This window comes from Daucus carota, chromosome 3 (genome assembly GCF_001625215.2).
Source record: "Daucus carota subsp. sativus chromosome 3, DH1 v3.0, whole genome shotgun sequence".
NCBI lineage: Eukaryota > Viridiplantae > Streptophyta > Magnoliopsida > Apiales > Apiaceae > Daucus > Daucus carota.
In genome coordinates, this window is record NC_030383.2 from 55,684,317 (window position 1) to 55,806,212 (window position 121,896).

At 33.0% G+C, this 121,896-nt stretch overlaps 12 protein-coding genes and 1 long non-coding RNA gene across 25 annotated transcripts in view; 6 read left to right on the forward strand and 7 right to left on the reverse strand.

Moving 5' to 3' along the window:
* The window catches only part of LOC108210915 (mediator of RNA polymerase II transcription subunit 10b), a 7,030-nt gene extending 3,354 nt beyond the window's left edge, over positions 1-3,676 (forward strand). For both annotated transcript variants that reach the window (XM_017382372.2, XM_017382373.2), the window contains 5 exons: positions 122-427; positions 515-595; positions 671-773; positions 2,873-2,962; positions 3,424-3,676. In XM_017382372.2, the coding sequence (XP_017237861.1) occupies positions 225-427; positions 515-595; positions 671-773; positions 2,873-2,962; positions 3,424-3,495 (549 nt within the window). In that variant the 5' untranslated portion in view covers positions 122-224 and the 3' untranslated portion in view covers positions 3,496-3,676. The remainder of the gene's footprint in view (positions 1-121; positions 428-514; positions 596-670; positions 774-2,872; positions 2,963-3,423) is intronic.
* Positions 3,677-5,382: 1,706 nt separating this feature from the next.
* Positions 5,383-15,824, forward strand: LOC108214229 (ARF guanine-nucleotide exchange factor GNOM). Of its 3 annotated transcripts, none has more exons than XM_017386101.2 (5): positions 5,383-5,498; positions 6,144-6,212; positions 7,541-7,619; positions 9,910-10,732; positions 11,766-15,824. In XM_017386101.2, the coding sequence occupies exons 4-5, from the start codon at positions 9,995-9,997 to the stop codon at positions 15,369-15,371; spliced, it is 4,344 nt and encodes a 1,447-aa protein (XP_017241590.1). In that variant the 5' UTR covers positions 5,383-5,498; positions 6,144-6,212; positions 7,541-7,619; positions 9,910-9,994; the 3' UTR covers positions 15,372-15,824. The 3 variants fall into 3 exon arrangements, with proteins under 3 accessions (XP_017241590.1, XP_017241591.1, XP_063945563.1); XM_017386102.2 differs by having other exon boundaries at positions 5,384-5,498; positions 6,144-6,245; XM_064089493.1 differs by lacking the exon at positions 5,383-5,498 and adding an exon at positions 5,783-5,803.
* Positions 15,825-20,805: 4,981 nt separating this feature from the next.
* LOC108211283 (cysteine proteinase inhibitor B) lies at positions 20,806-21,474 on the forward strand. Its single transcript, XM_017382840.2, has one exon. The coding sequence runs from the start codon at positions 20,935-20,937 to the stop codon at positions 21,334-21,336; it is 402 nt and encodes a 133-aa protein (XP_017238329.1). The 5' UTR covers positions 20,806-20,934; the 3' UTR covers positions 21,337-21,474.
* A 34,426-nt stretch (positions 21,475-55,900) lies between these two features.
* LOC135151328 (uncharacterized) lies at positions 55,901-58,393 on the forward strand. Of its 2 annotated transcripts, none has more exons than XR_010290113.1 (4): positions 55,901-56,119; positions 56,280-56,489; positions 56,772-56,873; positions 57,798-58,393. It is a non-coding gene; the product is annotated as an uncharacterized LOC135151328 (long non-coding RNA). The 2 variants fall into 2 exon arrangements; XR_010290114.1 differs by having other exon boundaries at positions 57,802-58,393.
* Positions 58,394-58,531: 138 nt separating this feature from the next.
* LOC108211661 (uncharacterized) lies at positions 58,532-59,664 on the reverse strand. Its single transcript, XM_017383317.2, has 2 exons — positions 59,509-59,664; positions 58,532-59,411 (listed from the first exon to the last, which is right to left on the reverse strand). Exon 2 carries the CDS (start codon positions 59,363-59,365, stop codon positions 58,733-58,735), a length of 633 nt encoding a protein of 210 aa, XP_017238806.1. The 5' UTR covers positions 59,366-59,411; positions 59,509-59,664; the 3' UTR covers positions 58,532-58,732.
* A 3,047-nt stretch (positions 59,665-62,711) lies between these two features.
* On the reverse strand, positions 62,712-63,741 carry LOC108213250 (uncharacterized). Of its 2 annotated transcripts, none has more exons than XM_017385022.2 (2): positions 63,587-63,741; positions 62,712-63,491 (listed from the first exon to the last, which is right to left on the reverse strand). In XM_017385022.2, the coding sequence occupies exon 2, from the start codon at positions 63,439-63,441 to the stop codon at positions 62,821-62,823; it is 621 nt and encodes a 206-aa protein (XP_017240511.1). In that variant the 5' UTR covers positions 63,442-63,491; positions 63,587-63,741; the 3' UTR covers positions 62,712-62,820. The 2 variants fall into 2 exon arrangements, with proteins under 2 accessions (XP_017240511.1, XP_017240512.1); XM_017385023.2 differs by having other exon boundaries at positions 62,712-63,482; positions 63,587-63,704.
* A 7,533-nt stretch (positions 63,742-71,274) lies between these two features.
* On the reverse strand, positions 71,275-71,838 carry LOC108213188 (uncharacterized). Its single transcript, XM_017384958.2, has one exon. The coding sequence runs from the start codon at positions 71,836-71,838 to the stop codon at positions 71,275-71,277; it is 564 nt and encodes a 187-aa protein (XP_017240447.2).
* A 2,219-nt stretch (positions 71,839-74,057) lies between these two features.
* On the reverse strand, positions 74,058-80,971 carry LOC108212719 (uncharacterized). The gene is made up of 3 exons (XM_017384437.2): positions 79,066-80,971; positions 74,262-74,387; positions 74,058-74,164 (listed from the first exon to the last, which is right to left on the reverse strand). The coding sequence occupies exons 1-3, from the start codon at positions 80,969-80,971 to the stop codon at positions 74,058-74,060; spliced, it is 2,139 nt and encodes a 712-aa protein (XP_017239926.2).
* A 460-nt stretch (positions 80,972-81,431) lies between these two features.
* On the reverse strand, positions 81,432-85,883 carry LOC108211858 (ankyrin repeat-containing protein ITN1). The gene is made up of 6 exons (XM_017383567.2): positions 85,616-85,883; positions 84,963-85,121; positions 83,482-83,961; positions 83,091-83,231; positions 82,437-82,876; positions 81,432-82,082 (listed from the first exon to the last, which is right to left on the reverse strand). Exons 1-6 carry the CDS (start codon positions 85,761-85,763, stop codon positions 81,468-81,470), a joined length of 1,983 nt encoding a protein of 660 aa, XP_017239056.1. The 5' UTR covers positions 85,764-85,883; the 3' UTR covers positions 81,432-81,467.
* Positions 85,884-87,862: 1,979 nt separating this feature from the next.
* LOC108210436 (uncharacterized) lies at positions 87,863-91,431 on the reverse strand. 2 transcript variants are annotated; one of them, XM_017381719.2, is made up of 7 exons: positions 91,295-91,431; positions 91,033-91,207; positions 90,664-90,810; positions 90,045-90,524; positions 89,392-89,526; positions 88,785-89,218; positions 87,863-88,540 (listed from the first exon to the last, which is right to left on the reverse strand). In XM_017381719.2, the coding sequence occupies exons 2-7, from the start codon at positions 91,199-91,201 to the stop codon at positions 87,926-87,928; spliced, it is 1,980 nt and encodes a 659-aa protein (XP_017237208.1). In that variant the 5' UTR covers positions 91,202-91,207; positions 91,295-91,431; the 3' UTR covers positions 87,863-87,925. The 2 variants fall into 2 exon arrangements, with proteins under 2 accessions (XP_017237208.1, XP_017237207.1); XM_017381718.2 differs by lacking the exon at positions 91,295-91,431 and having other exon boundaries at positions 91,033-91,286.
* Positions 91,432-95,981: 4,550 nt separating this feature from the next.
* LOC108214961 (ankyrin repeat-containing protein NPR4) lies at positions 95,982-99,208 on the reverse strand. Its single transcript, XM_017387235.2, has 6 exons — positions 99,147-99,208; positions 98,559-98,688; positions 97,781-98,260; positions 97,489-97,629; positions 96,809-97,254; positions 95,982-96,715 (listed from the first exon to the last, which is right to left on the reverse strand). Exons 2-6 carry the CDS (start codon positions 98,680-98,682, stop codon positions 96,101-96,103), a joined length of 1,806 nt encoding a protein of 601 aa, XP_017242724.1. The 5' UTR covers positions 98,683-98,688; positions 99,147-99,208; the 3' UTR covers positions 95,982-96,100.
* A 130-nt stretch (positions 99,209-99,338) lies between these two features.
* LOC108214963 (protein ALP1-like) lies at positions 99,339-103,517 on the forward strand. 7 transcript variants are annotated; one of them, XM_064089498.1, is made up of 9 exons: positions 99,339-99,747; positions 99,823-99,906; positions 100,566-101,080; positions 101,165-101,390; positions 101,484-101,932; positions 102,017-102,079; positions 102,397-102,447; positions 102,522-102,575; positions 103,243-103,517. In XM_064089498.1, the coding sequence occupies exons 3-5, from the start codon at positions 100,568-100,570 to the stop codon at positions 101,924-101,926; spliced, it is 1,182 nt and encodes a 393-aa protein (XP_063945568.1). In that variant the 5' UTR covers positions 99,339-99,747; positions 99,823-99,906; positions 100,566-100,567; the 3' UTR covers positions 101,927-101,932; positions 102,017-102,079; positions 102,397-102,447; positions 102,522-102,575; positions 103,243-103,517. The 7 variants fall into 7 exon arrangements, with proteins under 7 accessions (XP_063945568.1, XP_017242726.1, XP_017242725.1 ...); XM_017387237.2 differs by having other exon boundaries at positions 99,341-99,747; positions 101,466-101,932; positions 103,222-103,517; XM_017387236.2 differs by having other exon boundaries at positions 99,341-99,747; positions 101,466-101,932.
* Positions 103,518-113,057: 9,540 nt separating this feature from the next.
* Positions 113,058-114,684, forward strand: LOC108213431 (tyrosine decarboxylase 1). Its single transcript, XM_017385222.2, has one exon. It carries the CDS (start codon positions 113,097-113,099, stop codon positions 114,573-114,575), a length of 1,479 nt encoding a protein of 492 aa, XP_017240711.1. The 5' UTR covers positions 113,058-113,096; the 3' UTR covers positions 114,576-114,684.
* The last annotated feature ends 7,212 nt before the right edge of the window (positions 114,685-121,896 follow it).

The following is a 121,896-nucleotide window of genomic DNA, read 5'->3' on the forward strand; positions in this document are numbered from 1 at the left end:
GGCTTGTTTGCATCTAATATTTTTTTTGATCTATTTCTTAATATATCAATATATCAATATATCCCTGACAAAAAAAATATCAATATATCAATTTGTTTTTAAAATTTGGTGAATTTGACAGCTTACAATTGAGGCCGCCGCGATTTGCAGCGGGCGACACACCGCAAGGACCCTAATTAATCAGACAACACAAAAACCAGTATCGAAGCTCGAGATCAACTCTAATGGACTCCCTGGCACCCTCCGGCGGCGGCAACGGCGTCGTTTCGACCACCGAAACAACAGCAGCAACATCATCACAAGATCCTAAACAAAACCTAGATGAAACCATTAATTCAATTCAAAAATCCCTGGGATTGCTTCACCAGCTCTATCTCACCGTCTCTTCTTTCAATCTCGCTTCTCAACCACATCTCCTTCAACGCCTGTATGTAATTGTTTTCGAACCCCATCTGTTTAATTTAATTAATTATCTGTTTGTGGGTCTGGTTAATTATACGATGAGTTTTGGCAGGAACAACCTTGTGTTGGAACTTGATAACATGTCGAAATTGTCGGAGAAGTGCAACATTGATGTGCCTGTGGAAGTGTTGAAGTAAGTGGGTTTTGTTGAAAATTATGTTTATCGGGTTTTGGTGCAAGTGTTTTGATTAATTTGTGTTATTGGTAGTTTGATTGATGATGGGAAGAATCCGGATGAGTTTACGAGGGATGTGTTGAATAAATGTATTGCCAAGAATCAGATTACCAAAGGCAAGGCTGATGCGTTGAAGGTAATTGTCGTGTCCCTGTTTTGGTAATGTATGTTTTTTTTTTGTATATTTGGATTTGCTCTTCATAAGGGAATGCATTATGTATTTTGCAATGATTTTAGTGTCTTGATCAAGTTTTCCATTTTTCTAAGTATGTATGTTGTAATTAATGTCTTGGTTGGAGTTTGGACAAATTAGTGTTCTTATATGGCACGAATCTTTACAGACTCTATTGCAAAGTTTACTGAAGTAATTTGATTGAAGTGAATTTGGCTAATAAATAATAATTAGGTGTTTTTTGGGATCTAAGCTAGAAATTTGTGCTTTGCCATTGCTCCTAATATACGCAGAAGCATAAAGGCAACCGGGAGCACAATTGCAATGAGCAAATTGAAGGGCACGTCTCATTAAATATGGTTCCGTGCATATAAACGTAATAGTTGTAGAACTCATAAATAATATCAACAATAAAATTGAAGGCCAAGTCTCACTAAAGTAAGTGTTATCAAAATGGTGGGTAGCATGGGTACGGTGGGTTGGTACCCCAGTTTTCATTAGGTGCATGCGCTGTACAGTTGAGGCAGGGTGCGTAATGCAGCATCACCTTTTTTCTTTTTTTTTTGGGGGGGGGGGGGGGGGGGGGGGTTCGTGGGGGATCTGGGAAAGGGATAGGGGGTAAATATCATAATTTTTTGGTCTTTTTTTTTTTTGACTTTATATCCCCAAATCTATGGAGTCCTAATTAAACGACACAGTTACATATCAGGAGGGAGGTTCTCTGCTTCTACTCACCCGTCGTGTTCTCCATTTAGACGTCGTCTTCTTGCTTGTAACTGATTTGTATATATTATATATGTATGTGTGACGATTTAGGTTGTATCATGTATGTGTATGTAGTGGCTTCATTTGTATATATATCGGTGTATGCATTATTACAATCTCCATGTATCTTGTCGGTCTATATATGGACAGTGTGTCCATGTTCGATTCCTTTTTTTGTTCTTACTCTGATATTTCAAATATGAAAAATTGTAGTTAATAAGTTAATATATATTGTAGTTGTTATAAGATGAATGTTATTGCTACTTCTTGTTTTTGCTGAATAATTATATATATAACACATATTTGTAATATTCTAATATTTGCTGAACTCCCCTGCACCCAAATCCCTGTACTCTTGATTTTCCCAAATTTGAATATACATGTATCTCCGCACCCGCAATCATGCTTCATAATCGAAAAGAGTTGAAATAAACTTGTATTTATGAATTTTAATAACAAGAGATGCAACAACTAATTGCACTAGACGAGGGCTTGATAATTCTTATCATATATAATCCCTCATCTTTATCAATGTCTGATTTATATTCTCTGTTGATTTGTGGTTGCCGCTTATGGGTTCGTTTCTTTTAGTCTTCCTCTTCTTTTCTCTTTATCATTATATATCTTCTGTTTATATCTTAATTTATTCCTATTTTCAGTCTTTTATTCTTCTTTTTATGCTGTTACGTTAAGATCTCTGGGGCAGCCCAAATATATATTATTGACGTTCAGACTTCTAATCTGACTTTTAGTGACTATTACAATAATTTTTTCTTCTCGGATTCTACCAATTTTCTGATGAGCCGCACATATTTGTTGCACTGAGGTTATGCACTTGTATTGAATGCTTACGTTCAGTGGTATAGCTCCATGTGTGCTGTGCAATCTAATATTGCTTTGCACTTTTAACAATTATGTGCCGACTTATGTACATTTATAGTGTATGAACAATATACGGTTTCTTTATGTGTTATGTAGTTATGTTATTTATCTTACGAATTATATAAAGTGCTGTACACTATACAAGATATTATAGGTACTCTCTGTTAAATATTATTTAATAATATATGTACATTTACATATGATAATTTGGCTCTTTTAGTATCTAGTTGTTGTAGATTAAATAACTATTTTTGGCCGATGATTGTTGTAGTTCTTGTATATATCTGTTGTAGGATTGACTTTTACTAGAGTGTGTATGTTGAGTTCTAAGGTTGCCTACTTAGATCTGTTCCCTGACATCAAAATTTGTACTAAGATTTTGAGTATTTCTGATTGCTTCATTATGTGTTTTATAGGGTTTGAGAAAGCATCTTCTTGAAGAGCTTGACCAATCATTTCCTGATGAAGTGGAAACTTATCGAGAGATACGTTCTGCATCTGCTGCTGTAAGTTAATTTTACTGCTAATATCTTACAATGCACTATTGGTGTTGGTAGTACTTTTTAAATTTAAACTATGTTTTTAAATGTGATATGTACCAGGATAGTTAATGTTAAACTCTCTGTATCCACCGTACTTTCTGTATATAATCTTCATGACATTTTTATGTGTGCAGATTGGGTGATATTTGTTGTCCATCTTGTGTCTTGGACTTGTAGCATGAGACTTTACATTTACATCATAAGGACTCTAATTACTATTTGCATTTCTTCCCAATGTGCACTAAAAATTGAATTGTATAGAAAGCTTGATCATTTACTTGGACATTTCACCTTGCTAGATAGTCAGCTAGATAGTCAGCAAGTGTTTGTGGGTTTTCTTTTAGTTCTTGGTGCGATAGTCATCTGCACTTGTTTTTTGCTGCCATTTTATGTAGTTTTAATAGAGTTTTTGAATTCTTATGCAGGAAGCTAAACGTGTCGCCCAAGCGCAAAGTATGTTACCAAATGGGGATGTTAAGGTTAAACCTGAGGTATAGGATACGGTCACCAAGAATTCAGATTAGTTATGAAAGAATTAGCAATTAACCATGTTTTTAAGTCAAGATTGTTGATACTATTAGTAATTAGTATGTCTATGTAAATTGTGAAAGTTTTAAGCTTTACAGGAACCTACAGTTGCCTGTGGTACAGTAAAAATTAAAATTTCATTATGTTTTACCTTTGGGCATGACATTCCACTAAGAAGTCTCACTTGAGATTTGCACAAGATCGTAATGGCAGGTTAGTTGAGTGGTAATGAATAGATAGTCAAATTATATGTTGAAGGGGTAAACTAAGACGATAGAGTCTCTACATTAGCAGGTTTGTATGTAACCACTTGGTGTTACCTGGGCTAACCATTGAGCAACACCAGAATTTCCCTTCAGTGTTAAATTGCCCCCTAAAGTAAATTGAGCCAGATACATTATTATAAGAATGTAGCAGAGATCACTCTGGAACAAAATTTACTTAACATGAGATTAAATCTGTACTTTGTTACCATCAATCTTGGTTATTTGTCATGTGTCTTGGATATTTGAAAGCAATTATTCTTACATCTACTCTTGAAATGTGGTACATCAAGACGTAAGATATTGGTACCTTGAATGTGATATCTAAGAAGCTGTTTTCTTTCTCATGTATGTTTCTCTTTTGCCTTTGTTAATATATGTTACCACCTTTTGTTTTCTTTGTTTGCGTATGCGAAAATTTTCAAATCGCTCAGCCTGTACATGGACCCAGAAATCTGAAACATATGTACTCTCAAGTGATGGGGAACTGAGGGAACATAATCACTAGAACTTGCATTCTGTGTTTTTTTATTCATCCTTCTGCTAAAGATCTAGACATTTCAGCTTTGGTATATACTATAATGATTAATTAGTTTCCGCTGCACTATTCTAAAAATCCCTGATTAAATCTTAAAAAATATTTTACTGATTTACCATCACACTCCGATATGACTAAAAAATTCCCGATTTATTGAAAAAATCTCTGATAAATCCTGAATCGGCAGGTCAACCGATTATTCCGATTCCCGATTTCTACGTTCATGATTGTAGGTAACAATTCAGTAGGTTCCAACTTCCAGACAAAAAGATAAACAGTTAGCCACTTAGCCATCACAAACAATGTTAACTAGTCTCAACTATTTTGCAGGCAAAAAAAAACATTTGAAGGAGAAGAGAGAAGTACAGGTACAGTTAAAAACTTTTATTCATTCACAAGATCATGACATACACATGGTAAATTATCAAGAAAACCAAACTGATTAAACCATAAACTTCATTCTACCCAGGAAGAGTAGACAATTACTTTATGAAACTGTATAAATACAAATAAACAAGACAAACAAGTGCCAAAAGCACCTTACATCTAACATCTTGATGTACATCTAACATCTTGTGAAAAAGCATTCATTCTTACATCTACTTTTGAAATGTGGTACATCAAGATGTTACATCTACTGAGCAGATTAACAAATATCTTGAAACAAATTTTTCTACTTAAAAGTGGACAAGTAATATGAAACGGAGGGAATTATATGTATTTAATTTTTAAAATTTACATATTTTTGAGTTATATGAAAAATATATCTTTTAATGTGAAAATAATATTTTTGTTGTTTTTTCCAAAAAAACATAAAATTTTTATTGTAAAATGAAAATAAAATATGATAAACACATAAGTTGGACATATAATCACATGTAGTTTTAGAAAAATATAATATTATTTTCAAACTATTTCCATAAGATTTGGAAACGATATTAATTTTAAAAGATTATATGATTAAAATATAAAAATATTTTAATTAATGAAGTTGGGCGATAGCTCTCACACCACTGAAAAGAATGGGCCAGAATGAAAATCAGATCATTTAGTTGGGCCTAAATAACAAACCCATTAATTCACCTGCCAATTCCTCCCCTTCAGGTGGGTGACATACTCTGATTCCTCCCTCCAGGATCCGAAAGCTTCAGTTCCCGTGCAGATCTCATCGGTTAGTTTTCATCTCTCTTTCCCCAATTTCTCTACATAATTATTTTCTGTATAATTTCCGCTCTTAATCAACTTATTCATCTTAATTCCTTATTGATTTCGTTTAAAATTCCGATCTTTTCACTAAAATTCGATGTATTATTCGTTATAATCACGATTAGTCAATAGCTGAATCGCAATTGAGATAATATTAGTATCGTGATTCTACATTTTTCACTTGCGTTTCGTATCTGCTGATGTTTGTTGTATAATTTATATGTTTGATGCTCGTTGAGGCTCCTCATTGCGGTAGCTAGCTCGATAAAAGTGAGTCTACTATTTTGTTTGTTCGGGATTAGTCTCAAGTAAGATGAGTGTAAGATTATGGAGGACTTGTTAAAGATCTAAGGCATTTTAAGTTACGGTGTTTCTGTAGACTTTTGTGTAAATTTGTATTGACAATAGGTTTACTACTTACATCATGATATCCGTGTTTGTAATGAATTACTGGATTTTACATGATATATTTGAATTTTCATTGTCGTATGTGTTGTGATATATATATTGTTTTAATTCTGTTGATGCCAAGTGAACACAGGCAATGGTTTAGTGGCATCAGTATTTTTCGAAACTAATCATAATTATAAACTATTTATGATTGCTGCAGGCTTGTCAAACAGAAGGTTTGGTGCAAGGAGCATACACTGATAGCTTCCGCCGAGTCACGTACTTTAAGGTGTTTACTTGTGTTGTTGAATCACGATGCATGGTTAGAATACTGTCAATGTAAAGCATATTCATTACCAGCTAAAGTATTTATAGATTCTTTATACATGTTGTGTGTATGTGTTTGTATTATACAACTATTTTCGAGTAAATGTTTGATTTTTGGTAAACAAGTAGAAACAGTAGTATAAAGTTAGTGAATTTATTTTATGAAAACATCAATAAAACAAGCAGATTGAAACCATCCATAAGTTAAATATAGTACCATCTCCAACCCATGACACTAAAATAGTGTAACTTTTACACTATTTTAGTGTCAAAATCACATCATTCATAAAGTGTATACCAACCCACTAACACTACAATTTACGCTAAAAGGAATCTTTTTATGACATAAAGGTAACAAATTTGTTTTTGACACTAATTGATACAAAAAGGAATCTTTCAACGACATAAAGTGATCAAATTTGTGTTATTAACAAAAACAAGGGCATTGTTGGAATTATGAAGGCACCAAATTTAGTGTAAAAATTTACACCAAGTGTACTTTTGCCACCAAATTTGGTGTCACCATAGTTACATAGGACTGGGTTCGATTCGAAACGGGGAACGAAATCGGGTACGTGGAACATTAGTTTTAGTGAATCTGGTACGATGGAACGTATAGGTACGATGGAACGTATGGGTACGATTGGTCCTTTTAAAAAGAATTCTATAATCATATATATAAATTCCATTATAATATACAATTTTAGTTGATAATTTATACATTTATAATTTTTTATAAAGAAAAAGATATTGAATAACAAATAAAAGTACACATTTATTGATAAAATAAATTACTTATCATATGACATAGACATGGATCTATTGTTCAAAACAAGAATGAAGTGTGTTCTTGCGGGTCGTCACTTCCGGCGATCTGGGTCGCGACCCTGAACGTTTCCGTTCGCGTTTCCGACCGTATCGGGTACGAACGATCTAGATCGCGGTTCGTGGCAGCGTACCCGTTTCCTTGTATCTATGGGTGTCACGCTATCCATTTGTCTTAATTATTATACTATTTAAGTGTTGCATTGGATTCGGTTTTACACAATAATAGCGTTATAGTGTTGGGTTGGAGTTGCTCTAAGGATCACTGTTACTATTAACGTAATAATGAACGACTTTTAAAACACTATTTGGCCTCCTCCTGTCTAGATAATAGTAATCTCATCTGTTCTACATGCTTTTATGTTTGTATGTATGCGAAGACTCTGATATGTGTTCTATTTGCAGGATGTCGTTGATTACTTAAGTTTGTTATAGTCAGATATAGTAAATTTTGTTGATTTGCAGGTCTGCAAGACAAAAGCTAACAGGGAAGCCGAAAGTCTTTTTTAGGAAGAAAAAGTAATCATTTACTTTTCCAGCTAGGGTAAGGCTTTGTATTTGTTTTTACTTTCTATATATTCTCTTTACATTCTATGAATAAAGGAAATGAAGCCTCATCAAATCTGATTAGTAATTGAATAATTCTATTTCAATCAGTTATGCAGCTTCTCATTAGTTTATTCGTTAAATCAAGTCAGTTATGGTATAGTGTGTTTCTGTGTAACTAGAATTGAGTAATTGGCTGTCATTTTGTTTATGACTTATAGTTTTATTGTTTTTTTGTTCTATTTGTAAAAAATATATGCATTGTCGAATGTACGTTGTGTATTTTCATCCTTTTACCCTGATTTGGTAGGCATGTTTGCATCTAATAACAAAACTATCATTTTGATCGTCAGGTTCTGATTAATTAGTTTTCAATGAAAATTATGTTGTGTAATTATACTTCTAAGAATTGTTAGTGTGTTGTCTGATGTATGGATTTTCATTTGAATGGGAGACAGTTACTCTCATGTATGCTGGTACATTATCCCAAAGCATAACTATTTTGAAACAAGTGTCAATATCGTGTTATATTTATTAGATACAGTTGTGCTGTCTTGGTGATTATAGAAGTATAATCTTTACCGCGCTTAATCAATAGAATGGATCTAAAAGAAAAATATTGAAAAACATATGTACTATTATATCTTTCAAACAAGCAGTACATCATATAAAAGGATTATTTAAGTCTATTTTACTATTATAATCCAATATCTTTTACACCTATTATTATTGATTTGTTAAATATTTACATTAATTGCCTGTATTTATATCAATAATAATACTATAATACATACACACACACACGCACGTCCACCCCCACACCCACACTACTTAGTTTTATTCTACCTTTTTCGTATAAAGCATTTATTATAATAACAATTTTAAAAAAAATCCATATAATTTCTGAAATTAGTTTAATGCCTATTAGTTTGTCCAATCTGTTGAGACTTGCATGCCAAAGTATGTCCACTTGGAATGCGTCAAATTTTCATGCGCAACGAGATAATTGCAGTAAAATATATGAAATCTTAGTGTCCTGGAACTTGAAAGGGTGGTTGATTGCAGGCTTCTTAGTTCTTACTAGTTACGAGTTAGACTTGGGATGACCAAATATCTCGGGGAAGATGGGTTGTCATGAACTTTGTCTATTGCTCTTAGCTAGCTTTAATATGTAATTGTGTATTAAATAAGTATGATAGACAAAGCTGATTATTTACGAAAAGTTTCACGTAAAGTTATTATAGTATAAAATTAACTTTGTTCCTTATCTGCATGCATCTTAAGGTGCCGTGTTACCTTCTTGATTGTTAGAATTGGAAATATGTAAGTGTGATAGAATAATGATGTGTGTGTGGGACTGGGTGGGTTAAGAGAACCTGCTCCCAGGAATGGGTAACGAATCTCGTAATAAAACTTGGACAGCTCTTGGAAAGGAGTTTACCTTGTTATAATTTTTTTCTTCTGTTACATTGCTATGTCTTCTTCTGCCTTTCATTTAAAGAAAGTTGCTATTCTACTTGCCATCAGAAATAGAGCTAAACCCAAACAGACTCTTAGCTAAATTTATAAATAGAAGGACAATAAAAATTGATGTTTAAAGCAAAACAATAGTCTAAAATATTATAACAAAGTTACAATTAAAATGACGGTAATTGTATGCAAAATTGCAAATAGAAATATCTGATTCATGTTTTTGTTAATATATTGTAGGAAATATATACCTAATGTATAGTTTTAGTATATGTGAGTGTAAGGCAAATATATCTATTTTCCTTGTGTTTATAATCTGTACTAATGTGCAGTTTCCTATTCTTTCACCGTAATAATAAATATTTTTGCAAATAATAGAGGGGAAATGCAATTAAATTGGTCAAGTGTTAAAAAAAATGAAATTTCATTTTTTGAAGTGATTGAGAAGAAAGGACCAGTAAGCTGAGAGAAGTGAAAACTAAGAGCAGATAACTCGTTTGGGGAAATGCAGGTTTCAGATTAAACTGTATGTAAAAGTATATTTTCGGTATCTTATTTTTCATTAAAGCATTTCCTTTTAAACCGCTGGGGACTGGGCAGAGATCTTTTTACCTTGATACCAAGGTTTTATTTATTTATTTTTTATTTGCTAAATTGCCGTGACACCAAGGTTCTCTTCTACCCTATATGTGCATGCGTGTGTCCAATATTTTTAATCTACAATTTATCTTCGGTTTATGTTTGGAAGATTTATTCTGCTTTTTTATCTTCTAGAGTTAATTCATTTACTGATTTTGTATTTGATGATCACCATGAAGGTTATGGTTTGGCCAGTTTAGAGTGCTTTTTGCATGGGTGCTGGTCTTGGATCATCAGAAAATTGAACTGCATTTGGAAATTGTGATGATGGGGTGCCCATGCGATCAGTCCAATAGTAACTCAATTGGTCGAGGGTTTGATGGTTGTTCAAGTAGTCCCGCTGGAGGTGCTTTTGCTTTAACAGTAAATTCAGAAATAGGTGCAGTTTTGGCTGTCATGAGGAGGAATGTTCGCTGGGGAGTTAATTATATGGCAGAAGATGATCAGCTAGAGCACTCTCTCATACATTCTTTCAAAGAATTGCGGAAAAAAATATTTATGTGGCAGAGTCGGTGGAAAACTGTTAATCCAGTCTTGTATCTTAAACCATTCTTGGATGTTATTCAATCTGATGAAACCGGTGCACCAATAACTGGTGTTGCCTTATCATCGGTCTACAAAATATTGACCCTGGAAGTAATTGATTTAGATTCAGTGAATGTCGATGAAGCTTTTCAGCTAATTGTAGATGCTGTCACAAGTTGTCGGTTTGAGGTGACCGATCCTGGATCAGAAGAAGTGGTACTAGTGAAGATACTGCAGGTTCTTTTGGCTTGCATGAAGAATAAGGCATCAGTTAAGTTGAGCAATCAGCATGTATGCAATATAGTAAACACTTGCTTTCGCGTAGTTCATCAGGCAAGCTCTAAAGGTGAGTTGCTGCAGAGAATAGCACGCCACACAATGCATGAGCTGGTTAGATGTATCTTCACATGCCTGTCAAATTTTGACAATTTAGAAAAAGCGTATACCCAAGCAGGCAGCTCTCATGTCAACAATGAGGTAAGTATCTACGGTCTTAGTACTTCCTTCTCAATTGAAGATCCATATTAACTTAAACTACGTCCAACCAACTGTTTTAAACTAGCACATTAGAAAATAGAATTTAGGATTTAGGGATTATCAATACATATAAGAGATGAAGGATAAACATTGAAACATCTTATTTATGCAGAAATTCATGGTTATTGAAGGTTTCAAAAGAACCTCTTATCTTGATTTATTCACTAATAACTTTCAACACTAATGAAAATAATCAAAAATACCTTACAATATTATTGCTATCAAAAACTATGTTAGCTATGATGACAGAGAAAAAGCTCATGTCATAACGGTACAAGTTAATTTGTGCTTTATAGTATTCGTACTGTAAAAGTAGGTAAGATTGCAAAATTGTTTGATGAATAACTCTCCTAAAACCCTAAGGTGTTTAAGGAAGGCATTGATTGGATCGTATATTCCTTTTTGTCACTATGTTACTTAAAATCCTAATCTCTCCCCCACTTGAAAATCCATACTGGAATTGAAGAGCGTATTATTAGTATTTCATTAGCATAATCTGTCTCCAATAATTGAGGGTATTAAGACTTGAACGCACGACTAGTAATAATACATGTTAATTTACCAACTCTTGTATCATTATTGTGTTCAAGGGACTGCTCAACGGGGTCATATATCTTTAGCTAAAATGTATAATATATAAAATAGTATCGATTACTTGTAGGAAGGAAAAGAGGTTAAACATGATTAAAAATTATAGACTTGGTAAAACATCTTAACTAGTTGTTAGCTAATATAGAAATGAATTAGAGGTATAGGGACTATGATGATACCGGGTGTTGGGTAATCATTTTAGACATGGTATTGTTATAATCTTGGTGAATCTTTTGGTAAGAGCAAATGTTTTCAGTCTTACCGTAAGTGATTTGGTAAATTCAGTTGTTGCATGAAAAGTGATTGGGTTGTGTGTATGAAAATTAAACTTGTTCGTATTCAGTTTTAGTTACATTCTAAAGTTGGAATCTGGATTATACAGGTTGGCACACATGATGAGAATCACATTTTTGCAAGTAAACTAGAAGATAACGGCCATGCCAATTTAGAATCTGATGATAAGACAACTCCTGATGGGGTTGGCCATGATTCCGGGGATGCTTCAGAAGAGAAGGTGGACGTAAACGTAGTTGTGCCTGGTCAAGATAAGGTGATTGCTCAAGCGGGTGGGGATAGAATGTCAGAGCCATATGGGGTACCATGTGTGGTTGAAATCTTTCAGTTTCTATGTTCACTTTTGAATGTAGTAGAGACGACAGGAGTAAGCAGTAAATCAGACTCTATAGCTTATGACGAAGATGTGCCCCTATTTGCATTAGGTCTGATCAATTCAGCTATTGAAGTGTGTGGGTCTTCTATTCAACATCACCCAAAGTTGCTGGTTTTGATACAAGATGATTTGTTCTTTAATTTGACTAGGTTCGGTTTGTCAACGAGCCCACTAATACTTTCAGTGGTATGTAGCATTGTCCTGAATTTATATCATCATCTACGTATCAAGTTAAAGCTGCAACTGGAAGCTTTCATTTCTAGTGTCCTTTTGAGGATTGCAAAAAGCAAGTATGGAGCTTCATATCAACAGCAGGAGGTTGCTATGGAAACTCTTGTTGATCTCTGCAGGCAACCAACATTTATGTCTGAGATGTATGTCAATTATGACTGTGACATTTCCTGTAGCAATGTTTTTGAAGACCTTGCTAACCTGCTTTCAAAAAGTGCATTTCCAGTGAACAGACCTCTATCTGCTATGCATTTTCTTGCTTTGGATGGTATCTGTGCAATGATTCATGGCATGGCCGAGAGGATATCAAGTGATTCTCCATCTTCACAACAAGCTTCAATAAGCTTGACAGGTTATCAGTCATTTTGGAGGCTGAGATGTGATAACTATGATAACCCTGATGAGTGGGTCCCTTTTGTCCATAAGACGAAGTTCATCAAGAGAAAATTAATGATTGGAGCCGAGCACTTTAACAGGGATCCCAAGAAAGGTCTAGAATATCTTCAGGAAGTTCATTTGCTGCCTGAAAAACTTGATCCAGAAAGTGTAGCATGCTTTTTCAGGTTCACCCTCGGCTTAGATAAGATTCATGTTGGAGATTATCTAGGAAGTCATGACGAATTTTGTATTCAAGTGCTTCATGAATTTGCACGCACTTTTGATTTTGAAGGCATGAATCTGGACATTGCATTGCGAGTTTTTCTGGAAACCTTTAAGTTGCCTGGAGAGTCACAAAAGATACAGAGAGTCCTTGAGGCATTTGCGGAGAGATATTATGAACAATCACCCCATATACTGTGTGACAAAGATGCAGCTCTTGTGCTATCATATTCTATCATACTGCTTAACACAGATCAGCACAATGCACAGGTTAAGAAAAAGATGACTGAAGAAGATTTTATTCGAAACAATAGGCGAATAAATGGAGGTAATGATCTTCCTGCTGAATACCTGTCCGAGCTTTATCACTCAATCTCTGAGAATGAAATCAGGATGACCCCAGAGCAAGCTACTGGTTCTCCGACGATGACCGCAAGCCATTGGGTTGGTCTAATGCACAAATCCAAACAAACTGCTGCGTTCATCAGTTGTGATTCTAGAGGGCAACTGGATCGTGACATGTTTGCTATCTTATCTGGTCCAACTATTGCTGCTTTATCTGTGGTTTTAGATAATGTGGTGCAGGAAGATGCTTTACAAACATGTATTAGCGGATTCTTGTGTGTTGCTAAAATTGCAGCTTCTTACCATTTTAATGATTTACTAAATGATCTGGTGGTCTCTCTTTGCAAATTTACAACCCTCATGCTTCCACTATATGGTGAAGAATCTGTAATTATGTTGGGGGATGATACTAAAGCCAGGATAGCAACTGAAGCAGTTTTCACTATAGCAACTAGGTATGGTGATTATATCCGCTCTAGTTGGAAAAACATTGTGGACTGTGTACTAAGCTTGCACAAGATAGGTCTTCTTCCTGCTCGTCTGGCCAGTGATGCAACTGATGATTTGGAGCTGCCTTTTGACCCAGAGAAAGTAAAACCTGATTTAACTTCCTCGCCATCACCCCTTAAGCTGGTTTCGTCAACTTCGAGGAAATCGTCTAGTCTAATTGGCCGATTCAGCCAACTCCTATATTTTGATGCAGAAGAACCAGCTCCACAACCATCTGAAGAAGAGCTTGCAGCTCGCCAGGTCTGTCTAGAAATGGTTCAGAAGTGCCAAATCAATAGCATTTTCAGTGAGAGCAAATTCCTGCAAGGTGATTCTCTGTCGCAGCTTGTTCAGGCTCTCATCTCAGCTGCAGGGAGATCTGATAAGGGAATTAATTTTGAGGAAGATGAAGAAACTGCAATATTTTGTCTTGAATTGCTTATTGCAGTCACCCTAAATAACCGTGACAGGATTATGCTTCTCTGGCAAGGTGTCTATGAGCATATAACCAATGTTGTTCAGTCAGCTGTGATGCCTTGCACATTGGTGGAGAAGGCTGTATTTGGGCTTCTTCGGATATGTCAAAGACTTCTTCCTTACAAAGAAAATTTAACTGATGAGTTGTTGAAGTCTCTGCAGCTGGTATTGAAACTTGATGCCCGTGTTGCTGATGCATACTGTGAACCTATCACTCAGGAAGTTATGCGCCTGGTAAAAGCAAATGCAATGCAGATAAGATCTCATGCAGGCTGGCGTACAATTACGGCCTTGCTTTCTATCACTGCTAGGCATCCAGAAGCATCTGAAGTGGGATTTGAGACACTTGAATTCATCATGGCTGACAGCGCTCACCTGTTGCCCGCAAATTATGTACTTTGCATCAATGCAGCTAGGCAGTTTGCTGAGTCCCGTGTTGGCAATGTTGATAGGTCAATTAAATCTCTAGATTTGATGTCAGGTTCTTTTGTTTGTTTAGTGAGATGGTCTTCCAAGACTAATGAAGCCTTGGGAGAAGAAACGGCCTCTAGAATGAAACAGGATATAGGGGAGATGTGGCTTAGGTTAGTGCAAGGAGTTAGCAGAATCTGTTTGGATCCAAGAGAAGAAGTGAGAAATCATGCAATTTTGATGCTACAAAAGAGCTTGACAGGGGTAGATGGTATAGATCTAGTGAACGAGTTGTGGTTGCAGTGCTTTGATCAAGTGATCTTGACACTTCTCGATGATCTGTTAGAAATTGCAAAGGAGAGTTCTCCCAAAGACTATCGTAACATGGAAGGATCTCTGGTGTTATCCTTGAAACTCTTATCAAAAGTGTTTCTGCACTTACTCCAACGTATCTCACAGTTATCAACTTTTTCTAAATTGTGGTTGGAGGTTCTTAGTCGTTTTGAAGGATATATGAAGGTCAAATTTAGAGGAAAGCGATGTGAGAAGATTCATGAAATAGTCCCAGAGCTACTAAAAAACACTCTGCTGGTCATGAAGACGAGCGGAATTCTTGTGCCAGATGATGACAATTTAGAGGGCAGTTTATGGCAGCTGACTTGGTTGCATGTGAAAAACATAGCCCCATCTCTTCAGTTAGAAATTTTCCCTGCTAATGAAACGAAGCAGTTGCAGTCCAACAATACAGAAACCGGTGGCAGTTAATTCTTTCCCGCTCTAATTTCAATTCTATCAAAGTCTACCTGATTGCTTTTTTCAAACTGAGGACTTGCTGGAATAAATTATTATTCGAATCCGGTTCCTTGGATTGCTAAATAGCAGCATGTGGGCGGGCAACAAAGTCACAGGTGGAACTGGTCAGATTCTGTGCAGGGTAAAGTGTTAGCTGCATTAGCATGGTTTCCTGATGGCTCATACTGGTATTTAGTAATTCATACACATTTTTTTAGCCTTGTAATATCTTGGCCTTTATTTAAGGAATGGTTTGTTTCCGATGGCGCTTGGTTTGCCGTATTTTCCCAGTAACAGGATGATGATGTAGAGTAGCTCTTCGGGCTCTGCATACAGTAACACCTGTTCTTTCAAGTTTTGAAGTTACAGCATATACCATATTATGTACACACCACATTGTGATATACAACAGTTCGTTTCAGTTCATTTTGAGAACATGTCGGAATAACTCACAATATTGGCAAATTGCACAGGTGCAGAACTATGTCTGCAGATTGTCAGATGATCTGTATAAAGAATGATCGCAGTTTCGATCACAAAATTTAGGAGTCTGTTTGAGCCAGAGTTTTAAGATTTATGAGGAAAATTCAATGATATGTTTAGTACACACCAGGCCATCACCACCTCAGTAGTACCATCTTGACCAACTAATCTACTTTGCAAGATATCACTAGGGCACACTCTTTAATATGTAGCCACATTCACTTCTCTGATTACCACAATTACCAGTCATATGGAAATTGGAGTTTCAAATTAATTCTGTCACTTTGAAGAGCTGTGAATACAGAGTAGATAGTATTACACTTAACTACATGCTCTATCAGGTCTTCTTACCTGCTAGTACATTGTCTAAAACTCAAGATAAGTAGAGTTTCACTTGCTAATTTATGGAAACAGATTTACACAAACACAAGTTATCCGTTACACGAGCGAACAAATAAAAAAGAGTTGCTTAGACTTTGTTGGGTAACTAAGCCATCATCAGTTCCCAAAATCTTGATAACTCTTTCAGTATTATGCTCTGAATACAAGCAAAACAAGATAATTTTCTATGTTACAAGAATTAGTTCATTACCAGTTAATTCTTGATATATGTATATCTGACTGGCTAAATAAAAAAATTGTCAAATATCCACTATCTGATGCTTTAGATTCAAAGGAGCTTGGAAAGGAGGTGACATATGTTGGAGAAGCTCATTAAACTTCTCAACTTGCTGTTCAGGTTCTGGTATATCCTATATGTAGCCAGGTTTGATAATCAGATTATCTTTGAGTTTTCTTTCTTTTATTCTATACATCGATATATTTAACAATACTCGAGTATAGCAAGCGCACATTATCACACTTTATAATTTATATAGCATAATGAGTATAAACATGAGTACAATCTCTGTCCAGGAAATACATGTATGATTATTTTCGGTCCGAGTATAAACAAGAACGTGTACCGAGTATTGAAACTTGGCATGCTACTATGCATATACAGTAGAACCTTGATAAATTAAAACTACATTAAATGATTATTTTCGGTTGGAGTATAAATAGGAACAATATATTTCTAAACTCGATAAATGAATAATATTACTAAATATACAAAATTTTAATGTCATAAAAATGTTTTATCGAGTTTTAACCGGTGGGATTCTATCTTGCTTCTATAAATCAAATCCCGAATCCTTGTTTAGATATTTGTAGTTGCGTCTTGTATGTCTGCAGACTGCGCATAGTGAATAATACATTAAGCTTGTAGTTGAAGCATTTGTAGAAAAGTAAAGAGAACATGCTGTGAAAATCTTATTTGAGGGGTGTGAGTGTGACCAGTATGTAATGCCACGGCCCATGTTTGTAGCCTGTAGGCTCCTGCTAATCTTGGATCTTGATGCGGGCCGAGTTCAGCAGTCTCTCGGGCCCAAGTTGTAAAAAGAATGTATAAATACAAAATTTATATGAAAAGCTTATTAGGTGAGCACTCCAATGTAGTGTAGTAGTGTAAGGATAGGGAGTGAGAGTGATGTACATTGATTGATGTTTTGAATCACGGGGTTATGCATTCCCCATATTACGGTTGGAAATATTAATACAAACAAGACCTGTAGCCTGTAGCCTGTAGGGGACATCATCATCCACAGTCGGAGTTTTTGGAATGTCCTAACAATTGCCTTATAAATATAATAAAAAATAGTGTCCTAGTGATTTAGGACATCATTTTAATATATCAACTCCAACAACATGCCTTATTAATGTGCCTTATAATTAAAATAGTAATATATTTGAATATTGTTGGAGGGAAATGAAAAAGAGAGAGGAGAGAGATGTGTTGAAATGAGTGAAAACTAATTTTTTATTGGTACAAATGATTTAGGACATGCATACTTGTGCCTCAAAAATAAGGCATTTGAGAGATGTCCTAGTGTTTTAAGGCACCACTAGGACATTGTTGGAGCACTCATTTGCTTCAAATGCCTTAAATTTTGATTTAGGACATCAATTTGAGGCACTTTTGGACTTGCTCTAAATTTTGTAGTTGCTTCCATCAAACGTTTCACCAAGTTGAGCGTGTAGTATAGCCGACTTAAACACTACTGGACTCGAACTTAAGTGGCTCCAGGTCCAAGTGCTCACACTAGAAATCATAATTTATATGGGTTATGTTCGACTTTCGTGGTTCCAAATTATTTTAACAGTGTTTACAATATGGTAAATCCTCTCATTTCTTTACATTACTTATGAAACTATATGTTATAGTAGGCTCAAAATGCGTGCAAACAGTGCACGTAATAATGTAAATTATTACGGGACGGAGGGAGTATATTGTAACCACCATTTATCAAAGAGATTTGGATCGAACTAAACTTAAATTTATATTTGCTAACAAAAAGCTGGGTTCCAACATGAAATACGACTCAAAATCGAATTCTAATTTAACCGAATTTCTAAATTTTATGCTCGACAAAAACCTCACACAGTTTAACCAATTTTACACGGGAATGTCAAGGAACGGATTTAAAGTGGAGGCAATTGCATCCATTATCATTATATTTATAATATTTGTGCGTCCCATGGTAAATGACCTAAAATTAACATGAAAGAGTATGGTTCGACTCTTTGAAAATCCACCAAAACAGTGTCATAAATCGAGGTATGTCACAAGACTGGAAAAGGCAACATTTTTCAAACACTACGATCTGGGAAATGGATACACACACAGTATACAAAACTGGTTAAGATTGATCAATCGTTTACAAGTACAGCACACAGAAATGGATAAATTTGCTGAATGTTTTGTAGTTTTGGACACACTGGTGAGAAAATGTATCTTTCTTTAAACGGCAACCGAGTAGAACACGCCACACACTATTATGATGCCCAACACTTTTTGGCCTAGTTTATCAATACCCTCACCAGGCCGGGAGTTTTTAAAATATATGTTCAAAATTTTGATTTTGCCTATATAAATTACATAATTTCCGCGCTTCAAACGTATTTCCCTTTTTTAACTTATACCGAGGGAAGTGGAGGTTGCAGGAAAAAAATTTAGACATGTACTTGATCGAATTTTAAACCAGTTTTCACCTCTCTGTGATAAATCTGCTAGTCATTCACCATGGAGCAGCAACAAAATTGTTGAAAATAATGAAAGCTACAAAATATTATATACTTATATATAATAAGCGGACATAATTTGGTTGCATGATCGTATGATCGTTTTACTATTATAATCTTATCATCCGTCCGATCGTATATTGAACAAATAAGCACCGTTAAATTATAATAAAATTATGTTCTATTCTACAAGATAACTGATATCTATTTATATATTTATGTTTCCTTTTCATAATTCAATACAAATTCTGCCTTTCACATGTTTATGATTTTTTTGATCCAAAATAATATTTCCTACCAATTTTAATTGTAGAAACATATAAATCACACCGTCACAAAATTATTTTTATCTCATATGTTTTATTAAACAACATACTAAATAAAAATAATATCATGTACAATATTAAAATTTATAATCCGAATTTATGTGAAGAACAAACACAAAAACTTATTCTTAGTCCAAAACAAATTTTACCTTTTGTTTGCATGTTTATGATTCATTTTCTTAATTCAAAATAAATTATGTTTATCAATTTTAATTCTAGAACCATAAGCTTTTAGAAAAATAAATAAACCGCATTAGATATCATAATTCTAATATAAAATATATTTATAAACTTAATGTAATAGAAGTTCGCATCACATATATAGATGTCTGCTATACAAATACATATCAACATAAAAAATTAAGAGAAAGACTTGAAATTATGCATACAAAATTCTTCCATACAAATACAAATTAAACAAAAAAAATTATATCCCAGACAACACCAAAATATAAAACTGGCCAAAAGCTTGAACATAAATCACTCTACACAGACTTACTAGTTTCTTCTCTCATCTTTGTAAAAATTAATTTGTAAAAGTTTGTTATGAATATGTCAGAAGAAGAAAGACGAGCATATGATTTCATAAAAAATATTTTAAGAGATACATAAAAGAATAACAAAGAGCTGATCATAATAAATGATTTTGCGAACAATATAAGATATAACAATACTACTAAACATCTATAAAAAAAACAATGCTATTAAACAAACACGAAGACAAAGATCAAAAATAAAATGCTGCACTAATAGTTATGTTTTAAAAAATAATATAATTTCATATTTTATTTTTATTTAATTTAAAATTATGATTTATTATTAAATAATATTATTTTAATTATTTTAAATATATTAAAAATAAAATTTTATAAAACAATTAAAAAGATCTCATGCATGGCACGATTTATAAATCGGTGGGGACCAGAACAACCACCGTGGCTCGGTCCTCTTTATACTCTCTCTGTCTTTTAATATATGACGTTTGATTTTTTGGCACACACTTTTAAATGTTTTGACCGGATAGTTAAAAATATTATTTTTGAAATTTTCTTTTCCTAAACAAAAATATGTAATCAAAATTTTAAGTTACAAAAAAAATCAATTAAAAATAATAATTTTTTACTATACGGTCAACCCACCTAATGGTACGTGCCCAAGTCAAAAATGACATATAAAAAAATGTTATTTTATTTTATTGACATGTATTTTACAAAATTCAAAAATGACTCAAATCTCAAAATATTTGAAATAAATAGCTTTAATTGTATTATTAATACTATGATAATGATACAATCAAAATTAACTTTTATTTTTTTTAGGACCATCAAAATTCAAAAGCTAGTTAAAATCAATTGCATATCACTTTACAAATAATTAAAATTTAAATTATTACGACACCACGTTATTTTGAACAGTTTTTGACAAAGTTGTGGTCTTGTGGATAAACTTTCCCAGGTATTTATTAAAACGCGGCATTCCGTTTGAGCTGCCGCCTGTCCTCAGTTATTCACGTCCCCAAACACGCCCTTCCTCTCCTCTATAAATAACCCTCTCAAAATCTTCCCCAATTTTACACACACATAAACACACTCACACGTACCACGGCCATGGCAGCAAAAACACAAGCAATCTTAATTCTCCTCCTCATCTCCGCCGTCCTCATCGCCTCCCCGGCCGCAGGCCTAGGCGGCTCCGGCGCCGTCGGCGGCCGCACCGAAATCCCCGACGTCGAATCCAACGAGGAGATCCAACAATTAGGCGAATATTCCGTCGAACAGTACAATCAACAGCATCACAACGGCGACGGCGGCGACAGCACCGACAGCGCCGGCGATCTCAAGTTCGTGAAGGTCGTCGCGGCGGAGAAGCAGGTAGTGGCCGGAATTAAGTATTACTTGAAGATCGTCGCGGCGAAAGGCGGACACAAGAAGAAGTTCGATGCGGAGATCGTTGTGCAGGCGTGGAAGAAGACGAAGCAGTTGATGAGCTTCGCTCCGTCGCACAATTGAGTAATTCGTTTTGCAGGCGTAATTTCGGTTATATGTATGTTATGAAGTTTGCTGTGATTGTTTTAGTTTGTTGTTTCGAGTCTATATGTGTAACTGCGTGTTTTTAAGTATGAATAAATGTTTCGATGATGTTGATGATGCTTTGGATTAGTGTTGACAGTAGAAATGTTTTCAATTTCGGAGAAATTTAAATTTATGTTAGTTGTTGAATTAACGTGTACGGTATGTTCCACTCGGAAGTAGTTTTTTACGGGGGAATTTGAGAAGTCTCTAGAAAAGAATAAGTTATTAAAATTGAAAGTATCATGAGTAAGATTTATGATTTAGGTTACTCGTAAAAGTACTAGAGGCATAGTTTTCTATATGTTGTTGGTTTCATATCTTATATAGCAGGTTTTAAATTTTAATATGTGTACCTGGTTCACAACTTATACAGTAGATTTGAAATTTTAATGTGTATAGCACATAGAGCTTCTTTGCTCGATTGTTGTCTTAAATAATAGGAAAGCAGCCTCCATGCCTGATCGGTTCCTGAGAGAAGCTTGTTCTAGTACCCCCTCACCACTAAGAACTACACTTGCGCCAACTGCAAAGTAATAGAGTAGTTAACTTCCTCCCACATGTCTCCGAATAACTCACAATATTGGCTAACTGCACAGGTGCAGAACTATGTCTGCAGATTTTTGCCGGATGATCTGTATAAAGAACGATCACAGTTTCGATCACAAAATTTAGGAGTCTGTTTGAGCCACAGAGTTTTAAGATTTATGAGGAAATCTCAGTGATAAGGTTAGTACACACCAGGCCATCACCACCTCAGTAGTACCATCTTGACCAAATAATCTACTCTGCAAGGTATTACTAAGGCACACTCTTTAATATGTAGCCGCATTCATTTCTCTGATCACCACAACTACCAGTCACATGGAAAAATTGGAGTTTGGAATTATTACTGTCACTTTGAAGAGCTGTGAATACAGAGTAGATAGTATTACACTAAACTATATGCTCTATCAGGTTTCCTTACCTGCTAGTACATTGTCTAACACTCAAGATAAGTAGAGTTTTACTTGCTAATTTATGGCAATAGGTTTACACAACAGGAGATGCTAATTACACAAGTTATCAGTTACACGAGTGAACAAATAGAACGGAGCTACTTAAAGTTTGTCAGGGGTAACTAAGCCATCATCAGTTCCCAAAATCTTGATACATATATGTTAGGGGAAACATAGTTTCTCAAATTAATCTGTATAAAGCTCCAAGAGTACCCTTTTGTTGATTACCAAAGCACAAAAATATGATCATAATGGTACATTTGTCGAAAATGCATAGATGATATACTGATGTTCTTGTGCTTTATGACGAGTTAAGTTACTAATTTACCTTGGGCGAGGTTACCTCCAAGTATAAGGGTGATACAAGGTATTGTTGCAGTCACACTTATGCGACGAATTGACCATAATGAGTTGTCAAATACCGAATCCTGGTTTCTGATGTGTAATTACAATTAAAGCCGAATGATACATACCCAAGTAACTGCACAGTGTCTTGGATCACTCTAAGTGGAGCTTCGTCACCTATCACAAGGTATTTCAGCCATGGGACTGTCCCGATCAAAGAGGAACCCGAGAATCTGAAAACAGCAAAGATGTGTACAAGAAGTTATCAATATCATTCATCTATTTACAATCTTAGAAATGATTCTTGATGTCATTTATCTGAAATATGTGAGTTCTAGTTCAACAACATTCATTCCATATTCCATATTTTACTAATTCAACCAACAGTAGAACATAAAAGTCAGTTCTAGGAGATGTTTATTTTGTGCTGAATTTCTTGTGGAATTTAATGTTTTAGTAGATAACAATCAATGGTTGGAGGTGCCATCATTTCCTCTACGATCTGGTACATAAATTCAGTACAGAGTGATTGTTGCTTCTTGTTTTGAGTGCTGGCTGATCCATGGGACATAATCTAAAAAGAAAGAATGTAATGTAAAATGTATGTCTAGTTTACAAAATGTTTTTAATACGCATAATGTATTAGACTTACTGCCGACTCCTGAACTTGTCCACTTAATTGTTTAGACCTCTCATTTGCTTCTAAATCCTTATTGGGTGATTTTGCGTCCCCTTCAGATGCTGGTACGTATAAGTCCATATTATAAGTCCTACAACACATATGTACGAAGGAAAATAAATGTTGCATAAAGATGTACCCTGCTTTAGGTAAGTACATGGATAGATGAGAGGCTACTCCAAATAGAAAGGTCAGCGTAGTGTTGACTGGCATATACCACCTTAGACAGAACATGGAAGTAGACACATATATTAGCATCACTACTCCAGAACAAATTAATAAATTATACTAGAAATTAAAAAATCCTACTTGACAGAACTGAATAAAGGGTCTCAGCAGGAAGGAGATTTAGATACTCAGTAGCCATCAAAGCTCCCAAGATGCTTATTATAAGCACCTGCATTATCGGCATTGATGCCACATCCAACAGTGTCAAAAACCCATCTTTACTTATTTGATCTTCTTGCAATGAAGAACAAGTGATCCCGCAGTTCTGTCAACAGTTTAGTCTCTCTACTGCTTCGACTTCTACACGTATACATGTAACTCCAAGCTATATATATGCATACGTAAAAACTAGCAAGCCTAGTGTACAAGGAATGTCCTGAGAAGTGGCAAAGTAGAAGTGTGATCAGACTTCTCAGTACAAAAACGACAAATAATGAGGTATGTTGAGATTATACAACATCAACAAGAAAATATAATTAAGAAAATAACATTGGAACACTACAAGTTCATTGTTGAATAGGATCACTATATATGCCAGACTTGCCCTACAGAGAAGCCGTAACCCACATGAGTTGGAACAACTGTCTCGCCAAATCAAATTTGAATGGCCTGATCATATTGTACCCCTGCGAGCTGGACAGTGGTATCTGGGGAAGGTCTCCGATCTCCAAATTATACACGATTTCTTATTCTTTTTCATGCTCAACTAGTTACCGGCACAACAACCAAATCTTCAATGTACTCCCTCTGTCCGCCTCATTTCTTTACGGTTACTATTTTGAGATGTCCCTCCCATTTATTTACGTTCCTATAAATAGTAAGTTTTTCTCATCATTACACCCACTATCTTCCCCTACTATCTCATATTTAACAATAAAAACTACTATTACACCCACTATTTTCCTCCACTATCTCAAATCTATTACTATTAAATATTGATTGGTCCCACCATTTTACCCACTTTTCATCTAACTTTACTCATTTTTCATACATTGTCCTGGTCTCCGTGTCCCCCTCCAATGTAAACAATTGAGGGGGTCGGATGGAGTAATATAATTCATATGAACAGTTGTCGTAAAAGGGGATTTAACCTGGTCATATATTAACGATCTCCACTCATCCAATAACACTTTAAAGACGGTCAGATTTTTTCTCAACAACTAGAACAGTCACGGCCTCACGGGCTATTTGCATTGTCAAAGACATTTGTTTCTTGTTTTGTTGTATTTCGTTTTTCATGATTATATTTAAAAAATCTATGTACAAGTGTATTATCTCGCCCTGATAAGTCCTTATTTCAGTAAAACAAATATTAACCGTCGAAACGCCCCGCATAAACTAACTCATCAGCTGTATTTCCTTGTAAATATAGGTTGTAGACTCGTAGGAAGGAAATTAAACTCTCCCACTGGGAACAAAGGACGCTTAAAAACATAGTATAAATTCTACATGAGATAAATAAGGTCAATTCTACCTCTAAAGAAAATCCAGAATTCACATGGCGGCTACAGAACTAGGTATAAAGTTATGTAACAAGCCTGTTAACTAAGTAAATTACAGAAATGTAAGAGTAAACAAATTAGTTAATATGCTAACAGGAGGTTAATCCCCACCGAAGCCTGTTTCCATATGAAAATATGATAAATATTTTCAATCATATATTATTCTTAAAATATATTTTCTCTATCTAAATTTTTCGAATAATCAATCAGTAAATCAATATATTTATATAAAGAAGAATCTAGGGGCGTGTAAGTGGCGTTTCTCAGATAGGAGAAGCGAGGGGCGTGTAGGTGGCGCCTCTCAGATAGCTCCGTTCTATTTTTTTAATTTTCAGGAATTTTTGGATGAAAAATATCAAAAATAAAAAATTACTATTTTCTTTAATTGTTTCAGATTAATTGATATGGTATATATCTTGGCATAAATTAATATGATTCTGTTTCAGATTATTTATGGAATATAGTAGCTTGTAAGTTTTTTAATCTAATTCTATTTCAGATTATTTAATTATGGAAAAGAGTAGCACACAAATATCTCTACACCTATAAATACCCCTATAGGTTGTAGGGTTTTGGATCATCTAAACACAACCTAGTCTCTCTCAATACCACAATCTTACTAGCTGGTGGTGCCGTTCTTATGCAACGACATCGTAATCCATTTTATCCTGGGAAGTTATCGTTCTACACATACGGTGAGGGGGCGAATATGATTTATAAACAATTTTTCTTTGCCTATTTATCTTCTCCATCTAATATAATAATGAGTTACACTGATAGATGTTTTGAATGGTGATAGAGATGATTGATTGACAAGAGTAAGAGTTTGTCGGATGTGGGAGTAGACTGCTATCTCATTAATTTAAATTGATGTTTTTTTTTACGTAGGAAACCGCATGCGCTACCCTTTGGGTGCGCACTGGCTCACGGAATAGTCTGCAAACTACGTGAACCAGGTAAACCGCACTTAAGCGTGACAGGCTCTGTTCAGAAAGCGGATAATCAATACAAAGAAATTGAAGGAAGGAGTTACTAATATACACCATGGATTGGAATAATACGTCCCGACATGAATAATGTTTGCATAATTAGAACATAAAGTTTATCCCTATTATAACTGGGGATGATTTCGGAGTTGCATCTTAATATCTTTTTGACTTTTACGCACTTATATTCTTGCAAACTTATTGTCAGTTTTATTGGTCAATCAATGTACTACCTCCATCCCAAATTAGATGAGCTAGTTGACTTTGGGCACGTAACTTTAGGTGCATTGACCGTCTAATTCCGAAATTTATTTTTTTGTTTTTTCTTTTGTAAATGAAAATTTCATATTTTAATTTTTATTTGTAAAAATAAAATTTTAAAAATAAGTCATGTAGCTATGCGGTCAATGGACCTTAAACTATGTGCCCAAAGTCAACATGGTTATCTAATTTGGGATGGAGGGAGTATATGACTAGATGTTATCAATCAGTTCTGTTAAAGAACCGTATGCATTTTACATGTAGGGCATGGTGTATATGTCTAAGAAGAAATTAATGACAATGTTAGTGAAAAACATGATTACATTTAAAAAAAACAAACTAAAATTAAGATTCGTCATGCTTTAAATCGTTAATTATATGTAGAAATTTATTTTCATTTTTTCACTCATGAATTATAATCCAATTTTGTAATTTTATATATTAATATTGATATTGCATCGAGATGTTTATAATATAAAATATATTTTATTCTACAAATATTAATTTTGAATCATTAATATAATTTTAATAGACTACCACACATTTATTTTATCTTACAAATATTAATTTTGAATCATTAAAATAATTTTTATAGGCAGTCGCAACGCGCGGCTTCTCAACTAGTTACTATATATATAATAGTTTTTGACCCGTGCCAAGCAGGCGATTATATAAATATTTTAGATTTATTATTTGTTAGAAGTATAATATTATTGATATACTTATTCAAATTATTGTTGTTGAGATATAAAATTTATTATGTATCGACATATTAATATTTAATTTTGTTTTAAATTTTGTATTTTCTAATTTTTTTTTCTTCAGAATACATGTTATTATTACAAGTGCGAAGTTTATGACTTATGGTGATATACCTCAGTTTGAGTTTTAGGTATTAAGTCTTCTCTTCATGTTTTATTCCGTTGAGTTGAGGTTTATCCCCTACTAGAACTTATAAATTAACATCGGAGTTAGAGTAAGATTTGGGTGGTAAATCTCTAGTTTGTGATCCGTCAAAAAAAAAAAAAAAAAAATCTCTAGTTTGTGGTGGTGTTCTAGAATCATAACTTGTGTTGTATACACATGATATTTACCGAAATCGACAGAGATTAGTTGTTGATGTGTAAATTTATATCTGCCGCAAGTGCACGGTGTCTGTTACTAGCAAGTATGGGTCGAATCCACAGGGAGACAAGTTTCAAGAATCTTAATCCGATTATCACAAATTGTTTCACAAGACAAACGAATATTTAAGATTTTATACTAACTAAATAATGCAATATGAAGATGATTTATATCAATTAACTAAAGTCTAGGACAATTCAGGTTCACCATGCTTACACCAAAATAGCTATTCATATAATAATTCAACAAGTCATGTAATTAGAGCAATTGTTAATCTCTCTCAAGCATTAACACTCTCGGGAATCCATTGATACTCTCGCACTCAATTTCAGTCCCGCTAATCTTATGTGTGCCTCTAGTAAGTACATCTCTCGATCTTGTACTCCTATTTGCATACAATCAACCTATGATATTGGCCAATTACACAGATCAAACATCAAGACATATAGACTAGAATTACACATTACCCATTAAACCATTAATGAAAATAAAGCATTATAATGGTGCAAACATGGCTCCCCTTCTGTCCTAGAATGGAACTACTCACACATACTAGCGACTAAAGCAACAAAAGTAATAAAGAGAGCCATATAAAACATTAACAAGTAAACAAGAGATGATCAAGAAATACCTCAAAGCTTCTATTAATGGAGAAAATAATGTCTAGAACAACGTATGAAGAGCAGAGAAGAAAAACCTAACCCTCCGTAAAAATAGCGTAAGTAACTAATGTCTATTCTAATAGTAATCTTCTCATCATAAAATCTGATTCTCTTTCTATAATAAAAGTCTTTCTAATATTTTAAATCAATATACAAAATAGAACTCCAAAACCAACAAGGATTCTCTCTCAAAGTTCGCAGCTTTCTTTTCTGCTCTGTTTTCGGGCTTTTCCAGTTGGATTTTGCTTACTGGACCACTTCTAAATAAAAGGAAATTCCAAGAGCTTCGCGTGGGCTGTAAGATCGTCCAAATCCGACATCCAGAACTCAAGTTATGGGTCAAACAGTGCAGAAATCGGGTAGAACCCAATTAATCCGAATTTTAATAGAAATTAGCTCCAAAATAGCTAATTTATCTCCAAATCCTTCTCAGCTTGGAATTCTTTATTTCCTACAATAAAACATTAAAATATATTAAATAAATATCCAAATCAGTGCAAAATATAATTAAATATGAGAATAAAATCATATAGAATATATATAAAAATATATTCTATCAAACATCCCCACACTAAGCTTTTGCACGTCCTCGGGCAAATAAGCGAAATAAAATCTAAGTCCTAACTAACTAACACCATTTTCGTTAGGGGTGTGCACGGGTCGGTTCGGCTCGGTTTCTACTTAAAACCGTTACCGAACCGTGTATTTCGGTTCGGTTCGGTTTTTGGGTAGAAACCGTAACCAAACCGTTTCAAACGGTTTTTTCGGTTCGGTTAACCGTGGGTCGGTTTCGGTTTTTTTCCGGTTTTTATACGATTAGAAACTACTATATAAATTTAATACTTTTATTAATTTTAGAAAAATATTTATATACTTATTATATCAATTTCTCTTACTAAAATATATAATTAATATATTGTAGCACATGTATATATATAATATGTTATATATAATATTATATAATAAATGTTATATTTTTATTATATATTATATAAACGGTTCGGTTTTTCGGTTCGGTTTTAGGGGTAAAACCGTAACCGTTACCAAACCATTATATCGGTTCGGTTCGGTTACGGTTTTTTTCGGTTTTTGTCGATTACGGTTTTTTTCGGTTTGGTTTTTCGGTTTTTCGGCTCGGTTCGGTTTTCCGGTTTTTTTTGCTCACCCCTAATTTTCGTAGATGACACGATTGCATTGAGCATATGCAATAAGCCGTTAAACCCCTAGGCAGCCCTAGTAGGACGAGTTTTGTCTCGTGAGGGTTTATAGTGAATATACCCACAAAATTCATTATTTTCTACCAAGTCTCAAACATGCAACTAATATGAATGCAAACTAAATGAATATGTCTAAAAACAAATCATGAAAGCATCAACCTCGTCAATAAATATCCTCAGAATATGCAACAATCAAGGCATTCATCTATCTCACACATTAGTCAAGCAACTCTTCCACTGCAAGTACGGAGTGCATCGTGTGTGCTCAACATGCTCTCTAGTGAAATAAAACAGAGACCAACAAACTTCAACAGAGTCTTAACCATGAGTCGTTAATCAGAATAATGCTTAAACACTTCGTTACATTAGAGTCAACTACTGCTCAGGGTCGCAAAAGAACTTCTATTCCTCTCTTATTTTTTCCAATTTTTTTTCGATTTTTTTTCATGCTCGGTCTAAGGTCGGGACGCTTCTCAGGGTAAGTGAGTTACGACCACCATAAGACTTTGCTAGCTCTTTTTTTTCTCTTTTTTTTTTAATTATTTTTAAGTCAAGTAATTCTCCGGTAATCAAGGGTTATGAAAAGTCACCAAGAAAATTTATTTCTAGTACAATTGCACTTAATACCAGCACAAGTACATGGATCGTCCTTTTCAAGATTTACCACCCGTTGATCTCAAAGGAGTACTCGATACTTTATTTGCAGTATTCTATTTTTTTTTTCTTTTTTTTTAGAAGGGCATATACATCCTAAAACTCCCCTAAACTTAAGATTTACATACTCTAAGCTGAAAAGGGAATAGTCAAAATTCTACGCTCGACTCATAGCTAAGACTTAAGAATTAAGTTAGTCTAAGTCTTGTCTCTAGAGAATTTTATAGTGTATTTAAAATTTCCGCACAAACAATTTCTAAGCATGCAAGACATCACATATGATCAAGACTACTAGCCAATAAATGATGCAAATAAACTCATCATGAGAAATCAACTTGGTATTATATACTTTCATGAAATTATGCAAAGTAAAAGAAATAAAAAAAAAACTACTAAAAAAAATGCAGACAAAATTTATAACTACATGCTCTAATTTAAATGCAACTAACATGAATTTCCTAATTTAAGACATGGCAATATACAATTATTTTTTCTAATTTTTTCTATTTTTTTGGATTTTATAATATATAATTTTTTTTTTGATTTTTTAGTCATTGAGAAACTATCCCCACACTAAAGTGGTTCATTGTCCTCAATGAACAAATATAATATATATATAAATATATTAATATAATATAAGTTGAAAAGAAAACTCCCCTGGCTGATGCTCTTTAATTAATTGATGTGCTGGTATGTTGTTTTATCTAATTCCTGTGCAATCTAGAACCAATCAGTCAGTAGCCTAGCTGGTAGAGTGTGGCATCTTCTAAACTTGCACAGGTCAGGAGTTCAATCCCTTGCGGCAGCATTGTAATTTTTTGATTGTATAATCAACCTCATGTAATCTCTCTTGTGCTGAGCTGGTTGATTCGAACATGTGGGCTGGTCCGCTTGATTGGCTTCTGGATTAGATAGCAACTGAAAAGCGAGCAAAGCTGGCTGTACAGAAAATGGATGGCTTCATGTGGGCCGGGCTGCGCTCTTAAGCGGGCTCAGTGCAAGTGGAGTGGACCTGCAAGGCTGACAGGTGGGCTGATAGCTGACTTTGACTGAGCTTGATTGTGGGCCAGACTCACAGTATACGAGCAGAGCAATTAGAAGATCGAAAGATCTACCAGCGCTGAGAATCCTGAGCGGTTAGGCTAGGTGGGCTTGGGCCAACTTTGCTTGGGCTGGATAAGTGACTGGCTGTTGTGTTGAGGAGTGATGGAACAAAGTAAAGCGCGCGGAGAGCTGGAGACAGAAGCGTTAAACGCCCGGGCAATGCTAGAGACCCCAACTGCAGGGGGGCTTTATTATTATAAGAATGAATGCAACCAATGAAATTTCGCCACGTCATTTGGGAAAAAAATTTGGGATAGATATTTGGGGTCTCTAGCATTTTCCTAAACGCCCATTCAATAAAAACTGAATGCCCATCTCAGCGGTCTGTCTTATGGGCGCGCAAGAAACAGAAGCTCTGCACCGCCAATCACAAAAAAGAAATTGCCGGTATAACTCCACTGCTTGCTTCCCAAAGATACCTGCTCCAAAACTTAAGTAGAACCTGAATGTCTCAAAAAAAATAAAATAATTCGCTTTCAACCTGAAACACTTCATAAAAATTCATAAGGCATCTCACGAGAGTTAAAAAAATAAAAATAAAAATTCTAAATTCCTAAAAAATTTACAAAAATAAAAATATTATATAATATATTAACTTACAAAGACCTTGGTTGCCTCCCAAAAGCGCTCTTTTAAAGTCATTAGCTTGACTTTTCAGCTCAAATTAAGCTTTCAAGGAGGGGTTGTCGAGACAAAATGTCTCAATTTTTCCAACAAATGCACCATCCACATACAATTTCAAGCGCTGACCGTTCACTTTAAACTTAGTCCCTTCCTGTCCCATAATCTCAATAGCGCCATGGAATTTAACATCAGTCACAATGAATGGTCCGGACCATCTAGACTTAAGCTTTCCAGGAAAGAGTCGAAGTCTCGAATTAAATAATAACACCTTATCACCAACTTGAAAATCTCTTCGCTGGATCAATTTGTCATGCATTTTCTTCGTTCTCTCCTTGTAAAGTCGAGAATTGTCATAAGCATCAAAACGAAGCTCATCCAATTCATTCATTTGGAGAAGTCTGACTTCACCTACGGCCTCTAAATCCATATTTAGCTCTTTTATTGCCCAAAAAGCACGATGTTCGAGCTCAACTGGCAAATGACATGCCTTTCCATAGATTAAGCGATACGGGGTAGTGCCAATAGGAGTCTTGTAGGCTGTCCGATAAGCCCATAAAGCATCATCCAATTTCAAAGACCAATCCTTTCGAGATTTTGTAACTACTTTTTCCAAGATGCTTTTGATTTGACGATTTGAAACTTCAACCTGGCCACTCGTTTGAGGATGATAAGCGAGGCCAATCTTGTGAGTAACACCATATTTCTTGAGCAAAGTTTCAAATTGTCGGTGGCGAAAATGGGATCCACCATCACTAATTACAAACCTTGGAACACCGAAGCGTGGAAATATAATCTTTTTAAACAGCTTCATAACAACCTTAGAATCATTGGTTGTCGATGCAACAGCTTCCACCCACTTTGAGACGTAGTCAACTGCAACTAAGATGTATCTATTTCCGCAAGAAGCTGGGAAAGGTCCCATGAAGTCAACACCCCATACATCAAAAATCTCAACCTCTAGAATTCCGGTTTGTGGCATCTCTTGACGTTTAGAAATATTGCCCGTCCTCTGACAAGCATCACAAGAAAGACAAAAAGCACGAGCATCCTTGAATAGAGAAGGCCAGTAGAAACCAGATTGAAGTACCTTTGCAACAGTCTTAGAAGGACCATGATGACCTCCACATGGAAGAGAATGACAATGTCGGAGAATGTCGTTTACTTCACCCTCGGGGACACATTTACGAAAGATTCCATCAGCACACTTCCGGTACAAGAAAGGGTCATCCCAAAAGTATTGTTTAGCATCATGATAAAACCTCTTTCGTTGTTGATAAGTCAAATCTGGAAGATGAGAGCCACTCACACAAAAATTTGCAAAGTCTGCATACCATGGGGTGCTTGCGGAAACAGCAAATAAGTGGCCATCAGGGAAGGAATCATCAATAGGAATGTCAGAAGCAACATCAGATTTAAACCGCAATCGTGAAAGATGATCTGCAACCACATTCTCAGCACCCTTCTTATCTATGATTTCCAAGTCAAATTCCTGGAGTAACAGAATCCAGCGAATAAGCCTTGGTTTTGCTTCCTTCTTGGCCAATAGATATTTGAGCGCTGAATGATCAGTGTGAACAATGACTTTGGAACCGATGAGATACGTTCGGAACTTATCAAGAGCATAAACAACAGCCAAGAGTTCCTTCTCAGTAGTAGCATAATTCACCTGAGCTCCATCCAAGGTTTTACTTGCATAGTAAATTGCGTGCAAAACCTTATCTTTTCGTTGACCAAGAACAGCTCCAATAGCATAATCACTCGCATCACACATGATCTCAAATGGAAGATTCCAATCTGGAGGTTGTATGATTGGTGCACTTATCAAAGCCTGTTTAATCCTGGAAAAAGACTCCAAACAAGCATCAGTAAAATCAAATGTGGCATCCTTAAGCAACAATTGAGTGAGGGGTTTTGCAATTTTTGAAAAATCTTTAATAAAACATCGATAAAACCCCGCATGACCCAAGAAACTCCTAACTCCCCTAACATTAACAGGAGGAGGAAGTTTCTCGATCACCTCAATTTTTGCTCTATCAACCTGGATGCCATGTTCAGAAATAAGATGACCAAGTACCACTCCTTCATTGACCATGAAGTGGCACTTTTCCCAATTAAGAACCAGATTTACCTCTTCACATCTTTTGAGCACTTTTGAAAGATTATGCAAACACACATCAAAATCAGAACCATAAACACTGAAATCATCCATAAATACTTCCATAATAGACTCAATGAAATCAGAAAATATGGATGTCATGCAACGCTGAAAAGTAGCAGGTGCATTACACAGTCCAAAAGGCACCCTTCGATATGCGAAAGTACCATATGGACATGTGAATGTAGTCTTTTCCTGATCATCAGGGTGTATAGGGATCTGGAAGAACCCTGAATACCCATCTAGATAACAAAAGAACTTATGTTTAGCAAGTCTTTCAAGCATTTGATCAATGAATGGGAGAGGGTAATGATCCTTTTTAGTAGCAGTGTTTAACCTACGATAGTCAATACACATTCGCCAATCAGTGATAACTCTAGTGGGAATCAATTCATCTTTATCATTCTTAATTACCGTGGTACCTCCTTTTTTAGGAACTACTTGAACCGGGCTCACCCATTTAGAATCAGAAATTGGGTAGATGATGCCCGCATCAAGTAGTTTTATCACCTCCTTTTTAACTACCTCTTGCATGTTAGGGTTCAAGCGACGTTGTCCCTGTATACAAGGCTTATGATCATCATCAAGATTAATTCTATGCATGCAAAAGTCTGGGCTAATTCCCTTAAGATCATCAATACTATACCCAATAGCTTTCCTATGCATACGCAACACAACAAGCAGTTGAGAAATTTGATTATCATCAAGTTTAGAACTAACAATCGCAGGACAAGACTCATCATCATCAAGAAACACATACTTAAGAGTAGATGGCAAAGGCTTTAACTCTAACTTTTTCACATGAGGTTTATCATAAGGAGTGATAGCATTTGTTACCTCACAGTTCCTCAAATTTGCCTTACCATCAAGCTCAAGAATCAGTGAATCAATTTCAGCATGTCCTTCTCCTTCATAAGCTTCAAGCATAAGGACTGCTTCCAATGGATCATCTAGTAAAACCCGTGGTAGCTCATCTTGGACAATTGCATCAATGACATCTATCCTGCAACAAGTATTCTCAAGCATAGGGGACTTAAGAGCAGATGTTAGTGTAAAAGTACTTTTATTATCCCCTACACACAAAGTTAATGTCCCATTTTTGACATCAATAACAGCACCAGCAGTACAGAGAAATGGTCTACCCAAAATAATGGGAATTTGACTATCCTCTTCCATATCCAAAACCACAAAGTCTACAGGAATGTAAAATTTTCCAACTCTAACAGGCACATCCTCTAAATTACCCAAAGGATATTTTATAGAACGGTCTGCCATTTGCAATGTCATTTGTGTGCATTTAAGATCTCCCATGTTTAATTTTTGAAAAATGGAGAGAGGCATAACAGAGACGCTAGCGCCTAAGTCACATAAAGCTTTGTCAATAAATAATGCACCCAAGTGACATGGAATTGAAAAACTTCCAGGATCTTTAAGTTTAGGTGGAGACTTATTTTGTAAAACAGCACTACACTCTTCAGTAAAAGCAACTGTCTCCACCTCACCAAAAGATCGTTTCTTTGTAAGAATATCCTTTAGAAACTTTGCGTATGATGGAACTTGAGAAATTAAATCAGTGAAAGGAACTGTTACCTCAAGATTTTTGACAAGTTTCATAAACTTACCAAACTGTTGATCTACCTTTGTCTTGTTCATCCTGCTAGGGAATGGCAGATTAGGCACAAAAGGTGGAGGAGCATTAACAGTCTTCTCGGTATCATCATTCTTGCTTCCTTCAGTTCCACCCTTGTTTGTCAAATCAACAGCTTCATTCACCTTATCATCATTGGAGCTTTCCTTTTCTTTCTCATCAATCACATCATCCACAGGCATTGGAGGACCATCATATGTGAGACCACTCCTCAAAGCAATAGCATTTATATTCTCCTTTGAATGAGTTGGTTGAGATGGTAAAGAACCAGGTTGCCTTGTAGTTGAAGAGCTGGCTAATTGTGCAATCTGAGTCTCCATCATCTTATTGTGAACTTTCATGTCTTTAATTTCTTGCATCAACAACTTTAACATCTCTTGCGTCTGATCAGGTTGTGCAGCTGGGCTAGATGGATGAGCATGTTGTTGAGCAGGTTTCTGAAATCCAGGAGGGTTCATAGGCCCTTGAGAAGGTCTATATTGTTGTTGCTGAGGATGCTGATATTGTTGCTGCTGATTGGGAGGAGGATTTTGACCATTGTTATTCCTGTAGGAGAAATTAGGATGATCTCTCCACCCCGGATTGTAAGTGTTGGAGTACGGATTATATTGCTGCCTCTGCTGAAAAGCATTTGCCTGCTCCATCTGAAAATTCTGTGCATTCTGAACATTGTACAAACAATCATTACCAAGGTGTCCTTGAATACCACATACTTCACAAACCTGATTATTCATAGGAGCCATAGAAGATAGTGCATTAATACTCATAGGTTGAGTATTAGAGGCATGTGAAGTTTTCAATGAGTGAATCTCTTGTGTCAATGTTGCAAGTTGAGATGATAAAAGAGAATAAGCATCAACTTCAAGTTTACCCCCTTTCTTAGGTGCTCTCGGGTTATTGAAGTGATTTGCAGCTAGATTTGCAAGAAAAGCATAACCATCATCAACTCCTTTGTCTAGAAAAACACCACCTGCAGCATTATCTACCGTGCTCTTCGTCTCAGAGTCAAGACCATAATAGAAGCGCTTGAGAAGAAACCACTTCTCAAGACCATGATGAGGACACGAGCGTTGAATATCTTTGAATCTGTCCCATGCATCCTTAAGAGTTTCATCATATTCTTGTTTGAAAGTGGTCAACTTGTCAACCAAATCATTAGTTTTGTTGGGAGGGAAATACTCAGTGAGAAAGGCTTGAGCAATTGCATCCCACTCAGTCACATTGATATCATTCAACCACTTCTGAGCTTTATCACGAAGAGAAAACCCGAACAACATAACTTTCACTTGATCTGCAGTGACTCCCTGAAACTTGATGGTAGAGCAGAGCTGTTGAAACCTTTGCAAGTGAAGTGTAGGATCTTCAGTTGGAAGACCAGCAAACTGATTCTGTTGGATCATAGTGAGCAACGCCGGTTTGATCTCAAAGTTTGCTGCTTGAATATTTGGCATAGCAATGCCAGTAGGCACACCACTCGGAGAGGGCTGCGAATAATTCTTCAAAGATTTAATAGGAAGATCACCCATTTTAATCTTTGACCCTTGTTTCCCTTTCTTTCGTTGATCAAGATATTGCTGTAGAGTAGTGTCAAAATCAGGATCAGGAGTAGTTGATTCCACGTCTCCTGTAGACCTGGGCATGAACAACTAAACAAGGAAAACAGTGAAAACAGCCTCGATTGGAACTAAAGCTCCAATGAGACAAAGGAAACAATTTAAATAATCAAACTAAAATATATAGAAAACTAGCGCCTCCCCGGCAGCGGCGCCAAAAACTTGATGTGTAAATTTATATCTGCCGCAAGTGCACGGTGCCTGTTGTAAACAGAGACTAGCAAGTACGGGTCGAATCCACAGGGAGACAAGTTTCAAGAATCTTAATCCGATTATCACAAATTGTTTCACAAGACAAACGAATATTTAAGATTTTATACTAACTAGATAATGCAATATGAAGATGATTTATATCAATTAACTAAAGTCTAGGACAATTCAGGTTCACCATGCTTACACCAAAATAGCTATTCATATAATAATTCAACAAGTCATGTAATTAGAGCAATTGTTAATCTCTCTCAAGCATTAACACTCTCGGGAATCCATTGATACTCTCGCACTCAATTTCAGTCCCGCTAATCTTATGTGTGCCTCTAGTAAGTACATCTCTCGATCTTGTACTCCTATTTGCATACAATCAACCTATGATATTGGCCAATTACACAGATCAAACATCAAGACATATAGACTAGAATTACACATTACCCATTAAACCATTAATGAAAATAAAGCATTATAATGGTGCAAACATGGCTCCCCTTCTGTCCTAGAATGGAACTACTCACACATACTAGCGACTAAAGCAACAAAAGTAATAAAGAGAGCCATATAAAACATTAACAAGTAAACAAGAGATGATCAAGAAATACCTCAAAGCTTCTATTAATGGAGAAAATAATGTCTAGAACAACGTATGAAGAGCAGAGAAGAAAAACCTAACCCTCTGTAAAAATAGCGTAAGTAACTAATGTCTATTCTAATAGTAATCTTCTCATCATAAAATCTGATCCTCTTTCTATAATAAAAGTCTTTCTAATTTTTTAAATCAATATACAAAATAGAACTCCAAAACCAACAAGGATTCTCTCTCAAAGTTCGCAGCTTTATTTTCTGCTCTGTTTTCGGGCTTTTCCAGTTGGACTTTGCTTACTGGACCACTTCTAAATAAAAGGAAATTCCAAGAGCTTCGCGTGGGCTGTAAGATCGTCCAAATCCGACATCCAGAACTCAAGTTATGGGCCAAACAGTGCAGAAATCGGGTAGAACCCAATTAATCCGAATTTTAATAGAAATTAGCTCCAAAATAGCTAATTTATCTCCAAATCCTTCTCAGCTTGGAATTCTTTATTTCCTACAATAAAACATTAAAATATATTAAATAAATATCCAAATCAGTGCAAAATATAATTAAATATGAGAATAAAATCATATATAATATATATAAAAATATATTCTATCAGTTATGAAACAAGTTAGGTATTGCTTTCATGTACGGTATATTTGAAGTGAGGATGAAGACGAGAAATTGTTGAAAGTATTGTGAGACATGGTATTAGTAGACAAACTACCAATAAAAGGATTATGCTCTTTTTTTAAGTTTTTTTTGCTATGAGATTTAGGTTTTGTGGCTCTTTTGTTTGATGGAGTTATAAATCAATTAAATCAATAGTTTTAACTTTGGTACCAATAATATCATCAATATGTTCATGCTTTCTTTAAACTTCTTTCAAGGTTTTTAATTATCCTTTATACATAAAACTTGTAAATAATATTCAGATATAATGATAAATTTTTATACATTTTATTCCAAATAATAAACTACTTATATGAGAGCATAAGGCATTGACAACCACAAGAGTACATATTGATATTATAACAATGAGGTTCTTTACTACATAATATTTCTCTATTATTATTTGACTATAACAAACCGCAATATATATAATTTTATTTCTTCTCTTATTTATGATATAATAGTATCACAAGTCTACTAATTAAGCCTACCAATAGTTGTTATTGGAGAACACGCTAAGTTATTGCATTTGATTTCGAGAAACAGAATTCTCAGACACAGTCGGTTGTGGACTTATGTTGTGAAGGACTGGGTGTTGAATTGTATGAGGAACTTAATGTTGATGCATGATTGGTTGGGGAGTTCTAAAATTTGGATGGTTGTAAGCCACATGCTGAAAAGTAGGAGAAACAAAATTCTGAGACACGATTAATCGGGGACTTATATTATTAAAAACTGGAGGTTGAATAGTATGAGGAATATAATTTGGAGGGACAGTTGGTGGAGGACTTAAAAAACTTGGTTGATTGTCGGTTAGAAAACTAGAGTCTTCAATGAACCGGATATCATTGATACTGCGCCTGCGTTTTTCAAGTGGTGTAGGATTGTCAATGCGCTTATTGAACTTTTGGGCATGACTAGCAATTTGAGTTGGAGTTTTGGTATGCACATAGAACTTTGATATGGATTTCCATTTCCCTTTTCCAAATCGTTGCATCCCTAACAAAAACAACCTGCACATACATTAGCCAAAATAATGAGAACAAATGTAATCAAAACATTTTACTTAATTTTTTATTAAAAAGTACAAAATATAGTATCACATTACTTGTGTTCTTTTTCAGTCCATGGGATTGGTCTTGCCCTCGGCCTTTTTGTCATCTTTTTTTTCTTTGATGCGCCACCCTCGTCCTCCTTTACATCATCTCTGGTGTCATTATTTGACGACTCAATGACATACAGATCCTTTAGTAAGTCCCCAACTAACTTGTCATCTTCAGATGTCCATCCTTCATCAATCTGGTGTTCTAGTAAATCCTCCAATAACTTGTTCTCTTCACGAGTCCATCCGTCATCATTGTAGCATTTATCGTGATGGTTATTCATTTTTTGGGCTTGGTTTTTAAAAGACAATGGTCTATAGCTAAGTATAAAAAAGAGTTTTTAAAAAATTCAAGTCAATAGTTGAGTATGTAGAAAGAGATCTGTGTGATGCGGGGATTTATAGTTGGCACTCGACTAATGAGTAATAACTCCGTATCCTCACGGAAAGATCTGGCGGATACGAAAAATAATCTACATGAATGTAAAAAATGATTTCTCTCAATCTGTAGAGGTATGTTATATTTGTAGATTTGAACATTACTCAATATAAAATGATATCCTCTGAGTAGTACTTCTTTACGTGTTTATGACTAATATTTTTTTATTTATAACATGTAGAGATCTGTAAGATATCATTTAAAATTTTTTGTAAGATAATATAAATAAATGATTACAGTCAATTCAATAGATATCATAGTAAAAAACAATTAAACAAAATCTTTCAATAGGGAAATCTCACATTGTTTTTAAAGACAATGGTCTATAGCTAAGTATAAAAAAGAGTTTTTAAGAAATTCAAGTCAATAGTTGAGTATGTAGAAAGAGATCTGTGTGATGCGCGGGGATTTATAGTTGGCACTCGGCTAATGAGTAATAACTCCGTATCCTCACGGAAAGATCTGGCGGATACGAAAAATAATCTACAGGAATGTAAAAAATGATTTCTCTCAATCTGTGGAGGTATGTTATATTTGTTGATTTGAACATTACATTAATATAAAATGATATCCTCTGAGTAGTACTCCCTCCGTCCCCCTGAGTTGTATACATTGGGGGACGGGGACGCGGTACGGACTTTAATGCTCCTGTAAAGTGTAGTTGTGTAATTTATTTTTAAAATTTTCTTTTTCTGAATTAAAGTTTGGATGTTATATTTTTATTCAGAAAAAGAAAATCTCAAAAATAAGTTAAGTTACGGAACTATATTTTATAAGAGCATTGAAATGCGTGTCGAGCAGTTGAAAAGAAACGTATACAATTAAATGGGACAGAGGGAGTACCTCTTTACGTGTTTACGACTAATATTTTTTTATTTATAACATGTAGAGATCTGTAAGATATCATTTAAAATTTTTTGTAAGATAATATAAAAAATGATATACAGTCAATTCAATAGATATTATAGCAAAAAACAATTAAACAAAATCTTTCAATAGGGAAATCACAATCCAAAAAAAAACATATTGCGGCAAATCAAACCAAATATAAATAATCCCTAATACATATTTATGTTCACTTAAGTCTACTTAGATAATTATTTTTTATTATAAGCATATTTATAAATATTTTTGTGCAAAGAAACATAAATGTTTTCACAAACTAGTGAGTATATAAACTTTTAATGATCTTATAGTAACCTTGAAGGAAGAATACTTATGTGCTAACAATTTAAAATTTAATAAATAAATAAATATAGTTAAACTTGTAAAATATACCACAGTCATATAAAATAAATTTTTGCAATAAAATCTACTTATTCACTAATAAATCTCAATAAATCTTCACCCCAATTTATGCTTGCTTAATAACTTCTTGTACTATTTACTGTATAATAATATTATTACAAGATTTATTATAAATTTGATTGGATTCACACTACCACATGAATGTCATATCCTATAGATTAATGAACTTTATAAATAATAACATTGTTAGTTATATTCCATATTACAAAAAAAAAGTAATTACCAGATAATCTACTCACTAATCATATTATTTTATGGGAATTTTGAGAACTAACAGAGTTAATGTGGTATCGGAGTCTCCAAATATAAAGTAAAATATTGTCGAATGATATATACATGTACTAATCGAATTTTTAATTAACAAGTGAATACTATTATAAGGTATATTTCATTTCATATGCATGTTTTAATTGATATTTTTATTTAATCATTTTTATAAAATCTACATGTTAATTGGATCGAATATCTTTTTATAAGTGTTTGAGTGTTACGAATATGTAATGCTTGATGATGCAAAAACATTTTAATTATTTTCAATATTGTACTTTGTTTTTATCTTTGTAGCTGATCAACGGATGACCTACTTAATTGTAGTATCCATTGATCAGATTACCCATCAAAGGATGATGAGGTGCTGTAACAAAACATGTAGTAGCCTTAGTAGTAATTGATAGATGTTATTGATCAACGTAGCAATGGTTCTATCAATGGATGTGTATTTATGGTGATAAATTGTAAATATTCTAAATCATGTAAACTACACAAGTGAAGTGAAGAATCAACTGCCAGTCGTCAGAAGCATCAACGAATGAAGAATAACTCCATCATCAACTGCTATCTCAACTCATCAACGACTATGCTCAAAATGGACTATCAATTGTTATACTCAAAAAACCATCAACGGCTATTATCTCAGGTATCAATTGATGGTTCTACAAATTAACAATTGACAACTACAAGTCAAATAAAAGGACAAAGGTCACACGGGTTGATGTGAAAGGTGTCGCACCAGTTTTGGAAGCTAAACTATAAAAGGTTTAGTTAAATATTGAGAACCTCGAAGCCTTCCATTTCAAGTAAAGCAACAAGAATTTCAGCTGCCAAATCATCTATCAAAGTCTAAGAAATTCTATTTTTGTATTTACAAAGATAGGAGTACGTGTATGCTTTTTCAGACTAGTATAGACTTACCTAGTTTGTATTAGTATATTTTCACAATGTAATGTTTAATTTCACAGTAACAAACACAAGAACTGAAGAACTACTTTGATGGATTAACAAGTAAGATTTGTAAAGTTTGCTCTTCAATCTTTTGTAAGCAATCGAGTATATTTTACTTGGAGGTTTTTCAACATAAAAATTCTCAAATGGACAAAACAATCCACCTGAAATTTTGAAAATCCTTGTTTTTAATTTCAGTTTAGATATATATATGGTCTTACCCCAATACAAACTACTAAAATAAAAACTAAATACAAACCGATGCAATTAAATAGAATGGTAAAGATTTTGGGACTGAGGATAGACCCCGAGATGGGCCTAGACGAGATCTATGTGGGGCCTAGTAGGGTCAGGGTGGGGCCTAGTGGGACCGTAGTGGGGCCAAGTTTTGGCTCTTAAGGCTGTCTGGAGCCTGTCCAAGGCCTGTGAGGAGCATTGGCGAAGCTCTAGCGAGCCCACTGAGTGGGGCGAGGGTGAGCCCTAGGTGGGTGATGACATATAGGGGATGGGTGATGACAATACTGGGGGGTGATATCGTTTAAGTATAGTTTCCCTTAGTTTGTATATTTTAATTTTAATTTTAGTGGTTTGTATATAGGGGGTGGGTAATGACAATACTAGGGGGTGATATATTATGCATTTATTTTTAAAATTACAAATTTATATTTAACCAAATATTCAAATAAATAAGTTCATTATCCCTAGCAATTTACATTATAATTATCTGATAACAAAATTATTAAATTATAAATCAGTTAAGTGATTAAATACTCTAATAATTACATAACTAATTATTAACAAGAATTTCCGAGCACCCAAGAACCCAATAAATCGAATGCGCTATGTGGCGTGTGAGTAAAGAATCCGTGCTTTTTAGAATTTAAAGGAGGGCAACATCCGGAATCTCTTAAACCAAACAGTAATGGACAGACTTTTGTGAACCCAAACTTTCTGAAAAATCTGAACACATTTTACATTGTTCACGCCTAGAAATATAGAGACGCTGTAGGTAGTAGGTACTATAGCCATTGGTGCAATAAGGAGGGATTCGGAAAGAATCTGGAGAAACAAGTTATTTTACGACGAATCACCGAATGAGAGTGTAATTTTTCATATTCAACAATCAAAACCTAGCGCCCGGCAATTAAATCTTGACCAAACCACGAAAATTAGATAATTTAGTAACACATAAATTTGGTGTTCCATGATCAAATAGAGCAATTATTTGTATTCTAAGAAACTTTAAATTAGTGAAGTAAGCTCCATCTATCGACATCAAACACATTGTTCTCAACTCCTGAGTTCGTGTAATCAAACAAATCAAGAATTACCACGTGCAAATATGGAGTTCGATCAATCTGCCCATCCATTTATATATGGAGCTGTCTGAATGATCTGTTGGATACAATAACTACTATAGTACTTGTGTGTCCCTATCAAGAAACTCCAACCGCCATTTTGTAGTTTTCAAAGTTCAGTCACCCTTCTGTAAAATTTGACAAACTTCAGTCTTCACGTTGTCATTTACTCAATATTTTATAGCAATGCTATAAATATCAATTTGGATACAAAATTCATTACAAAATAGCTTATCAAGTGATAGTTTAGAATGATTTTATCGGAGAGATTAATGCATCTATAGGATGTTTATCATTTTTATTTATGTTATAACTAATGATAATATCGCATGTGTCAACTTTTTTTTTATCTATTTTTCACCAAATTTGATATTTCTATTTTCCAATACTTTATAATCAACCTCGGTTGATTCCTTACTACTCTGTAAAATTTATTAAACAATTATATTTTGTTACAAAAAACCTAGAGCACCTAGAAAAGATTATGTGCCATATAATAATTTTGAGAAATATGTTAAAAAATACCCACTCGAAAATCAATTCATTTTTTGAGCATGTATGATTCAGTACTTTTGATTCCTTATAAATAAATAATGATTAACTTATTCTCCATCTGATTTTTAATAAGTAAATATTCATTTTCCACCTTTTACACATACTTTCACACATTTTTTAAATTATCTTTTCATTAATAAATTTTAAATTTAAATTATTATGTAATAATAATAGAGAATACAATTAAGGATTATTGTTAGATTTGTCATTCAACATAAAATTCTTATTTTTAGAAATTATAGTACACATACATACATACATACATACATACATACATACATACATACATAGATATATATATATATATATATATATATATATATATATATATATATAGAGAGAGAGAGAGAGAGAGAGTCCTACTCCAATAGAAACCAAATTAGCCTAAAAACTAAAAACCAGTTTCTGGACAGTTTCTTATCACTATTTTTAACTACAGAAATCACTAATTTGTACATAACATATCACTAATTTATATATAGCATATCTCGCGGATATAAATATATATATATACACATATATGCAACGTATATGACCATCATCTTCACCCAAATCGTAATAATGGACCTCTTACCACCATTACCAGACGTTTCGATGACTTGCCACCATTGTCTATCATCACCAATAGTCACATACACTTTCCATCATAACTTACAAAACTAACGACTACTTACCATCATCATACAACTTCTCTTGCGGCTTCCTACCGTCAAGAACCTTCCAACGGATGAAATTGATCATCTTATAATCGATTATCAATAGTTTTGATAAGTAGATTTTCTCAATTTTGATAATAAAAATCGTTGTTTACATATTGTATAAAAACAGTGATTAGTGCAGTATAAATTAGTGATACCCGTAGTTATAAATAGTGTTAAGGAAACTGGTTTCTAGTTTTTATTTTAAGAGTGGTTTCTATTTGATCATGAGCCTATATATATATATATATATATAGGGGAGGGTTCTGGTACAAACTTACAAACTTTTTTTGTTCAACGCATATATAACTTGAGTTCAACATTTTTTCAACATTTTTTGTTGAACATTGACTAAAATAGTGGTGGATAAGTACATAAACCAATTTTTAAATGTAAGAACTAAGGTAAACATGTTATATAACTAATATTTATGTTTCTAGACCCTACCCAAACCCTAGAGGTATAGTTTAAACATATTTTTAGATATATTCAACACAATGATAATTAGTGTTCAACACCCGATGTTGAACCCCAGTTATAAATGTGTTGAAAACGCGATTTATTTATGCGTTATTTTTAAAAATTGTGATGTTTTTTGAAAAATTTTCAACATGGATACTTTATATAACTAAGGATTAACACGATAGGAGAATAAAAAAAAAGTTTGTAAGTTTGTAACTTAAAAAAGTTTTTATTTGATCCTATCCCTATATATATATATATATATATATATATAGGGGATGATTCAATGAGGAACTTATTAATCTGGGTAACTGGGTAACTCAAGTCCAGCCGCACGATAGAATTTTTTACGGTGTACCTTAGATGTATCCAATAAAACTGTTAAACACGTGGGCCATCATAATTCTCCCCACGTCTATATTTTACTTCACAAATACTGTGTATCTATCCATGTACTTCAATAGGCACATTCATTTTATTAAAAAATACTTTTATTCTTATGTTTTAGTTTATAATATTTTTTATGAATTAAAAGTATTCTACTTTAATTTTTCTTCTCTATTATTTAAATACTCAAAAAAATATATTCAAATATTTTTATACGGCATATTTTTACAAAATTATATATTCTGATTTTTTTTTATTTTGATGTTCATAATTTTTTGATAGTTTATTTTTATGGCTTTATCCTGCATTTGCACTTTCAATTCAGTATATTCAGTTTGTGAGTATTATGTTTTTTAATTATTAAATAAATAAAATACTGAACATGTGAGAAAAATATAAATAAAATACATAACATTAAAATACAGTACACATATTTTTATACAACATACATAACATTAAAATACAGTACACATATTTTTATACAACATACATAACATTAAAATACAGTACACATATTTAAAATACAGTACACATATTTAAATTACACAATACAATACATATATTCTTATAAATGGTACATAACATTAAAATATAATAAACATATTTTTATACAACATACTGACATTAAAATACAGTACACATATTTTTATACAACATACATAATATTAAAATACAGTACACATATTTAAAATACACAATACAATATATATATTCTTATACATGGTACATAACATTAAAATATAATAAACATATTTTTATACAACATACGTGACATTGAAATACAGTACACATATTTTTATACAACATACATAACATTAAAATACAGTACACATATTTTTATAAAAATACATAACACTAAATAGAAATTCTTTAAACAAATTTTCGAGTTTAGATTTACAAAAAAAATTCACATAATTTTTAATTAATATCAATTTTTGTATGTATAACCTATTTATAAAATTCATAATAACATTACAATAAAAAATTCACAAAATACATAACATAAAATATAGTACATATATAAAATAAATTGTAAAATAAATAATATAAAAATTTACAGAACACTAGAAAAAATTATGAAACTTAAAATAGAACACAATTAGTAGGAAAAACACTTCTGACACGTATAAAAAGCAGTTATAAATGTTGTGCACATATGACAAAGAATAACTATCATTTGGTGAGATCATGTACCACGCGTAACACATAAGTTATGTGTATATAATAATCTAAAGGCTGAGATTGAAAGTTACTCAGTTACTAATTATACTGGTTACCCACTGAGAAGCCCCCATATATATATACATATATATATATATATATATATATATATATATAGGGTAGCACTCCATAGCATACCCTCTTATATGGAGTTACGTAGCACACCATTATAAATATATACATAATATATATTTTATTATATTTTTTATGATATATAATTTCAAATTTTGATTATTAAACCGAAAACGTAGTTATACAATTTTTTTATTCCAAAGATCATCTAAAATTATGCAATATCTCAACATGATTCTATAACAGAATAATAATCATCCAGAATTATTCTGTTGTAGAATCAGTTTCGAAAATATATTTTTTTAATCAAATTTTAAGTGTTAAATTACTTAAAATAGATTTATTTTATAGTATTCTATATTAGAATCACGTTTTATATGTATTTTATAACAGAATTTATAATAAAATTGATGATTTATAGTGGCGCACTATGTAACTCCATGTAAGGAGTCCCTCTCTGGAATGTTGGCCTATATATATATATATATATATATATATATATATATATATATATATATATATATATATTAAAATTTTATGGAGACCACTTTTTTGGAGACCGTTTATGTTCTGCAAGTAAAATATTGCATAAAAATATTACAAAATACTGCAGAATACATTATTTTGTGAAGAAATATCACCAATTCATTAAAATTATTGATGAACATCTATGTTTAATAAGTAGAATGTGTATGTTATGCAAATTGAACAAATATTCTGCAAACTGAACATATTCCGCATGATAAAATATTATATAATATTCTACATGCAAAACATATATGATATTCAAGATTTTAAATGATATAATGATCTTTATACAATATGATTTGCAAAATTATGAGTTTTTCAATATTTTTATGCATATTTTACTTGTAGAACATAAACGGTCTCCAAAAAAAGTGGTATCAATAGAGCTTTACTCTCTCTCTCTCTCTCTCTCTCTCTCTCTCTCTCTCTCTCTCTCTATATATATATATATATATAGGCCAACATTTAAAAGAGGGACTCCTTATATGGAGTTACATAGTGCGCCACTATAAATCATCAATTTTATTATAAATTCTGTTATAGAATACATATAAAACGTGATTCTAATATAAAATACTATAAAATAAATCTATTTTAAGTAATTTAACACTTAAAATTTGATTAAAAAAAGTATATTTTCGAAACTGATTCTACAACAGAATAATTCTGTATGATTATTATTCTGTTATAGAATCATGTTGAGATATTGCATAATTTTAGATGATCTTTGGAATAAAAAAATTGTATAACTTCGTTTTCGGTTTAATAATCAAAATTTACAATTATATTTCATAAAAAATATAATAGAATATATATTATGTATATATTTATAATGGTGTGCTACGTAACTCCATATAAGAGAGTATGCTATGGAGTGCTACCCTATATATATATATATAGGCACTTGCTCAAATGAGAACTTTCTTAAAATGAGAACCGTGAGAACTTTTCTAATTTATCAATATCTCATTCATTTGAAGGGCCCCGCCAGGGGCACCTTCACAAAAAATGTATATAATTAAGGTCTCCACCTAGCTAGCCGGAAAAAAAAATTAAAAAAAAATAAAAAAAAATCACTGATGACGTGGCAGTGGACTTTTTTTTTTGAATTTTTTTTTTTTACTAGTTAGGGAGAGACTAGTTTTATATACACTTTTTATATTGGGTACCCACTAGTTTGATGTTTAGATTAGTCAAAATATGATAAATTAAGGAAGTTCTCACGGTTCTCATTTTAAAAAGTTCTCACTGGAGTAACCCTCTCTCTCTCTCTATATATATATATATATATATATATATATATATACACACACACATATTTATTTATTTATTTATTTAAGAAGCACGACATAACACACTACTACAAATGCTCTTATAATATATTATTGAAAGATTGTTGATAAATATAAATTAAATGAAGAGAAACTCAACTAATTTTGAATAAGTATTTTTCCGGAAATGATCATCTGAACTATGATAGAGGGAACAAGTTAGTTGAAGTGGACAAATAATTTTAATTGGCTGAGTGAATTTTATACTTCTCAGAAAATGCGGGTTATAAAGGAAAAGATGAGTAACTTTTTAAATTGTTCGAAAATTTTAAATTCACTACAAGAAAATGGGCTAAAAGCGACCGTCAAAATTTGGTAGCTTTTATTAAAAAGCGACCGTATGTGGTCATTTTTAATTAAAAGCTACCGCAAAGAATTGGTAGTTTTGAAGAGGGTTGCTTTTACTGATTCTGATCACTTTTATATAAAAGCCATCGCTTTTACGGTCGCTTTTGTTAAAAATTAAATTCCTTTATGTCACTTTAAATTTTTGGCCAAAATTTGAATTTCCTGCTCTTACAAAATAAAAAGTACCAATGTTGGTGGAATTTGATAAGCGACCATAATTCTCTTCGATCGCTTTTATATGGCTATTTGTCAAAAATTCAGAATCTTTTTGTTGCTACCCTCTGTTTATTGCACAACTCGATAGATCATTCAACCGTTTAAATAATCAACCTTCTAATAATCGGGGGAGGGATGTGAACAAAATACAAAGTAATAAACGTAAAAGAAGTTTTCGTAGATCCGTTAAAAATTCACCATAATACATAATTCAACAAAGTTATGATCTTTGTTACAATTACAATATATACCATACAATGTACGTACCATAATCTAATAAAATTAAACATAATTTTATTAAATGTCCAGTTCATGCTTGGCCAAGATTATTGAAGCCTTTTCTTACTTCTTGGCATCTTGCTTCTGTCATGCTATTAAAAGTAGGCTCACATTGAAGACATATATGCATGCGAAGTAATTATACAATTCAATTATATGTACTTGTAGTTATCTACCACTCATTTATGGAACTGTAGATGAGATGCATCACTTTCAAGCATCTGTGCATGACCCCAGGCCCTCTTGTCTTTTCAGGTTTTGGTGGTTACTCCGTCATTTGCACACTGGTAGTCACTTGCACACTGATGCGATGCAATGCAAGGGCGGACTAAGGTAAGAAATCAAGAATTTTGTGGTGACTGGCTCCGTTTTAAATTTCATTTTGAAATTTATTCGCATTGTTTGTATAAAAAATATATAAGTCAATTTCCAATTTATAAATTTGACAAGTTTTAAATTTTATTTTTTTTAAGTGATTTATTTTTATTTTTAAAATTTGATTTTACAAAAATATGAAGTACCATTTAAAAAATAATTTAAACTATTTTATTATTATAACAGTAAATTTTAGTAATTTATAAATATCAAAGAAATTATTTGAACACACAAAATAATAGTTATTTTTCATTTATAAGCAAATTCTCACTTATAAGTATTAAGCATTTTTGTTAAATTAAGTCAATCGCCTCCTCTATATCATCAGGCAAAACATGTAGTAGAGAGAATTGAATACAAAATTTAAGTAAAAAAAGATGTTGCTGTGAATTTAATTTTATAATTAGAATTAGATGTACAAAGTTCTAAGTATATACGTCGAAATTTCGGATAAAGAAACTGATTAATCAGTTTCCGAGAAGAATGCTTTCGTCAAAAAAATCGAATATAATTATGGCTGCTAAAGAAGCTCGTTCATTGTTTTTTCTTATTTCGCAGCTAAAGAGTCAACTTTGTCGTCTGGAATCATCAGCTGTCGCTTATAATAATTCTTCAGAACATACTCGTCCACGATAATGGAGCCCGTTCTCCTTTCTGTCACGCTACTAACGAATACTTTAATTAAATTTCATGATATTCCAGATAAATTTGCTTCGGTGATGCTAACTTATTTGTACAGCATATATTATAGTACAAATTTTATTTAAATAATTCTAAAATTTTGAAGTGTTTTGAGTATATATGCAAATTATTATTGCTATGCAAATTATTATTACCTGGCCATTTAAATTTTAAATTCTAAATATATCTATTGATCGGATATTTTTATTAATTATTATTTGAAAAATTATGGAAAAAATTTAAATGATAAATTTTAAGTGAAATTACTTTTAAAGTAATTTAACAAGATATTTTAGCAATATATTTTAATATACATACGTAAAAACAAGAAGAGTCTTTATCTCCGGCGATCACATAACAAGGACCTCTTATGTATCTTCATTTTTTAGTCCTTAGATTTGTACACCGATCAAGATAATAACAAATTCCTGATATACAAAGTGATTTTTAAACACTCAATGTATGTCATTCGACAGTTTCTTTTCGCCCGACTTTATGATTTAAAACCGCCAAACACATCAAAACTTTATCATAAACATGAACTCATCAAAATTTTATTATAATCTTATTCATTGTACAACTAATCCAACAGCCCAATAATAATATGTCATACAAGAGGTTCTAAGCTGGGCTGTTTAACGAACCGAGCTGCTTGCGAATAAACTCGAGCTCGACTTGTTAAGAGCTCGTTCGGCTCCGCTCGTTAAGAGTTCAAATTCGAATTCGAACACAAAAAATTGTTCGAGCTTGACTCGTTCGACCCGTTAAAATTCGAAAAAATACAATATTTTTTGGATATTTTAATAATATATATATATATATATATATATATATTATTGGACTCAGAATTCAACATATAATATATTTATAGATTTTAGTGATGTAACCAAAGTTTCGGGAAATAATAATTTTATTTGGTATGCTATTTTAACAATCAAGTAGAGGTTTGATTAGTACCGCTAACTAGTATTTAATCCTAATTTACTGTTTTGATATTCTAAAAATTATTTTTTACCGATCCAACCGTATGGATGTTAACATATATACAATTTAGTGAAATAACCAAAATTTCAAAAAAATAATTATTTGGTTAGCTATTTTAAGAGTCAAGTAGCGGTTTAACCTTATTTTTTTCGGCTCGACACGTATTTGTTCGCGAACAAGCTCGTGTTCGGCTCGTTAGTTAACGAGCTCGAGCTCGAACACAATTTTTGTTCGATAAAAAGCTCGGCTCGACAGAAAAAAAAAATTAAAAAACGGCTCGACTCGGTCAAAACTCGGCTTGGTTCGGTTCGTGAACAACCCTAATCCTAAGCATGTGATTGCCGGAACAGGACCGAAACAAGACCAGAGGTAGGGCTGTTTAACGAACCAAGCTGTTCGCGAACAAGCTCGAACTCGGCTCTTTAAGTTAACGAGCTCGAGCTCGAACACAAAAAATTGTTCGTTAAGAAAACAAGCTCGAGCTAAGCTTTTAGTATGCTCGGCTCGAGCTCGTTCGGCTCGTTAAAACTCGAGAAAATGTAATATTTTCGGAATTTTTATTATAATTTATGTATGTTATTGAACTCAGAATTCAACATAATATATATATATATATATATATATATATATATATATATATATATATATATATATATATATATATATATATATATATATAGGGGCTTCTCCTTGAGGAACTACTAAAATAGTAACCTGGGAACTCCTCTAACACTTAAAAAGATACACGGCGACGCTTGAGTTAAAAAACACGCGGCGTGAAAACAGGAACACAGACTTGTCTTTAAACCTAATCATGTTATGTAAACACCTACCATAAGTTCCTAGACACGTACTCATAAAAATAAAAGAAAAAAAAAGAATAAAAAGTACATAACATACCATGTCCTGTATTTTTTATACTCTATATTTCCATTTCCATGACAGGATTGTTTCTCTATTTATAATATTTTTTTTTATGTTTTATATTTTGTTATATAAAATATGTTAGTAAGTAGTTTAAATAAAGTACATATTTATTTCTATATTGTAAATTATAATTTTTAAATTGATATTGTTGAAATTATATAAAATACAGAACACAAATTCTTTCATATAACAAAATAAGAATAAAAATAACAAAAACAATGTCCTGTATTATATTATATTATATTTTATACATTTTAGTACAAATTTTGATATATTTTAGTGACATGTATCCCAAGTTCTTCAAAAACACACCAAATAAGTACATTCAAAGCTACTACTGTATTAACAATTTAATATATTTCTTGTATCCTGTATTTTCATTATTCTTTCAACTTTTATACTTTTCATGTTTTGTTCTTGAAATTTTTTAATATATTTTTACCGAACATTATATGTTCTGTATTTTGAAAACAAATTATAATCTATCATATAATATTTTTATGTTCTGTAAATTCGAGAGAATACAAATGAATTTAAAATTTATATTTTAAATTATAATAAAGAATTACACAACACAAAAGTATTTTTTAATTTATCTTTGATATATATGTTATAAAATTTTGGTGTTAATACTTTTTAAGGAACAAAGAAGATAATAAAAAATATGAAACATAAAATATAATAAGAAAAATAAAATATAATGAAAATAGAGAATATAAAAAATTCAAACAAAAACAAAAGGGATTGATGGGTGGGCGACGTGTTTCACACATTGACAGTTATATATAATAGGTTACACTGCACAATAAGTTAATTATTCTGGATACAATCGTGCGGCTGATATGCATAGTTACCAGGTTACTCAAATATCCTGGTTACTCGTTGAACCATCCCCTATATATATATATATATATATATATATATATATATATATATATATATATATATATATATATATATATATATTAGTGATGCAACCAAAATTTCGAGAAATAATAATTTTGTCTGGTTTGCTATTTTAAAAGTCAAGTAGAAGTTTGACTAGTACCGCTAACTAGTGTTTAATCCTAATTTAGTGTTTCGATATTTAAAAAAATATTTTTTACCAATCCAACTGTATGGATGTTAACATATATACATTTTAGTGAAATAACCAAAGTTTCAAAAAAAATAAAAATTATTTGTCTATTTTAATAGCCCAAATAGCGATTTGTCCTTCTTTTTTTTCTAGCTCGGCTCGACTCGGCTCCACTTGTATTTGTTTGCGAACAAGCTCGTGTTCAGTTCGTTAGTTAACGAGCACGAGTTTGAACACAATTTTTGTTCGATAAAAAAGCTCGGCTCGGCTTTTCAGAAAAAAAAAATTAAAGCTCAACTCGGTTCAATCAAAACTCGGCTCGGCTCAGCTCGTGAACAGCCCTAAAGAGAGGAGTATCACTCCCCCATTATATACTCACTAGCTCGTTTAGGGCACCGTATGTATAAGACCTCGACGTACCGCATTCAAGTTTTCATGTACGACCGGCGAGGCGACCCCTAAGAGCAAGCCCAACAGCTGTCTCAAATGATGTCCTAAGTCATTATTTAAGGCATTTGATCAAAAATATTGCTCCAACAGTGTCCTAGTGATGCCTTATATCACTAGGACAAGCTCTTCAAGCCCTATTAATAGGGCACCTCTCTCTTTGCCCTATCCAATATTTTAATATAAAATCTTCTACCCACTCTCTTTCTCTCTCTACTTTATATTGTTTTTGGTGATGAAAGAGAATCTTTAATAATAAAATATTAAACATATATTAAAAATAAGGCACATTGTTGGAGTTGAACTTAGATAAACATGTCCTAAATCACTAAGACATCATATTTTATATTACATTTGAGGCTCCAACAAAGACACTGTTGGACTTGCTCTAACTACACGGCCTCCGTCCTGTCATAATTTTAAATGATATTTGTCCTTTTAAACTAGATGGGTCCAGAGAGAGTCTTATTGTTTTCCTGTTGCAGCTAAAACAACGCTGAACGCTGGGGGATTTTTATTTTCTTTTTTCATGGTTTTCATAATCTTCTTTCTGAAATCCTTTCAAAAATCAAACTCAGTTTTATAAATAAAAATTTCATTCTCTATTTCACATTTCTATTTCATTTCTTTTTAATCAAGTTTTATATGTTTGTTTATTATGCTTTTTCATGTCAAATTTTGTTCATAAATTTTCAATTCCAGATTTTAGTTTCGTTAAGAAATGCGAAACACACTACGCCATAGATGACTTTTCCCAACGTTTTAGCCTGCTGTTGCCGTTGCTAATTGTTGCAATAGGTATGTTTGTTCTTCTCTAATACAACAATATTCTAAAGTGTTACCATAGATATTAAGAAATGTTATAATAGGAATTTTAAATTAATAAAATTAATATTTTAAATGTTATAATAAGTAAAATTCTAAAAATCTAGAAAAAAATTACTTTAACGAAAGTCTAGATTAAAACCCGGATAAATTAAAAAAATTAAATGTATTTGGTATATCTATTTAATGGTCAAACTATCAAAATACCGCTGACTAAAATAAGTATTGTCTCATATTAACATTTTATTTTAGAAATTTTAAAAAAGAAATAAAAATTTTAAATTTATTGACGTATCTTTTATTTAATATTATAATATATGATAAATATAATAATTAAAATAGAAAACTTACAAACACATAGCACTAAGGCGAAATGTTGAGCGGGCTTCTCCCCCCAAACAAAAACCAAATTACTTTTAGTTTCCCTCTAACACAAAAACATACACAGACATACGCTCAAAACACACACACACAGACGGACGCTCTCTCTCAGACTCTCTCTCGAGCTCCCTCTCTCGGCTCTCTCTCTAGCTCTTCACACTCTTTCTCGAACTAAACTCTATCACGAAGAACAAATCGAAGAATTGGTATTTGAATACGCAGTTTTGTGGCTTCAATTAAAAGGTTGTTATTGTTTATTTTATGATTTTGCAGGTGATTAGAGCTTTAAATTGTTGCTTCAACTCATTTTCTTCGATTAATTTGTAAATTCTTACACATTTACACTTCTGCGATTAATTAGGGCTTTGTCCTCTTAAAAGTAGCTTTTATTTTGATATTTCAGGTGGTGATTAGAGTTCCAAATTTGGGGCTTCTAGTGTAGAGCTGTCATTAAGGTAAATTGGAGTTTGCGTGGAGCCTGTTCGATTGCATCTTGTTCAGTGCAGTTACTGGTGTTTCCCCACACGCTACTAACCTGATTGTAAAACAGGGTACAACGATATTAAGTCACTACATGAGAGCTCTGGTGCATCCATTCGGGTTCTTTCAAATGGTATATTCTAGTTTTGAATAGTGCTATATGGATTCCTATAATAGTGTTATATTTCTAGTTGCAACTTACATGCTTTTCTTTTGAATGTTTACATGCTTCTAATTGAAATAATAAATTGTGTTAACTTTTAATTTGGGAAGTTACTATGTATTTTTAAAATGAATGTGCTATCTCTGAGGTATGTTAAGACACTTTGACTCTTTTTGATCACCGTCTATCTTTTAGTATATTGTTTTTGTATTGATTAAGTTGCCAGATTGAGGAGTTTATTTATTGGATCAGACATTACAAGAACGCAAGGATGAATTTTGGTTTCTGCAATTTTCTTATAACGGAAAATAGTTGGCTTCATCCTCCAAAGATCAGATTGCTCTTCTATGGGAGGTACTTACCATGCTCCTTACTACATTAATAATTCTTTGGGTGACTGGATTATGGAAAGGATCTATTTGATGTTATCTATGTATGTGTGATTGCATATTCAGAAGGTCGGTACTTGATATAGACTTATATTTACAGACTTAAAATCTTCCTGTCATGAACTCTAAAGACGAACTCTAAAGACAGACTTGTAGTCATGTCATGTGTGGTCATTTTTTGGATTAATGTAAGCTAAAACAGAGGAACCTGATGAATATAGAAGAATGAATCATTTGCTTCAGAGAAGAGTGAAAAGTTGTAGTCATTTTAACTTATTTAGGGACACTGTTTTGGGACGACTGGTAACGAAACATTAGAATCTTAGTAATTGTTGGAATTAGCTGTCAGCAAATCTCATGCCCACACTTTCTCTATTTCTGTTACACAAAGCTTCAAACATTGATTTCATGATTTTTTAAACTTTCATATCAAAGTATACAACTTCCTTTGTTCTGTTCTTGTAAGAAACAAACTGGCTGTCAGAATTTAGAGCAGTTCTGGTTTCTACATATTTGTCAGACAACTAATGTTTCGCCTCCACTAACCGTATCTGAAATTTTGTTGTTGCTTCTTTGTAGGTCACTATATGATTCAAAAGTTATTCATTCGTTTCTTTTATGTCACTATATGTTCTTATTTTTATGCAAAACTTAGCACTCTGAAAATCCTTGTTGTGATTTTTATACTGCTTACTTAAAAGTCACAGAAAATGAGAAAATTTGTCCGAGTTATGGAGACTTAGGCAATTACATTATCAATAAATTTCCTTCTGGTCCGAGTAATCTAGAGTATAAAATCTCCTCTGGTTATATTGATATACTAGATTCCGCTGTCATTCTTAAACTTCAAGATCGTTAGTACTTAAATAACATGTTTTTCTTTTGGTAGATAGGAGGATTTCTCCAAGGACAGTAAAAGATTTGAAGGTAAATAGTGGTGGCAGAATTTTAGAGAACATTTGATGGTTGTACTTCTCAAGGTAGAGGAGATCAAGAATGGAAGACTTGCAGCAATGCTTGTGATGCTCGGATTATTTATGCTTTGTTAAATGTTGGCATTCAGTAGTAGGGATGTATATTTTGGATGTTGATATTGGAATGTAAGGAAATCTCTGTATTCAAACCGTACCTTTCAATTTGATAATTTAAAAATTATTGATGTAGCTATAAAATGTGTTGTGGTTTATATTTATTGTTATTATTTGTTAAAAGCTGCTGCATAAACTGTTGCCTTTGCTGGCTAAGGCAACGCCGAAAATACTAACAGCCCAAAACCGTTGCCATTTCACATTTTCAGCCTGTTGCAACAATTTATGGGCCTCTGGCTACGTTTTTGAAATGTTGCTAAAAGCCATCTATGGCATAGTGACAGTGAATACTAATGAGGAGTTGGACTCGGTTGATGATGATCAAATTCCGAATGATCACATATATTTAGTAAACAAAATTGTTTTAGGCTGTTTATTCTTTTTGGTCATCAATGATTGGGAAGTGTTTATCAAATAAATTTTCTTAATTAGCAAACCATGATTGAACTTTAAATTTCCAATACTAAGCAGCAAAACAAAAGCAGTCATATCAGGATGCACGTTCTTCAAATGTCTAAACAATGAACCCAATAGATCATATGAAATTTACTCATTTAAATTTTCATTAGCTAAACTTGCTTCGTCAAATCCTTAAAGCACACTTTATTACGTGCACATGAAATACATAAAATTTTCATTAGCTAAACTTACTTCGTCAAGTCCTAAGTATTTGGAGACTTGAGACTTAAAGCACACATAATTATGCAATACATAATATATATATAATTTTCATTAGCTAAACCTGCTTCGTCAAGTTCTCAGTGGTCGGGGACTTTTGGCCGTTTGTGTTTTCTCCATTTTCAGGCTTCTCATCGTCACTTTTATGGTCACTTTTATAAGAAGCGTAAATGGCTATAGCCACTGAAACAACATAAATGAGCAAAGCAAACCCAACAAGCACGCCAAGAACCACCACGGCAACCGTGGATTCTGCACACCCACACGAGAGCAACCCGACTCGAATTTCAATTATGTACACAATTGAAAGAGACACCGAAACTATCCCAGCAACTGACGCGCATGCAGATAACGCTAACATGAACTCCTTCAAATCAAGATGAGGCCTCGTGAAGGCATAACTACCAACTCCGTCAAGGTAGAGATGAAGCTTAAGTACCTTGGCAACAATGCTTGACAAGAGGAAGCAAGAAAATGCGATAACTTCAGAGAGAACAAGCTTTTTGGCTTCTCTAGGACCTGCACGACACTCGTGTCTCGAATCCAGGCTCTTAATGTCTGGCGTAGCCAAGGATAAGCCCACAAATACAGCTATAGTGAGTAGGGAATTCACGTTGACAAGATCATCCAGGAGTTTTAGATGAACATCTTTTACATCAAGTTCTTCTGTCTTCTTTTCGGCTTTACCCATGTCAAGGCCTTTGTTTGCAGACCAGCTTCAATTCTGAGAAGTAAATCTGAAAGCACAAGAACATATTTAGGAAGATTGTTACCATTAGAAACCAAAATATATTGTACACAAATTAAGAAATATTTGTGTTATATGGAACATACCTTGTCACACTAAGTGCTCTGGATGAGTGAAGTGTAGTGATGAACATCAAGTCGTGAGTGACGACTTAAATAGCTGAGGAAACAGTTCATAAAAATAATTATTTCATCGGATTGGTTGGTGTGATGTGAAAGAAATTAAAGAACGAAGGCCTACTAATTAATTAATGAATCCACGGGATCAGGTATATAAGTCAGAAAGTGATTAATAACTTTTTTTTACATGTATAGTACTCCCTCTGTCCCATTTAATTGTATACGTTCTTTTTAACTGTTCGACATGCATTTCAATGCTCTTATAAAATATAGTTCCGTAACTTATTTTTGAGATTTTCTTTTTCTGAATAAAAATATAACATCCAAACTTTAATTCAGAAAAAATAAATTTTAAAAATAAATTACACAACTACAATTTACAGGAGCATTAAAGTCCGTGCCGCGTCCCCGTCCACCAATGTATACTACTCAAGGGAGTATAAATAAGCTAATTCTCAATGAATTATAAGCAGGCAAAATTAGTTTTGACCAAACTGCACACTCTATAATTCTTACATTGTCTTCTTGTTTCCAGAGTTTTCAATCTGGAAGAACACATGGTTACAAGACTATGACCCTTATCTGGAAGAACACATGGCTAGGGCTGTCAAACGGATAATTCGGATACGGATATGCCTATATCCGTATCCTTATCCGCAACTGTCGGATTCGAATACGGATAATATCCGCTTTATTTCGGATACGGATAATATCCGCTTTTTCCCGGATACGGTTGCGGATATTTCGGACGGATGTCGGATATTTTTGATGATTATACCGTATTGATGATGATTTTCGAACAATTTTTTTATGACTAAGCTCAAATGATACCTTTATATATGTATAAAGTATTTTAGTATTTGTATGATTATATAAATTTTGTATAAATGTATTATTTAATGCATATACACACACTACAAGCTAATAACATAAAATTTTAATTACGTATAATTATATATTATATAATTTAAATATCATATATGTATTTAGTTTCGGATTCGAATATCACGGATTCGGATACGGATAATATCCGCTTTTTCTCGGATACGAAAAATATCCGCTTTTTCTCGGATACGGTGGCGGATTTTTCGGACGGATTCGGATTTTTCGGATTTTTTTGACAGCCCTACACATGGCTAGGAGACCCTTGATCTTTTGTTTGTTTATACATCTTACCCCACGTCACTATTGCGCGTCACTGAGTGCGTCAAATTTGTCTACTTCAATATTAAGCCCTACAGTGTCCCTGCTTTCAAAGTTGTTAGAAGTCTACCAGATACACCCTCCGTCCCCCTCAATTGTTTACATTGTAGGGGGACACGGAGATCAAGACAATGAATGAAAAATGAGTAAAGTTAGATGAAAAGTGGGTAAAGTGGTGGAACCTATCAATATTTAATAATAGATTTGAGATTGTAGAGGAAAGTAGTGAGTGTAATAGTAGTTTTTATCGTTTAATACTCCCTTTGTCCCAGTCAATTGTATACGTTTCTTTTTCACTGACACGCTTTTTAAGGCTCTTATAAAACATAGTTCCACAACTTATTTTTAAGATTTTTTTTTTGTATAAAAATATAAATGTTATACTTTTATACAAAAAAAGAAAATCTTAAAAATAATTTACAGAACTATACTATATTGAAGCATTAAAGTCCGTGCCGCGCCCCCGTCCCCCAGTGTATACTATTGACTGGGACGGAGGGAGTATGAGATAGTGGGATAAGATAGTTGGTGTAATGATGAAAAAAACATACTATTTATAGTAACATAAAGAAATGAGAGGGATATCCCAAAATAGTAACTGTAAAGAAATGAGAGGAACAGAGAGGAGTATTATAATCTGAAATTTAGCAAAAAATAAAGAGTAAAGCTACCGGTCCTCGGTGACGGTAAGGGAGAAGAGGTCGTGGCACACAAGATGTTGGTGTTGTGGTAGAGCTCTTGTACCCCTTTGCGGGAGGTCGGGAGTTCGACTCCCCATGTGTGCGTGTGTAATCAATTAACAAATTAAAAAAAACGTGGCACACAGCTTTAGTTCTCTCGCAAAGTTTGATTTTATAATTTATTTTTAAAAAATTTTCCGAATAAAACTTAAACATTTAAATTTTTATTCTGGAAAAAAATTAAAAGATAAGTTATAAAACTATATTTTATAAAAAAATTTAAAATGTGTGTCAGTGAAAGAGTATATGAATGAACATGACAAAGAGAGTACTCCCTCTATTTTTAAATATAAGTCGCTTGACTTTTTGACATACACTTCTATATGCTTTGACCGTATAGTTAAAATCAATATTATTTATAATTTTTTTTAATAAAAATATGTGATTAATATTATAATTCAAAAAATTCATTTTAGAAAATAATGATTTTAGCTATGCAATCAAAAAATTTAGAAGTGTGTGTCAAAAAGTCAAACGACCTATATTTCAAACGAACGGAGGGAGTATATATTTAAGTGAAGGATACCTACTACATCTAATTAATTAGAAGAAATAACGCTTCGCGTGATTGAAAAAGATTATTCAATATAATTCTTTTAAAGATTTATATGTTAACGATTTTCAGCTACTTTTAGTTTGATTTTATGGTTAAAACATATGAAAATATTTATAAATAATTGAAATATTTCACTATATTTCAATATAATTCAAATTTTGAATATTTAAAAATGGTCAAGAAATGCGAAAGAGTGAATACCAATGAGGAGTTGGACGGTTGATGATGATCAAAATCCAAATGATTACAAATCTTTGGTTACAACAAAATTGTTATTTCTAGGCCTTTTTTTTTTTTTATATATTTCAAAATTTTTTCAAAATAAATTTTGTCATATGAAAATCACCCCACCATGACCTCCATCTATTATTCCAAATTTATTACTTAAATATTAATATGTTCCACCACTTTATCTACTTTTCTTCTTTTTTTCATTACTTTACTTTATACATTTTTGTTAATCTTTGTGTTCAATACTTCAATACAAACTATATATTCCAGAAGACGGAGGGAGAATCAATGATGGGTAAGTGTTTATGCAGTCAAACCTCCTATAAATTGTTCTTAGCGAACCATGATTAACCTTGAATTTCCAAATGCTAAGCAGCAAAACAAAAACAGTCAGGATGCATGCACCTTTCTTCAATTGTTGAAACAACGAACCCAATAGATCATATGAAATTGCTGAATTTAAATTTCCATTAATAGCTGAACTTGCTTCTTCAAGTCCTTAAAGCACACTTCATTATGTGTACATGAAATACATACAATTTTCATTAGCTAAACTTCCTTTGGCAAGTCCTTAGTACTCGGGGACTTGAGGACGTTTTCATTTTCTCCATTTTCAGGCTTCTTATGGTCACTTTTATAAGAAGCGTAAATGGCTATAGCAACTGAAACAACATAAATGAGCAAAGCAAACCCAACAAGTACGCCAAGAACCACCACGGCAGCAGTGGATTCTGCACACCCACATGACAATTTGCCGACTCGAATTTCAATTATGTACACAATCGAAAGAGACACCGAAACAATCCCAGCAACTGACGCGCATGCAGATAACGCTAACATGAATTCCTTCAAATCAAGATTCGGACTCGTGAAGGAATAATTACCAACTCCGTCAAGGTAGAGATGAAGCTTAAGTACCTTGGCAACGATGCTTGACAAGAGGAAGCAAGAAAATGCGATAACTTCACAGAGAATCAGCCTTTTGGCTTCTCTAGGACCTGAGCGACACTCTCGTCTCGAATCCAGGCTTTTAATGTCTGGCGTAGCCAAGGATAAGCCCACAAATACGGCTATAGTGAGTAGTGAATTCACGTTGACAAGATCATCCAGGAGTTTTAGATGAACTTCTTTTACATCAAGATCTTCTTTCTTCTTTTCCTCGTTACCCATGTGAAGGCCTTTGTTTTCAGACCAGCTTCTGAGAAGTAAATCTGAAAGCACTAGAACATATGTAGAAATTTTGTTACTGTTATTATAAACAAATAAATAATTTATACACAATAGTTAAGATAGATTTGTTTTAAACGGGATATACCTTGTTAGTTGTTACAGGGGCTCTGAAATCTGGATGAGTTAAGTTTAGTGGTGAACATGAAGTCGTGACCAACGACTTAAATAGCCGAGGTAAACGTCCATATGATAAATTTCATCAGATTAGTTGGTGTGAAAAAATTAAAGAACGAAGGTCTACTAATGAATGAGTTGACCCAACCAAATTTTATATATCAAGTTGTGTATCACTTGCGTGGGAATTTTTATATTAATTCCTTACAATTGTATCAGAAATCTTCGCAGTGGTTAGTTGTTAATAGGTCGATATGAACTATTCGATATCTCAACTTAAATCTGGTTCGAAAATATGATACATATCTCATATTTGTTTTGAAAATGATCTAGATCTGATAAAAAAGTTAAAATCAGTTGATATATGATCCTCGATATGAGCACTCCTATATCGCTTGGATTAGATTTCATATAACTTTTCATAATATAATCCTACGTACCCAAATACCTGAATATGATCTATTATTCATGTTCAATTCGAACTTATATACATATTATATTTTTAGGGTCAAGGATGCAAGGGAGAGAAGAATTATAATGTTCCAATTTCGACCATTACAACGCAATATTAGTTTGGTTTATATATTTATGACCAATATTTTATTAATAAACCCAATTAACAATATTTATCACTATTTATCACTAGAAAATGTTGTGTTCTCCGTATCAACTAGTTATATATATGTTTGAATTATATTATAATTTAATTTTGTTATTAGTCAATTTTAACTTAAAGATAAATATATGTTTAAAATTATACAATAATATGTATATTGTATAATATCTAGTATATAAAATAATATAAGTATATTATATATAATTTAATATGATGTATAATAGATAAAGTTATATATATAATTTCATATTATATAATATGTGTATTGTATATTTTTTAGTATATAAAAAAATATATAAGTATATTATATATAATTTAATATGATGTATAATATATAAAATTATATACAAACTTAAATGCGAATTAATACTTTTACAAATATAAGGAGGTTTGTGTGTTCTGAGAGTGGACTCCTAGGTGGGCCTTGACAAGATATAAGTGGGGCTGAATGGACGGGGGTGGGCCCTATCGGGAAGGTGGTGAGGTAAAGTATTTGCTCTTGAGTTTGTCATAGGTCCTGTTCGGACTTCGGAGCATTAGTGAGGCATCAGTGAGCCCGAGATGGATTGAGTGGCGTCAAGGGTGGATCACGGGTGGGTGATGACAATTTGGAGGGGGTGATTGACATATAGTCCTATTTTTTTTTAGTTCGCATTTTAAGATTCATATTTTGTGGTTTGTATTTCATCATTAATCTATATAATATTATATATTCGGATTTATTTCGGGTTTCAGATCAGTATACCTAATATCTAAATTCTAATCTGAAAATTTAGTTCAATAAATCTAAAATTTCGGATATTGAAACGGATATGTGTATGATCCGGTTATTTTTACATCCTGTTCTTTTGTGGGTTTATGGTCAGATCTCAAGTTTCAATTTTAAGACACTTTCACAGAGTTGTTGCAAGTCTACCAAATACAGCAGTATAATTTAAAACCTAATCTGAAATTTTAGTAGAAAATAATAATATTTCTTTAATTGACTGAAGTGGCCGGCTACACTTATTCAATAGACTGTGATCCGCATGACACCGATTTTCAAATATTTTATTTATAATTTATTGGTCCTTAGAACATCTTCAAGGTTAATATCTAAATTCATTAACTTTAATATTTGACGAAAGTGATTATACAATTTTTTTACTAACAGTAAAATACATTCCATGGCTGTAATCGATACGGACTGTCCGATGTCTCGGTTTATATCCGGCTCGAAAATATGATAAACCCGTATAATATATGATCCCGGATATGAGCACACCTATACCCGCTCAGATTTGGTCTCATATAACTTTTCATAATATGATCCTACCCGAATACCCGAATATGATTCACGGTTCATATTCGATTCGAACTAATATACATATTATACTTTTAATCCATCACATTTGTAATTAAATAGTCATCATTTTATAAAATTTTAATATCTTGTTTAAGTTTATATCTTCATAAAATATGATTTATTTAATGTGATAATGCTTATTATCTTCATATATATTTAATAAACGATATATACCAACTGTTGTGAGAGGAATTGATACAACACCCCCAGAACCGTATAGCACAATTATAGGGATATCTGTTACAACTACGAAAATCACGGCTAGCTCTTAGGGGCTGCCGTTAACATAAACTAAAGAAATTCAAATGAAAAACAAGTGTGTTTAAGGGCTGAGCTTGCAAAGAACCAAACAACGAGGCCGGAATTATGGAATTCCGTCCTGCGATTGCCCGGAAATGTACGCCACAAAGGTTACACGTGCCTCTCTTTAGAGTGTAGAACTCGTGAGTTTATGAATCCGAAATTCGATCCCTTTGCAAGGTGGCTACATACCCTATATTTATAGGAATCAAGCCCATGTAGTTCTTGATTTAGGACTCTGAAGAGATAAGCTCTTATCCCCTTTAGTTTAGGATAAAACAGCCTTCTTTCAATAGTTATCCAGCGGAATCCCACTCCAAGTAGGTCATTTGAAGCCTTCATCTTTAATATATATCCGAATATTTGCACCAGATATGTATATATGTTGTAATTATCTCCAAATAAGCATGATTATCCTTTAAATGGTGGATATATACCAGCTGATATACTCCCAATCCACCTCCAATTCGTCCTCCTAGAAACAAGGAATAAGAGTCCTGCTTGGAGTTTGCCTGCCGTTCTGCCCAGGCGGCGGAAGCCCTGCCAGCGGCATCCCCTAACTGCAACCCTGTAGCTGCAAGCCAGGATGCGCTTAGCGGTAACCCCTAGCAGAGATAACCCCTAAAGCGCCTTCAGGTGCAACCTCATGCTGATGGCAGCCTCCATTATGCTTCCAATGCAAATTCGTATACCTTCTTGAACACCTTCAATGGCTCGCCCAACCATGGTGAAGCCCAATATCATTTACCAAATGACTCCAGTAAGCCCAAATGAAACCCAAATAATATGATGGGCTATAAAATAAGCCCAAGAAATTTTATGGCACAACACTCACGTATTCAAGAACTTAAATTTAGTAAACACACGTGTGCATAATTAGATGGAGTATATACATCCTATTGTAAAACTGTGTGATGTTTCACTAAGCCCAAGTAAACCAAACAGCAGAAAACCCAAACTGGGGACTTTCATTAAGTGAACTAAATTGGTTATCAATACACAGATCTGTCAGTGTTTTGAGTAGTCGTCCATTATATCACTACTAGAAATTTCATTATTCCCAACGAAATATTATGTTGGCAAATCAAGAAAATCCGTTGGTAAAAGAGATTCCTAACGGAATGCCCACTGAACTGGACCGTTAGAGTATACGTTGTTGGGAAGCACCTCGCCAACCGAATTAGGTGTCCGTTGCTAAGTTAGCAACCGAGTAGTAACAATCTAGTAACAGACCTTTGTTTTGCAAAATAACAAAAGAAACACCATCCCACCAACAGAATATTTTGGTTGGCAATTCTAGCAACAAATGCCCAACGGGAAATCCGATGTTAAATATAGTCAAAATTGTTAAATTTAACAACAAAGAACTAACAGACTCTTTCAGTTGTTAAATTTTCGTTAGTAGATATAAACACATTCTGTTGGTATGCATGCTTAAATACAGTGCAAATTTTTCATTTTCTAGAATTGTTCATTTTTATGTCTATAGAAATGCAAATAAAAACAACAAAAGTGTACACTTTTCACATAATAAACATTTCTTTACGATCTTCAAAATGAGGTAAGAGTTACCCGATACAATAGTGTTCAAGTACTATATCTAAAAGGAGCCATCAATTACTAACGAGGCTTGAAAACTAGCTAGTACTAACACGACCATAGCTATTCGATTCTCCATGGCTTTCATCTTATCCCCATCACATTTAGTTCTTCATGCAACTTCTGATTTTTTGCATCAGCAAAGGATGGACAGCAAGGAATCTCCGGCTTATAAAAGAGAGATTGCAATGAACCAACTCCATGGACCTTGTTATCTCTTTTTTTTTTTTCACACATGTATTGGTACTTGTCATCCACCTGCTCTCATGAATAAATTGATATCTTAGATAATCTTATATGTAGCTACCAAAAACTCAAGTACTTGCTAAAAAGCAGTTTAACAACTTTATGATATCGAATGCAGTGAAACCTAGAATGCAGACACAATCTCAGAGGCCTTAAGCCTATTACTTGACTTCTAATTAATTGAAGATTTGTGGGCATTTTACAGAAGAACTCCTGAATACTATATGATTTACATAAAAATGTCAAGAATCCACCGACTAAAGTTCTAGTCAAATTCTTTAAATTCGTAACTAAAATTCAAAGGTAAAAGTTAAAGTTTTGTTAGAGATTTCTACATACAATTGACAAGCATATTTTATAACAAAAGTTTCAATTATTGAAAATTATCTAGAAGCAACAACAAAGAAAAACTCTGCTCTCACTATATACTTCTTCCAGAAAACACCCAAACTCTTCAGTAAAACTTTTTCCTTGTGGTTGGGAATGCAATGCAAGATCAACAAGAGATAACATCTTAAGTGCCTTGGCATCAAATTCATAGATTAAGTTAGCACTATGGCGCACAAACTTGTTCTGCATACTTGTAAATGCATTAAGCAACGGTACTTGACCTTAAACAAACAAAACAGAACATCAAAGTGGAAAAATGAGGTCTCTCCTCATTGAAGTTCCATAATCAGGCATGCATATTAATAAATTCATTGTTAAACATTATAATTTAGGGGAAGACAATCATATTTGCTATTACCGAATCTATTTTACGACATCAATGCATATATCAAGTGTCAACATAAATTTAATCTACTAGAACCAATAACACAACTTGTTCCTCAATTCAATTTCACAATAAGCTGCCCATTCAGAACAATAATTACTTGTTAGATTATATACAAGTATACCAAGAACCCCCCATAATATAATCAGCAAATGTCAATTAAAAACATAAAGGAACAAAACTATACCTGAAGACTTGCACGAGATGACCTCGAAATCGGCCTTTTCTTGTTACCATCTCCTTGCTAGCCGCTACTGCCGCATCAGCTGTTTTTCCAGCTACTAATCAAAGTGTTAGATTCTGAAAAAATGAAAAAAAAAACAGGGGATTACATACACACACATCCAAATCCAAAACCCACACAAATAACAAATCAACAAATAGAAAGAATAGGAAATCAACAAATCGAAACATGAACATGAAACCCGTATAAAAACATACATAAATCTAATTGTAAAAACATCAAAATCGAACCCACATAACTTATAAAACATGAAAATCGACCAATCGAACCCCAAAAATCAACATCATACTAGAGAAAAGCGGAGTAAAACCCTAAGGGTAACTAATTTGATAACTAAATCGATGGATCTACACAAAAAAATTCATTCTCGAACAGCAGCGTCATAAGTATGATCATTTTGAAGCTTTAGAGGTGGCCGCCGTTACAAAACACACCTAAAGATACACAAAGAGAGATAGAGTTTTGGGAGAGGCCGGACTAATTTTGGGGGGAGAGTTTTGTGAATTTCGGGGTTGGGGTTGGGGGAAATGGCTGGGGGAGATTCACAAAACGAGGGAAAACTTTTGGCTGTGCCGGATTTTCAATATTTCATCGAAGGCTAAATTAATATTTTATCGTATTTGACTAAAAATTCACACACTAAAAGAAACTAAATTGTTTTAAAATTATTTTAATCAATATTAACACGTTGAAATAACATCCATACAGTTTGGATCGTCCAAAATAATTATTTTAAGATTAGTTTCATATTTCGTATAAATATTCTATTAAAGACTAAGTAATTTGACCTCATATGACTATAAAATTCATACACCAAATTAAAGGCTAATTTTTTTTCAAAAAATTTAATCAATATTATCACGTTACAATAACATCTGTATGGTTAGATCGTAAAAAATAATTTTCAAAAAAATAGTTTCGTGTTTCAGGTAAGTATTCGATTAAAGGCTAAGTAATTTGAACGCATTTGACTACAAAATCCACACACCAAATAAAAGGCTATTTTTTTATAAAAAAATAATCAATATTATCACGTTACAATAACATTTGTACGGTTGGATCATCCAAAATGATTTTTTAAAAAATAATTTCATGTTTCGTGTAAGTATTTCATTAAAGGCTAAGTAATTTGACTGCATTTGAATACAAAATCCACACACCAAATAAAAGGCTAAATTTTTTCAAAAAAAAAAATTAATCACTATTATCACGTTACAATAATATCCGTACGGTTGGATCGTCCGAAATGATTTAAAAAAAACAGTTTCATGTTTTGGATAAGTATTCGATTAAAGGCTAAGTAATTTGACCGCATTTGATCGCAAAATCCACACACCAAATAACAGACATATTTTCTTAAAAATTATTTTAACCAATATTAACACGTTATAATATCATCTGTACGGTTGGATCGTCCAAATTATTTTTTAAAAAAATAGTTTTATGTTTCGGGTAAGTATTCCAATAAAGACTAAGTAATTTAATTGCATTTGACTACAAAATCCACGTACCAAATAAAAGGCTATTTTTTAAAAAATTTTAATCAATATTATCAAATTACAATAATGTCTGTATAGTTGGATCATCAAAAATAAAAAATATTTTTATGTTTCGAGTAGGTATTCGATCAAAGGCTAACTAAATTTACCGCATTTGACTACAAAATCCACATACCAAATAAAAGATTAACTTTTTTTAAAATTTCTTAAATATAAAATTTCTGGTTAAGAATGTAATATAAAATTTCTAGTTAAAAATGAGCCAATTAACAATTATGTTACATGTATAAATTCAAGAAAATTACTTAATATTTACAATACATATCAAAACCCATTATATTTTTGGCCTTTTCCTACAACCCAAATCAATTTAATGAACTAGAGCCCATTGGGCTTTAACATGACACACTGTCAACTAAGAGACTGGAATTGTATTCGTGTATGTGCTCATGTAGTGTATATCAATTGTTCATGTAAAAGTAAAACCAATAATCAATTACTAACGGAACTGTTGGTATTTATCAACGGAATATCAACGCACGTAATAACAGAAGCTTTCGTTACTAGTCTGTTGCTCATTCCTTGGCATTTTGTTACTATTTCATTGTGTGGCTAAAATTCCTAACGGAACGTCTCGTTGGTAAATAAGCGTGGGTATTTCGTTGCGACTTGGTTGGCAGAACATTGATTAGTCAAATCGTTACAAATCCGTTGGGAACTACCAACGGACTAATTTCCCTTAGGAAATTCCATTGGTAGAAACGCTTTCTCTTGTAGTGTATAGTGTGTTTGACTTTTTACATGTATTTTTAGAAGTTTTGATCACATATTAAAATTGGTGTTTTTTTAAAAAATTCTGAATAAAAATATTTATATTATATATTTTTATTCATAAAAAAATATAATTATTATTTGCAATATATTCAAAACATATCAAACGACTTGTATAGCGGAATAGAGAGTCCTTGACTATGAATACATATTGACAACCGGAGGATTAGGCCATCGATGCATGAACCTGGCTGCTTTTCCTTCTTAAACCTGACCTTTTTCCAGAACCTTAGCATGATCACTCTTAAACGAAGCATAAATAGCTATTACCATCGACACAACATAAATAACCAAAGCAAATCCCACAAGTATGCCAAGACACAACACGGCAGCCGTGGCTTCTCTGCACCCGCACGATAGCAACCCGATTCGAATCTGAATTATATTCACAATCGAAAGAGAAAGCGAGATTATCCCAGCAACCGAGCCGCATGCAGATATTGCTAACATAAATTCTTTCAAATCGAAATCTGGAGTTGTGAAGGCGTATTTATCTGCCCCGTCAAGGTAGAGATGAAGCTTGAGTACCTTGGCAACGATGCTTGACAAGAGGAAGCAAGAAAACGCGATAACTTCGTAGAGAATCAGCATTTTGGCTTCTCTAGGGCCTGCGTGACACTCTTGTCTCGAATCGAGGCTCTTGATGCCTGGCGTAGCCATGGATAAGCCCACGAATACAGCTATAGTCAGGAGTGAATTCACGTTGACGAGATCATCGAGAAGTTTTAGATGAACTTCTTTTACATCAAATTTGTCGTTGTTTGCCATGTTGAGTCTTTTGCCTTGTATTGATTTAACGAGCGAGCGATGTGTAGTGATGAGTGTGAACTGTGAAGTCATGACTTAAATAGCTGAAAAAGCATCTTTAGCAGTCTCGAAAATACTAGTGTCGAATTAGTTAGATTGCGAAAGAAAGTAAAGATTAAAGCTACAATCAAATACAATAAGCTAGAAGATAGATCGTGTCTCGCATGCTTTAAACAAAAAACAAATGCAACTTCTTCTCATCTTAAGCGGGAAATTTATTTTCTTGAGATTCTTTGAACTAAATGTACAAACCTTCAGAGGACAGAGCAGCGTAATACTACCTCCGTCTCAATATACAGTTCTTTTTGACTTTTTACTAGTCAAATTGACTATACTTTAACTGAAATTTATATATATATATATATATATATATATATATATATATATATATATATACTACATAATTGGAAAAAAAATAAAAAAAATCATTAAAAAGTAAATCTAGCCTATTTTAATATGTAACTTTCTATTTTCTAAAATAATAAATAAATATTTTTTATAATAATTGGTCAAAAATTAGTCAATTTGACTCCTCGAAAAGCAAAGGAAACATTTAAATTGAGACGGAAGGAGTACTAATTTCCTTTTAGGGCCCATAAATATTTATTATCTAAATATATTGGTTTATAGATCTTTAGTTTGCTCCTATGCACACAATAATATAATTTTTTAATTAGGTGATTGATTTATATTAGTCAAATTTCATTAATAATGATTTTGTGTATACATAAAAGTCACTATCAATAAAAATCGACTCCCTCCGTCACGCTGGATATGTATATATAGGCAAGTGCTCAAATGAGAACCCCAACTATTATGAGATCTGAGATCTAATCTCAACCACACATTTTTATCCCTAAATTAAATCACGACCACATATTTTAAATGTTTATTTTATACTTCATTTCTTTCATCCACCTCTCTACCATCCATCCACCATCATACCACTCACTACAGCTACGCACCGGCCACTACTTCACCTTCAACAGCCACCACGCCGGAACACTGCCAGTCTCCCCCTACTTCTCCCCCCTGATTACAGTCCGCCTCCAACCATCAACCTTCTCTGCCAACGTTGTTCTATTCTACGTCGTCGTCGTTACCACTACCTGAGTTTCTACCATCCCCTCTCCTCACTTCTTCATCACTCTTCATCGATGTTGCGACCTTCGACCTGCTAGCCTCGGCTTCTCCGATTTACAACCCAACCACCATAACCCTCCTTCCATCCCTTCAAAATCCCACAAATACGACAACCTCAGTTGTGTCTCTATTCCGCGGCAACTCCGCCGCACCGATCACCGGTGGAAGATTTGTAACCTGCTGTAATATGTGCTCAGATCTACAAAAGTCGTCGGTGGTGATTTTTTATTGCACAGCAGGTGATTTTATGTTATCTTTTGTTGATTTGTATTGATTTTGGGTCACTTTGAAATCTGCCTGGTGATTATGTGGCGGCGGTAGTGTGCGTATGGCAGTGGTGGTGGGCCTGGTGGCGGAGGAGGCAAGTGTGATGATTAATGGTGGTTTTGCCGGATTTTTTTGATTGTGGTGATTTTTACTAAGATCTGGTGATTTATGCTTGGATATGGTGATTTTCTGGCAGTGGTTGTCGGTGGTGGGCAGTGTGGTGACCGGAGAAGGTGGTGGTGCGGTGGTTTGCTTTCTGGTGATTTTATAAAATTCGATGATTTTCTGCTGACAGTGGTGATTTTTGACTTCCGACGGCCGGAGGCGGTGGCCGGAGATGGCGGTTGCCGGTGATCTGAGGTGACGATCGGAATAGGAAGAAGATGAAGGCAGGTGATGAGGATGTGGGTAAAATTACTGAGTGGTGATGGATGTAGATGGAACTTTTGAATGAGTGGCTAGGATTAGATCTCACATCTCAGCTTAGTATTGGTTCTCACTAGAGTATGACTCTGTATATATATATATAGAGTTTTACTCCAATAGAAACCTCCTTATTCTAGAAACTAGAAACTATCATTAAATTTCTAAGAGAATATCACTAAATTCTCAAACAACCCCACTTTCTCCTTCTTCTTCTCCAACCCACCAACCCTCCACCCCACTTCCGGCAGCTTCACCCTACCACCCCCGCCAAGTCTCTGCTACTCTCTCCACCTCCATGCCGCCCGACCCTCCATAGCCACCACCTCCATGTCGGCCTCCATTATTTATATCACCACCAAATCCAACCCCCCTCCGGCCTCCACCGCCCCTTCCATTCCATCCCCACCTCCACCTGCACCTTCGTCCTCACCTACACCTCGGTCTTCCTCACCTACAGTACCGTATATCTAGCTTAATGCCGATTTAAATTCCAGATCTTTGCCAAAAATCTGCCGGACAAAGCTAAAGGCTCCTTCCATGTCCACCACCTCCATCTCCACCTTCACCTCCATTATCTCCACCACCGCAACCACCACCTGAATCGGCAACTAGAACAGATTCAGAAATTCTGAGCAGTTTCCGCAAGTTTTCACTAATTCGTGCAACACATATCACTAAATCGTAAAGAGAATATCACTAAATTGTACTGAGGATATCACTAACTTGTATTGGTTTCTAGTTTTTATTTTAAAAGTGATTTCTATTTGATCATGAGCCTATATATATATATATATATATATATATATATATATATATATATATATGAGTGAGGTTCCAGAGAAAACCAAAGTATGGAGAAAACCGAGAAAACCTGTATTAATTACGTATATTGTACCGTATTCCTTTTTTAATTGCAATCATAAATATGAGGACAATCCTAGACAGAATCTGGTGAATAATAACATATCTTCTATTTATGGTATTTCCAAAATTCAATTATGTATATCAATTAATGTGAATTACATTTCCAAAATTCAATCAATTAACTTGATTTCTTAATAAATATATTAACTTCTAATAAAACACTTAGTGGAATCAACTAAATAATAAATTTAGCAAACATAAGATTCTACTAAACGTCATACTAATAAATACATTGAGATTCTATTAAAAAATTTATTAATATTCTACAAAATGTCATATCAATATTATTAAGATTCCACTAAGTAATTTACTAATGACACTAGATTTCTATTATTTTAATATTCGATATATTTATTCTAACATTTATATTAAGTTATAGGCGAATCACTTAATAGAATCTTAATATTATTAATATATTAATATATATAGAAGATTCTCTAAAATATTTTATTATTTCTAGTAATAAATATTTGTATCGTGCAAGATTCTTTTGGAATATTTAATTTTTCTTGTATAAATTATTCACATTGTAATATTCTTTTGACTCTTCAAATATTTTTAAATTAATATTCTTTTGAAGAATTTAAACTAATTAATATTATAGAATCCTAATTTAAAAATTATAATATTATTTAAAAGAACACTTCAAGAAACATTCAAATGTTTAAAAGTTATAGGTGAAACACTTAATAGACTCTTAATATTATCAATATATATTGGAGATTCTCTAAAATATTTTATTATTTCTAGTAATATATATTTGTATCGTGCAAGATTCTTTTATAATATTTAATTCTTGTATAAATTATTCACTCTATAATATTCTTTTGACTCTTCAAATATTTTTAAAATAATATTATTTTGAAAAATTTCAAACTAATTAATATTAAAGAATTCTAATTTAAAAATTATAATAATATTCAAAAGAACACTTCAAGAATCCTTCAAATGTTAAAAGTTATAGGTGAAACACTTAATAGAATCTTAATATCGGTAATATATATAGAAGTTATTCTAAAATATTTTATTATTTCTAGTAATAAATATTTGTATTGTGCAAGATTCTTTTGGAATATTTAATTTTCCTTGTATAAATTATACACCCTATAATATTCTTTTGACTCTTCAAATATTTTTAAATTAATATTTTCTTTGAAGAATTTCAAAATAATTAATATTAAAGAATCCTAATTTAAAATTTATAGAAATATTTAAAAGAACACTTCAAGAATCCTTCAAATGTTAAAAGTTATAGGTGAAACACTTAATAGAATCTTAATATTATCAATATATATAGGAGTTTCTCTAAAATATTTTATTAATATATATAGAAGATTCTCTAAAATATATTACAAGATTCTCTAAGATATTTTATTATAAATATTATATGTTAAATGTAAAATGTAAAATGTAAGATGTGAAATAGTAGTTTTTAAATCTTTTCAAGGTGAATCTTTAAAATTTGAAATTCAAATTGAATAGACATTAAATGATTGATTAAGATTTGGAGAATGTATTAATGTCTGATTGATTTGGTTATATTTATGTTAGAAAATTACCATATATACGCTAGATTTGATTAAGATAATTAAATATTAGAATACAGTATATTATCAAACAAGAATACGTGATCAACGGTGATGAGAAGGGTTCCTCAGTTTTCTTGATAAGCTGGGTTTTCTTAGGATCTTCCGCCTCCGCGTATATATATATATATATATATATATATATATATATATATATATATATATATATATATATATATATATATATATATATATATATATATATATATATATATATATATATATATATATATATATATGAACTCGACGCAGAAATCAAAAAAGTATATAAAGTAATGGGAAAGAGATTGAAAAGTAAGTAAAGTGATGAGATCCCTCAATTATGTAAATTGGTAGATTTGAAAAATATATGAAAGTAGTGGATGAATGAGATTTTTATATTATAAAAATTTGTTATCTTGAGAAAATTTTCAAATATATAGAATTGAGTGGGATATAAAAGATCAAAACATATAGAAATCAATGAGACAGAAAGAAATACCAATTAAATTAAAAAATATTTACTTCTATGTGTACGTCAACCAGAAAGGCCCTAGTTATATTTTTTTGCTGATAATCTTCTTTAAATATTTTGGTACCCACAACTACAAGAGCAAATGCATGCGTGACCATTGCTTTATACTCCTTCCGTCCCATTTTAGTTGTCACATTTCGTTTTGTGCCGGTCAAATTGACCAAAGTTTGACTGAAATTTATTAATATTTTATCAATTGAAAAAATAAAAAAAAATATGTCATCGAAAATAACTTTTAATCTACTTTAAGATGTAATTTTCAGTTTTTTAAAATAATAAAAGAGTGACTTGTAATCTTTGGTCAAAAATTAGTCAATTTGACCAACAAAAAAGAAAATGTGACAACTAAAATGGGACGAGGGAGTACTCAGTTCCTTTATAACCAAACGTCACCATCGGACGTCACTAATCGCATATATTTGTGTATTTCAGCCCTACGTATCGGGCCTACTGAAAAGTTGTTGCAATTCAAGTCTACTCCCTCTGTCCCAGTCAATTGTATACGTTTCTTTTTCACTGCTCGACACGCTTTTTAAGACTCTTATAAAACATAGTTGTACAACTTATTTTTAAGATTTTCTTTTTTTGTATAAAAATATAAATGTTATACTTTTATACAAAAAAAGAAAATCTTAAAAATAATTTACACAACTATACTACATTGAAGCATTAAAGTCCGTGCCGCGCCCCGTCCCCCAATCTATACTATTGACCGGGACGGAGGGAGTACCAAACACTAGAATAATTCAAAGCTTTAACAAAAGTTGTCCCCACTCGTTTGTTAAATTGGGCTGTCATTCACATGACTGATGACTCCACTATAATTGAGGTTCAATTATTTGAAAACTTACAGACCCTGCAGTTTCGGTCGTTGTCGACAAACTTTATGAAGCTGCCATGCACTAGAATTTAGATTGTGATATCAGATGACATGAGTGTAGTCTCCCTCCTGAATTTGTCGAATAGTTAATTTTGGAATCGATATGTTGAATGAACTTAAAATACATTTTTATAATTAATCCCCTCTTTAACCAGCTGAATCAACCCTTGCGGGCATTTTTGTCTATAATTATAATCAACATATTCTTGATAATATATTATATTTATAGCAACGTGATAGAATAATTACATATCATTTATAGAACATGGTCAACATATAAATGTGTTCGCCAAGTATTACATGATATCTTACGGTTCCAATTTAGCTTCCAACATCTTTATACCATGGACATCCTTACTCCCCAGTGACAGAGTCTTCAACTTTGGCCCGAGTATCTATCTGATTGACAAGACCACAATAGTCCTGATCCTGATCCTGGGATGCAATGTCATTAATCTCAAAATCATCAAGATCACCGATGACCAATCCCAAGCCGTTAGCACTTAGCACCAATGTTTTGACTTTTTCATGCAATAATCCTCTGACAGTTTTGGAATTTCTTTAATAACAAGGCTCTAACTCAGGAACTAGATTATTTATATTTAATGTGGAGATTACAATAATATTTCATTGTTGATGTGCTTCTTTACATTTTGTGAGGAAACATATCCACAGTTGTTACATTTACAGCTCAATTGGCAATCCATATACATATTTTAGAGCACAGCTGTTAAAAAAATGAAACAATCAGTAGATCTAGAGATCGCAAATGTAGTACTTGTGTTCGTAATTTTGGACTATATGCAAGTAGCTGATTTTTCATTGATAATCTCGCGGATTAGGAACAAACAAGGTATGCGCTAGATATGACTGCATACGGAAAAACTTTCTGAAGTAAAAGTAATAGAAGATCTCTAGTAACAGGTTGCAGAGGTGCTTCAAGCAGAGATTTTTACTTGCATTCCCTATCAATACTTGATCAGTGAAGGCTTTTGAGCTGTGTTCTTTTTACTTGCATTTCCTATCAATACTTGATCAGTGAAGGCTTTTTACCAGTGTTACTCAGAAACGACCTGTTCTTAAGAATAGTGTAAACAAAAAAAATATAGAGATATATCTCATAAATAAATTCAAGTCCATACTCTCAGCTCCTCTCATATTGAAGATAAGAAAAGCTATAAATGGCATGCATAGTTTGTTTTCTTTATAAAAGAATGATCAATCCACAATTTCCCTATTATAGGAGCTCACTTTCAAGTTCCATAAATCAGCTAAAAGTAATTTTTGTTCTCTGAAATTGTTCATCTATTGCACGACCAATTTAGTTCTAGCGTGGCCATGCGTGATTTGGAATTGTTCCGTTAAACCAAGATGTGCCATCAAGAGCCAAACATGAGTAATCAGCTCGCCCCCGCGTCTTATTTGTTGTGCATGATCTTTCCATGTACAATGACATGCAGCATATGATAGCATCTCGATCCACATATGACTCATCATCTCCCATTTCTGCTGCTTCTCCCAGAGCTCTCCACATTCCAGTGACTGCAATAGTTTGGCAAGCTTGCAAGCATCAAATAACACAGACTTGCTTCTGTCTCCTTTGACTTCATGAGGTGGAATTATAATTTCAACTTGAAGTAATTTTGTGCATGCCTCGTCCTCGTCTGGCGTGATTTTCAGTTCTTGGAAAAATTCAGTTGCTTCAGCACAAGTGTCTTGAAATCTTATCTGGCCAATTCCATTAGGCAACATGAACGGGCGCTTAACCAACAGATACAACATATAATCTGATAATAATTTGCTTATTCTACAGTTTGAATCAAGAACAGAATCAGGATTCTCTGTCTTGTCAGTGAAATAACACAAGTCTGTGGCAAGATGCCACAAAAGAATGCTGTGATCAAACTCAAACTCAACACTCCATGTAAACTTCTCAGCACATTTATACTTCGCGAGTACATATTCACCCCTGGCGCCACATAATTTTTTGCACATGCGGAAATCAGAAGCCCCTTTAGATTTCTCCACAAGTTGACTGAATATAGAAATGTTGATTTCAGTAGGGATGTCCACTGAATTAACATCCTGATAATCATCTAAAATCTGGAAGACATGGTTTTTGATGAAATTCCATATAGTAGCCTTGTTATTTAAGCTAGAACTCAGCAGGTTGTATTGTGCCATTGAGTTGGACCATTTCTTCTTGCTAGTAATCCAATTGAAACAAGTGATGAACTTATAGATAAAGTCGATTAAAGGGTTTTTGAGCTTACTCAACAAAAGTAGTGTCCAATCCGACGAAAGCAGCAGAAGAACAGCGTATACCTCAAGGCCAATAGCTCCTACGAGCAACACTAGTGAAATACACAAATCAACTGCTTTATATGATTTCCAGTCAATAAGGCAAAAAACTATCAGCCCAAAAGCGGTTGACAAAAAGCTAGTGGCTCGCAGAGCTACTCCCCATATGGAATGAATTATAGATGCCTTGGTGTAGAGAACATCATACATGAATCCTAGCTCCACCTCAATTACTTTAAAAGCATTGTCCCAAGAACTCTCTTGAAAGAATGACAAACTTTTTTCAAGGTCCTGAAAACTAAGAATCAAATCTGCAAAGAGCCTCTTGAATGTTAGAAAAAACTCATACGCAGCATTCAAGATGCTTGCATTTGGAATGATATCATTCTTTCCAGTGGCATACTTATGAGCCACCGGTTTAGGAGCTTCACTCACACTCCAAGATAACTCAAACCCTTCCTTTTCTTTCAATACATATTCTTCTATAAATTTTGAGTAGTTTGGACCAGGATCAGGATTTGGAAGCAACGACTCTCGAAAATGCTTACTACTTGCAGATCTTAGAATCCAAGTCCTCTCCCCATACTTGATTATCCCGGCTACAAATATTGGCAAGGCAACAAAATTAAGTGGATTAGGCTTTAGGGCTCTTATAAAAACGTAAAACGCCACAAATACTTGGACAAAAAGTCCAAGTAGATGCCTAAGCCACAATTCATTATCTTCTAATGAGTATGCAGTTATAGTATCCGGACCCCCAAGGTGTACCAGTAGAAATGGCGCCCAAAAAGCTATGATCACGTAGTGTTCATCCATAGAATCATCTTTTAAATTTGTAGCACTATCTCCATTGGAGAGGACACCAAGGGCAACAGTTGCAACCCAGTCAGCAGATAAGTACGCGAGCCAGAGGACAACTCTGATCCAGTTTCTTGTGCTGTATTTTCTGCGGTTGCCAAGAGCAATGAGTACTATTTGTAAGAAGAGACTTAGCAGGACCATGCCACGAATCTCGAATTTGTTCAGTACTGCGTCCAGTTTTCCGGAGATCATTGCATTTATGTCCTTTGATTTTTGTACACTCTATGATATTAATGGAAATAACAAATGAGCTAAACTTGTTAAAACAAAAAACATAGACTCTTGTGCTACAGCCTGCATAATAAGGTTGAGGCAGATGTTAAGGCCGTTTCTAGGAAAAATCAACAGAACTGTTCAAGACAAAAGAGTGAGGACAGTTATATGTTCTGTCATTTTTGTGTATTTGAAAAACTGCAAGACCATACCAAATATATTCAACAATTAACAAGTGATGCTTTCAGAGAAAAATGCTAAGCATATCCTTTTGATGAGAGGACAAATATATGCATAGCAGAGTTGAGTTGGGTACAAAATATAGCTTGTTTCGAACCCAGGACAACAACAGAGGATAAGCTCTTAACCACTTGAGCTATTCAACCGTGCTCTATACTGTAAAACTATTTAATATAATTAGTAATCACTAATCAGTAACAAATTAATTCATTCAGTTAATCCAACATTAAATTTACTAGTAAAGCATACGTTTCTTAGGCCTAAACAAATGCCTTGAATTGAATGTTGAGCTTATCACATCAATAAGTAGACGATATTGTAGCCCAACAAATAAAATAACAGGCAAACCTGCTAATACAGTTACCAGAACAGGAACCCATTTCATACTTCTAGCATAGAGCAAGAAGAAGCTGGCACCGAAAGCAATCATCATGTTAGCAATTGAGATGAATAATGTAACCAGACCAACTATCAATTTCACAGGTAAAGACCTCAGGAAGTCGTTTTCTGCATAACGTGCGGTAAGAATGGCCAAGAACATCAGCAGGGAAGCGCAAGAAGTGCATAATGATATCGCGTCAGTTACCACAAACACCTTGAAGGCACTCTTCTTCATGAGTATCGGATGCCCATTGTCGTCATTATTTCCACCAGGTAAAGTAAAAGCTGCCGCAAACATAATTGTGGCTATAAGTGCAGCAACAACCATGCATTGTGCTGCTGTTTGCCTCATCCAAGTTTCTCCTTTCTCCATTAATTTTGTGTGCTCGTCGGTGAATAATTCTTGGGGGCTCTTTCCTTGCTTGTTCACCTTTCTTCTGTCAACCAAATTTACCCTGCTCTGTACTTCCTATTACAAAATTTGAATTTATGGTAAGTTTGCACCCGACGCATATGAGATGTATAAGCGACAGATTTTTTATAAAACCGACGCGAAAGTGCCACATAATTGAGCATTTATGTATTAGTGTGGCATTATAATATAGCAACGTGTTCCATTGAGGCTGACATTTGGATCATAAATATAACTCTAAATTCTTTTGGGATTCAAAAATCACTGTATAGAGTCGTTAATAAATTTTGCACAACACTAAAAACAGGGAAGTAATACTTTAGTCAAAAATTCCAGATTGCCGACTACTAGATATTTGCAAGTAATAGGACTATTCTTATGTAAAACTTCTGAGAATCAAAGAATGTGTACCTTAAACCATAGTATTTCTCTTTGCATTTGAAGAGCTGCTCCAGACACAATGTTAAGTCGATCTTGTGCTGGCTTAATGGCAGCTAAATGTAGAATATTGTTCCCATAGTTGTCTGTTGTTCCTAACTTCTTTGAGCCAAGCTCGTATAATAAGTTGTACACATTCTCTTGTCGATGTGTAACTGCTATGTGAAATATTGTGTGTTTCTTGTCATCTATGTCCCATGTAAGATCAGGACACAATTTAAGGAGCTCAATTAGGAATTTGTAGTTGCCTAGTCTAGCAGCTGTAAAGTGAAGCCCTTCGACTTTTTCTGTTCCCGACTTGCCAGAAAGTGCTTTCAAAACGTTTTCCTGCTTAACAATTTCTCTCCACATTATCCTGACTATTCTAGCCGCTTTTGAGCTTTCAAGTGGCCTTGTTCTTGATCCAAGGTGTACTGAAACAGAACATTAACAACTATTTGAGAGAGAATTTTATGAAATTGAAGCCGAAATGTTATGAACTTGACTTGCTTAACATGTTATAATTGAATGAAAGAAAACAAATAAGTTTTGGCAAGTACCATTATGTAATATGTCGTTTTCATATATTAGATACTCAATAACAGGGCCTTAATCAGTAGACAACACATTTACCAGCAGAAATCTTACATGTATTTACGATCCTCCTAAAAACAGGTCGCACTTTTCCTTCAAATGCAGTAGGATTATAAGCTAGAGACCTAAGTGCCCGAGTATCGATTGTCAGAATCCCTTTCTTCTTGCTTTTGTTAAATATATCTAATGCGATATCTGCAAAACAAGAAAATTCTAGGTTTTAGAGTTCTAAATAACTTTAACTGAATCAAGAAAATTATAGAAACAAGAAAGCACAAACTATAAATGGATTGACCTGGTACTCTTAATCCACACTACAAAACAGCTACTATTCGAAGAATAAAATAAATGGCATATTGCTCATATACAACACTTTGGTGAAATCCAACCACCCAGGTGTCTTGCTTAATCTGTGCAGTCAAAAGATAGGATTTTGAAATATTACCAAGGTGGCCAAAAGCAAGGCAAGAATCCAGCATACGTTGTTTATCACTGTAATTCCATCTTTCGCCTTCCAGATTAGTCTTCTTATACATATGTTCCACCATGTGTTTTTCTCCAGAAAAAACCGCACATAAGAAAGGTAAGTCACCCTTTTTACGAATCTTTATCAGCCCATTATTCCTTTTAAGCAAGACGTCAACCATTTTAATAGTTGAAGTTACTGCCACACAGAGAGCTGTTTCTTCATCTTTGTTCTGAAGTCCCAAGTCTTCTACTGCCATCATGTTCACCAGATTCTCGGCAAATTCAGTGTGTTTTGTTGAGGACACAATGTGAAGAACAGTTTCTTGCCTCTTCGTAATGCTCATTTTAATCACCTCTGGACAAGCTTTTATAATTCTTTCGGCAACATGCCAGTCACCTTTAAGTGCAGCATTGTACAGAGGAACACATATATTCACGTATTCTTCTCTTTGTCGTTCTGCATAAACAATAGAGTACTGTAAATTTTGAAGAGCAGAACCTTTGCAGACTACTGCATTTCCCAGAAGTTAGAAGTAAGACATGGTTCTATCTTTTCCTTTACTCCCTTAGTCCCTTTACTAACATAACAACATGAAATAAATAGAAATTATGACATGGAGGGATCGAAGACCTTCTTCCTCCCTCCTTTCAATAATAGCAGTCCACTTCTAAAAAATTACAAATATTAAGAAATTCTAATAACAAAATTACATTTATATTCATATTTATTGCATTAACTTTATTAATTAACTGAATAATATTTTGTTGTACAAAGTAAGTCTTGAAAATATAAACTAAAGATTAAATAATTGTATGTGATGTAGATTTAGTCTTGGAAATATATAAAGAATACTCTTTAAAAAGTAATACTGAAATTATAAGTTGATAACTAATCTGAAACACATTTTTTCCGAAAAGAGGACAGCTATTATGAAACGGAGGGAGTATGAAGGAGAGAACACAAGTATTACTGTTTTCGATTCAGCTAAAAACTGTGCAGATTTCACTGCCTCAGTTAAACCTCGATGATTGAATACCCTGGAGACCGAAGTTTATTCATTTATTGAGTTTAAAAATAGTTATCAATGATGTCTGCATCAAAGAAACTTACTAGTTTGATAATTTATTTATTAAGGTTCTACTAAAAATGTTCAGAAGCCTATGCGCTACCATATTTACATCCTTAGAAAAAACTAAAAATACATAATTCGGGATACTCCTATACTATAGAGCACATCAAATATACAGAGCAAAATAGTACTGCATTTCAACCTAATTGCAACAAAAAAGATTTTCAGGTTGAAAGATGGTCACCCTTCTCAACTAGTCCAGACCCGATTTTTGTGCAGCTATGGGTACAAAAGTGGTGCTTACATGTATATTTTAATTAATTGATTTGTTTTAAAAAGAAGAAATTACATGTCTCTTGACTTGCTAAAGGAACAGTAAGAAGCTAACCCTCGAGAAAATATTTAGAAGGCCTTCCTGCACCAATTCGATTCTGCAGCGGCGCCAGTGCTGGCGCCTTGGGAAGATGCACTACTTGAGACCTTTCTGGCGGAGGTCTTAGATGCTGCTGGCGCTGGGGCAGTCTAGTTGTAGGATGATGGTACGGTCCTGTTCAGGCCAAAATCAGATATCATGCTCGGAAATTTTAGTGCCAGAATAAACTACTGTCTTGCTCATATGAAATTACGACAATATAATTACATGAAATTTTTTATACATTATCATTACACGAATTTTACTTCACCTAAAAAACTGCCCACATGAAATTACTACATTATCATTATATGAAATTTTTATGCATTATCATTACACAGACTTCCCACAAGAAATTACCGCATTATCATTACATGAAATATTTATGCATCATCATTACATGAACTTTTCTCCACTTAAAAACAGACTGCTTAGCCAAAAGTTTTAATCAAAAGTTCAAAAAAGAAGAAGTATACATATACTTCTTGAATTTCATGTCAATTAAACCAACGCATTAAGTGTAGAAAAAAACCATAAATTTTTTATAGCCAATATATTGGAAGCAGCAAAAAAATTCAAACATAAGAGCATGGCATAATAATGGATGGTGCAAGTGTGGTGGTTATAACCCCAAAGTTTGCCGTAATTCTTTCGCCGAAGTGGCAGCGGTGGAGGTGGTGGAGGTGGCCGCGGCGGTGGTGGAGTCGGTGAAACTGTTTGAGTGGAATGTTGATCGTGGCTTACTCGAGCTTCGACATGTGGAGTAGTTGAGTTCATAATTGTTTGTATGAAACGAATACAAGTCGGCAGGAGTGGAATAAATAGTTTAGCAGGCACCTTTATCTAATTTCGAACTCCAGATCTCCGGATTTGAGTAAATATTTTTTGTGTAGATTTTCAATATGAAGTTTCAATGTACCACTTGTCGCTTGCTATAGTGCCACGCTAGTACGCGCCCGTTGAACTTCGGTATCCATATTCTACTGTTTCGCAAAACTCGGGGCATTTAATTTGGTACACATCTATGTTTGACTTTTTTTGTTGAATTGGAAATTCAATTAAAAATTACTATACTCTTTCCATTTGCAAATTAGATGATCCTTTTGGAAATTTTTTTTTTTCTCAAAATAGTTTAGCTTTTCTTTTTTCAATGCACATTTATCAACAATTTTCCATTGTTACTCTTGCTTATTTATTATTTCCAGTGTACCATCTAACTAATACTACAGAAAGTCAACACAATAAATATGGGCATAGATGGAAAAAAAAACAATCATTTAATACTTTTTAATATGTGTGAAATGAGCAAAAGATTCATCTAAATTAAGATGGAGGGAGTATTGGTTTTCATAAGTTTAACTTATTTTTATTAAATATTTAAGTGTAACTTAAGGTGATTAAAAAAACATAATTCCGTTCATTTTTTTTAAAATTTTCTTTTTATGAATAAAAATATAAACTATAAACTTTAATTCAGAAAAAGAAAATTTTAAAAATAATAAGTAGAAGTATGTTTTTTAATCATCTTAAATAACGTGCAAAAAGTCAAAATGACAAGTAAAAAGAGACGGAGGTAGTAAAATATTGGTGCTGTTTTCTGCTTAAAATTAGTCCATGTAAGAACTGGACTACCAGTATAATGACAGCGTCTTATTACTTCATGTTCTCACTTCAGCAGTGACGATCATATGTCTTAAAAAACACAGAAAAATAAAATTTATATGTGGGGATCTGCAAGAACATGTGCGGACATAATGAAATTGAGAGGTGACAGTTCTGTATAGTTCTGTATTTAATCTTATCCCACTGTTTTATTTATTTCTATACAAATTTTTATTTTGAGATATCTCTTCATCTTTATATAATTTAAAAATAATAATTTTTACTAATTAAACATTACTTACTAAAATCATTATTTTCTTCTACTATTTTCATTCAATAATAATATAAACACTATTACAGTTACTATCTTCCTCGACTATCATAAATTTATAATTAAATATAAATCACTATTACAGTTACTACCTTTCTCGACTATCATAAATTTATAATTAAATATAAATGCATCCTACCACTTCATCCACTTTTCTATTTTTTCTCCCTTGAATTATATTTCCGTGTCACATCCCATGTGTTCGGGACGGAGGGAATACTACCTTCACATTTCATATAAACCATTTTTTCTTTTAACATTTCTTAGAAAAATTGAATATTTTTAATAATATTTATTTAAATTATACAATTACACATTCATATAATATTGTTTTTTAACATCTGCTGTCTCAATTTTTTGATTGAAATTGAATTCGAACATTCCATTCTTTTAAAGGATGTTAGTCAAATTACCTCACATAAAATAGAATGAGGGGTGTCAACAAAGGTTGGTGCAGTGGTTGAGATCTTGGTCCCATCTTAATCAATTAGCAAAAAAAAAATAGAATGAGGGGTACTATTTTTATCTTTTGGCTTTTTATGCAATGATCCTATGACATTTTCAGATTTTCGCTAATCCTAACTCTAACTTTAGACTTATATTTAAATTTTTAAGAAAGTAAAATTTCTTAACTTGCAAAAAAAATCTGAAGAAACGACTGCTATCATAAGATGGATGAATCAGAGGACCTTTCTAATGCTATGGTTGATGAATGCCTGCATAATGCGCGGTACATACATGCTTTAACATGTTTCCAGGATATCTGTCTACATAATGCGCAGTAAATACATGCGTTAACAAGTTTCCAGGATATCTGCAGGCTGCAGCAGTTGTTTATATGCAAGAGAGAGGTATTACTGGCTTACTGCTACTACTCAATCTGTAGAAACTTCACTCAGAAAGTAGTATATTTGAAGAGCGAGAGAAGCATCAGATTACAAAATGTGTGGAACTCGGATAAGTAAAACATTTCATCAAGTGATCAATGGTGCATTCTCAAATTCTGCTAGTACAGCATATGTTTCTTAGGCCTAAACAGATGCCTGGAATTAAATGTCGAATTGATCACATCAAAAAGTAGACCAAATTGTAGCCCAGCAAACGAAATAACAGGCAGACCAGCTAATACAGTCACTAGTATAGGTATCCATTTCATACTTCTTGGGTAAAGTAGGAAGAAACTCGCGCCATAAGCAACCATCATTGTAGCAATTGAAATAAACAGCGTTACGAGTCCCACCATCAATTTTAAAGGTAAAGATGCCAGAAAATCATTTTCTGTATATCGTGCAGTGAGAATGGCTAAGAAGACAAGTATGGAAGCTGAAGAGGTGCATAATGATATGGCGTCTGTCACTGCAAACACGATGAAGGCGCTCCTCTTCAAAAATATTGGATGCCCATCTTCACTATTGTTGCCACCAGGTAAAGTAAAAGCAGCTGCAAACATAATTGTGGCTATAAGGGCCGCAACAATCATGCACTGAGCTGCTGTTTCTTTCATCCATTTTTCCCCTTTCTCCATCAGGTCTGCGTGCTGCTCAGTGAAGAGTTCTTGAGGAGTTTTATTATCATTGTTCACCTGTCTTCTGTCAGTTGGACTCACTCTAGATTTTACTTCCTATTTAACATTTACAAGTTATATCAGTATGGTAGCTGGTAAACAAATAATTAGTGGCATAATATTAAGTTACACGTCGTAGACATTGTAGTCACAGAAAGACTTTTAATTATTTCGAGCTATGGATTTTAATCTGATACGTCAGAAAATTACACTAAGATCGGTGTATGTAGAGCTAATGGAGGGAACTGTTCACAAACTGAACAATAAACAGACAGAATTCGGAACATCAAGGAATATTTACCTTAAACCAAAGTAGTTCTCTTTGCATCTGAAGAGCTGCTCCTGAGACAATATTGAGTCGATTTTGTGCTGGCTTGATGGCAGCTAAATGTAGAATATTATTTCCATCATTGTCTTTTAACGCGAACTTCTTTGAGCCAAGGTCATAAAGCAAATTGTACACATTTTCACGGCGATGTGTAACTGCAATGTGAAATATTGTGTGTTTATTGCCATCTCTTCCCCATGTAATGTCAGGATACAACTTAAGGAGCTCCCTAATGAATTTATGGTTTCCCAATCTAGCAGCTGCAAATAGAAACCCTTCATCTTTATCACTCAATGGCTGGCTAGAAACTAGCTTCCATATGTCTTCGTACTTCTGTTTAATAATCTTCCTCCATATTAACCTGACTATTGCAGCCACTTTTGAGTCATCATTGCTTCCGGGGAATACTGAAACAGAAATCATCAAAATCTGAGAGATTAATAGATAATTATGTGTAGAGTAAAAGCTAACTGATGGTAGCTGATATAGGACAATGTGATTTTTCGCCTACATATACTACTAAAACTTACTTGGACACTTGGGCCATGATAGATAACGCAGTTACCAGTAGAAAACTTACTTGGATGCAAGAGTCTTCTAAGAGCAGGGCCCAATGTTCCGTCAAATGCAGAAGGACTATTAGCCAAAAATCCCAGTATATCTGTTTCTATTTTGTGATCATCCTTGCAGTGTTTAAATATCTTTAGTGCAATATCTGCAAACTTAGAAATGCTCACTTAAATTGCTATTTTGTAAATAAGTAACAAGAACAGACTATATGTTTACGTGGTTTGGTCTGGCAGATTATATTCACCCAAACAAATGCTGTTCAACAGAACAGATCAAAAATGACATGCTATTTTGCTGATATGTAATATATCCCAATTTCCACAATAGCCACTCACAGTTGAAACATTTAGCACAATGCTACTTCACAGCATACTAAGTCTTAAACAGAGTATGAATATATTATCCAGAAGAAAACCCTTGGATTCTGAATGCAAGTCTCAATCTAATTTGCTTTATTTATGAAAATGGGTGTTTTTCTTAATTATGACACTAGTTTGCTTTACATATGATGAGTTATCGACTATAGATCATGAGAACTGCAGTTTTTATTATTAGTGCTGAGCAATGAGCATGATAGTCTTTGCGGTTTTTATTTCTGAATGCAAGTCTCTGACAGTAAACGGGGGGAAATTTGTACCAACAAGACAGGGTTAAATTTTTTACCAAATAGGCCTAAAGAAAGGCAAGATTCCAGTATACGTTTCTGATCCAAGTAATTCCACTTCTCATCATCCATGTTAGTCTCTGAATAAATGTATTCAACCATGTGCTTATCTCCATACCGAACTGCAAGCATGAACGGCAAGTCACCATTTTTACGTATCCTTAGGAGGCCATTATTCTTTTTCAGCAAAATGCGAACCATCTTAACATTTGAAGCTACTGCTAAGCACAGAGCGGTTTCCCCCAGTCCATTTTGAAGTTCCAAGTCCTCAGGTTTCATCAAGTTCACCAGCTTTTCCGCAAAGTGAGTGTGTTTTGTTGATGATATAATGTGAAGAACAGTATCTTGTCTCTTTGTGATGCTAGTGTTTATCACCTCCGGACAACCTCTGATGATTTTCTCAGCAGCATGCCAGTCGCCTTTTATCGCGGCATTGTACACAGGAACACATATATCAATATAATTTTCTCTTTGATCCTCTGCATCAATATCAAATAGCAGAAATAACCATAACAATCAACAATAATTCAGATTTTATATAATTGTGGCAGCGAGACGACAATAAATTAAAATCAAACATGAATTTCATGTAATTTTCCAAAACACTGAAAAACTCACCTGAAAGGTAGATTATAGAAGGCTTTCTTGGACCAGACTTAGGTGGCAACGGTGGCGCCTGTGGTGGCGTCTTAGGCATCTTGATCGAATGATGGCTTCGTTTTTCCGACGAATCTGGATTACTCAAACTTCTATCACCAATAATCCCTGTAAACAAAACCAATCATCAGTATCATCACAATAAATAAACCCCGAATACTTTAAAAATTGTGACATATCCGAAAAGACAGCCTAATTTAAAATATCTCAGATATTTCTGACTACTGTCCGAAAAATAAAAAAGACCACAGACTATACAAGAACTAAATTTCATGTAATGTTGCTTAAATGAATAATGCAACTTCGCGCATAAAAGTTCTAAGTTATGACCCCAGAGGTTGCGGTGATTCCTTGTCCGCGGAGGCAGTGGTGGAGCTGGTGGGGGCAGCAGCCGTGGTGGTGGTGGTGGCGGAGACGCTGCAACTATTTCAATAGAATGCTGATGGCTCATTTCAGCTTCGACATCTGCAGTAGATGATTTCGTACTTGTTTCCGCCATTTTTACCTGTACTAAAAATAAATCATCATGATCAAGATCAGGTTGTATGCTTTTGAATTTAAAATGACAGAATGTTCGGACAGAGTTAGCTACCTGAAGTATGAAGATTGAATTGTTTGGATTGGTTGATTTGATTTATAAGTGTAGAGTCTCGATCATTTTTGTTGTAGTTATTACATGTCAGTTGTCACTGACAATAATGTTTTGGGTAGATAATCGTACAACTGGGCAAGATTTTAACTGCACGCATCTTCGACTCGATAAATATATCAATTATTTATAACCCACCTTCCATCTACTTCCCTTTGTATTCATCAAAGTTTCTTTAAGCTCGTTTTGAATAATATTGAAATAATATTTCGAACAACATACCAAAAAGAAGATTTGTATGGATAATACTTTTTAAGGAAATAACTTCTATAATCTTTTTTCTGTTATTCCATTGAAAAGTTAATATAAGTAGAAAAGTCAAGACAATAGTTTTGACAAATAAACATACTAGTGATATTATGCATCTTCTGTTATATACATGTCGTGTTTGGCGGACTGTTAAACCCGACCTCTGCGGTTATAAGTTAGAAGTACTTATTTATATCTTTTGTGTAAAAAGTCAAGAATTATTTATAAAAAGCTGAAAATGCTAACTTTTGATTCATGACTTCTGTTTATTTCTCAAACACTTTGATCATTTATAAGTCTTAATTTGCTTCTAACATTTACTTCACTTCTTTATTTATTTGAAAAAAAAAACATTTTAAACTCACTCAATTGGCTTCATAGTTCATAAATTACATAAAACGTGTCAAAAAATTAACTTGAATCATCAAACGGCACATTCGGACTGAATCAATAAACCAAAAAAATTCAGAATCACTATGAATCATGGCAAATGATTCGGTTAATGAGGATGGTCACATGTAAGGGGTCCTCTGAGTCATGGATCATCCGTTTCTCATTCCAACTCATATCATCCAAGCAAATGACCAACTATAATTTGGTTATAGTATTTGATATATGAAAATCGGTTAAATCAAATTCCCATAATAATATATAAAAATATCTACTACACATAATTATATATCTAATTATAATTTATAATTTGATACACACACAAAATATTGAATCAACATTATCATTGTCATAATTTTTCGCTAAAAAATTGACTCAATTTAAACTTATTTAGATTTGATTAAAGTATATAAAACATAATATGTAAACTAAATATTTATAAATAGAGTTAATAATATATTATATACATACATAATATCTTATATATACATTAAATATAAGTTAAATTTATTTAAAACATATTTACATTATAAATATAACATATATTTAACAAAAATAAAGGTAAAATATAAATCACGAGGTTAAATATATTTTATTTTTTGGTTTAGCTTGATTTTAACATATAATTGATTTGATTCTAATTTTTTAAAAATTATTTATATTGATTTGGTTAAAAAAAATAAAAGTTTCGACCAATATTATCCGTCAAAACCCCTGGACCATGTGATAAAATGACACAAGTTTAAATGTAGAGGTTAAGGGTGTGCAAAAAATGGAGAAAAAATCAAAATCGATGAAAATTGGTGAAAATTGAACCAAACTGAGATCAAAATATCAAAAATCGAACCGTTTAAATGGATTCAATTGTGATTTTAGGTACAAACATTACCCCAAAATGAAACCAAACCAAATGGAACCGGTCATTAAAACTAATAAATTATATATAAATTAATAATTAATAAATGTGACTACATTCTTAGAAAAGTAAGCACTGCAGCAGAAAATGAATTGCTACTATTTTATATTCTGTCAAGTGCTACTGTTCCTAAAAATGTGTACTCTCATACATGTTACTGATGACAGTAGGACCAATTGTCAATTTGTCACGTCTTTTAATTTTGGCAATTAATCTATCTAGTGTAATATGGTAGTATGTTTTTTATATTTTGTATGTTATATATATATTTATAAATCTACAGAGGTGATCCCAATATAACCTAGATCCTGTTCTAAAGTAATAAACTGAAAATTTGACTATAAATCTATAATATTTTGTTCTAACATCAAGTTTGTTTAAAAGAATTAAAATCAATGGAGGCATTCAACATTAAGCTTGTACCTAATGTGTTGTTGGCTGAGCTAAATGCAATCAAGGAATGGATCATCTTGACTATTAGTAAAGTTTGGAACAAATTTTGTATAGTGTCTAATAGCCGAAATGCAATAGCTGTTCTACACAATTTTTCAAGGTATTGCAGTGACTTAGATCCCCTCTTGTCAAATATTATCAATCTTCTGCCTAATATAGGTTTTGTGGGTTTTATATTTAGGCTGAGAAACACTAATGGTGTGGCTCATAGATTAGCCAATTATGTTTTGCATGCTAAAGTTAGTGCTCTTTGAGGTGAGGTTCTTCTCATAGTTATCAGTCAAGTTTTAGCACAAAATTAGCCTACCTCTTTGTAACAAATCTTTGTTTAATGAAGTAAGTTTCCTTTAAAAAAAAAAAAAGACTTTCAAAAGTGTAAAACAAAAAATATGGACAGTGACAAAAATATCCGGTTCACATCATACCATTCACTCCTTATCAAATCAGAAGAAACAATTTGATTTTCTTTTCCAAAAATATAAAATAAACTACTGCTAAATAAACTTCCAAAAATTCGGACTCCTGTTTATCAATTATTAATGTCCACACACAGGTCAGCAGACTTATCGTGAAGGATGATGGAGGACCCTTCACTCGTTTTCTAGTAAACTGTCAATCAATTATTTTGGGATGTCATGCTCTGACTTCATCGATGATCAATTATCTAATCCAAATTTTGATGACAAATTTTTAAAGGGTGTAGTTGGAACAGAGGAACATGTGCAACATGAGAGCTCTCAGTTCTATTCAATTTATAATAATATTTTACATTTGCAAAATTTCTTCATTTCTGTATTTGTAAATTAGATTATTTAAAGTCAACTAAATAGTTCCCCGATAGCTCTGCATGCTAGATTAAAAAAAACAAATTAGGTAGAGATAAGGGGTTTACGCAAGCTAATTAATACAGTATTAAGTCGAATCAATATTGTGCTATTTAGTTGACGAAATATCTTGCGTGTGGAAAATGCAAAGTTAATGATTGTGGGTGCATGTATACTTTTCTCCTCCTTTTATTCAATTAATATATTCGTGATATTTTAAAATATATTATATTACTCCCTCCGTCCCCCTCAATAGTTTACATTGGAGGGGGACACGGAGACTAAGACAATGAATGAAAAATGAGTAAAGTTAGATGAAAAGTGGGTAAAGTGGTGGGACCTACCAATATTTAATAGTAGATTTGAGATAGTGGAGGAAAATAATGGGTGTAATAGTAGTTTTTATTGTTAAATATGAGATAGTGGAGGAAGATAGTGGGTGTAATGATGAGAAAAACTTATTATTTATAGTAACGTAAAGAAATGAGAGGGACATCCCAAAATAGTAACTGTAAAGAAATGAGAGGGACAGAGGGAGTAAATTTTAACATTCAAAAATTTCAATTTTTTTAAAAATAGTTATATGAAATACAAAATTTATATTATGTATATATATAAAAATATTAGAGTGAAATAATAAGACGAGATGGAGAAAATAAGTATATGATCACAATCAGCATGCAATTTGATAACGATTTGTAAAGACGACGAATCGGAAAAACAAGTTTGCAAGAAGAAGCTTCAGACCAGAGTTTTAATGACGGAGATCAACAACGTAATGCTCTGATATCATGAGTAGATGAAGATCATTTCTTCGTGTTTAGAAATAAAATGAAGATAACTCCAAAATTCATTGATGAATGTCGGCCCGGGCTATGAGGGTGTGTAAACAGTCCAGCACTGAATAGGGTCCTAAATTTTCAGGACCCCAAATATATCTTGACTCATTTATAAATTTCTATAATATATCGTCTAGAATTAAAAACAAGTCTCATATCAAAATCATCAGTCTTCCAAACTCACACCTTCTTTGTGGGCCATTACTTGGGTGTATAAATGAAGGGTCAAGTTCCCTGGCAACCGTGTGTCGGAGAGGGTTATCTAACACACTGTATGAGAACCGTTAGATTTATATTTTAAGAGTTCAGATTCAACTTTTTTTTTTATGGATCTGCGGATATTTTTCGCGGAAAGGGAACTCCCGATCCACGGATATTATCCGCAGAAAGGGGAACTCCCGTTCCGCGGATATTTATAGCGAATCCATTAAAAATAAATAAATATGAGTTCTAAAATATAAATCTACGGGTTCTGTACAGTGTGTTAGATAATTCGTCTCTGACACACTGTTGCCACAGAACAAGACCCATGTATCAAATTCTATACTACTTTTATTACCCATAAGGCCATAACTATTAACTTCATTCTCAACTATAAAAAAAAAAAAGAAATTATTATGCGACCAAAATTTTATATATAGCACGTGGCCTGAAATGTTTAAACGGGCGTGACGAGTGTGTATGTACAAACAAAGAAGTTAAAATGAAAATTACAACTCCGGCTTCCTACTCTCTCTCTGCACATGTCTATATACAAGAAGAAAGCAGTTTACTTTGTAAATGACTTTCCCGCTCTTTCTAACTACCATGACTGACCAATCTGTTTGTTGACTCGCTTACTAATTAAAACAGCAGTAATCTCAATAAATATCTAATTTCTGTCGAATGTCAATATTATGTCATATGTTCTGCCATAAATTTTAGACAAATGCGACCATTCATCCAACTTCACCATATGATATGTTATCTTATAATTTGGGATTTACATGCGAAGAAAAGAGACCTTAGAGTACAATCCAAGAGGAACACATAGGAATACAACAATTTCTTCCGAAATCAAAGATGCAACATGAATTTGCTAGCCAAATATACGTTTCTTCGGCCTAAACAGATACCTGGCACTGTATGTTGTATTTATCACGTCAAAAAATAGACGATAATGTAGCCAAGCAAATAGTATAACTGGCAAACCAGCTAATGTAGCAACTAGTATAGGAATCCACTTCATGCTTTTTGCATAGAGTAGAAAGAAACTCGCACTGAAAGCAATCATCATGGTAGCTATTGAGATGAAAAGTGTTAAGAGTCCGACCATCAATTTCACAGGGAGAGATGCCAAGAAGTCGTATTCTGTATAACGTGCAGTGAGAATTGCCAAGAACACGAGTATAGAAGCTGATGAGGTGCATAATGATATGGCGTCTGTTACCACAAACACGACGAAGGCACTGCTCTTCATGAGTACTGGATGCCCGCTGTCGCAATTGCTGCCACCTGGTAAGGTGAAAGCTGCTGCAAATGTGATAGTGGCTATAAGAGCAGCAACAACCATGCACTGAGCTGCTGTTTGCTTCATCCAGCTTTCGCCTTTTTCCATTAGCTTTGCGTGCTCGTCAGTGAATAATTGCTTCGGGTTTTTGCCTTGATTGTTTTTCTTTCTTCTGTCAACTGAATTCAGCCTTGTTTTCACTTCCTGTTACAATTTTAAGTCATTTGATGAGTGATGATGAGTAAAGTAAGAGGAATTTTTGGAAGTACTTAATGCGGATAATCAAGAAATATGTACCTTAAACCACAGTAGTTCTCTTTGCATTTGAAGAGCTGCTCCTGACACAATATTAAGTCGAGTTTGTGTTGGCTTTATGGCAGCTAAGTGGAGAATATTGTTTCCATCTTTATCTGTTTTCTCCAACTTCTTTGAGCCAAATCCGTACAGCAAATTGTACACATTCTCATGGCGATTTATAACTGCAACATGAAATATTGTGTGTTTATTGTCATCTGTGTCCCATGTAACGTCAGGATACATTCTAAGGAGCTCGACTAAAAACTTATGGTTGCCAAATCTAGCCGCTGTAAATAAAAGTCCTTCTACTATTGCCCGGTTTGGATCCCCAGCAATCTGTTTCAATACATCTTCATGCTTCTGCTTGATAATTTCTCCCCACATTATCCTCACTATTTCAGCTGCTTTAGAGTTATCAGTGGGTCCTAGTCTTGGTCCGGGAAGAACTGCAACAGAAAATTATTATCTGTTTAAAGATACATATGCGAGAAGTACAATCTTCAGGACAATGAGCCTTTTCTCCCAACTGCACAAGCCATGGAAGATGCGGAACAGATCCACCTTTTAAAATCAAAATGTATGAATAAACTTGACTCGCTTAACAAGTTATATTAAGGGCTATTATGCCCACCATGGACAATATAGATAACAATTAACATATATACCAGTCCAGAACTTACTCGTATTTATAAGTCTTCTGATAAAAGGTTGCGCAGTTTCATCAAATGCAGAAAGTTTATAGGCCAGATACCTTAGTACGCGTGTATCTACTTTCAGAATTCCTTCTTTCTTATAGTGAATCAATATCTTATGTGCAATATCTGCAAAATTAGAAATGTTCTGATTTGTGGTGTTCTGTAATTAGTCAAGAAAATTAAGGCTAATGGTTAGAACATGCAAGAATAAGGCTGCCATGACCCCCAAACAAAGGAATTTAGTAAATTTGCAAATAGAGATAATTTTGAAGTTTACCAAATAGGCCTATCGCAAGGCAGGAATTCAGTATATTTCTTCTATCAGATTGAGTCCACTTTTTATCAGCCAGATTAATTTTGGAATACATATGTGCCACCATGTTCTTGTCTCCACACCAAATTGCACACAAGATTGGTAACCCGCCCTTTTTACGTATCTCTAAAAGGCGGCTATTCCTTGCCAGCAAAATGTCAACCATTTTAACAGTTGAAGCTACTGCCACACAGAGAGCTGTTTCCCCGTCTTTGTTTTGAAGTTCCAAGTCCTCATCTGTCATCATGTTAACAACCTTTTCGGCAAAGTGTGTCCGTCCTGTTGAGGATACAACATGAAGAAGAGTATCTTCTTTCTTTGTAATGCTCATGTTTATCACCTCAGGACAATCTGTTATAATTTCTTCAGCAGCATGCCAGTCGCCATCAAGAGCAGCATTGTACAGAGGAACACATATTTTCAAGTAATTTTCTCTTTGTGCGTCTGCATAAATATTTAGTATTAACGAGTAGATCCTAAGCACATAACACCATGCTAAGAAAGTGCTTAATTTTTACCTTTATCTGTTGCTTATACTTGAAAACATAGAAAAACATTGAACAGACCAATGGGGGTTTTGTCTGAGCCTATAAACCGTGGGTTTATAAGTCAGAAACAGTTTATTCATACCGTTTGTGTGATGAAAATTTTATATATTAATCACAAAGGGAAATCATACAATTGCCTTGCTTGTATAGTTGTATCTTTGTCAACATGGAGCAAGAAACAATGAGAAGCTAACCTGAGAGGTAGAACGAAGAAGGCCTCCGTGGCCTAGGCCTCGGCCGCGGTTGAGACTGCTGAGGCATTTCAATAAAATGATGGAGGTTTCCTTCAATTTCAGAATTATCACTTACTTCTGTCATTTTTACCTGTATCTTAAATCAATCAACTCATATCAGATATTAAACCCGATTTCTATCTACCTAGATATTAATTTTACGGGTAAGTGTTAGAATACTGTATGACCCTAGTAAGCCTTCTTAACACTAAGTATTCATAAGTTTCATTTTGAATATTGATCATCACTAAATTCACACAAATATAAACTACTGCTCAATTCCAACTACTTTTTCAACAACATCAAGTTCATATTCATTCTCTTACAACTCTTATTATAAAAAAGTTATACTTTGTTTCATTTCATCATGCTCTGTTACATCCAATTCTTCTAACCAGACAGAGTATCAGTCCACTAACATGAAGATCAAGAACAGAGAGTAGTCTATATAGTTTTATAGTAGTTCAAGAGAAACAAAAAGCTGCCAATTTAACAAAATTTAAGAGCTATGGGAAATGAAGAAAAAACAGTTAAAAAAACAAAACATACCTCGAGGAGAAACAGAGAAACTAGCTTCTGCAAGTATGAACCTTAATACTCTGTTTGGTTGGCATGAATGGAATCAGTTTAGCCCAGAATGGAATGGGCCATTCCATTCCAAAAATAAAAATTCTGTTTGGTTGGCCCAAGGAATGGAATAGCCCATTCTTTTATTCATTCCAATCCATCAACTAATCAGACAATCGATTCATTTTTGAAAGTGCTGGTTAGGCCCATTCCATTCACTCGCCCTTTCCGCCTCTCACACATCTCTCAATCCGCCTCTCTCTCTCATCTCTCTCCGCTAGCGCTTTCCGCCTCTCACGCATCTCTCAATCCGCCTCTCTCTCGCATCTCTCTCCGCCTCTCTCTCTCGCCTCTCTCTCGCTTCTCTCTCTCGCCTCTCTCTCTCTCATCTCTCTCTTCCTTTTCTGCCTCTCCCCTTCTACACTCTCTATTTATCTCTTATCGACTGAAAACTTTGTGAATCCATAATTCATCTCGTTTGAAGACGAAGTTTAAGCCTCAATCAGATATTTTGGAGCTTCGATTGATCTATCCAAACAGGTTTTAAATCGATATTGGAGCTTAGATTGATCTATCCAAACAGGTTTTAAATCTATCGATTTAGATAAAATTTTCCACTCCTTATCATAATTTATATATGCCTTTTGTTGCTTTTTAGGTATATTGCTGTTGAGTTTGCTTCAATATGGCGTGGGATGGGAGCCACTGTAAATTTGTGCTTTAGAAAAGAACTTCCCCTCAGGTTGATTACAAATGATGTCTTAATGACATTTTCCTCATTTTGCATTTTAGTTTGTTGCAAATTTCAGTACACAAGTCAATCTATTCTCTCTGTGGCTAAGGAACTTGTAAATTGTCATTTGCCATCATATGAACTGGGCCTTATTGGTACAGAAACTATGTAAAATGCTAACATTTAGATTGGTGTTAGAATAAAGCTTTTGCTTGTAGCCTTTATGGACGAGGTTGACTTTCTGTTCATGCTTTGTATAAATGATTACCCTCATTGTTCATAGATTAGTAGCTATTATGAGCTCTAGGCAGGTTAATGATTTTGTTATCAGCCAGTATATATAATAACATGGTGATGGATATACTTTGCTTAATGTTTACGCATCAGCCACTATCAATTCTGACTAGCGCGTTAAGCACCTAGGAGGCTGTTCTGATAATATCTGAGCCTTGCTTTATCTAGTGTTTTACATGCGAATATGCTTAATTTCCTGTCTGATACTTGAGGTCTCTAATCAGTTTTACCTTGACAAGAAGATGCTCCTAATTTTGTTTTAAACTGCACTTCTATTTCAAATGTTTTTTTTGATATGCTGTAGTATTTTTTTTAGATTGTGTGCTACGTGTTTAATTAAAAGCCTCTAAGAACATCAACATGGTTATATGCAGTAATGGCACGGCTTCCGTTAAGTAAAAGAAATTCTAGGCGAAGGAAGAGAATTATGCTCTATATGGTGTGGCTGAAAATGATTGCTTCAATATCTTGGTATTTTCAAATGATTGTTGTGTTAGGGACTAGGGTAGCACTAAGACCAAGGTACTCAATTTTTAAGATGGAAAGGATTCACTATGTTGATAGGTTAGTTAAACAAAGTGATGATATGTGTATTAAAAATCTTCGGATGGATATGAAGACATTTCATAAACTATGTTTTACCCTTGAGTCAAGAGGATATATACGCGATACCAAGTATATGAATGTGACTGAACAAGTTGCTGTGTTTTTATACATATTAGCTCATCATGAAAAAATGAGTGTTTTGAGCACAAATTTCCAAAGGTCAACTGAAACAATTAGTAGACATGTTCATATGGTTCTTAATGGGGTTTTGAGATTACAAGAATTTAAACCACCTGAACCGATTCCAAATGACTCAACCGATGAAAAGTGGAAGTACTTTAAGGTACGATTAAACACTCTAAAAATATTATCCTAGAAGATATCTACTACTTACATGTTGTCTCATATTATGTCTATATTTTATTAGAATTGTCTTGGAGCTCTGGATGGAACACATATTAGAATGAACGTACCTGTACAAGACAAGCCTAGGTATCGGAACAGAAAAGGTGAAATTACAATCAATGTCCTTGCTGCGGTCACACCTAATTTGCAGTTTACTTATGTGCTAACCGGTTGGGAAGGATCTGCTGCTGATGGGAGAGTCCTAAAAGATGCGTTGTCACGAAAGAATGGACTAAAAGTTCCTAAGGGTATATATACTCAATTTGTGTTTTTTTAAAGATGTGTTTGTGCAATGTGTAAACTGAAAATTTTCAATTTTAAAGGTACTTACTATCTCGTAGATGCGGGTTATACTAATGGAGAAGGATTTTTGACACCTTTTCGAGGAGTAAAGTACCATAGGAATGAATGGAAAGAGGGATATCAACCAATATGTGCCAAAGAGTATTTTAATATGAGACACTCAACGGCGCGAAATGTGGTTGAACGTGCTTTTGGGATTTTAAAAAAGAGATGGGCTATATTAAGAAGTCCGTCATTTTACCCTCTTAAAATTCAAAATCGGATTATTCTAGCTTGTTGTGTGTTGCATAATTATATTAGAGCCGAAATGAATAGTGATTCTTGCGAACTCGACTTTGACATGGAAGGGGGAACAAATATGGAGTATGAGGTTGTCGAAGACAATATTACAAGTATTGGTACAAGTCCGGAATGGACATCTTTTAGAGACAACCTAGCTGAAACGTTATTTAATGAATGGAGAGGCTCTTCAAGGAGATAATTTTAGGTTTGTTACTCTTTAGTCTTGATTTACTGATAAATTTACTGATCTTGTGCTAGTTTATGAAAGCAGTGCTCTTTTAAATTTTAGGTTTGGCTCTGGGCATTCACAAGCTTTTAAATTGGCAGTCTCAAGCTTATTGGTATAATTTTGGTGAGTCTGAAAAGCCATAGTATGTTGTTTTCTTTGCTGATGTGCCTGCAAATTATATTATAAATTCTGTTCAAAACAGAGTTAAATTGTCATTTTACAGAACTGCTCTGGCTTTTACCAAAATTTTACAGAGTTAAATTGTTAAATTTTCACTTTACAAAAATAGTGTGTGTTGTTGATGAGTGTATGTTTTCATTTCTTTTATTGCAGTAAGTTAGGTGTGTGTCTTTCAGACGATGATTAATAGAATGCTAGTTTAGTATATTTATTGTGTTTTATCTTCTTGAATTTTAACCAATCTAGCATGTGCAACACAGAGTGACTTGAAAGTAAAGTGGGAGACAGAGAAGTTGATCTTTGAGCAAAATGTGAGAGTTACACCTAATTCTTGTTGATCGTTTGTATATGGGGATGCGCTAATGCTCTTATTTACTTTTTTCAGGCAGAGACAGAGATATCTCTGCTAAAACAGGAGAAGTTTCGGCTGCAATCAGAGGTTAGCTCCCCTCAAATTTATATTATCTGTGTGGCTGAATCACATGTGTAGTCGTATTTGTTGGTTTTTTTAGAATGTGTGTTACGTGTTATGGCCCCATAAGTATAGATGAAAAGGGTAAAACATGAAACTCACAATAAAACTGAAGCCAGTAAACTCATTGCATAAAAATTAAACTGATCTGCTTCGCCTCTTTCACAAACTCATTGCATTTTGATTTTGCATTTATATGTTTCTCCCTGTCTTCTGGCGACTTCACTTCCACAGCAGCCTCTTCTTCATTCATATCTTTCTCTGATTCTGCAGCTAAGTAATTATTAATTTATTGCATAACTGTACTACTGTCTACTAACTAACTGCATTTTTATTATTACATTCAAGAAAACGATGCTGTTTGTACAATTCTGGCTTTTTTTGTTAGAATCTTGCCAGTAATTAAGGTAAATAGTATGATTTTAGGCCTGCGCTACTGTGGTCCATGCACTTCATTATGAGTCAGTAATGTCGCTTCTGTGCACTTTGTTTTGTTGCTCACTAATTTAACATTGGAAATTGTTTGGCTTGTTATTTAAGATTCTCAAGAAAAGTCTTGTAGATGTATATTCTCAGGAAAAGTCATGTAGGTATATTCTAATCTAAGCTGCAGCTACTTAATAAAATTGTGCAGGTACTTTTATTTCGATGGAAAAAACCACTGGAAGATGATGATGTTTAACTCTACATTATGGAATAATGCCTGCACGTGTTGCGGTTCTCCGGTGTTCTCATATTCACTTCCCAAATTTTGTATTTTATTTGTAAATTATGAAGGAGAATTGATAGTGGCCAAAGTTTGGATTTTATTTGTAAATTTGTAATATTTATTATAGTTGATTTTATACTAATAATTTGTGTAATGAAATGGGAAGTATGCTATTGATATGAAATTAATTAATTTGTGTATGTAATATATAAATTCTGAAAGTTAAAGTTTTACATGGAAATATTTGCTAAAAAAAATATTTAATTACCATTCCATTCCTTTGAGTAACCAAACAACTCAAATGAATGGAATTGTTCATTCCATTCCAACCATAAAAAAATGAACCAAACAAGAACCTTGAATCGATCATTCCATTCAAACTTGTTTCCATTCTCCCACCATTCCATTCTCAATTTCATTCCATTCTTAGCAAATTTCATTCATCCCAACCAAACGGAGTGTAAAATCTTTAGATACGTATAAGAAAAAATCTGAGATAACATATTCCTGGCTGCTGGCCAGTGGCTACTACAAAGATTATTATATTTTTCTTATTATTCTTTCCCTTTCTTAGTATATACAGGATTAGAGGGTCAATGACATCTTGAGTACCTGACATTTGTCTTTATTTATCTCAATATATCCACCAGTTTATAATTTTTTTGAAGCAACCCAAGTTTGTAATTTTATATAATATACAATATACTACTTTATAACCCGAGTTTAATTTTATATAATACTAGTTTATAATTCGTGACAACAACGAGATTAAATAATTTTTTAAATTTTATAATTTATACATATATATACTATCGTTGTTTATATACAACTTTTTTATATTGACATTTGATCTTATTTTAAATGATTTTTTCGAAATTCTTTTCTCGAATATATGTTATGGTATGGATTTCTTTTAGAATGATATATTTTATTTTAGCAAAAATATTATTTTTCTTTATGATTTGATGAAAAATATTATCTGACTGGTTTATAAGGGTATTTATCTTTGATAGATTATAATTTTTTTATTTATAATTATTTTAGAAATCTAACAGATAAATTTAATATGTATCGCTAGTAGGAGTTCTTGTAAGTCTGATAGTGGTAATTGTTTCAATAGTTGTTTGAAAAATTAATTTAAACTAATTTGTGATCAATTTTTTTGATAATATCTTATGTTTCGGTCCTTTTACGATATCATGTGCCATTATTAATGACGGGGCCATCGTTATCAGGAGATTTTGCATATGTCATCAAAGTGTTATCATCTCTTATTCGTCTTTATCGCAATCTTGTAAAGAAAATGGCTTGAATTAAATTTTATAGTAGTAAATTTGGCTAATAATATCATATAGACTCCTTATATATTTGAGTTCTAAAATATGATAAGAATTCAATGGATTTGTATGGATTTGGGTGATGATCAATATGGACTACTTATTTATTTGAATTCTGAAATAGGATAAGAATTTTATAGATTTATTTTATAAATTAAATTGTTTCAATTTTAAAAATTAAAATGAATAATTATATTAATGATATACTTCTTGACCTGAAATCGAAAATTTAAAAATCGAACCGATTATAATGGTTGTGGTTTCCGTTTTAGGATAAAATCGAAACAGAAAAAATCGAAAGTAGCTGATTTAAATATATATAGGGTCTTACTCCAATTCAAACCAAATTAGCCTATAAACTAAAAATCACTAGGTATACCCCCAATTTTACTATATTCACTCCATAATTATTAACTGCACTCCACTACATGACTTCATATTATTTATTTATTATTTTTTTTAAATTTCAGGGGAACCCAAGTGCTGACGTGATAGTCTGGGTGACCCTTGACGTGACGGTTTGGATGGGGGCCATAATGCTGACATGTCGGGTGACATGACGTCTGGGTGGGTTCCACTGCTGACGTGACATTTGGGCAAAAAGTGTAGCTTTTGAAAAATTGATGTGCTAGTTTTAAAATGTATAAAGAGATCTTTGATCATTTTAAAACTAGTTTTTAGTTTTTTAGACTAATATTGGTTTGTATTTAATCATCTTCATATATATATAAATATATATAGAGAGAGATAGAGAGAGGGAGAGTTCTATTCAACTACAAACCACCTAAATCTAAAAACTAAAAACCTGGGATCCATCCCACTTTTCTAATCAGCCCAGCCCACTTCTCTGACTATTGTTGCTTACCACTTTCCTATAATTCGTAGGAAAATGATATACACAACATATACATACAAAACTATGTATAGCATATACATACAAAATGATTATCAATTAACACAAACCCATCCTCTCTGATCTTCATCTTCTTCGATCTCTAATTTCTATGTTTGAGAAGTAACGTAATTAATAATCTAAAATGCAATCATGAGAGAAGACATGAAAATCACTAATTTCAACAACACAAATCACTATATTCTAAAACCAATATCACTGATTTATAAAGCGGTTATCACTAATTTATAAAACGAATATCACTAATTTGTATAGCAGAAATCATTAATTTCTATAACTATATCAAAGCTTTAACAACACCAAAATCCATGTCTGAGCGTTAATCATTCAAGACATTAAGAGAGAGGTCGTCGAAAAAGATTGGGGGAGGGGAAGGAAAAGATGGAGAAAGTGATGACGGCGAATGGACAGATCTGCTGATAGCAGGGAAAGAAAGGTGATCTAATGATGGGAAAGATTAATGATGGGAAAGATGAAGGGTGGAGCTGGTGACGATGATGGTGAAATCAAGGTCAGGGATGGATGGATAATGGTGGCGGATCGCAGGTGACAACGGTAGTGAGTGTTAACTCATATCAGGGGAAGTAGGGGCTTGTTGGTCGGAGGCAGATCTGGGTGGGTGGGTTTTACTAATTCCAAGTGTGGGGATTAGTTTTAACAGAGTGTCTTTAGTAATTACAAGAGTTTTAATAGTGATTTTTAGTTTTTATTATATATATATGGGTAAGGTTCAAATTAGAACCAATATTAAAATTAGAACTTAGGACCACACACATCCATCAGATGAATTTGAATTCAATGGTCATGATCTGCCTAGCTATATAAATATAAATTACAACTTAATGATATTTAAGATACCTTATCTTTATATGTAAATCATTACTACAAATCATAATAATCATTAACTACTACCTAATCATCATAATAATCAGTTAATATATATGCAATTTGTTATAAATGCAAATCAAACTTGCAACATGTGATTCTCAATCAATTTTAATAATATAATATTACAAAATACGATATTCTGTTGCAGTACACGTAAATATTACAAAAAATGAGATTCTACTACAGTACATATCTGTGATTCTCAATCAATTTTAATAATATAATATTACAAAATATGATATTCTGTTGCAGTATAGTAAATATTACAAAAAATGAGATTCTGTTGCAGTACATATCTAGCTCATATAATATTACAAAACACGAGATTCTGCTGCAGTACATATCTAGCTCATATAATATTGCACAACATGAGATTCTGATGTAGTACATATCTAACTCATATAATATTAAAAAACACGAAATTCTGTTGCAGTACATATAGATAATAATAAAATATCAAAACAAACACACTCCAGTTCTTCGTATTTTGGAGTTCTGTTGAATCACACTACGAAGATATTGAATTAAATATTAAATGTATTTTGATTGTTGAAATGATCAAATATAAATTAAGAATGTGCATTGATTGAGATATTTATATTTAAATATGTACTAAATTAAAACACATTCATACGTTAATTAATTTCACACATTCAAATTACTCTCATTTAATGATTATTAAATATGGTTCTAAGGTTCTAAGTTTAAGCGGTTCTATCAGGAACCTGACCCATATATATATATATATATATAACACAAGAATAATAATAATACATATAACTGTCTTAATATCAATTTCATGCACAAATTAAATTTATCAAGAATCCCTCAATCTTCAGTTGTTAAAACTTTGAGATTTCCTCTACCTCCGAGACCTATTTAATAATTTAATAATACATATAATTATCTGATAATTAAGAAATTTTAAAAAAATTAGAATATTACTAGTAGTAATATTGATACGCTACTTGTAGTAATTTACTACAAGTAGTGTATCAATATTTCTAAAAGTAAAATAATATATATATATATATATATATATATATATATTTAAAATACAAGAGATTATAGACATGTAACGAAGTGCAACACATTTAGAATTTGCAAGGAATTGATAACAACAGATTTGGACATAATGCATGCTCACTTTTATGTCAGGAGGGATATTCATTTATTTTGAGCAAAGTTCTTCATGAGCCTGTTTGAAAGATTTAGTTTCGTAAACATAAATGAGGAACTTATTACTTTACTAACGTTTTACTTTTTCAGTTTGAAAATATATTTTCTTTTTTTATTCTTGTGATTTTAAAACCGAAACCGAATCGACTGGAAATGATCCGAGATTTTTGAAATCAAAACCTATTCGATGGTTCGGTTTTGATTTTCAATTCTAAAAATTGAAGGCTTACAATATCCTAAACTCGCACCGATCCGTATGTTACTCTGCCCCGTCAAGTATTGTTCGATTAATCTCACCTATATCAGAATTTAGGTATCGAACAGATACTATGACTATATTATAGTTTGATAAAAAAAAAATATTGTATTCAGGTCAAAAAAAATATTGTATACAGGGACTACCCGAACCAAACGACCCCTAATGATTTACTCACAATTAACCGAGCAGGCTGTTAACTGAGAGGCTGGATTGAAGGCGTGGCGGAGCTGGGCCAGGCGCTGAGTGGCGAGTCGTCTCGGTGAAACCAGGTGTTGATAGACTTCTGCCGATGCTTCTTCAAGTGGCCATTCACCGAAACTGAACTGAGTGTCTCAACTTGTGTACACATTTGTGTCTATGTTAGGTGTGAATTATCCATTCAAATTATTAATATTAATATAGTAATAAATGATATTAAAGTTTAAATTAAAAATAATAAATTATGAACTATATACTCACCGTCTGTGCTTCGCACAGGTTAAAAGACTTGAAAATATACTCCATTTTACACTCTAATGTAAAATAACATAAGATAATTATATTCAGATATCTTCTCACTGAATCTACCCGGGTAGAGCTGTATGACTTGCATAAGTTGCATGTGCACGTACTGTGTACCCCTCTGCACTGGCGGACCTATGTGTTGTCCTAGCCTACTAGTAGTATCAGAAGAGCTGTAAATAAGAATAGAGCGAGTTTTTTGACATTTACGGTGGCAGCTAATTCTGTCACTTACCCATCTCCAACGGTGGAACCAGTTTTTGGCCTAAATCTTGATCTAAATATAGACCGAATCATCTTTCCATTCCAACAGTTTAGCCTAAATTTTGGCCCAAATTCATATATCAATATTTTATTCTTATAACTATCTTTATATTATTATTCTAATCTTTTAACAATAATATAAGATTTCATATTAATATTAAACTCAATAAATTCATTAAATTAGAAAAACATTACATTTAAACAAAAAAAATTTAATATATTAAATATAAATATTAATTATTTAATAATTATATTAACATATAATCATTCAATTAACTAAATATACAAAAGATAAAAGGTTATTACTATATTATTAAAAAGATTTAGGCCGGTGAATAGTGCCGGTCTAAATTTAAGCCAGTAGTGTTAACCGGTCTAAATTTGGACCAAGATTTAGGTCACTGTTGGGAAGATTTAAGCCGAAACTGGCTCAAATTTGGACCTTTAAGCCACTGTTGGATTTGCCCTTAGGTTGTGTTCACTTGAAGTGAATAGAATGGAGGGAGAATGAAATGAATTTTGTACTCTAAAATGGTGTTAATCAAAGAAAATATATATAATTTTCATTCTTTCAATCATTCCAACCTTACTATTTTAGTTATAACTCTAACCCATATGTTTTGAAAGGATTGCTCATTCCATTTGAACATCATGTTTCTTCACAATTTTTCTCATAAAAAAATTAATTACATTCATATTTTGTCACCATTATCTCATACTTTCTTCCTTCTCCTTAAAACTTCTATATAATTTTTCATTCTGTTTTCCTCTCATTCCATTCCATGAAGTGAACACAGCCTTAATATCTTTTGAATTTGTCTATATCATGTTATGTTTGCAAACAGCCAAACACACTCTTGATTATTAATCATTTTAGTTTCATATTAATATTAAATATGAAAACTTCAATATATTAAAATATTCATAAATACAAATTTGAAAAAATCATTTATGATTATAATTAATTTAATAAATTAAACGTAAATTAATAATTTATCTTACGTAGCGGGGGTAAGGTAACAAAACACGGAGGGAGTGTACAACCGAGTACCAAGTACCTACCGAAGTAGTACGGAGGACTGTACTGAGGGAGTACTGTTCACTCATGTCTTTAACGGAACATGACCCCCTGCTTTTTTTATATTCTATCCGTTTTAAAATATAGGTCGTTTGACTTTTTTGCACGTAATTGTAAGTGCTTTGACCGCAGGCTAAAAATTATTATTTTTAAAATTTTCTTTTTTAGAATAAAAATATGTGATATATATTTTTGTTCAGAAAAAGAAAATTTTAAAAATAATGATTTTTAACGTGCGGTCAAAAGATTTAGAAATACGTGCAAAAAAGTCAAACGACCTATATTTCAAAACAAAAGTAGTATTCAATTCAACTTGATGCAGATCAAGTCTAATTAATTAGTAGGTGTTCATTTCTTGGACGTTATTAATTATTAGATTTATTATCTCACATCAATATCCTTTGTTAATCTGTTTTTATGTGATGTGCTCGTGGATACATGCTTAATACTGATCAAATTTATAAATTTGACAAATTTTATTGGCTCCTATTTCTTAATCTTAATAATGGAGACCCCTGTTTTACATGGGCACACATCAGACAAACTCTTAATAAAGGAAACTACATTTGAGTGAAACATCAAGTCCCAAAATTTAGTTAGGGTCATATAATATTTTAGAGTTCACATTTGAGTTTAAAATGATCATTTATTTATACTTGAAATTAAATTGACTATAGTTAGGATTTAGGATGGAGAGTTTATGGCCTAGAGGCCTAAACCCTTAAGCCTAAACCCTAATTAATTCTACGCTTTAGGGACATCAGACCCTCAAGCCTATGATGCAAATTAAACAATTAATTTTAAAACATAAATTTTTAATATTTTAGGGTTCATATTTGGATTTTAGAATGATTTATTTATATTTAAAATTAACTTTGTTTTATAAAAATACATTTTTTTTTAAATAAACAGTATTCAAAACAAAAATTTTAAGTTGTGTTTTGATCGTAAAACACAACTTAAAATTACGTTCTGTGTATAATTTTATTAAAAAAAATAAAAATTGCAACCGAAGTTGCGTCAAGACCATCTCGAGGGATCATGACATAGCATTTTCCTCTCAAATGTGACATGTCCAACACCCGACTAAAATTATAGTCAATAAAACTATTCATTTTAAATTTTAAAACTCAAACAATTAAATTGAAAAACAACTCTAGTTTGGTTATCATAGTATGATTTTCATTTTTTAACAATAACTATATTATTATAATATTATAGATCTATAATGTAAATAATATCCTGCCAACCGAGTTACATTATCAACAAATTTATTCGTTTTAATTTTTAAAACTGATCAAATAATTTAACTTACGAAACAATTCTATGAAACTTGTATCGTGTTTCAAAATTTAAATAAACAAGATTCAATATTGATACTAAACATCAAAATTTGATTCTTATCATATATTTTTCTAATAATAACAATAACTATATTAGACCATTATTAATAAACTTCGATATTGATGGGACTTTGTTATGTTCCGTGAATAAAAGAATTACATTGTCAACAAAATAATTTGTTCTGATTTTTTAAATTCAAACAACTTAATTAATGAAACAACTTTAATTTCGTTATCATCATTTACATTTTTATTGAATAATAATTATTATGATACTACTATGAAAAGACTTCTGTAATAGTAATACTGTAATGTTTTTACTTAATAATAATATTTTTATATAATAATTATAGTTTTTTTGATGTAATATTTAATAATAATACGAGTAGTTATTATGCAAACTTCATCGAGAATAAAACCACTGCGAATAAACGAGCTCACAAGATATTGTCAAATTTTTTTAATAACATATTTGTTTTGTATTTATTTAAGTTAAAACCTCTATTAGAAATCAATATTAATTTGTCAAATAACTATTAATATTAGATTTACATGAACTTTAATTAGCGTTACATAAAATATTATCTATTTTAGACGTCTAAAACGATTATGAAATAAAACAATTAAGTTGTGTTTCAATTCAAAAAAAAATAAATAAATTAAGTTATACTGAAAATTGAATACCCTCTTAGCCAATTTATATATGATGGTGTTGAATATTTTTTCGTCTATTTAAAATCATAAAATAATATAATAATTTCGTTAAAATAAAAGTATCATTCTTAAATATATTCGTATCATAAAATGAGTTTTTAGAATAATTTTTGTAGAAAAATAAAATTTAAAACAAAATTGAATGTTGATATGTTAATACATAATAAATTGTATATCTCAACAACAATATTTTAAATAACTGTATTGAAAATGTTACAATTTTAAATAAATTATAAATTTAATAAATTTCTATAATCCCATGTTTGGACGGTAGCATTGATAGCCAACTAATGAATAACTTAGGTGTTCTATTACGTGCTCGTTTGTTTGTAAGAAGCATGTCTTCTGCTATTCTTGATCGGTTTGTGTAAATAAGTAGAAGCATTTTTTAGAAGAGAGTAGAAGCATTATTCAGAAGCTGAAAATGCTAGCTTCTCTCACAGCTTTGCTTCTTTTCTAAACATTTTATTAACTTATTTACTTTTCAATATTAATCCACTTCATAATTTTGAATAATAAATCATTTTTCTTAAAATTGCCCAACGGATCCATATATTCCATATACAAACCGACAAGCTGCCAATATTTTGGCTCTTTGTGGCGTTAAACACCTTTTGATATTCATATTCAGTGCTCGTACATGAATTTGCCACAAGTCCGCGGTGGTCCAATTTTGTCATGTATTCATCTCCCCTGCTATAAAAGCTGGGTCTTATTATGATAATTAAACCCAAATACGATTTTTCTAGTGTGTGCCCGTAGGCACACATTAAGCATCAAATTCTATAAATTTGGTAAATTTTGATTGGCTCTTACTTCTTTATAATAGTGGACTCCTGCAAATTTACCAACCAAATCAATAAAAAACAACCAAATTTATAAAATTTGGTGCTTAACATGTGCACATGAACACACACGACAAACCTTTAAAATAATCAACAAAATACTTTTAAATACGTGCAAAACATTGGAAAGTTGCGTGTCATTTTTTAAATAACCAAGGGACGGATATTAATTCCGGTTGACCATAGGGCGTGAATTTTCCTACGACGTTTATAACGTGAATTTTCCCGCATGTTCTTAAAATGAAAACCGACCAGTTTGTAATTTAGTCAATATTTATATTGACCAGAATAAGGAAAAAAACAATTTCGTTTGCATGAGCTGTTTCACTTGCATGTGGACGTAGTGTATATACCCTTTCTGATTTGTCTATAAGAGGAGCCATGAGCTTGTTGCTTCAGCATTACAAATTATACCAGCAACAGCCCTCAATATATATTTTCTTCACTCACAGAAAAACATGGGCAGCCTCTCAGTCCCAAAATTTAACCCCTTGAACCTAGACTTTTTTTCCAGTGAATCAAACAAAGTGATCGAGTTCATCACAGCTTACTACAAGAATGTCGAAAAATACCCGGTTCGAAGCCAAGTTGAACCTGGTTTTCTCCTCAATATGTATCCGAAAGAAGCTCCCTCTCAGCCAATTTCACTTGATACCATTCTCCAGGAGCTCCAAGCTGACATTATTCCAGGCATCACCCACTGGCAAAGCCCCAACTTTTACGCTTACTTCCCCACAACGACAAGTAATGCTGCTTTTCAGGGAGAGATGCTTTGCAATGCTCTCAACGTCGCCGGATTCAACTGGATATGTTCTCCAGCAGCCACGGAGCTTGAAATGATTGTCATGGATTGGCTAGGCAAAATGCTTAGCCTCCCTCAGTCATTTCTTTTCGCGGGGAACGGTGGTGGAGTTTTACAAGGAAGTACTTCTGAAGCACTAATATGTGTACTTTCTGCTGCAAGAGACAGAGCTTTGAAACAACATGGTGAGGATAGTATAACAAAGCTGGTTGTCTATGCCTCTGATCAAACACATTTCGTTGTCAAAAAGGCAGCTAAATTAGTTGGAATTCCTACTAAAAATTTTCGTGTCATACCAACATCACTAGCTACTTGCTTTGCACTAAAACCATATGATGTTAAGATGGCTATTGAACGTGACTTAAAGTCCGGTTTAGTCCCATTGTTTGTTTGTGCAACGGTTGGAGCCACGCCTTCTGGCTCCGTAGACCCTGTGGAGGGACTTGTTTTGTTGGCCAAAAAATATGGCTTGTGGCTTCATATTGAAGCTGCGTATGCTGGAAGTGCTTTCATTTGTCCTGAGCTTACGCGTTATCTTAAAGGCATAGAGCATGCTCATTCTATTAGCATGAATCTCCACAAATGGTTATTAACAAACATGGACTGTAGTTGCCTCTGGGTGAAAAGTCCAGATGTATTGTTGGAGTCTTTGTCCATGACTGACGAGATTCTGAGAAATGAGGCTAGTGAATCTAAGAAGGTTGTGGACTTCATGGACTGGCAGATCGCCACAAGCAAGCGATTCAGGGCTCTGAAGCTGTGGTTTGTGCTGCGTCGATATGGTGTGGATAATCTGATGACACATATCAGAAGTGACATTGAATTGGCCAAGCATTTTGAGGCATTGGTTAATTCAGACAAGAGGTTTGAGGTGGTGGTGCCTGTCAATTTTTCGCTTGTGTGCTTTCGACTAAAACCGAATGAGGAAGGAGAGGAGAACTTGAAGATCTTGAACTGGAAATTGATGGAGGCAGTGAATTCAAGTGGAAGAGCTTACATGACTCATGCTGTGTTGGGTGATATATTTGTGATACGCTGTGCCATTGGGACTTCGTTAACTGAGAAGAGGCATGTTAATGAATTGTGGAAATTGATTCTCGAGAAAACTGAGGTCATCTTGAAGCGAGACCAGTGATAGGAGATTCAGCTAGCTAGTAGATATAAATCGAGCCACATGAAATATGAAATGGCCCAGTTTGGTGGACCTAAAATAATGACTTATTATTAGAAGGAATTTAATAATGACTAGCTTTTTATTTGAAATATTTTTCTACTTTTAGGTTGCTTTCTGAACCAGTATGAAGTAGATATTTTTTAGTTTAAAGTTTGAAAATTATTATGAACCCTGAATTTTAAGTTTGCTTTAAGCTTTTTTCCGGAATCACTGACGAAATCATCTTTATACATAGCATCATGAATCTCGGCGATATCTCTGTATGGCTTCATCTTTTACTGCTACAAGCAATTTCTCTGCAAAATTATGAGTATTAAGTCGGACAGAAGACACAAAAAAGATGATTGTTCAGCATTCACCAGTATAGACCGGACTTTTAGCGTCGGTCAAAATGGGTCGAGGGTACGGGCATAGTACATGCTTAAAGTGTACACTTAAATAGCTAGAAAAAACTGAGAATGAAGAAATAATAATTACATATATATAACAAAATAAAATGTAAGAATGCTCAACTGCATGTCAGCCATATCCGTCTCCAGAAGTAAGTGGGTGAATCCATACTTTCCCTTCTATTACTTAGAACGTCGTTTAAAAAATCGTGATAGCATAAATAACACACTACAGTATCAGTATCAGTTAAAAAATCTCGCAACATTTCCGACCGACGTCAGTAGGAAATTTAGCTAGGCTCCATGTCATCCTCACTCAGCCAATCACAAGTCGACGACAAGTTAAAAGTTGGCCAATTATTTTAAACCAGTCGAGGCGGTTGGAAATGTGTCGGTCGGATTTACTGACGCGACGTTCATGTCAGCTAAAGAACGTTAGTGAACGGGACTCACACCCACTTATAACCGACCGACATGGTTCGGTCGGTAACGGCGCTCCTAAATGACCCACTTTTTTACGACGGATATCGTTTGGTCGATAAGTCGGTCGGAAATGCCCGCTTTTTGACCGACCATTGTGGTGGTCGGTTTTGACGGTCATAAATGCCCGTATTTTTTGTAGTGTAAAAATGTTCAACTGCATGTTACCTATATCCATCCCTAGGAGTAGGTGGGTGAATCCATACTTTCCCTTCTAATACTTAGAACGTCGTTTAAAAAAATGATCATAGCATTAATAACAAACTACCGTATCAGTTAGGCGTGAGCATTCGGTCGGTCTGGTCCAAAACCGGACCGAACCGAATAGACCAAGAACCGAAATTTAATTTTTTTCGGACCGAACCGTACCGAAATTTTATAATGGACCGAACCGGACCGAACCGAAATAATTTGGTTCGGTCCGGTCCGGACCGAAAGAACCGAAATTATTTTAAAAATAAAAAATTATATTATAAATAAAACTAAAATTCATCTTTTATTTTAAAATTTTAATATTAATTAATCACCCCCAATTCATTAAAAATAGATATAATTAAATTTACAAATTAGATATTATAATTATAACATATAAGATATATATAATATAAATATTAATTAAAATTATATATATTTCGGTATATTCGGTACGGACCGGACTGAATTTTATTTCGGTCTATTCGGTCCGGACTGAATAGACTGAATTTTCAGAAAATTAGGACCGAACCGAACCGAATTTACACGGTTCGGTTTTTCGGTTCCGGTACGATTTTGCTCACCCCTAGTATCGTTAAACAAAGTCATGGCATATAGGTCAACCAATAGTGTCGGTTAAACAGAACGGTAACAAAAGATCAACATATAATGTCGGCTAAAACAAGGTCGTGGCATAAAGATCAATCTACAATGTCAGTTTTAGAAGAACCAACGTCCTAGATACTCTGGGCGTTAGCGTTCTCGAAACGGACGCAAAGGGGAACTTATAGCATGGGTTGACTCAAAATGTCTTGCAGAATTGAATATAAGTGTCGATCATGCTTACCACCCGTGCATATAAGGTGTTTAGGCGTCGGCCCATCATAAAACCAGAAGCCCGATGCCAAAAATATATTCCGTACAACAAAAAACTTAATTGTAACTTGAATAATTAGCTAGAAGAGCATGAATTGATATTTTCCATATGCAAGCACATAGATCTGAATAGATCTTGACATCAAACAACAAATTAGGATCATATGATCAGATTTTAAAATTGGGAAAATAGATTTTTTCGCCACCAAACTTATTGTTTATTTAGAAATTTGCCACCAAATTATAGTTTTTTTTTCCTTTTGTCAGTAATGTTAGGTTCGGATTTTTTTTAGTCACTAACCGTAGGTTCGGATTTGATTATTAACATTATGTTATTTTTTAGTATTATTAAAATATAGTGATAATCTGCAATATATTATGAATATCTGATATATGTCTATATCTTTGTATATAGTAATTCATATGTCCCCTAGATATTTCATCTTGGAGATGAGAATTTAACATGCATTATAAGACTCCTAAAAAATTTATTTTCATAAATTATTTTAATTTTTTTCTAAATAAAAGTTATGATTGTCTATTATCTATATTATATATATTTTCATAAAATTCAAGGTTAGATGTCATCTACAATTATTTATACTATTATACAAAAATAAGGACGAATACTATAAAAAAGGTAGACAATATACAATTATTCCCGATTTTACCGCTCATTTATGTTATTATTACTCCCTCCGTCCTCATTTTTTTATAGTTCTTTTCCATTGCTTAGCACGTATTTTAAGATTCCTACTTCTTATAAAACATAGTTTCATAATTTAATTTTGAAATTTTCTTTTTTGTGTATAAAAATTCAAATGTTAAATTTTTATTCAAAAAAAATTAAAATAATTTATGAAACTAAGTCTTTTAGTAGTCTCATAATACGTGTCAAATTCTCGTCGACTACCATTATGTATCTATAATGCTAAAAAAGAATAATATAATGTTAATAATCAAATCCGAACCTAAAATTAGCGACAAAAAAATCCGAACCTAACGTTATTGACAAAAAGGTAAAACATTATAGTTCGGTGGCAAATCTCTAAACAAACAATAAGTTGGGTGGCGAAAAAATCTATTTTACTTTTAAAATTTTGGTGCTGTGAATATTACCAGCACCTCTTATTAAACATATTTATTACAAAACTTTGGCATACAAATAACATTCATGTACATATATCAAAATTTAAAGTAAAATAATACATCAAAGTCAGAAAGAACAATACAATTCTAGTTTTTAAGATGTCTAAGCTTATGATAGATATTATATAATTTTCAACAATTACTTGTTGCACAGTTTTGGTTCATAGAGTACTTCACAATGATAATACTTAAGGCTTTTATACTTTTATTATACAAGAATGAAGGATAATGTTGAGTGATTACATAATAGTATAAATGAGGGTCTCTTTAGATAGAAAAATAAAGAATGAGGATAAGTCGTTGAATGATAGGTGATAATATAACGCAAAGATGTTGGGTGGTATGTCACCAAGATGTGAGTTAATTAACCTCGCTATGACAAGTGCCTCTGTGTGTAATTTATGCTCGAGTCTGTCACATAATCTTGCAAATATTGTGACACTACTCCAACCACTCCCCGAATGATAACAACACTTGTCTTCAGCCGCAGACTCATGCTATGCAGAATCGTAAGACCATGTACGGCGGCCGAGGTTTATCAACAACGCTAACCACGTATGATGATTAAACATTAATCAGGAGTAGCAAATTGTGAGTAAAAAAGGTTTTCTAACGCGCATGCATGTGAGAAAGGAAAAACATTTCTCTAATTTATAAAACAATACACATGTGCTTGTAATTCTCCCACGGATTCTAATAATCTATTATAATTAGCACTCATCGCACATTTCTACATATAAATTATATTACTATATATTATTACTAAATTCATAATTAAACTCAAAATTTACGTATATAGAGGCCGTATGACTACACTTATTTTTTTAGAAATAAGGGCTTATTTCTGAATAAAAGTTCATAAACTCTAATTTTTTCTAAATAAGTCCTTATTTTTCTTTTCAAATAATGAATACAAAATACTTTTTAATATTATATCTGAAAAATTTATATTATTTAGAAAAAAATAAGGGATTGTTTTTCATAATTAAGTGTTGCCACCTGCACATGCACCCGTTGGAGTCCAGTCCAGTTTATCCATCCATTCTAGTCTTACTCCAATCCAACGTACAGGACTCTGCAAACCCCGAGACATGTGCGCCATTCATGCTAGTAAATTCCCGGTGATTGTAAAACGTGAATTTTCTCAAAATACATAAAGCTATGCACCGAAACCAAATGATGTCAAGATTCCTGTTCAACGTGCCTTGAGAGTCAGGTTTAGTTCAATTGTTTGTTTGTGCAACGGTTGGAGCCACGCCTTCTGGCTCCATAGACCCTGTCGAGGGACTCGCTTTATTGGCCAATAATTGTCGCTTGTCAAAGGACTTAAGGACCTGTAAATAAGACCCGAGGGAGTATTTAACGTTTACACTAGCGTACAAACCGACAAGAGTGTTATCTTGTGAACTAAAATCTACGGCCTTGCCGAATACTAAGTACTTTTTCACTTAGGTCGACTTGACCCACTGTTTTTTGGATAATCAATTTATTAATTAGATCTTTATTTCTTGGACCTTATTAATTACTTACTATTCTACTAACTCATATCAATAATCGATTAAATGACTGAGAATGAATAATTTAGGTGTTCTATTATTTTCCAAATATAAATCGACAACCTGTCAAAATTTTAGCTCCTTGTGGCGTTAAACACCTTTTGATATTCATGTTCAGTGCTCATACATAAATTGCAACCACAAGTCTGTGGTGTTCCAAATGTCATGAAGAAGCCGCGTCTTACTTTTCAAGAACTGAAACGCATTCTCTTGTAATTTGACATACAGTATGATGACAAACTTGTCTTTTTTGTGTGTTTCTTGGTGACATATGTTTGCCTTTTGTGAATATTTTTCTTAGACTTCCTCATTTTGAATATGTAAAATTATATATATATGTAATGTAAAAGATAAATAAATGGAAATTAAACGCCAATATGGCATCCGTGGATTTCGCTTAATAAGTTGTTCTACCTATATTTTGAGTTAAAGAAACCAGTAAATTAATATAAATATCAACCAACAATTAACTTTTTTTTAATTATTTGGGCTTTTATATTATAACTAAATTATTATCATATCATACACAGGGACTTATAGCATTTATATTTCATTATATATGTTTTAATATTTAATTTAATTTCCAATATATATTTATATTTAGATAATATACGCTTTATAATATATATAAAAATAACAAATTAGAACTAATATACTTTTATTAGGTAGATAAACATATATTTTCATTGGACATTATATGACCTATAATTAATATTTGTTTTTCTAATGTATATGCTATAATATCTATTTTAAAAAATATATGTGTATGTTAAAATAATAATACTTTTTTAATTATAATAAATTTCTAAATATTTGATAAACATGTTTGGATTAATATATTTCTTTTAAATATGTTAAATAAGTATTTCTAGAGGACATTTTTATGACAAATATATGCTATGAAGGTCTTTAAAAGTGATTTAGTTATAATTACACATTAAAATATGTTATAAATTAAAAGACCTAAAAAAGATATCAATTTTCAGTGAATATATTTAATATTCAGTTGTCATATAATATTGGTGTCATTTTCAATATATGATGTGTGACTTGAGTCTTTCACAGTACACTCAAACTAATTATTGGAAGACTTCGTTTTTATGAATAAAATATGTATTATATACAAAAATTTAGAATTTTTTTAATTAAAAATAATTACCAAACTACTTCTAAATGCGTGCGAAAAATTGGAAAGTTGGGTGTTATATTTTACAATAACCACTAGAAGAAAAATGATTAAAAATCATCGTCAAAATCTGATTGCTTTTAGCTACAAATAATTATTAAAAACTACCAAAGAAAGTTGGAAGCTAAGCTTATAAGAGAATCTCTTCTTCGTCCCTGAGTGTATTAGACAAAGGGGTTTGAGATAAATTTAAATCTTAATTCAAGAATTAAAGATTTAAGTATAAACTAAGTCATGAATACTTGTAGTTTAACTTTATAAAATAAATGGTTTATTTATTTTGCTCTTTCGCTACAAACTCAAGGAAAAGTTTCTTGAGCTTCGGTTATCTCAAGGAATACACCTGTATTTCACTCCTTTGCTATTCTCTCTGTTTGATCTTCTCAAAATGCTTTTATATAAAATTCATCGTTTTATAAAATTTTGAATTTCTCCGATTCATTTCATATTTTTGTTGAATTTTTGAATCTCTGATCAAAAATCAATAAATGCTAACCAAATTGGTGGAATTTAATAAGCCATTCCAGTACTTCTAATCGCTTTTACATGGTAATTTTACAAAAAAGAACTGCTTATTTTTTTGCTACTTTCTTTAATAAACCATTCACCTATTATCAGTGTTCTAAAAATCGCCGAGTCGGCCGAGTACTCATTCCGAGTACTCGCTTTTAACCCCTCGTCCGATCCGAGTTCCGAGTAATCGGGTTCAAAACCGATTTATTAAAAAATCGGTCAAAACTCGGTTTGACTCCGAGTACTCGAGGTCAAATCCGAGTTTGACTTATCAATTTTTTATTATTTTATTTGAAAATTATTTCAAAAGAGACTAAACGTAAATTTATATATGTTTTGATCTTTTTTGCAAAGTATTGACATTAATTAGAAAGTATATGTGTCTTATCATTAAAACTTGTGAATGATTATTATGTCAAACACTATCAAACAAGTAACTTTTATTTGGACTTCATTATTTCAAGTGTGTTATAAATATATTAATATTATTAGATAATTTTATTATTAATCAGTATATAACTATATATAAGAGAAAAAATTAATTAAAAAAAATACCCGATTAGTTATCCGATAACTCATTCCGAGTACTCTCCCGAATTCCGAGTACTCATTTTTCCGGAACCAAACCGAGTTGGACCGATTTCCGATTTTTACAACCTTGCCTATTATATAATACCCAACATCATTATATCAAAGAGGGAAGAGCTATTAACAAAAATAAAAATAAAAAATATCCTAAAACTGCATAAGCATGTTTACACAGTACACAATTTCAAGTCCAACAGCCCTCTTTAATTTCAAACAATTTTATCAAAAGATTACATAAAATTCAAGTTGATAAATAATCATCCCATAAAGAAGCAAAACTGGACTGCTTCACAAAATAAGGATAAATATATAATTGAGTGGCTAAGAAAATAATACTATAACAAATAACACAA

Bases quoted from the DNA above. Each gene is read 5' to 3' on its own strand.
- LOC108211858 (XM_017383567.2), bottom strand. From the start codon at position 85,763: ATGAACTCAACTACTCCACATGTCGAAGCTCGAGTAAGCCACGATCAA. The intron at 83,232-83,481 runs GTAATATTTCAA...CTTGTTTTGCAG, and splicing joins CCTTGCTTTTGGCCACCTTG to ATATCGCATTAGATATATTT. The intron at 82,877-83,090 runs GTAAGATTTCTG...GTTCTGTTTCAG, and splicing joins TAGGAGGATCGTAAATACAT to TACACCTTGGATCAAGAACA.
- LOC108213250 (XM_017385022.2), bottom strand. From the start codon at position 63,441: ATGGGTAACGAGGAAAAGAAGAAAGAAGATCTTGATGTAAAAGAAGTT.
- LOC108213431 (XM_017385222.2), top strand. From the start codon at position 113,097: ATGGGCAGCCTCTCAGTCCCAAAATTTAACCCCTTGAACCTAGACTTT.
- LOC108214229 (XM_017386101.2), top strand. From the start codon at position 9,995: ATGATGGGGTGCCCATGCGATCAGTCCAATAGTAACTCAATTGGTCGA. The intron at 10,733-11,765 runs GTAAGTATCTAC...TGGATTATACAG, and splicing joins GCTCTCATGTCAACAATGAG to GTTGGCACACATGATGAGAA.
- LOC108211283 (XM_017382840.2), top strand. From the start codon at position 20,935: ATGGCAGCAAAAACACAAGCAATCTTAATTCTCCTCCTCATCTCCGCC.
- LOC108211661 (XM_017383317.2), bottom strand. From the start codon at position 59,365: ATGGGTAAAGCCGAAAAGAAGACAGAAGAACTTGATGTAAAAGATGTT.
- LOC108210436 (XM_017381719.2), bottom strand. From the start codon at position 91,201: ATGGCGGAAACAAGTACGAAATCATCTACTGCAGATGTCGAAGCTGAA. The intron at 90,811-91,032 runs GTCATAACTTAG...TTTTGTTTACAG, and splicing joins GAATCACCGCAACCTCTGGG to GGATTATTGGTGATAGAAGT. The intron at 89,219-89,391 runs GTAAGTTTTCTA...TTTCTGTTTCAG, and splicing joins TAGAAGACTCTTGCATCCAA to TATTCCCCGGAAGCAATGAT.
- LOC108212719 (XM_017384437.2), bottom strand. From the start codon at position 80,971: ATGATCTCCGGAAAACTGGACGCAGTACTGAACAAATTCGAGATTCGT. The intron at 74,388-79,065 runs GTACATGGAAAG...TTTACGATTTAG, and splicing joins ATCATATGCTGCATGTCATT to TGATATGTGTTGCACGAATT. The intron at 74,165-74,261 runs GTGGTGGACATG...ACGGTACTGTAG, and splicing joins AGGTGAAGGTGGAGATGGAG to GTGAGGAAGACCGAGGTGTA.
- LOC108213188 (XM_017384958.2), bottom strand. From the start codon at position 71,838: ATGGCAAACAACGACAAATTTGATGTAAAAGAAGTTCATCTAAAACTT.
- LOC108214963 (XM_017387237.2), top strand. From the start codon at position 100,568: ATGGCACGGCTTCCGTTAAGTAAAAGAAATTCTAGGCGAAGGAAGAGA. The intron at 101,081-101,164 runs GTACGATTAAAC...ATATTTTATTAG, and splicing joins AAAAGTGGAAGTACTTTAAG to AATTGTCTTGGAGCTCTGGA. The intron at 101,391-101,465 runs GTATATATACTC...TCAATTTTAAAG, and splicing joins TGGACTAAAAGTTCCTAAGG to GTACTTACTATCTCGTAGAT.
- LOC108214961 (XM_017387235.2), bottom strand. From the start codon at position 98,682: ATGACAGAAGTAAGTGATAATTCTGAAATTGAAGGAAACCTCCATCAT. The intron at 98,261-98,558 runs GTTAGCTTCTCA...ATATTTATGCAG, and splicing joins TTCTTCGTTCTACCTCTCAG to ACGCACAAAGAGAAAATTAC. The intron at 97,255-97,488 runs GTAAGTTCTGGA...TTTCTGTTGCAG, and splicing joins CAGAAGACTTATAAATACGA to TTCTTCCCGGACCAAGACTA.